Raw genomic sequence first — 121,896 nt, 5'->3', positions numbered from 1 at the left:
ATCTGAGCCACGGTTTTTGCGACTCGGGTACGGACCCATTCACTTCAATGGGGCCGCAAAAGATGCAGACAGCACTCAGTGTGCTGTCCACATCCGTTGCACCATTCAGTGGCCCCACAAAAAAATATATAACATGTCCTATTCTTGCCCGTTTTGCAGACAAGAATAGGCATTTCTATAATCGCCTCCTTTTCCGTTCCACAAATTGCAGAAGGCACACGGGCGGCTTCTGTGTTTTGCGGATCCACAAAAAACGGAACGGTCATGTGCATGAGGCCTTACTCAACTTATATCCTGCTGCAGAACCCAAATTAAAGGGTGCACAATATTGGTCGTCTGATCATTGACCAAACACCACTAGCAGTTTATACTTAGTCAATCGCAGCTCAATTGAATTAAAAAGGTTTTTTTCCATTATCTCAAATGGTCTAAGTAATCTGCATGCATAAGCTATTAAATTCTGCAGATCTCTTTAATGGGCTAATCTTTTGAGGAATAAACATTTTTTTGTTACTTGCATCTCCCCATGAGATCCTTGCATAGAACCACCACCACCCAGTTTTCCAGCATTTTCTGCTGTGTTGGTTCCGTATCCCAGTGCCGTCACGTTGACATCTGAGGCATGGCAAAGTTTGTAAGGCTCTGCCCTGTAGACAAATTATCAGCTACCTTGCCTCTGAGGGTGGAGTTCTGCTCCTGGACCCCGCACTGTAGACATGATGTCAGCAATGATGCCATGTCTCAGGACGGAGGTTTTCTAGCAGGGCTTCATGCAGGCTTGGATCTGTGGCATTCAAGCTGGGAGGGAAAGGAGAGGCAGAGCTTCTGACACACATATAGAAACAAGACTCACGGAAAGTAAGTGGAAAACCCCGTTCAGTTTTGCGGGTATTCTTTGCTGCTAGTGTAGATAAAAAGACCTCTTCAATATCAGAGTGTGACAATTTAATGCACAACCATTATAAAGGCAGATTATATTGCACAGGTTACCTCCATTGTATCTCTGCTTTCTCCATCTATGATTACTCAGAATCACATGTAGTTACTTCTGTTCACACAACAAATAGATCATAAATGGCAATGAGTTAGCTCTGGCTCCTGTGTGCCATGGCATAGTTAAAATGTGGGGGGACTGAAATTAGAATTGGACAACCTTCTAATAAATTTATTTCTGCTAACTAAAGAAAACTGCAAATGCATTCATGTCGTTTTCTGTACAAATATACTATAGTATTAAAAAGGACCAGTTCTCCAGCCAACTTCATTTACAACAGATTTTGCAGAAATAAAAATCTCTTCAGTCCATGATGCAGTTCATGCGCCAACATCTGAAGGTGGCGCTGTGTATCTGTAGGAATATAGCTTGTTGTCTGCCCCTCCACTTAGGATCAGCTGCAGAAAGAAAAAAAATATATATATTATATTCTATTTTGACTAATATAACTACTAATATACAAAATTCTATATAATTACTACTATAGTACAGTAGAGGATGCCCCTAAAAACCTGAAATATACTGACTGCTACCCAAAGTGATTTCCAGCTACCCCTTTGCAGTTTTCCTGTTGTAATGGGAAAGATTACGGACTACATTCAGTGGCGTAACAATCATGGTCGCAGTCGTTGTGACCGGAGGGGAAGGGGGAAATCCCGGGGCAAACGCCACTTTCAACTGGATCCAAATCCTCAGGATGCGGATCCAGCTTAAAATTATAGAGCTGCACTACTTGATCGCTATAGTAAGCATCAGGCAGAGGATGTGAAATGGTGCAATGATGTCACTACATCACACTGACTGTGTTGGGTAGTGGATAGCAGGATGGAGGTCGCTTGTCATCAGAACAGGGTTATGAGAGTTTCTATTTTTAAAGGCACAAAGAGGGCACATATTAACAAAATTCAGAAGCACGAAGAGGGATATTATATGTAGGAAAATACTATTGTATGGTGGCACTGGGGGGAGCATTACTAATGTATGGGCACAAATAGGGATATTATTTTATGTATATTGAATGGGGAACATGGTGAACAATACTACTGTGTGGAGAAAAAACGAGATTTTTGTATAACTTACCAGTAAAATCTCTTTCTCGCTCTTTCCTTGGGGGACACAGAAGACCTTGGGTATAGCTCATCTCCCTAGGAGGCGTGACACTAAGAAAAAACTGTTAAGCCCCTCCTCCACAGCTATACCCTCAGCCTGGAGAGAAAGGCTGCCAGTTGCGTGTCCAAGTAGTGAGAAAAGGCAAAGCCCAAGAAGTGGAACCAACAAGCCAACTACCCAACGGGTAAAACAAACTCGGAAACTCGCGTAGATAAAAACAAAGAATGGGTGGGTGCTGTGTCCCCCAAGGAAAGAGCGAGAAAGAGATTTTACTGGTAAGTTATACAAAAATCTCGTTTTCTCGCCCAGTTTCCTTGGGGGACACAGAAGACCTTGGGACGTTCAATAGCAGTCCAAGAGGGGAGGGACTACAGCACCAAGGCGAAGCACCCGAAGGCATCAAGAAACCGCCGCCTGCAGACCAGGCAGCCCAAGACAGCATCCGCTGAAGCCCGAGTATGCACCCTGTAGAACTCGGTAAGGTGTGCAAGGAAGACAGTGACCGCCTTGCACAAATGCATGGCCGAAGCCCAATGCCTCCGGCCCAGGGGACACCGACCGCTCTGGTGAAATGGACAGTGACACCAAAGGCAGAACCCTGCCCTTGTGCGGTAACCACAACAATAGCCACTCTGAGAAAGCGGAGGAAGCCACCCTGGAGGCCGCAACCCTTGCACGGACCTCCTAGAAACACAAGAGACCAAACGTCGACAAGAGCCGGAGATCTCCAAGCAAAAACGCAAGGCCCAAACAACGTCCAAACGGTGAAGTGTCCGTTCCCGGGGGCGGGAAGGGGAGGACGAATGCCTCGCGGAACTGAAAGACAAACACCACCTTCAGAAGGAAGGAAGAGACGGGATGGAGAACAGCCCTGTCCTATGGAAAGACAGAAGGCTCGGAACAAGAAGGACCGCCACTCAGGCACCCGTCAGAGACCCGACGGCTACGGAAACACAACCGCACAGGACAGAAGGAGTAGAGAGAACTACTGTAACGGCTCCAAAGGAAAGATAGGAGCGCCAAGAACCCAGTATGTAGATCCCAGGGCGGTACCGGAGGGCAGTACAAAGGGAACCCAAGAGCCGCTCCATGGAAGAAGGTCTTGACAGGCCCAGAGGGCCGTGGAACGCTGAAAGAGGAGGGACAGCGCCGACACTTGAAGCAACAGGGTCCCAGTCCCAGGTCCAGGCCGGACTGGAGAAAGACAGAACCATGGAGAAAGAAAGGCAGAGAGGGGAAAACGCCCAGCTTCCCACAGAACCCCAGGTAAAAACCCTAAGTCCTACAACAGAACCTGGACGAAACACGGCCAGGAGCGAACACTAACGAGCCCGCTAGAGTCGCCTGGCAAGCGGGTGAAAACCCAACGAGATCATGCGCAGACCAGTAACACGGCCAGAACGGAAGCCGTTCTACAGTCCCAGTGTGGGAGATCCAAGGGCAACCCTGACCGAATGGTAGTCCTCCCAAGTTACCGAGAAGGTAAATCCATGGCAGAACCATTGCCGAGAATGGAAAAAAAAAAACTCAATCTGCACCCAGCTGGAGGACAGAACGCGGCAGACCCGGTAAATAGGCACACAGCTAGTACAGCCAGTGCGAACAAGGGAAACAGTACGAGGCCAAAAGGAACACCGGAACCATCCACATGAACAACCATGCTCTCCCCAGAGGGGAGGGCAGCGAAGGAAAGCCTCTGAAGCATGGCCGGGACAGAAGCCACATCGGAGTGAACTGTACCGAGCGGGAGCCAAACAGAGCCGGCGAGAAAAGGCAGTCGAGACAGAGGCCGGCATAACACCCTCCAACCGAAAGGAGGGGTGGGCAACAGGGAAGCCATAGGACAGCTCAAGAGCAGAACCCCGCTACACCGACGCCCGGTTCACCGCCCGCAGAAGGCGAATACCCTGAAGAACCCAAGATGGAGGTCCTCCGGACCTGGGTACGCGAGCACCCAAGAGAAGTTGGGTGATCTTCCCGAGAAGAGCGGCCCGAACCTGGTAACAGATCAGACTGAAGCGCAGAGGGCACCAACCGGAAGGACTCACACCACACCGCATCTGAAGAGGAGGAATGGTCGTAGGCGAGGGAACCGTAGTCCCGCCAGAGAAAACGCAGAATTCGAGGGACGCTGCAGACAGCACTCTCGACTATGTGACCACCAACGCAGGGAAACAATGCCGCGGGAGGACGAACGGTACGCATCTAGGGACCACGAACACACCCCGGGCGGAAGGGACGAAAGGAATGAGTACCACCCAGCTCGGTGCAGTAGCGAACAAGTAGAGCTCGTCTACTTATATATAAGGTATATATATATACCTTTGAACACATTGGGCATTCATTAGCTGTTTGTTGAACACCACCGTAGGCTCACACAGGTGGACAGAACGAGCTCTTTAGAGAGATAGCGCAAGGCTAGCTGCAAGCATCGTATCTCAAGAGAAAAAAGGTATGTTGCAGGAGAAAGGGAGGCATACGTACGAGTAGCCCCGTAAGCAGTGAGAAGACCAACCCACCCATGGGAGGAGAAGGCATACCCGGCCCAAACAACGGACAGAGCGCACAAGAAAGTCCGCTCACTGCAAAAAAAATAGTCACTCAGCGAAGGATCAGCCAGAGTCCAACCATACCAACGGAAGTGCAAGTGCAACCTGAAAGGCAGTCATGCACAAGACCAGCACGGCATGCAATGGAACGCAAGCAGTCCGCCCAGAAAAGGGGGGAAATGTACCTGGCCAACACAGCAGTCGGCAAGAGTGCAGAAGCCCGCCCCAAAAGGGGGGGATACCAAGGCCAGTACCTACTATGGAAAAGTAGGACATACCATATTCCGCCCAGAAGGGGGCCATGCCCATGGCCGCACATGTCCAGCAGAACGCAGGAAGGTACACTTAGGGAAAGGGGGCATGCACAGGGTTATTCTATCATTAAGTGATTGTGCAAAAATCCACCCAACACCGAATTTCGTGAGAGTGCACCACTCCGCCAATGAAGGGGGACGTGTACCAGTTCAGCACCGCATAAACACGGACAGCCGTGGATCGCGTGAGCGTGCAAAATGCCGCCCATGGAATAAGGGGTGGCCATGCACAAGACCAGCACAGATTCCATGGGAGTGCAAGCATTCCACCCAAGTTAGAGGGCATGCTCATGCCCAGAAATGGGGGCCATGCACATGGCCAGCATCGCATCCAGTGAGAGTGCGAGCACCCCGCCATGGATGGGGCCATGCACATGGCCAGCAACGCACTGGCGAGAGAACAAACACAGTTAGTGAGAGTGTACGTATGTCGCCTGAGGAAAGGAGACATGTCCAAGGCCAGCAGCGAATCCAGTGAGAGTGCGGCACACCGCCCACGGAAGGGGGGGGGGTCATGCACATGGCCGGCAACGGATCCAGTGAGGTTCAGTGTTCCGCCTATGGAAGGGGAACGTGCACACGGCCGGCACCGTATCCGTGGAGAGTGCAGTGTACCTCTTATGGGAGGGGTAAACGCACATGGCCGGCACCGTATCCGGTGAGTGCAGCATTCCGCCTATGGAAGGGTTCATGCACATGGCCGGCAACGAATCCAGTGAGAGTCCAGTGTTCCGCCTATGGAAGGGGAACGTGCACATGGCCGGCACCGTATCCGGGGAGAGTGCAGTATACCTCCTATGGAAGGGGTTCATGCACATGGCCAGCACCGTAACCGGTGAGAGTGCAGCATTCCGCCTATGAAGGGGTTCATGCACATGGCCGGCAGCGAATCCAGTGAGTGCAACGTCCCGCCTGTGGAAGGGGGTCGTGCACATGGCCAGCACCGCATCCGGTGAGAGTGCAGCAGTCCGCCTAGAAAAAAGGGGGGGTCATGCACGAGGCCAGGCCGCAGCCAAAGAGAGTGCAGTATTCCGCCTAGGAAGGAGGGCCATGCACCTGCAGCCACCAGAACTGGGTGACGCATACTGGCCCGAAAAATTTTTATGCATGCACTTGGCCAGCGCCGTATCCCGGGAGAGGGCAAGAAAACGCCTGGGAGGGGGAACATGCCCTGGCCAGCGCCGCAGCCGGGGAGCGCGACATACCGCCTAAGAAAGGGGGGCATGCCTACAGACAGCATACCGAATGATGAGGCTGCCGCGTCCTGCGCAGCCCACAAGACCAGTTATTCAAAACAAAATTATAATTTTTTTTTTTTTTTATTATATTATATTATTATTATTATTTATTAATATTACAGCCTCCCTGAGGCAGAAAGGGGGGCAACCATACAGGGGCACAGGCCGTACAGGCCCATCCGGAGCCGGCCAGTACCCAAAGGGTTAACAGGCATCTGGCCTGTGGGGGGGGGGGGGGGGGGCTCGGCGCTGTGAACTCTTGGGGGCGGGGGAACCTCCTGGCGGGAAGAATTCGCGCCTGGATAGTTCCCGCCCCCCCCCCACAGAGGCCTGAATTTGCGGCCTAGCAGACTGTGAAGCCGGGGCCTAAATTTTACCGGCGCCCGGATGACCGGGGCCGCAAGCATTTAAAGTACCGGCCGGCCTAAGCCGGCCGCGGGTGCCCACATACCGGCCGCGGGAGACCACCCCGAGTGCCGGAATTGCGGTCGGCAGGCCGCGAAGCCTGACAAACTATGCAGCGCCCGGCCGGCCGGAATGCACCGACGGCCGGCCGGGGCCTGTTGGAGCACAGCTCTAGCCAATGCCGGCCGCGGGTGCCCACCCCGCGGCCGGAAGAATCAGGGACCCGAGAGGAGCGTGAGGTGCGGCCCAGCAGGCCGCGACGCCTGGGCCAAAATTTGCGGCGTCCGGCCGACCGGACCGAAGGTCGGCCGGGCCTAGTTGGAGCATAGCTCGCACATGTAACGCCGGCCGCGGGAGCCACCCCGCGGCCAGGAAGAGTCAGGGGCCCGGGAAGGAGCACCGGATGGTGCGGCCCAGCGGGCCGCGAACGTGGACTAAAGTTTTGCGGCTGCCCTGAGCACGCACCGGCAAGCGCCCCCTCTTTGCGCGGACCTCCATCCTGTAGTGAGGCTGCCGCGTCCCTTATGATCTATGGAGGGGAGAGAGGGAATGGGTGAGTGCTGTAGCAGATTGCCGCCTTGCGACACCCCAGGGACCAGCCTAGGTCCAGCCACCCAATAGCCACTCTGCTTGGATAGGCTAAAGTATGGGGGTCAGTCACGCAGGAGACCGGGGTGGGGGAAGGGGGTCGTAGGGCTGGAGAAGCCACTCTCTCACCATAGCCGTCTTCACCCTCGGTCTGTTCCAGCAGGGTCGCCCCTTCAGCTACTGGCACCGTAGTGGCAGGACGCTGGAAGAGGGGCTTGGCGTGCGGGCGACCCTTGCGCTGGCGGGATGCAGGGGAGCTGGGCTGCCCTGGTCCACCTTGCCTTCTGTGGGGGAGGCAGCAGTGCGGATGACCGGCACTGGCGCAGCTCGACCCCGGGAGAAACAGAGAGGTCAAGTGCGACTCTGTTGTCCCTGATTGTCTGGAACAAAAAGAAAAGGTAAAAATCAAAATTTAAACAAGGAGAAAACAGCCCTGCAGTAGCAGGGAGTGTCTTGCCTCCTTGGACACTAAGCAAAAACTGGCAGCCTTTCTCTCCAGGCTGAGGGTATAGCTGTGGAGGAGGGGCTTAGCAGTTTTTTCTTAGTGTCACGCCTCCTAGGGAGATGAGCTATACCCAAGGTCTTCTGTGTCCCCCAAGGAAACTGGGCGAGAAAAGGCAAACTGGGTCACTGCCAAGTAGGGAACGCAAAAGGAGCTTTATTACTATGTGGGGCACAAAAGGGAGGGGCCATTATAACCATTTGGGGTACTATGGAGGACAAAATATAGAAATGGGGAAAAGGTGGGGTAGATGCTTGTACATTACACAAATCAAAAGTTGTGGCTTGAAGAAGTCTTCACAGAGCTGGGCCGAATGGAAAAGAAAACGTAAAGTGAACAATTCCAACAAAAACGCCATCTGTAAGCTACTAGATACAACTGTTCCGTTTTCACTTATACGGTTTGCAGAAGGCCAGTGTAGAATGCAAATACCACTGTACAGTCACTATATTATGGTAATTTTGGTCATAGTATAGTGCTTTTTTACAGTAGCAGTATGGTGGAATTATGTGATGGTAATTTGTTTTCATGTTCTGGCAGTATTCTTTGGCTCTTACATTATGATATTATTGGTAATGTTGGTCTTGATTTACTAGGTTTTTGTTCGCCAACAGTATGGTTATAGCATTTGTCACCTGTATGGTCATGTCAATTGTATGACTGGATTATGTAGAGCTGTAGCCACCCCATGTGGGTTTGTGCATCTGAGCATCATGCTGGTGATGGCATAACGTTTGTCCTGGGTCCCACATGATTCTAGTTAAACCCATGATTACATTCCCTTAATAACAAGACCTTTCAGCTCTCCTGATATGTCTGTTCTAGTAAATGCTGTATTTTTTTGCTATATAAGACGCACTTTCCCCCCACAAAATTGGGGTAAAAATGGCAGTGCATAGTATAAAGAGATTCTAGTAAGCAGTAGGTGTGGGGAGCTGTAAGTAAAGAGCTGCTAGCGCTGGCTTTACTCACTGCTCCGGTCTTCCTCTGGGCACCACACTGTGCTGTCCTGACTTCAAAACAGTGTCAGAACCTAGTGCGCTCACTATGACCTGACGCTGTGCAACGTCAAGTCACAGTGCTGCGCAGGCCCTGAGAAAACCAGGGAGCGGCGAGTGCAGAGCACCGTTCGGAGCATTAAGGTCTATTTAGTCATTTTTCGTCTGATGAAGTCATTTTTTCTGATTTTCCTCCTCTAAAACCTAGGTACGTTTTAAAAAGCAAAATATCAAACTCTCTAGGATGGGAGGCCAGGAGTGGATGTAAGCCCTCATGCACACGACCGTTGTGTGCATCCGTGGCCGTTGTGCCGTTTTTTTCCACGGACCCATTGACTTTCAATGGGTCCGTGGAAAAATCGGAAAATGCACCGTTTTGCAGCCGAGACCGTGATCCGTGCTGATCACGGCCCCCTGTAAGAGAGAGATCGGGTGCTGCCAGGCAGCAGTCATGTACACAGTTTGTAGTATATTCTAACTAGAAGCGTCCCCATCACCATGGGAACGCTTCTGTGTTAGAATATACTGTCGGATATGAGTTTTCACGATGTAACTCATATCCGACAGTATATTCTAACAGAGGCGTTCCCATGGTGATGGAGACGCTTCAAGTTAAAATATACCATTGGATTGGAGAAAACTCTGATCCGATGGTATAAAAGGGACTCCAGACTTTACATTGAAAGTCAATGGGGACGGATCCGTTCGCAATTGCACCATATTGTGTCAACGTCAAACGGATCCGTCCCCATTGACTTGCATTGTAATTCAGGACAGATCCGTTTTTGATCCGCACGGCCAGGCGGACACCAAAACGACTTTTTTTCCCATGTCCGTGGATCCTCCAAAAATCAAGGAAGACCCACGGACGAAAAAACGGTCATGGATCACGGACCTACGGACCCCGTTTTTGCGGACCTTAAAAGAAAAACGGTCGTGTGCATGAGGCCTAAAAAGAAGGAAAAGGAAAGGCTGGAATGCCTCCATTCTGTATCCACTCCTGCATTCGGCTAAAAAAAACTGCCACAAAAGCCCATGTGTAATTCAAGCCTAAATAATATATACAAGAATCCATTGCCCAAGATAATATTTAGGAGATGCTAAAATCACTGCCCTGATATAATCTAAAAGGGGCAGTCAAATGTGTAAGTAATAAAACAAGGATGTTTCATGTTAAGGTTCTTACCCCATGTTCTGTCCAGTCAACGCTTAAAACTTTATCTCCGTGTGCCGAAAGGTCATATAGAGGTGCTTTACAACTGGAGAAATGAGCAGAAATAACAGCTATGCTGAATACCACGGCAGAAAGGATATATCAAGAACGAGTAGTGAATCATTCAACAACAGATGTGAATTAATAGACAACATGTGTGGACATCTACCTCCTGGTGTCCCAGAGCTTCACATAGCGATCAAGAGATCCAGAGACAAGTTGCTGTTCATTGGTGGGGGACCATTTCACTGCTGTTACCCAGCCCGTGTGAGAAGTTAAGGACAGCAGAACCAGGGACCCATCTGTAGAGGAAAGCAACATTTATGAAGAACTCTTCCCTTATTCTCTGATAACTCTATGCTTCTGGAGCATGTCCTCATATGTTGTCCCATTCCTCTATTCCTACTAGAAGATGAATGAACCGCCAGGAGTTTGTAATAAAAGGTCCATCTGGATGTTACCAGTTGGGAGCGTGTCTGTCACTGTGCAGGGACACCCCACCCCTCCAACTGGCAACACCCAGATGGACCTTTAATGTATACTGCTAGTAATTCATTCATAATTTCTAGACGGATCAATAGAGGAAGGGCACAAAACTGTTCTATGGAAAGATACTCCAGAATTGTTATTCCATGGGGGGACGCAAGTAGTTATAGACATTTCAGGAGAGGTAACAGGTCCTCTTTAAAGGCAACATACAACAAAAAAAGAAACCAAAGGCACTTGATGCTTAAGTACATACTTGTCCTGTCCTGATTTTCCTGGGACAATCCAGCAAATTGGGCTGCAATTTCCTGGGACAAGCCTCGTTCCAAAATAGGTATTTTTTTTAAGCAGTCCGTTCCCAGGCGTGGGACCTAAAGAACTCCCGCAAAAAAATAATAATAATCTCTGACCTGTTAGAAAAGGTAGATGATGTAGTCTTCAATCAGTGGCTGTATTTGTGAGTTATAACCTCCCTTTTGATCCTTAGCTGTGTCATGTGACCAACACTCTGACTTCCTGTTCTGTGTCAGTTGGAGATCAATTACATCTCTATTTATTCCTATGAGACTGAGGCCTCCTGCACACGAACGTGTGCGCCCGTGGCTGTGCTGCAGGCCGCAATGCACGAACACCGACCGTGGGGCAGCCACAGCGGATCGCAGACCCATTCGCTTTAATGGATCCGCGATCCAGCCATTCCGCAGAAAGATAGGACATTTATCTTTTTGCTGAACGGAAGTAAGGGACGAAACCCCACGGAAGCATTTTGTAGTGTTCCATTCCATGCTGCACCATTCCGCATCTCCGGACCCATTGAAGTGAATGGGTTCACATCCATGATGCGGAATACACACAGAACAGTGCCCGTGTATTGCGGATCCGCAAATGTGGTCCACAATACGGCAACGGGCAGCACCCGTTTGTGTGCAGGAGGCCCGACATTGAGGCTCCTATAGGAATGCATAGAGAAACTGGCCTCCTGTCCACACATAAGATGCTGTTTTATTTGGAAAGTCTGATTGCTGGTCACATGACACAGCCGAGGAGCAGAAGGAAGGGGTTATAAGTCACAAATACAGACACTGGTAAGAAGATTACCGTACATCATGTACCTTTCTAGCAGGTCAGAGAATAAACATTTTGTGGAAGTTCTTTAAAAGTCCCAGTTGTGGCTTTTTAATCCTTTCCCGACAGTGATTTCACATTTTAGTTTTTCACTCTCTGCCTTCCCAGAGATAACAATTTTTTTTAAAGGGAGTCTTTCACGCCGATTCACCGTATTAACCTAACAGACTTATGTCCACGGCATCCCCCCTATTAAAACTGTGCTTACCGTATGTTGCTTGCTATCATCGTTCTGCCAAAAAACACTTTTAATCCATATGCAAATTAAGCTGTGAAGGTGCGCAGGGGCGGCGTTACAACGGCCGGTGCCCAGGCCCCTGGGTAATTTTCATATGAATCCACTGCCCCTCCACCGCGTCTGGAGGCGGAGTGGATTCATATGAAAATGACCCAGGGGCCTGGGCACCTTCACAGCCTAATTTGCATATGGATTAAAAGTGTTTTTTGGCAGAACGATGATAGCAAGCAACATACGGTAAGCACATTTTTAATAGGGGGGATGCCGTGGACATAAGTCTGTTAGGTTAATACAGTGAATCGGCGTGAAAGACTCCCTTTAAGTTGTACTTCCTAATGTCACCATTTAATATTGTATACAATGTAGTGGGAAGCTGGAAAAAAATTCCAAAAAGGGTGGAATTAGAAAAAAACAAAAAAAAAACACAGTTTTATTGGTTTTGTTTTTACGGTATTTCCTACGTTGGAAAACTAACCTGTTCCCTTCAGTCTCCAGGTCACTACGATTACAGTGATACCACTATATATAGTTTCTGTTTTATTCTGACCCCTATAACTCTTTTATATTTATGTCTATGGAGTTGTGCAAGGGCTTATTTTTTGTGGGGCGACCTTTAGTTTTCAGTGATTTTGTATCTGTAAGGCTACTTTCACACTGGCGTTTCTGGGTCCGCTTGCGAGATCCGTTTTCACTGACACAATATGGTGCAATTGAAAACGGATCCGCCTCCCATTGACTTTCAGTTTAAGTCAAAACGGATCTGTTTGCATCATCATGAACTGTTTGTTCATGGTAATGCAAACGGATCCGTTCTGAACGGATACAATCGTTTGCATTATATGTGCAGATCCGACTCTGTGCAGATACCAGACGGATCCGCACCTAACGCAGGTGTGAAAGTAGCCTAAAGTCTACGACCGATTTACTTTTAAGATTTTTTTTTTTTTGGGAGAGGTGAAGTGACGAAAAAAAAAACTTCACTGTACCAGATGTTTATTTTAATAGTCCAGGCATTTTGGGACATGATGACGCTTTAATTTTTGATTTCACACAGCAGATTATGATGAATTCAGTCTTTTTTCTGCCACCTTCAGGCCTCCATAGGAACTATAGCTCTAATACCATGGGCCAGATTTATCATTAGTCCCAAAAAAAGTCCCAAACGCTAAAACTGCGCACAAATTTGTGACTTTTTTCTGCTCTGCACTATGCTCGCCAGTTTTCTGAAAGTGGGCGTGTTTTCTTCTGTAAATGAGTCTCTAGACAGATTTACTATTGGGACTATTTAAAAAGTCGCAATTTCACTCCAGTGAGGACCATGCTTATCTTATGAGACTTTTTAATAGAACATGCGACTTTTTCATAAAGATGTGCGACTTTTGTAAAGCTGCTTACTGACGGATAAACTGCTACCGTCAAACCACATTTATTACAGTCTTAAAGGGCCGATCATAAATCTGACTTGGCAAAAACTGACTTTAGCCATATGTTAAAGTGGAGTGAGCTGTCAGAGTAATGATAAATCTGGCCCCTTGAGTTTATTCAGAAAGTATAGGCACAAGAGATGGAACAAAAAAAAAAAAAATGTTTTTCACCCCTTTGAGAGGCGCCACCATCCCTCGGATAAGAAATGTGTAATAAAATATAATATAACTTTTTGATAAGTTATTAAAATTCAAGTTACTAGCACATATGTTCAAAGACTCAATTAGCGATTAATCAAATGATGTCATATTATGAATAAAAATAAAGATAAAGCAAAGCAATTTTAACTCACTTCACCCAGGAGGTACCGGATGGGATAAAACTAAAAAACACCCACCGGATCACCTTCTGCGCCTGGGTCGCCTATAGGATCTCACGGAATGACAGCAGTCCAGTCGAGCCTCTTCACAATAGTCTTTATTTGAACCACAGGGTGGGGTGAAGGCATCTTGCTCTACGCGATGCTCCTGATGAAGGGGTCTCATACCCCGAAACGCGTAGAGCAAGGTGCCTTCACCCCACCCTGTGGTTCAAATAAAGACGATTGAGAAGAGGCTCGACTGGACTGCTGTCATTCCGTGTGATCCTATAGGCGACCCAGGCGCAGGAGGTGATCTGGTGGGTGTTTTGAGTTTATCCCATCCGGTACCTCCTGGGTGAAGTGAGTTAAAATTGCTTTTATTTTATCTCTATTCATAATATGACATAATTTGATTAATCGCTAATTGAGTCTTTGAACATATGTGCTAGTAACTTGAATTTTAATAACTCACTAAACTTGAATTTTAATGATCAAAAAGTTATATTATATTTTTACACATTTCTTATTCGAGGGATGGTGGCGCCTCTCAAAGGGGTGAAAAAAAAATTATTTGTTCCATCTCTTGTGCCTATATCCTATCCATTAGGGGACCCCCCTGATGTTTTTTTTCCCCCTGGCAGCCTAATATCCCTCTAACACCGGAAATACATACTTTTTGCCTTGGCTAATAATTTCACAGGTCCCTCTTCTGGCGCCCTGCTGGATACTCTCGAACTTCCTCTGGGAAGAATAGAGATTAACCCCCCCCCCCTTCCTTTTTTTTTATTTTTATTTTTTTTTATCTCCTTTACCCTTTATTCAGAGAGACCAGGATAATAGAAATAACCAATAATGCTATTGGTTACTTTTTCCAATATCCTGGCGTGCGGGGGAGCCTTTCCAGCCCCGGTAGCACAGCGCTCCAGGGAAAAGCCACTGCACATGCCATGGTAAAAACGGACCACTGCATTTAAGGGGTTAAATGTCTGTGCTTGCCACTATTGACGATATATAACGGCAGTCTTAATACACAGGAAGTGTCATTCTCCAAGTTGGGGGAAGGGTGAGGGTAGGGGGTCACTGTGAGCGCTCACCTTTAGTTCTTGGATCCCATAAACGGATATGTCTGTCTGCACTACCAGATGCCAGGCGCTTGCACAATGGCGAGTAGGAGATACAGTTAAATACTTTGCTGCCAGTCTGATAGATAACAAGAGAAAAGTATTAACATGGATTTCATTCCGTATTACAACCATCCTCTATAAAACAACCACTTATTCTACTGCTGGATTCTTAAAAGGTGCTGGCCACTAACTATTTTCCAAAATGAACTGGAAATAGCACAAAGTAATTTACTAATATAGGGGAGATGTATCAAACTGATGTAAAGTAGAACTGGCCTAGTTGCCCATAGCAACCAGATTCACAGCTCCTTTGGAAAATGAAAGTTGGAAGCCATGGGCAACTAAGCCAGTTCTTCTTCACACCAGTTTGATAGATTTCCCCCATGATGTATGGAGAACATACCATCCATCAGAAGAGTCCAGTGAACTACACACAGCACTGGCACTAGTTTACCTTGCCGTGAGCGGTGCAGTTCAATGGGGCTGCTTATGGCCCGATTGACCCTCTATCGGTGGCCACATTGTTATAGTGGTAAGTTACTTTGTGTTATTTCCAGCACATTTTGGAAAATTATTAAGCAGCAGCCAGCCCCTTATAAGTAAAAAAATAAATAAAAATAATAATAAATAAAAAATAAATCAGGACCACCTAGTGCCGTTAGAACTTATCTGCATGAGGTCCTCAAAGACATACAGGGATAACGGCAAGATGCTGTGGGGCACTCCTCAGTAGATGGAGGCCATCTGAAACTCCCCAAATCTTAGGCCTTTTAGGGAACGGCCACACAGTCAGGCTTCTGCATCAAGTTTTGGAAGCCAAAACCAGGAGTGAATCAGAAAAAGAAAACATAAAAGGACAGATACAACTTCTTTTTTAATTCGTTGCTGGTTTTGGCTTCCAAAACTGCATGCAGAAACCAGACCGTGTGGCTGTACCCTTATGTTTCTCAGCAAAACCTGGATCACTCAGTCTGTGTTCAGCCAACACCCTCAGAGGGTCAACCACTGCTCAGAACCCTCCAACTATTGAAGGACTCGCAATGATGAATGAGCGCGGTTATCACTTCATTTTTATAATCAGTGAGGTCTAGGCGGTTCAACCCCCTACTGTTTGGTGCATCTTAGCGTAAGGGCGGATTGGCCATAGACCTTACAGGGAAATTTCCAGGTGGGCCGATGTCTGGGGGCTGCCTGGGCCCTCCTCAGGGCCAACCAGTGGAAGTTTTTGGGGATGTGTGCAAGTGTATCTTCTGCTTACTTTTATCATTCATTTACATGAAATCGGCAAGATCATTTCAGCACATACAGAATTGTGTGTGCACAGGGGGCAAAAATAATGGTGGCGAGTCAGGTATTTCAGTGGAAAAAAACTAAAAAAAACTGTAAAAGTAATTGAAGGGACAGCTTTATTACAATAAACCATAGAGTTAGTCCTTGCAGTTCAAGAAAAAAACATTTCACATGAACTGGGCAACAGAACACTTACACAATGCCCTCCCTTTCATCTTTTTGGCTGTAGATCTACCAATTCCCAGGCTTCTCTTCTGTCATCCAAGATGGCTACACCGTTTCTCGGACTACCTGATGCCCACTGTAGATTTGGTAGCCCAAGAATATTCCTGCTGCCCTAGGATTGGCCAGCACTGCTCACGTAAAACGTGCTGGACAAGTAGGAAGTGCTTTGGCTTACCAATGCACAGTGTGTATCGAAGTCTGAGCAGCTGTGCAGCCATCTTGGATGGCAGACGTGGAGCGAGATTTAGCGGATCTGCCAGTAAAAAGATGAAAATGAGTTCACCAGGTAAGTGTTCTGTTCTTTCCCCAGTTAATGTGAATGTTTCTCTTAAACTGTAGGGCAACTTTGAAACTAAATTAAACATATAGGCCCTGATTTATCATACCTTCACTCCAGAATTCTTGCTTGGGGAAAAAAAAAAAAAAAAGCACCACAAAATAAGGCTTTTGCGACTTTTTGCATTCACTTGCACAAAATTTTGCGACCTTTTGCCTTTTTACACCACTCACTCCAGATTTGAAATATGTGTGGAAAAGTAGGTGTGGTTAGCTATGTTAATGAGTCACTCCAGCTTTAACATTGTCACAATCGCACTCCAGGTGGAGGGTGGAGTAAGAAAACTGGAGGAATTTTTCTAGACAAAAAGCTGTTAGGTTTAAGACAAATTTATCAAACAACATGAGGCATCTGATAATATGTGGTATAAAGTACACTGGTGCAGATTTAAGCAAAACTGACTTCACATATTCCCCCCCCCCATACTTACCAAAGTGGTCTTAGTTTCCCCTGCCTCAATGTCCCACACTTTGATAGTGTGATCCCACGATGCACTGCAAACCTCATCTGCATCTGACCACAGCACCGATGAAATAGCTTCATTGTGTCCAGAGAGAGTCACAACCGGTGTCTGAAAAAAAGTGAAACCCTCAGTGACTGGGTATCTCCAGCAACATTCGTCCCTCCATTCATGATGCCCATCACCCAATGCCCAGTTTTTAAAAAGCTGCACAGAAACTCAAATACTGGTCACACCAAAGCACTGCCTGAAGAAATTTACTAGGAATTATATTACTTATTAGATCCTTGCAGAACACATCTCAGGGTAAAACTTCCCAGTTTCTCACATCCTTACCAGCGACATTACCCAGAAACCTGTGCACAGCACAATATCTTCTATCGTTCTCCAAGGATCAGATTGCCTCTTCATATAAACTTACCCTTGTTAATCCAAGCTGCTCAGTTTTCTGTTTCTTCTTTGGACGGTTTGATTTCTCCTCAACTTCGTCTTCTTCATCTGTGGGAACTGCAATGGAACCAAAACTTGAGACCTCTAGTTCTGCCCAGGTATTTTTGCTGAGCTTTACATTATACAGAAGTCAGACCCCAACTATCAGAATATCATGACGTACTAGTGGACAATACCTTTATCTCCCTAACAATCACAATGAAATCAGTAGACATGCCCTGAACGTTTCACTTTTTGATAATGTAGACATTAAATGGGTTGGATGACCCAAAACCAAGGGCCAGTAAGGTGCTTAAAGGCTATGTACAACTTCGGAAGCAATTTTTTTGACGATTGCATTTTACTCATTTTGAAAAAATATATATATATATTTTTTTTCAATTGGTCTTTATTAAAAATATTGAGCTATTCTGTTACAAAGGCTTAAAGGTGTATTCCCATCTCAGACAATGGGGGCATATCGCTAGGATATGTCCCCATTGTCTGATAGGTGTGGGTCCCACACCTACAATGAGAACGGAGCGGTAAAGATGGTGGCCGGAGGACCCCGGGTTTTTCGGGGTCTGGCCACCGCCAAGCGCTCTCCCTATAGTATTGAATGGGAGCGCACCGCACTTGCGGCCACCAATCCCAATTTCTATGGGGCCAACGGAAATAGCCGAGCCAGCGCTTGGCTATTTTCGGCCAGGTACCATAGAAATGGCGCCCCCCATGGGTCCATTCTCGAGGTAGGTGCAGGTCCCAGAGGTATGCCCGATATGCCCCCATTGTCTGAGATGGGAATACCCCTTTAACTGTTTTTATAGCTGTGTGAATGATACTTTTTACTCTCACTTTGTGCTGGTCATCTAATAACCCTTATCCTAATTTACTAAGAGGTCATAAACACTTATTTCAGCTACACTCAGTAAAGATAAAAACCGAGCTGTAACTTTATCAGGTCAGAGATCGGAAGCGTCAAATGGCTGACCGAGAGAAAATTCAGAACCCTCTATTACAGCATCTCAGCCCTGTACAGGAGAAAAAAAAAAAAAAAAAAAAGGATTTTTAGCTCAAAATGAGTACAATGCAATAATAATAAAATGTCCCGAAAGGTGTAAGTAGCCTTTAATATAAAAGGCAGGGAGACTTATTTGTTGCCACTCAGTTCCATTCCAGCACCGAGGATCCTGCCCCTGCTCTTTGTGGTCCAGAAGTTTGACATCCAATCAGTGGTCATGTGCATGCATTCATTGGCCTCAGAGGTGACATGTCCCCAAGCGGCACGTGACCACGGGCAGGATGTCACATTTCCAGTCCACCAGAGGTGGGAGTCTCAGAGTTAAAACAGAGCAGCTGCGAAAAAAAAACTAAAAAAACATTGTTAGTGGCTGGGAATGTTTTTTAAAAACGAGATTTTTGTATAACTTACCAGTAAAATCTCTTTCTCGCTCTTTCCTTGGGGGACACAGAAGACCTTGGGGACACAGAAGACCTTGGGTATAGCTCATCTCCATAGGAGGCGTGACACTAAGTGAAAACTGTTAAGCCCCTCCTCCACAGCTATACCCTCAGCCTGGAGAGAGAGACTGCCAGTTGCGTGTCCAAGCAGTGAGAAAAGGCAAAGCCCAACAAGGAACCAACAAGCCAACTACCCAATGGGTAACAAAAAACTCGGAAACTGTACAGAGAAAAACAATGAATGGGTGGGTGCTGTGTCCCCCAAGGAAAGAGCGAGAAAGAGATTTTACTGGTAAGTTATACAAAAATCTCGTTTTCTCGCCCAGTTTCCTTGGGGGACACAGAAGACCTTGGGACGTTCAAAAGCAGTCCAAAAGGGGGAGGGACCACAGCACCAAGGTGAAGCACCCGAAAGGCATCAATGAACCGCCGCCCGCAAACCCAGGCGGGGCAGGCAGCATCTGCCAAAGTCAGAGTATGCACCCTGTAGAACTTGTCAAGGCGTGCAAGGTAGACCTGTGGCCGCCTTGCCCAAATGCATGGCCGAAGCCCAATGCCTCCGGCCCAGGAGGCACCGACCGCTCTGGTGAAATGAACGGTGACACCAAGACAGAATCCTGCCCTAGGTGCGGAAACCTCAGCAATAGCCAATCTGAGCAAGCGGAGGACAACCACCCTGGAGTCCGTCAACCCTATGCACAGACCTCCTGGAAACCCAAGAGGCCGAACATCTACAAGAGTCGGAGATCTCCAAGTAAAAAAACGGCAAGGCCCAAACAACGTCCAAATAGGTGAGGTGTTGAAGCGAAAGGCAAACACCACCTTCAGAAGGAAGGAAGGAAGGAAGGAACGAAGAAAAACGGGATGTAGAACAGCCCTGTCCTGGAAAAGACAGAAGGCTCGTAACAAAAAAAGGGCCATTCCGGCACCCGTCAGAGACACGACTGATACAGAACACAACCGTACCGGACAGAAGGGGTAGAGAGAACCTCTGTAACGGCCCCAAGGACAAGATTGGAGCGCCGAGAGCTCAGTATATAGTCCCAGGGCGGTACCGAAGGACAGTACAGAGGAACCAAAGAGCCACTCCGAGGAAGAAGGTCTTGGCAGGCCCAGAGGGCCGGGAACGCTGGAAGAGGAAGAACAGCGCCGACACTTGACACCCCAAGTAAACGACAGAACCATGGGGAGAGAAATTCAGAGTGGGGAATGCACAGCTTCCCACAGAACCCCATACAAAAAACCCTAAGCCTTACGACAGATCCTGGACGAAACACAGCCAGGAGTGGACAGTAGCGAACCCGCTGGAGTCGCCTGGCAAGCGGGCGAAAACCCAATGTGATCAGGCGCAGACCAGTAACACGGGCAGAAGGGTCGACAAAACTAGCCCCGTCGGCCCTCGAACAACGTTGTCCCGTATCCACCCGAGTGGGGGAGCAGAGGACAGATGGAAAGAACCCAAAGGATCCGCCAGATACCAGGAGAAGACAGGCAAAAGTCCATGCTGATGTAACCACGTTGTACAGCCCCGCTGTGGGAGATCAAAGGACAATCTGGATCGAAAAAGGTAGTCCCCCCAAGTTATCAAGAAGGCAAGTCTACAGCAGGACCATGCAATCTGCACTCAGCGGGAGGACAGCACGCGGTAGACTCAGTAAATAGGCACACAGCTAATACAGCCAGTGTGAACCAGGGAGACAGCACGAGGCCAAAAGGAACACCGGAACCATCCACATGAACAACCATGCTCTCCCCAAAGGGGAGGACAGTGAAAGAACAGCCTCTGAAGTCCGGCGGGAAGCCACATCGGAGTGATCCGTACCGAGCGGGAGCCAAACAAAGCCGGCGAGATCAGTTTTAAAACAACAAAGGAGAAAACAGCCCTGCAGTAGCAGGGAGTGTCTTGCCTCCTTGGACACTAAGCAAAAACTGGCAGTCTCTCTCTCCAGGCTGAGGGTATAGCTGTGGAGGAGGGGCTTAACAGTTTTCACTTAGTGTCACGCCTCCTATGGAGATGAGCTATACCCAAGGTCTTCTGTGTCCCCAAGGTCTTCTGTGTCCCCCAAGGAAACTGGGCGAGAAAAACAGGTTTGGGGACAACAACCCTAAATCTAATGGCTCATGGAAAGATTACTAGTGCATAATTTTGGCCCCTTTAGTGCTTATTAAAGGGATATTTTGGTTTCATGATATTGATGACCGATCCTCAGGATAACCCATCAATATCAGATCTACAATGTTTACTCATGGTTGGTGCAGTATAATTACAGAGGTTTGTCCCAACCACGTGAACAAGACAAACAGCTGTAATTACACCGTGCCACCACTAGAATGGAGACTGTATGCACAAACATTGAAGAGGATGCAGCGCTCATACGAGTCGCGTGGCCTCTTCAAACAGCTGATTAGCCGGGATGCCAGGCGTTGGCTTCTTGACTATTTGATACTGATGACTTAGGCCCCATGCACACGGCCGTGTGCGGGCCGTGGAACCGCGGCCTGGATCCCTCCTAGGAGCAGGAGCGCACGGCGTCACTGGTTGCTATGACGCCGTGCGCTCCCTGCTGCCGCCGCAATACAGTAATACACTGGTATGATCTATACCAGTGTATTACTGTACTGTGCCGGCAGCAGGGAGCGCACGGCGTCATAGCAACCAGTGACGCCGTGCGCTCCTGCTCTCAGGAGGGATCCAGGCCGCGGTTCCACGGCCCGCACACGGCCGTGAAACACGGCCGTGTGCATGGGGCCTTATCCTGAGGATAGATCATCAATATCACGAAAGTGGAATACCCCTTTAACCCCTTGATGACTAGTACTAACCTGCAGACCAGATCTTCAGCATCTTGTCCCATGATCCACTGCAAAACTAATCAGAAGACAAGCACAGTTATGATAAGTCATAGTGACAAGCATCTTGTTAGCAAGGCATTAAATAGTAAATTGTTTGAATGAACAAGATAGGCCGGGATCCCCACCGACCACAAGAACAGGGGTCCCTATTTGAATGAACAAGATAGGCCGGGATCCCCACCGACCACAAGAACAGGGGTCCCTATTTGAATTAAGCAGTGCCTATATCTCACTTCAAAGTTCTGGGACTGAGGGAGATAACCGTTCAATGTTGACTATAAAAAAAGCCCTTTAAAAGGGCTTGATAGGTCATCAGTATCTGATCGTGGCGGTCTGACACCGATCAGCTGTTTGAGAAGGCATTGGTGCTCGCAGTAGTGCCACAGCCTTCTCGCAGCTTTCTCTAGGCCAATGATGACACGTTCATCGATCACGTGACCTAGGTGCAGCTGAGCCCCATGGAAGTGAATGAGGCTGAGCGCGATCCCAAGCACAGCCGCTTTACAATGTACGGTGCTGTGCTTGCTAAGCTGTGAGAAGGAAGCGGTACTTCTCAAACAGCTGATCGGCGGAGGTCCCGGGTGTCGGACCCCCACTGATCAGACAGTGGTGACGTATTCAGAGGATTATCAGTATTAAAGTCGTGGAAAACCTTTTTAAGGCATGATACTAATGACGTCCATTATATATATTCATTTACTTTACTGCCGGATCCGTCCACAGCTATGGTGTCCACACTGCCAGCATGTCCTCTGCAACAATGAAGAGCCTTCACTTTATTCTTCTCAGCATTCCACTCCCACAGAAGGATGGTCTGGTCCATTGATGCACTCAGTAACAAACAGGACAGGCTGTCTATAGGGGAGAACAAGTCACAAATCTCACAACTCTACACGCGTATATGGGGGGCTATTCCAAACTTCACATGCTTGTTACACTAAGTCTGAAGATTAGATCATTGGGTGGCCTGTGACCTCAATACCCTGAATTAAAGGGTGGGAAAGAATGGAAAAAATAGCCAGTCCCCTTCAAGTCTGAAAGAAAATGCCTGTGTAACTACCCATGAACATTAGGGGGCGCAGTCACACAACCATTTTTTCTGTCCGATCTAAATTGCATTTATTTCTATGGGGCTGCAAAACACGTGGAGAGCATATGGATGTTATCTGTGTGCTGTCCAAGCTGCAAATTATAGAACATGTCTAATTATTGTCTGTTTTCCGCCCCGAGTGCGGAATGCACAAGGACTATATCTGTATTTTGCAGACCCCAGACTAATGATGTCTGATTCCACCAATGATCTCAAGTTTACAGGAGTCTCTGGAGTGTACACATGTCAGATTTCAACACCCCCTAATCCTGCTGGAGCATAAGACTCGCCTCTATCCTCCTCCTCAAGTGCTTATGGGAGGTCAGGAGGAACACCTGACCCAAAAACCTCACTGGAAAAAGTCTAGATTTATATATGTAATATTAAAAAGACCCCTTTAAGGAATTGCGCGATTACATTTTATAACTGGAAATAGAAAAAAAAAAATTACCTTTCTTCACCCAAGCAACATCTTTAACAACTTCAGTATGGCCTGCAATGGTCATTAGTGGCTTCCCTTCCACTGACCAGATCCGACATGTCTTATCATAAGAACCAGTTAAAATCCTAGGCACAAAATGAGAAAAAAAAAGATGCACGTTAAAGGGGTTTTCTGACTGTTTTATACTGATTACTCAGGATAGGTCTTCTATATCTGATCAGAAGGGTTCAAACAACTGGGACCCCGGCTGGTCAGCTGTCTGAGGAGACCACAGTGCTCTGGTGAGCGCTGTGGCCTTCTCGCTGCTTTGCCTAGGCCAGTGAGGTCACATCCATTGGTCACATGGCTTAGGTGCAGCTCAGTCCCATTCAACAGAATGGGGCCGAGCTGCGATACCAATGGACGGCTCTGTGCTCGGTAAGCTGTGAGGAGGCCACTCACCCATGCACTGTGGCCTTCTCAAACAGCTGATCGGTCCCAGGCTTCGGACCCACACCAATCAGATACTGATGATCTATCCTGTGGATAGGTCCTCAGTATAAAACCCCTTTAAATATCACATTTCACAGATTAGCACACAGTATAACCCAAAATACAGTGTGACATACCATTCTTCACTTCCTGCTATGGAGCTGACCCAGTCATCATGTAGCATGCATTCTTCAGGCTGGGGAGCGGTGATCTTTTCAACATATTCAATTTCAACCACTTCTTCCTATAAATAAGAATTCGGAAGACGAGTCAAGTGGCTGGAGATTTCATTAATCCATAGCTGTGGGTTGTGTCACAAGTAACATTTTTATTATAGGGATTTTCACAGCAGATTGGGAAACAATCCCCAAACCAACATCTACAGCAGAATGATGCTCTACATAGCCTTTGGCCAACAAATTGTTCCTTGCAGTGTTGTGACTATGTTATACCACAGATTGATGTCATAATGCCAAAGACTTAAAGAGGACCTTTTATCGGTCCAAACATTGTGAACTAAGTATCATGACATATACAGGTCCTTCTAAAAAAATTAGCATATTGTGATAAAGTTCATTATTTTCTGTAATGCACTGATAAACATTAGACTTTCATATATTTTAGATTCATTACACACAACTGAAGTAGTTCAAGCCTTTTATTGTTTTAATATTGATGATTTTGGCATACAGCTCATGAAAACCCCAAATTCCTATAAAAAAAAAAAATCACAATATGCTATTTTTTTTTTAGAAGGACCTGTACAGCGGCGCCCAGGGATCTCACTGCACTTACCATTATCCCTGGGCGCCGCTCCGTTCTCCCGTTATGTCCTCCGGTATGTTCGGGGACTTGGTTATAGTAGGCGGAGACTACTCCTGGGTGTCCCCTTTTCCTAGGCTGTAGCGCAGCGCACAGCTCACAGCCTGGGAGGTTTTTTCTCCCAGGCTGTGAGCTGTGCGCTGCGATTCGCCAGCACTACAGCCTGTGAAAAGGAGCCGCCCAGGAGAACAAGGGCAGACTCCGCCTACTATAACCAAGTCCCCTAAGTGTCCGCCTACTTTAACCAAGTCCCTGAACATACCGGAAGGCCTAGCGGTAGAATGGAGCGGCGCCCAGGGATAATGGTAAGTGCGGTGAGATCCCTGGGCGCCGCTGTATATGCCATGATACTTAGTTCACAATGTTTGGACCAATGAAAGGTCCTCTTTAAAGGGATTGTGTCACTTCACTAAGTGGCATTTATCATGCAGAGGAAGGCACTTAATACAAGGCACTTACTAATGTAATTCGATTTGTCCATATTGCTTCCTTTGTTGTCTGGATTCATTTTTCCATCACATTATGAACTGCTTGTTTCCATGGTTATGACCACCCTGCAATCCAGCAACGGTGGCCGAGGTTGCACACTATAGGAAAAGGCACCAGCCTATGTGTGCTCCCACCAGAGCGGCCAGCACTTTTTCTTATGCAAGATCGACCACCATTGATGGATTGCAGGGTAGTCGTAACCATAGAGTGTACAATGTGATGGAAAAAATGAATCAAGCCAGCACAAGAAGCAATATGGACAATCACAATACATTAGTAAGTGCATTGTATTAACATTTTTTTAATGATGCATGTAATTTACTGAAGGGAGATAACCCCTTTAAAAGTATTGCATACCCCCCCAACTGTCCCGGATCCGTCAGGACAGCCCCGGATGTCAGTGGCTGTCCCAGTACGGGGGAGGTATGTTCCGCTTTCCGGCACCTGTCCCTACTTCTATAAGAAGCAGAGACAGCTGCCTCTTATCTAATGATGAAATAGAGAGCCGGCTGTCGGCTCTCTGCTTCATTATTCCTACTCCCTGCCCACGCTCCACACTACAGGTCTGGGTACGGGGAGTGACAGGGGTCCGCCGGGAGCTCGCAGTATCCTGCTGCTGGTGGCAGCCTCTGCTCCCTGCCGGCTCCTTGGCTCTAGTGCTCCATGTCCCCGCAGATTCCCCGCTGCAGTGATGCTGCCCTCTGGATGGATGTGTGTACACGGCTCTCTGGCAGCAGAGATGAGTCTTGTGGTCAGGGCTCCGCAGGTGACAGAAGACTTCTCTCCAGGCCTCCTGGCCAGTGAAATTACTGGAGATGGGCTGGCTGCAGCAGAGGGGGTGTCGGTACAATGGGGGCAGAGTATGGCACTGGCCCCCTAGAAGCATGTACCCCACTTTAGTGACCCCCTGAAATATTCTGGGGTGTAATAAATATATAAAAGACATCCCTGTAAATTATAGTCCCTTATCAAATAATACAACTGTTCAAGGACCTGAGTAATCCCGCCGCACTGCACCCCCATAATCCTGCCCGTGAAGGGGGCACTTTACTGGGTATATTACTGTGAGAGGGGGGGGGGGGGCAGGGCACATATCTGGTATAACTAATGTGTTGGGGCATAAAGGGGGAATAATTACTATGTGGGGGCATTTAGGGGACTGGTTGAGATTAGATATTTAGTTATTTTTTTTGGGCGGAGTTAGAGACAAGTGAAAAAAACTTGCCACAGTGCGCTGCACAATTTGTCTCTCTTCCTTCTTTTCTAAAGTTGGGAGGTATGGTATTGGGTATACCAGTTTCGAGATATTGATTACCCATACTGACCTAAAATTTCCTTTATGTGTCACATGGAATAGGTACAATTAAAATCACTGAAAAAACCTCAAGAGAACACAACATTGGCCCTAGCGCTGCAGACTGTTGATGGGTGGGAGTGCTGAGAGTCAGACCTCCACTGATCTGATATTGATAGGTAATTATTGGATCCCAAGTAATCATTAGCTGATGGCCTACACCATATTTTTCACCCCATAAGACGCACCCCCCCCCTAAAAAAAACAGGGGGGGGGGGAATCTCCCTGCGTCTTATGTGGTGAATATACGAATGAGCGCTTCCAATATGGAAGTGCTCATTAGTAACGGAGGATCAGGAAGCGGTGAAGGCTCTGTACTCATCGCTTCCTGGTCCTTGGCTGTGCAGTGGCGGCGCACAGCGTGAAGGCGCTCTGTGACCTCACGCTGTGCGCCTCAGTTCACAGCATAGCCGGTGGCAGGAAGACCAGGAGGAGCGCTGAAGGTGAGGAGCGGTGTTCGGAGCAGGAGAGGTAAGTGAAATTTTTTTTTTTTGATCAGAGGTCTGAAGTCTGATTGAAGGTCTTATTAACATTGGGGGGTCTGATTGGGGCTGTCAGCTGAGGTCTGATTAACATTGGGGGTCTGATCTGAGGTCCAATTAAAAATATATTTTTTCCTCCTCTAAAACCTAGGTGAATCTTATGGGCCGATGCGTCTTATAGGGCGAAAAATACGGTAGCTGGATATACCTTCACTTATTAGAATGAGAATACCCTTTGATTAATAGAAGAGGAAGAAACAATGTGGGATCACTTACTGTGGAAATGCCCTCCACTTCCATATGTCTAATAAGTGGCAGCCGCAGGAACTGGCTCTTGACAAGGAAGTCGAACTCCACATGAGCATGTTCTTCTGTACAGAAAGAAATAGATATTATCGAGGATTAATGTTTAAAACACTTCAGATTATTTTTCCTGTTCATTTAGGGCTCATACAGTTAAGTCCTGTAAATGTCATCAGTGCTCCATCTGCAAAAACGAAAGACTTTCCATCCATGTGGAAACAGTATTGTCTCTGTGTTTTGTTTCATTTTCCATCTATTAGAAGAACCGATTTCACTTCCTTTCAGCGTCTCCAAACATCTGCCCATGAAACATGGATGACAGACAGAGGGAGATTTATCAAAACAGGTGTGAAGTAGAACTGGCTTAGTTGCCCATTGCAACAAATCAGATTCCACCTTTCATTTTCCAAAGGAGCTGTGAAAAATGAAAGGTGGAATCTGATTGGTTGCTAAGGGCAACTGGGCCAGTTTTCCTTTACACCAGTTTTGATAAGTCTGCCGCACTGTATTTTTTTTCATGGAGCCACTGACTTGAACGGCCAAGCATACCATGAAAATTGGACCAAAATAGTCCATGCTGCTCTTTTCTATACAGAGATCAATGGTCTCCCAATCAGACATGTGCGGTCCGCTGATTTTAATGTGTCCGTGAGCTGTCCAATCTACGCTCAGACAGCACATGGACGTGAAAACTGCTGTCTAAATGAGCCCATAGGAGATAAGCTGCGCCTTTGTATACATGGGATTTTCAGAAATCTCATCCACACACTGTGGAAAAAAAAATCTACAGCATGACCTGCACGGGTTAAAAAGCGCACCTAAATCTGCAGTGAAACTTTTTCTGCAGAAACGCTGCTACCCTTAGAGCATGTTCACATGCATCAGATTTGCAAATCAGCCATGAATTTTTCAGAAAATCTGAATTAGAAATCCAAAGAAGAGACTCCTATCTGCCATGGACGGTCCAGCCGATTTACACATGGGTGTGTGTTGAGTGGAACGTTACATCTATAATGATTGTGTCAATAGGGTGTAATACGCTATTCACAGCTGACTGTCACCACTTTGGCACAGAAACCAAACCTAAATCCTGAACATGTGAACATGGCCTAGGAGTGATGAAGGTCTGTAATACCAAACACTGAGAAGTATGCATGCAGCATCCCTCAGGAACACGACCGTGTCTGTTTTGCGGTCCGCAAACTGCGGATCTGTAAAATACGGATGCAATTTGTGTGCCGTCTGCCTCTTTTTGCAGACCTATTAACATTAATGAGCCCCTGGTCTGCATTTTGTGGACATTCTATCTTTCTGCGGAACAGACATAAAGATGCTGAAAGCACATAGATGATCCATGTGCTTTCTACATCCGTAAACATGTCCTATACTTTAAAAGGGTTTTCGAAGATTTTTTTACTGATGAACTATCCTCTGGTCATCAGTACCTGATCAGTGGGGCTCAGACATCCAGGACCCCCACAGATCAGCTTTTTGAGAGGGCACTGGCGCTCCTGTGAGCACCGCTGCCTTCTCACAGCTCCTAGGCCACGTGATCAATGAACGTGACATCACTGACCTAAGAAAAGCAGAGAAGGCCGCAGCGCTCACAGAAGCACATCTGCCTTCTCAAACAGCTGATTGGTGGAAGTCCCAGGTGTTGGACCCCAAACGATCAGATACTGATGACCTATCCGGAGATAAGTCATCCATAAAAATCTCAGGAAACCCTTTGGATACCGGAGTGTTGTCGTTTTTGCATTTTCATTTTTCTTCCCTATTTTCCTTGAGCCATAACTTTTTTTTATTTTTTCGTTCACATAGCTGTATGAGAGCTTATCTTTTGCGGGACAAGTGTTATACTTTCTAATGCCACCATTTAAATATATATATATATATATATATATATATATATATATATATATATATATATATATATATATATATATATATATATATATCTCCTACAAAAAAAAATACAAAATTAATCTCCACCGTTTCATTCCCACGGCGTTCCGTTTGTGGCAAAACTGACCTGTGCCCTTCATTCTCTGGGTCAGTATGATTACAATACCACATATGTATAGTTTTTTATGTCTAAAAAACATAACTTTTTATAGTTCTATCGAGGCATGAGCGAATCGACTTTGGATGAAACATCCGAAGTCGATTCGCATAAAACTTCGTTCTAATACTGTACGGAGCAGGAGCTCCGTACAGTATTAGAATGTATTGGCTCAGATGAGCCAAAGGTATTGCTTGGTGAAGTCTCGTGAGACTTTCCGCAATAACTTCATAAATGAATTTGTACTGTAAAAAACATTTCCTGAACTCGGGTTGGGTTCCAAGGTACCACTTGGAAGCAATAACTTCGGCTCATCGGAGCCAATACATTCTAATACTGCATTAGAATGAAGTTTTATGCGAATCGACTTTGGATGTTTCATCCGAAGTCGATTTGCTCATCCCTAGTTATATTTACTGAGCTGTGTGGGGGCTCATCTTTTGCGGGACAATCTGTAGTTTCTATTGATACAATTTTGGAGTGTGTGCGACTTTTTGATCACATTTTATTACATTGTTTTAGGTAAGAGAAGCAATGAAGAAGAAAAAAAAAAAAAGGAAAAATTTGCCATTTTGAACTTACCATTCTTGGTTTCGAGCAGCTTGTTGACGACATTACTGAGATCTGTAATTTCGGAGGAGGCCGGAATGGAAAAAGGAACATCATCGATCTCATACCTAGAAGAAAAATGTCGCTACTAAACCTTCGCTTTCTTATCCAAGTAGAAGGGGATTTCAGGTGACAGATTCTGGGTACATCCCATTTCACTGCTGGTCTGCCAGAATGTGCCGCCGAGGGAGTGGGCAGTCCTTACAGCGCTAAGGGAAGCCTCTGCTGCAAGGTTCTGATGGCTTCAGGACCAGCTGCTCGCTCTGCCTTCCTTGCTTCCCACCCCCGGTCCTCTGTGACTGCTCGTGATGTATAGAGGAGCAGGTATTACCACAGGGCTGCAGCTATACTTTACTACCTCTTTAATCTCTCAGCGCGAACACGTCCGTGTGAGCACACAAGAGGTGCGACAACTATATCATCATTTACAGCAGGGACAAAGGGGGAGATTTATCAAAACTACCTTAGTTGCCCATAGCAACCAATCAGATTCCACCTTTCATTGTTCAGAAAAATGAAAGGTAGAATTTGATTAGTTGCTATGGGCAACTAAGCCAGTTCTACTTTACACCAGTTTGATAAATCTCCCCCAAAATGCGCTCATTTTTCTAAATCTACTGCAGGGCAATTGTAAGACCGCGTGTGGCTGGCATCGCACGCTGAGTTTGCCATTTACCCATAAATGACTATAGTTAGAGTTAAGTACCCTTTAAAGAGCACCCATCAGCAGGAGCAGCCCCATTAAACCAGATGTACTGCCTGGTAGGGTTGACCCTGCCGACTAAAATGATACAAGATGTATGAAAATGTGTCGTGGCATTCCAAAGATAACAAATGACTTGTTCTTAATGCAAATGAGGGCTTCAGTGCACCGAGGGGTGGAGTATATCTCCTCAGTGCACCTCACTTGCTGACAAGTCCTCTTTAACCGGTCAGAAAATTCCTACACTGACAGAACACAGCCCCATGACCCCCACAGCATTCTTACTGTATCATCACTGCTTACGTTAGGGCATCAGTATCTGATCAGTGGAGGTCCGATTGGCTCTTTGAGGAGACTGTGGGTCGAGAACCGCAGCCAAGCACAGCGCTGTCCATTGGATAGTGGCAGGGCTTGGTATCGCAGCACAGCATCATTCAATTGAATGCAATTGCGCTGTACCTAGGTCATGTGACCGATTAACATTATGTCACATGGTCTAGGAAAAGTCTGTATCGCTCACCAGCACACCGCGGCCTCTTCAAACAGCTGATCGGTGGGGTGGCGGGAGTCAGACCCCCTACTGATCAGATATTGATCACCTATCCTCGGGACACTCACCCAACCCCTTTAAGATATTAGTAGTGTGTTGAGCGAACTTGTGTTTTAAGTTCGTCGTCTAAAGTTCGGGTTATCGAAGAATCGCGTTATGGATTCCGCTACCACGAACCATAAGTTATGGTCTGTGGTAGCGGAATCCATAACGCGATTCTTCGATAACCCGAACTTTAGACAACGAACTTAAAAACACAAGTTCGCTCAACACTAGATATTAGTAAACTTCTGAGGCAACCACCCAAAACTTCACTGAGAAAAGGTCGGGGTATTCTCATTACACAATGTATGGTGGAACAGAAACTCATCTGGATAAGGGGTTGCTTTTCTCAAGAAGGTGGTCTACTGGGCGCCCGGCAGCAGGATCCGCAGTTGGATTTAGGGTCTAATCGTATGCAAACCATGGACAGGTCACACCATGTACCCCTCAAATCTAACCCACAGAAGCTGACATCACTATGAAGGAACATGAAAGGGTGCAACCTCAGTTTGTAAAATGGTGTCCATTGATCCCTACTAGGCTGTGCCCCCCCTATGACTCCCTCTCCAACAGACCTGGGGCAGCCATACATTACATGAACAGTCATTTGAATGGCTGCTATGAATACATGCATGCCTGGTCAATCAGCTGATCGCTGGTCAGGAGAGAAGAGGGGTGGCCCCTTAAACCTGAAGTCTGCAGCATGCCATGTCCCTCACACATGGACACAGCCAAGGGATACGTCACATACACGTGGTGACCATGGGGATACTGCTGGGCTATCAGCAGTCACAATGGTTTGATAACAGGGAGAAGAGCAGTATATGCCTCCGCTATGTCCACAGGCTAATGGCTGCCACATCGTCACTTACTTCTTATTCCTGGTGAAGAAGCGCGCCTGGATCTGCGCCATCGCCGCCTCTCTGTACACAGCCGGCCGCAACTCCCCAGACCTGATCGCTGCGCGCTAACCACGTGTTCCACGGAGCAAGCCTGCTAGTCGAGCGCATCGATGTCTAGCGACTCATTGAGTCTGCCGTTAAAGGGACAGTGGGCACATACACACACCCATCCCACGTGTACGAGGCTGCGTTTCCTTCGAGTTCCTCTGTGTCGCTCTTCATAAATTCCCCATGTGTTGTGTGTTTATACTATACACGTAGGAGAGCCACTATAAACAATATATAATCTCTACTGTAGCTTTATTCATGGTTTTACACACTTTAGCTTCTGGCAGCCTTATAAACAAGAAATCATTTTGACACCAGTTACTCTCAGGCTACTAAACGCGATTTGCGTCTCAATGTAGCTTCCGGAATGATGCCCGGAGGGGATTGCGTTCCACTGTCCTACGGAAGCCGCGAAGGAGGAAGGGTGGCAGGCTTTTGTAACGATGCGCATGCGCGAGTGTTCTGGTCTCCATGGTGGTGCCTGCGAAAGCCAAGACGAGGTTGAGTAGACTCGTTTTGATTTCTCTCTCCTTGGGTGGCTGGGTCCCACCCCTCCCCCTTTATAGAGCTGCGTGCAGGGGACAGAGGGGGTAGAGCTCCGGTGGGGCGGTGTGAGGGCCGGGGCGGCCGCGGAGCCCTGAATTATAAGCTTATTGTATTGTTTAGTAGTCGTCTAATATGGCGGTGCTGATGTAATACTGAGTAGTGCCCGCAGTCCCTGCATCACAGGCTGACACCTGCACATGTAGACAGGGGTAGTACCTGTGGACAAGTAGGGCTGTGCAGTACAGTGGTTATGAGGTCACTGGGGGTTACAACGTCCAGTGTCACTGCTCATTCTTAGGCCCCATGCACAGCACCATATCCATTCTGTGGTCTGCAAATTGCGGATTCTGGGCGTGTGCGTGCTGACTTTTATTTTTTACTCCTGTAAAAATGGACAAGTATAGGACATGGGTCTGTTTGTGATCCGTAAAAAAAAAAAAAAAAATGCAGATTGGTTGCCGACCTATCTTTTGCCGACGACCATTGGTTCATGAAGGATCTGTGTGTTCGTTGTTTGCCCTCAGTGTGTCATGTCTCTTCTATGAACAGCTCGGCTGAAAATTAATTTCAAAAGTATTTAACAGCAACGATCCATGAAACACCGGTGGCATCTGTGTTTTTTTAAGGACCCATAAACTATAATGGGCTTGAGGGATCCACGGACAAATATAGCGCATGCTTCCGTGTAGTAACCATGGAAATTCAAGGATGTGTGAACACACGTTAAAGTCAGTGGGTATGTGTGCAGTCTGTGAAGAACACGCACAGCACACGCCTGTGATTCGCTGATGTCTGAATAAGGCCTTATCCGATAATATACAGAACCCTTTTCATGACCGATACCAATGCCTTATCCTATAATTAAAGACCTGGCATGGAATTCAGATATGTGTATTGTGGGCCATTTCTGCTGCTTTATTTCTCTAATTCCACCCTTCCCTATTGAGGCCTTAGAGCAAGTTCATATGACTGTGGTCTGTCTGGGAAACTAAGGCTAGGGCTACATGACGACATGTGTCTCGCGACATTTTGTCGCACCAATGTCACGCGCCAATCTTTATAATGATAGTGTATGGTGTCGCACTGCGACTGCGCCACCACAGTAGCAAAAAATCAATCCAAGATGGATTTTTCTGCGACTGTCACAGTGTGACACCATAGACTATCATCAAAATTGTCACGCGACATCAATGTTGTGCAGCATATGTTGCAGTGTAGTTGTGCCCTATGTGTCGCACAACTTATTGTCGTTGTGTAGCCCTAGCTAAACTACTGCTCCCCTGACCCAAACTGACTGCATCCTAAGCTATGATACAGTCCGTTCGTATCAGATCAGGGGTCTAATGTACTGTGCTGAGATGATGTGAGTACAGTACACTAAACCAGTGATCAGATAGGAACTGTCTTCAGCATAAATCACTGATGCAGTCATTTTGGGTCATGGGAGCCACATTTGGTCCCGGAGATGCAGCTGACACATGGGCTGTGTTTCCCAGGTCGATTATGGTCAGTGCCCTCATTCACACATCAGTGAATCACGACCTTGTGGTGTCCGTGTTCACATATACAGGTCCTTCTCAAAAAATTAGCATATTGTGATAAAGTTCATTATTTTCTGTAATCTACTGATAAACATTAGACTTTCATATATTTTAGATTCATTACACACCAACTGAAGTAGTTCAAGCCTTTTATTGTTTTAATATTGATGATTTTGGCATACAGCTCATGAAAACCCAAATTTCCTATCTCAAAAAATTAGCATATCATGAAAAGGTTCTCTAAACGAACTATTAACCTAATCATCTGAATCAACAAATTAACTCTAAACACCTGCAAAAGATTCCTGAGGCTTTTAAAAACTCCCAGCCTGGTTCATTACTCAAAACCGCAATCATGGGTAAGACTGCCGACCTGACTGCTGTCCAGAAGGTCATCATTGACACCCTCAAGCAAGAGGGTAAGACACAGAAAGACATTTCTGAAGGAATAGGCTGTTCCCAGAGTGCTGTATCAAGGCACCTCAGTGGGAAGTCTGTGGGAAGGAAAAAGTGTGGCAGAAAACGCTGCACAACGAGAAGAGGTGACCGGACCCTGAGGAAGATTGTGGAGAAGGACCGATTCCAGACCTTGGGGGACCTGCAGAAGCAGTGGACTGAGTCTGGAGTAGAAACATCCAGAGCCACCGTGTACAGGCGTGTGCAGGAAATGGGCTACAGGTGCCGCATTCCCCAGGTCAAGCCACTTTTGAACCAGAAACAGCAGCAGAAGCGCCTGACCTGGGCTACAGAGAAGCAGCACTGGACTGTTGCATGTCATTCGGAAATCAAGGTGCCAGAATCTGGAGGAAGACTGGGGAGAGAGAAATGCCAAAATGCCTGAAGTCCAGTGTCAAGTACCCACAGTCAGTGATGGTCTGGGGTGCCATGTCAGCTGCTGGTGTTGGTCCACTGTGTTTTATCAAGAGCAGGGTCAATGCAGCCGCTATCGGGAGATTGTGGAGCACTTCATGCTTCCATCTGCTGAAAAGCTTTATGGAGATAAAGATTTCATTTTTCAGCACGACCTGGCACCTGCTCACAGTGCCAACACCACTGGTAAATGGTTTACTGACCATGGTATTACTGTGCTCAATTGGCCTGCCAACTCTCCTGACCTGAACCCCATAGAGAATCTGTGGGATATTGGGAAGAGAAAGTTGAGAGACGCAAGACCCAACACTCTGGATGAGCTTAAGGCCGCTATCGAAGCATCCTGGGCCTCCATAACACCTCAGCAGTGCCACAGGCTGATTGCCTCCATGCCACGCCGCATTGAAGCAGTCATTTCTGCAAAAGGATTCCCGACCAAGTATTGAGTGCAGAACTGAACATAATTATTTGAAGGTTGACTTTTTTTTGTATTAAAAACACTTTTCTTTTATTGGTCGGATGAAATATGCTAATTTTTTGAGATAGGAAATTTGGGTTTTCATGAGCTGTATGCCAAAATCATCAATATTAAAACAATAAAAGGCTTGAACTACTTCAGTTGGTGTGTAATGAATCTAAAATATATGAAAGTCTAATGTTTATCAGTAGATTACAGAAAATAATGAACTTTATCACAATATGCTAATTTTTTGAGAAGGACCTGTATGTGAAAAACATCTGAGATGTGACTTCTAAGTCCATGATGCAGACCAGACATGCCCACTGAATTCTTCGAATCTGAAAACCACTGACACAACACAGATGGCATCCATGTTCTGTTAGTGGTTTTTCACAGACCATAGGTAGGAGATGCTGCGGAAATAGATTTTCCGCTTACCAGTGGAATACGGATGACACATGGGGGCAGGGGTGGAATAAGTGCATGATAGGCCCAGGGCTGTCAACCCAATTTGCCCCCCCCCCCCCTCCATTTTAGTTTTAGTTTTTTTTCTGTATGAAGAGACTGCGGTGCTTCGTAAGCGCTAAAGTCTCTTCCTAGGCCATATGACATCGTTCACATGGTCTAGGTGCAGCTCTGTCCCATCTGAGTGATTGGGGCTGAGCTGTAATACCAAGCAGAGTGCTATCAAATGGGCAGCGCTGTGCTTGGTAAGGAGCAAAGAGGCTGCGGCGCTCACTGGGACATCCAAACAGCTGATTGGTGAGGGTGCCAGGAGTCAGACCCCCACCATCTCTCTGAGTACAGATTTCACTGATGTTACCTGCAGTCCTATGTAACACCCCACATAACACAGTGAATTATTGTGTTATGTGGGGTGTTACATAGGACTGCATGGAACATCTACTACATTATCTGTACACAGAAAGTTAGCACGGTTATCTGGGCTGTTACATAAGACTGCAGGTGACAAATTAAAATTTTAATACAACAACAAAAAGAAGAGTATGTGTATACCTGAAGCCTATGGCGGTGATCGCCGGACGGAGGGGGGGCAGGGAACTGTGCGCTCCCGTGCCCCGCCGTAGTTTGTGGGCATTTGGGTCGGCGTTGGGCCCCACAGCGATGTCAGGGTCGGGGCTACAGACCCAAATGCCCCAATTATAAACCGCCACTGCATGAGGGGGTTTAAAAAATGGACACACGGACCAAACATGGGTCCTTCACAGATGAACCACTGACAGTCTTGTCACAAATGTCATCACAGACGTGTGAATAAGGCCTTATGCCTCTTTCACACATCAGTAAATCATGGGCATGTGCTGTCTGTGGTCTCCATAGCCAGCCCATGTATCCATTGATTCCATCAACCCACAGAGACATGCACTACATTGGTCTATGTTGCGGACCAAACGTGCCCATTGAAGTCTATGGGTCCATAAAAACAGCATCAGTGTTCTGTCAGCGGTGTTCATTTACCATTGGTAGGAGATGCTCTGAAAATCCATTTTCAGCCTAGCAGTGCACATGGAAGGTACAGTAGCAGTGTTTCCCAACCAGTGTGCCTCCAGCTGTTGCAGAAACTACAACTCCCAGCATGCCCACACAGCCAAAGGCTGTCCAGGCATGCTGGGAGTTGTAGTTTTGCAAAAGCTGGAGGCACACTGGTTGGGAAACACTTTAGTAGAGGACACACAGAGCAACGGACCCTTCACAGGTATCTTCCCTGGTGGAACATAGACCGTCTTGTCACTGACATTGTTAGGCCGCATGCACTATGAGGCTGTGTGCTATGTGCAATTTTGGGGGATAGAACACTGACCCAATTTTTTCTATGGGGCTCTGTATTTTTTGCTGATCAATGGGGCCATTCCTCAAATTATAGAACATGTCCTCTTCTAGTCCGTATTGTGGACTAGAATAATCCTAGCAATGGGCGTGAGGTTTTATCCCTCCTTGATTACAGCAGGCCTTACTTGCGATGACCTCAAGTAAAAGACAATACCCATACTGGAAGGGTGTGGACTGGCAGATCCCACTATCAAACCTATCCACCAGTCCAAATAAAATCCAGCCCTGAACAAAATGTGAATAAAACTGCCTCAGCAAACTACGCTTTGCTAAAACCCCTGCAGCTTTCTGGACTTTATTTATCTCAGCCAGCTGAGGTATCTCGGTGGGATATACACGCCTTCCAGCACTCATACTGTGCACATCACCACAATGTCCTATTTTTATCCGCATTACGGACAAGGATAGTACTGTTCTATTATTGTTCCGTTCAGCAAAATACGGAATGCACACGCACATCATCCGTATTTTTTGCGGATCTTAAAATACATACTGTCATGTGCATGAGCCCTTAGGCAGTGAAAACATCATCACACCTGGTCCTGTCAATCAGAGTGGAAAGGGTGCTGCAGTTGCAGAGAGAGCTCAGCCTCTAGGTGTAATGGTAACGCCCCAGACTCCTAGAGGCTCATTTGCATATATTTGCACATGTGAACATGGTACCAACACAGATGTCTTCATCTGCCAAGCGCACATGCAGCAGGTCAGCCAGATTCATAGGTACTCGTCTGCTGCCCTTTAAATCTACAACATGCCAATTGTGGATTCTGCAGAAAATACAGATGGTTATCTGACATGTGAGCATAACTTCAGGCGATGTTCACACAGCAAGATACACAGCAGAAAGATCAGTGGCACATAAAAAACGTAATTAGCAGCTGAGAGTGGGTTGTATTTTATGGCGTAAACACCACCAAATACACTTCAGATATGCCTCCTACTTATAATTGAATTTTATTCCTTCCTCATTGACATATGATCAAAGCATAGAAACGTTTCACAGGTAACCACTCCGGACGCTTTTTTATAATAGCTGTGTAAAAATCCCTGCGTGCATAGGGTGTGCGTTTCCCTTTGAAATGAATGGAAAGCTGATTCGTAGCATTTTAAAATGTTTTTTTTGGGTCTATTCACACGTCCGCATGAATGGGTCCGCATCTGTTCCACAATTTTGCGGAACGGGTGCGGACCCATTCATTTTCAATGGGGCCGGAAAATATGCGGACAGCACACAGTGTGCTGTCAGCATCCGCACTTCCGTTCCGCAAAAAAATAGAACATGTCATATTCTTGTCCGCAGACACAGACAAGAAAAGGCATTTCTATTAAAGTGCCTGGCATGTGCGGTCCGCCGGTGTCCGTGTTCTGCGGACGTGTGAATAGAGCCTTACTCAGCGTAAACTAACTGGAGTAGTGTTCAGTTGTCATTTATGCCTTTTTTACAGGAGTAAATGTTGTGAATTTGCCGGGGTCGATGGCCCATTCCCTGCCACTTCCCAATGGGGAGGATGGCATAAAAACACCTGTGCAATAAAACATTTTTGCACACGCGTTTAAAAAGTTGAAAAGCAGGGTCTTGCAACTTTATGACAAAACATATGTAAGCAGTTTAGTGAATGACCCCCAATGTCTTGAAGGGCTAGCTCAGCTAATGTAATGATACCTTTCATATAGCGATCTTCTACTTCCTTCTGGAAGAAGAAAGTATTCTAATCTATATGCAATAACTTTATAATAAATAAATAATACAAAATAATAATAATATGCAAATGAGAAGTTCAGAGCACCAAGGGCGGGCCAAAGTCTCTCTGTGCACCCTTGCTCCTCCCACTTTCTCTGCCAGCTTCTCCCTCTCCTTGACTGACAGCGTCAAGTTCCTACATAGTCCTCTCACCTGGCTGGGCCTGCCAATCAAGAAGGAGAGGGAAGTCCTGCAGAGGAATGCAAGAGGGCTATTCCTCGCTGCTTGCATGAGGGACAATTTCCTGCTTACCAAGCACTGACTTGGAGGCCGCATGCTGCCTGCTATGGGACGGTTGTTCTGCCACAACTGTCTACTATCTCGAGTTCAAGGTTAGGTCTAAGCACATCTCTGGATGGCAGCTAGGAAAAAGTAACATGTTTGAGAAAAAAGGGGCAGGCACAAAAAATGGCCCAGTGAGCCCGACATCTTATATTGGGTTACAGGCAAGTGTGTTTCAGTCAAGGCTAAAAGCCTTCATAGCTGTTTGATGCATGGGAAATGTTAATAAAAATTTAATAAATGTTTCCCAGTGGCCTGAAAATGATCAAAAAAAATTAAACCAACTTAAATTCATCTCACTGATTCCCTAATGTTGAGATGGTGCATGTGCCCACTGTGCTGCCCTTCCAGCTCTTGGTTTCGACACAGCAAAAAATGGCGGGGAATGGCGCTCAGCGGAGCACTGTCGGAATGGCAGTGATGGGGGATCGGTGAGGCCAGTATAAGCAGTTTTTTTTTGTGTTGGAATAACCCATTAAATTCAAGGGTTTCTCTCTGTACTGTGGATGTTTACCTGATGTGCTGCATAAGACATGAGTGGTACAACTGTTTGTGTGATATTGGTTTAGGTAGACTAGATTGTGGTTGTCTTTGACTGTCACGTAGATAACAATCAGACCGCATTTTAATAGTAATCAATGCAGAAATCCAGGTAATTTCCAAGGGTGTACTTGCCACTCCCCACTTTTCAGTGCCATTTCTAGTGGTGTCACTGTATTCCAGTTACTCTTGAGGCCACTGCAATGCAGTAATATGAGAACATGTGGACTTCATTATATCTGAACTGCAGCTTCTCCGATTTCATACAGTAAAACTTTCAGTACATTTGGTTTGTGGCGACGACATTAAAAGACCATCTGTCAGCAGATTTGTACCGATGACACCGGCTGACCTGTTACATGTGCACTTGGCAGCTGAAGGCGTCTGTGTTGGCCTTATGTTCATATGTGTCCGCATTGCTGCGAATAATGAAGTTGGAATATATGCACATGAGCTTCTAGGAGCAATGGGGGAGTTGCCATTGCAGAGAGAGCTGAGCCAATTGCTCCTAGAGGCTCATTTGCATATATTAATACTTCATTTTTCTCAGCAACGAGGACACATATGAACATGGGACCAACAGAGATGTCCTTCAGCTGCCAAGTGCACATGTAACAGGTCAGCCAGTGTCATAGGTACAAAACTGCTGACAGATGCCCTTTAAGAGCAGAGGTCCTCAAAATGCTGAAACCATGTTAAAGGGAATCTGTCAGTAGTTTTTTTCTGCCCCAACTAAGATTTGCATAAACCAGTTACAGATCCCCATATCAAAATGCTGAGTTACTTTCTTTATTGACCTTTTGTTCTATTGTAATCTGTAGGACACGTAAAAGGGTATTCTGATTTCTTGATATTAATGACCTATCCTCAGGTCAGTGGGGGTCTGACTCCCCGTGCCCCCTCCAATCAGCTGTTTGAAGGGGCTGTGGCGTTTGTGTGAGCGCTGTGTCCTACTCAATATTTACCTACGTGTTGTCTCCATTGTAGTGGTGGTGCAGTGTAATTACAACTTCCTCACCCTTTAAAGTGAATGGGGCAAGCATTTTTTATTACACTGCACTACTACTAAAATGTAGACAGCATGCAGTTAAACATTGAACAGGACACAGCACTTGCACGAGCACCACAACCCCCCCCCCCCCCCCCCAGACAGCTGACCAGCGGGTGCACAAGGGATCAGAAGCCTATCTTATATTGAATAAAAAATGGATTGGAGAAGGGCACTCACTATATGGGAATATACAGAATTTTATTCCACTTGGAGGAATACAGAAATTAAATCAATAAAATGACACACAATAATAAAACAATTGTAATGGCACAACAATAAATTAGGATAAAACAGCAGATCAGCTGAATAAACTACCTAGAATAGCCAACCTGCTAACTAGACTATAATAACCGTATATATCCACATCTGGTATATAGCCTGTAGGTTTACACTTGTAGGGTATTGGAATTCCCTCATACGCTGCACAAGTCTGCTACGTCCACAGAACTCCAGGTTATTACGACAGACAGCAAATGATTACTGGCAGGATGGTTATATTACGGGTAAGCGTCAATGCACAATGTTACTTGTATAAAGCCAGTGAGTCCACACTTAGTGAAGTATCTCTCATAAGTTGCAAACACCTGCTATGTCACAAACACTCCAAATAAGTATGGGCAGACAACGCAAGTAGTAAGTAACTGGAGTAGTCGGGTAAGTAGCAGATAAACTTTCCCTCAATACACGGGCTTAATTGTACTGATCATGATTCTCCGGCGGTTTCTTCTGTCAGCCCGCCCGACGCGGCATTCAGTGTGGCTGTTACCTAACACGGCGTCCCGCGTGGTATCAGAGTCAAACGTAGCGTCCCACGTGACTCTAGCCGCTTCCTGGAGAGCGTCTCCAGTCTCCTGGGTCCTACTTTCCCTCCGCCTCCACTCTCATTTAGTTCCAGAGATGCAGGTATCTATGGGGATGTAGTATTAGGTTTCCATAAATCAATAATATTTCATTGATGAAAGTCCAGTACGGCACCAAACGCGTTTCAGGGTATACACCCCTTCATCAGTGTCTATGAAACTGGACTACTTGTGAGGGCTTTATATATCCCGCCGTATCTGGAATACTCAGTTGTTCCAAAAACCTGGATCTGGATTTATTACCTCAACATATAATCATACATTACTTTGCCATTTCTTGGAGAATATATAATTATAATTATCCCCATATACATTACATAAAATTACTTTATTAGAAATAAATATGTATACAGTAAAACATAATAATAAAATTCCTAAAAATGCTAAAATAATCACATGACAAGCGTAATATATATTCACATATAGACCTCTTGATCAATATATTCATTGTGAGTTATGTAGACTAGGGGGAGAGTCCCATGGGGAGGTGGGGTCAATGCTGATAAACAGCCTGACGTCGACCCCACATCACCACAGGACACGCCCCCACTCTCACAAAAAGCCAAATAATTGAATTTCGGCATTAAGGCCTTTTGGTAGCGGCGAATCAAACTCAAAAATTCTCCTTGATTCCTGTCTGGACATATGTCAGATATGGTTACCACCTCTCCATGGACGTTTCACTTTTTCTAACGCATAAAATTCAAGGGATGATGGATCACAATTGTGCACCCGCTTAAAGTGACTAGAGAGAGTGTAGTTCATAGCCCTTCTTTATATTGGAAATGTGTTCTGACACTCTTTTCTTGAACAATCTCTTTGTCCTCCCAATATATTGTTTGTGACATGCACACTCGAGGAGATATATTACATCACGAGAGTTGCACGTCAAAGCATCCCTAATAGATCATTTAAATGCATTCTGTGTGGAACTGACCTCCACAGTCTTCTTAGGGAAAGAGGTAATTTTGCAGTTGTTACACTGACCACATCTAAAGAAGCCTTTTGCGGTTAACCAGTTGGTTGACCCTTATAAAATCGAATGGATCCAACTGGTTAACCGCAAAAGGCTTCTCTAGATGTGGTCAGTGTAACAACTGCAAAATTACCTCTTTCCCTAAGAAGACTGTGGAGGTCAGTTCCACACAGAATGCATTTAAATGATCTATTAGGGATGCTTTGACGTGCAACTCTAGTGATGTAATATATCTCCTCGAGTGTGCATGTCACAAACAATATATTGGGAGGACAAAGAGATTGTTCAAGAAAAGAGTGTCAGAACACATTTCCAATATAAAGAAGGGCTATGAACTACACTCTCTCTATCTGGAGTATTCCAGACACGGCGGGATATATAAAGCCCTCACAAGTAGTCCAGTTTCATAGCCACTGATGAAGGGGTGTATACCCTGAAACGCATTTGGTGCCGTACTGGACTTTCATCAATAAAATATTATTGATTTATGGAAACCTAATATTACATCCCCATAGATACCTGCATCTCTGGAACTAAATGAGAGTGGAGGCGGAGGGAAAGTAGGACCCAGGAGACTGGAGACGCTCTCCAGGAAGCGGCTACAGAGTCACGTGGGACGCTATGTTTGAATCGGATACCACGCGGGACGCCGTGTTAGGTAACAGCCACACTGAATGCTGTGTAGGGCGGGCTGACAGAAGAAACCGCCGGAGAATCCAGGAGCGGTAATGTACATGATCAGTACAATTAAGCCTGTGTATTGAGGGAAAGTTTATCTGCTACTTACCCGACTACTCCAGTTACTTACTACTTGCGTTGTCTGCCCATACTTATTTGGAGTGTTTGTGACATAGCAGGTGTTTGCAACTTATGAGAGATACTTCACTAAGTGTGGACTCACTGGCTTTATACAAGTAACATTGTGCATTGACGCTCACCCGTAATATAACCATCCTGCCCGTAATCATTTGCTGTCTGTCGTAATAACCTGGAGTTCTGTGGACGTAGCAGACTTGTGCAGCGTATGAGGGAATTCCAATACCCTACAAGTGTAAACCTACAGGCTATATACCAGATGTGGATATATACGGTTATTATAGTCTAGTTAGCAGGTTGGCTATTCTAGGTAGTTTATTCAGCTGATCTGCTGTTTTATCCTAATTTATTGTTGTGCCATTACAATTGTTTTATTATTGTGTGTGATTTTATTGATTTAATTTCTGTATTCCTCCAAGTGAAATAAAATTCTGTATATTCCCATATAGTGAGTGCCCTTCTCCAATCCATTTTTTATTCAGTTCTTTGTGACGGGCGAGTCCATTGAAGTGTGCACCCATTTTGTTGTGTTCAACTGGTGAGCCACCGAATATATAATTTTCGATCTTAGGCTACTTTCACACTTGCATTTGGAGCGGATCCGTCTGGTATTTGTACAGACGGATCCGTTCCTATAATGCAAACGATGGTATCCGTTCAGAAGGAACAGTTTGCATTATATTTCACTTAAAAAGTCTAAGTACAATTTGTATTAAGACGGATCCGTCCAGACTTTACATTGAAAGTCAATGGGGGGCAGATCCGTTTGAAAAATGCACCATATTGTGTCACCTTCGAACGGATCCGTCCCCATTGTCTTTCATTGCAAGCAGCGTTCGGGTGTCCGCCTGCTGAGCGGAGCGGAGGACAGACAGTGCCAGACTGATGCATTCTGTGCAGATCCGCATCCACTCAGAATGCATTAGGGCTGGACGGATCAGTTCGGGGCCGCTTGTGAGAGCCTTCAAACGGAACTCACAAGCGGAACCCCGAACGCTAATGTGAAAGTAGCCTTATATTGATGACCTCCAAGGACCCAAATCTCCCATTCCTCTTCACTGCGCAACTACGGAGAAGAAGAGTTTGAATAAAGGAGCAGTCGAGCCACTACCACCCCAAGCAAATTCACCTACCATACCCTGTACATATTCATATGGCTGAAATGCAGATATTTCTCACTCCTGGTTTGCTTTCCTGGTATCTTAGGTCGACCTGACCTTAGCTCTAAACATATACAGGGAGTGCAGAATTATTAGGCAAATTAGTATTTTGACCACATCATCCTCTTTATGCATGTTGTCTTACTCCAAGCTGTATAGGCTCGAAAGCCTACTACCAATTAAGCATATTAGGTGATGTGCATCTCTGTAATGAGAAGGGGTGTGGTCTAATGACATCAACACCCTATATCAGGTGTGCATAATTATTAGGCAACTTCCTTTCCTTTGGCAAAATGGGTCAAAAGAAGGACTTGACAGGCTCAGAAAGTCAAAAATAGTGAGATATCTTGCAGAGGGATGCAGCACTCTTAAAATTGCAAAGCTTCTGAAGCGTGATCATCGAACAATCAAGCGTTTCATTCAAAATAGTCAACAGGGTCGCAAGAAGCGTGTGGAAAAACCAAGGCGCAAAATAACTGCCCATGAACTGAGAAAAGTCAAGCGTGCAGCTGCCAAGATACCACTTGCCACCAGTTTGGCCATATTTCAGAGCTGCAACATCACTGGAGTGCCCAAAAGCACAAGGTGTGCAATACTCAGAGACATGGCCAAGGTAAGAAAGGCTGAAAGACGACCACCACTGAACAAGACACACAAGCTGAAACGTCAAGACTAGGCCAAGAAATATCTCAAGACTGATTTTTTTAAGGTTTTATGGACTGATGAAATGAGAGTGAGTCTTGATGGGCCAGATGGATGGGCCCGTGGCTGGATTGGTAAAGGGCAGAGAGCTCCAGTCCTACTCAGACGCCAGCAAGGTGGAGGTGGAGTACTGGTTTGGGCTGGTATCATCAAAGATGAGCTTGTGGGGCCTTTTCGGGTTGAGGATGGAGTCAAGATCAACTCCCAGTCCTACTGCCAGTTTCTGGAAGACACCTTCTTCAAGCAGTGGTACAGGAAGAAGTCTGCATCCTTCAAGAAAAACATGATTTTCATGCAGGACAATGCTCCATCACACGCGTCCAAGTACTCCACAGCGTGGCTGGCAAGAAAGGGTATAAAAGAAGAAAATCTAATGACATGGCCTCCTTGTTCACCTGATCTGAACCCCATTGAGAACCTGTGGTCCATCATCAAATGTGAGATTTACAAGGAGGGAAAACAGTACACCTCTCTGAACAGTGTCTGGGAGGCTGTGGTTGCTGCTGCACGCAATGTTGATGGTGAACAGATCAAAACACTGACAGAATCCATGGATGGCAGGCTTTTGAGTGTCCTTGCAAAGAAAGGTGGCTATATTGGTCACTTATTTGTTTTTGTTTTGTTTTTGAATGTCAGAAATGTATATTTGTGAATGTTGAGATGTTATATTGGTTTCACTGGTAAAAATAAATAATTGAAATGGGTATATATTTGTTTTTTGTTAAGTTGCCTAATAATTATGCACAGTAATAGTCACCTGCACACACAGATATCCCCCTAAAATAGCTAAAACTAAAAACAAACTAAAAACTACTTCCAAAAATATTCAGCTTTGATATTAATGAGTTCTTTGGGTTCATTGAGAACATGGTTGTTGTTCAATAATAAAATTAATCCTCAAAAATACAACTTGCCTAATAATTCTGCACTCCCTGTAGGTCATGTATAAGAACTATACTAAAGCCTAATGGTTAAATGGTCACTAACTTTTCTCACAACTTTGCGTAAATCAACAGCACAGGCGACCACAAGAAACGTTTTATCAGTGACAAATGTCTAGTTCTCCTGTTATGAGTTGTTTACCAGCTCCCCCCTTCCCAAGGATGGATCATCTCTGCAGGAAGATCATCTTACACATATCAATGAAAGTCTAAGGAGAGGGGAGGGGGAGAAGTGAGCAGGAGCCGAGGAGACACAGACAGACAGACACACACACACACACACACCTAGCAAAAGACAGACTGATCAGCTATTGGAAAGTTATATCTCAGCACATGTGCTTCACTCACAAGCATACAGGTTAGCACTTCTCTGTAATGTCCTTCATTATCCTGGAGCTGCTTCTGAGTGACTGTAAAAACAGTTAAGAAGGAGATTCTCCTCTACTTTCAGTGCAGTGGATGACAGCTAGTCTTCACCAACCATGTCTGAGAAAACTGCAGACTAGACATTCACTATGCACAGAGGAAATCTGATAATTCCAGATTAAGTTATATAAAGCCCATAAATAACGTTATTCCTCATGTACACACACTGTACTTCTGATTTAAAAAAAAGTTTGTTAAAAGCTTAATCACAAATTAAGATCATAATTGTGTGCTCTAAACAGTTTTTTTTTTTTCCATATCCCCAGGACACAGAAATGGAGAGCAGTGGGCTACAATGTGACACTGCGATACACCCCACAGAACTGCTCATCACCTGCACAAATGCAGACACTCAGTTGGGAGAGCCAGAATTGGAACTTGAGGTCAGTAAGTCTTCAGTGAAGCGACCTGATTGCTTACTATTTAGACCAAGATATGTTAGTTTGCAAAGTAACAGGTAATAATAAGGAAAATACACCTTCTGCTATCAGTGTTATAGTCTGCAGTATATGGTGATACATTTCTCTCTGATAGGGGAGAGATCTGTGCTAATGATGGTTTAGCTGCCAGAGATTTAGCTTTCAATGTTTAGTACTAGATCTGTATGGATGTAAACAAGAATGTCATTCACTAACAGAAAATCACTAAAGATGAGGTGACAAATCATAATAAGGTCGTTATTATGGGGGACTTCAACTACCAAGATATAGACTGGAGAACTGAAACCTGTAGACCTTGTAAAGGAAACAGGTTTTTGGCAATAACCAAAGACAATTATCTTTCCCAACCGGTTCAGGACCCGACTAGAGGGACGGCCATACTGGACTTAGTATTAACTGATAGACTTGACAGAACAACAGACATGCAGGCCTGGGAAATAGTGACCATAAAATAATAACCTTCCAATTGTCATTCAAAAGAGTGTTTTTTCAGGGAGGAACAAAAATACCAAACTTCAAAAAAAGCTATTAGCGTCATTAACTGGGACAATTTCCTCAAAAATAAAAATACAGCCACAAAATGGGATATTTTTAAAAGCACCATAAACTCTAAAATTGTAAGAGGTACATACCTTGTGGAAATAAAAGGGTTAGGAACAAGAAAAACAATGTGGATAAATAGAGATCTAAAGAAAGCAATAAATGACAGAAAGAAACGATTTAAATCACTAAAACAGGAAAGTACTGAGAAAGCCTTAAAAAAATATGTAAAAAAATAGAATATGTAAAAGACAAATAAAAGTAGCCATACTGGAGACAGAGAGATTAATTGCCAAAAAGAGTAAAATTAACCCTAAAATTTTCTTCAGTTGCATAAATGGTGAAATGTTTAAGCCTGAACATGTTGGCCCTTTACAGAGTGATAAGGGGGAAATTGTAGAGAGCGATGAGGAGAAAACAAATCTATTAAATATTTCTTTTCTCCACTGTATTCACTAAGAAAAATAAACTGTCAGATGAAATGCAGAGTGTCAAAGTAAACTCCCCATTAAAAGTGCCCTGTCTGACCCAGGAAGAAGTGCAGCAGCATCTTAAAAAGATAAAAATGCACAAATCGCCGGAACCAGATGGCATACATCTCTGTATCCTAAGAGAATTAAGTAATGTCATAAAGAGACTCTTATTTCTGATATTTAAGGACTCTATATTGACAGGGAGTGTTGCACAGGATTGGCACTTAGCAAATGTGATGCCAATATTCAAAAAAGTTCCAAAAACAGAGCCCGGATACTATAGGCTGGTAAGTCTAACATCTGTCACGGGTAAACTGTTTGAAGGTTTTCTAAGAGATGCTATCTTGGAGTACCTCAATTAAAAATAAGCAGATAATGCCATATCAGCATGGCTTCATGAGGGATCGGTCATGTCAAACTAATTTAATCAGTTTCTATGAGGAGGTAAGTTCAAAACTGACCGTGGCGAATCAATGGATGTCGTATATCTTGACTTCTCCAAAGCATTTGACACTTTACCACATAAAAGGTTAGTATATAAAATGAGAATGCTTGAACTGGGAGAGAATGTCTGTATGTGGGTAAGTAACTGGCTCAGTGATAGAAAACAGAGGGTGGTTAGTAATGGTATACACTCAGATTGGGTTTACTGTCACTAGCGGAGTAACTCAGGGGTCAATATTGGGCCCTATTCTCTTCAATATATTTATGGCAAATTAAATTTAACACTGACAAACGTAAGGTTATGCACATGGGAAGGAATAATGCAAGTCACCCGTACATACTAAATGGTAAAACACTGGTGTAACACTGACATGGAAAAGGACTTAGGAATTTTAGTGAACAGCAAACTAAGCTGTAGAAACCAGTGTCAGACAGCTGCTGCCAAGGCCAAAACAATTATGGGGTTCATCAAAAAGGGCATAGATGCCCATGATGATAACACAGTCCTGCCACTTTACAAATCACTAGTCAGACCACACATGGAGTACTGTGTACAGTTCTGGGCTTCTGTGTACACGGCAGACATAGCAGAGCAGGAGAGGGTTCAGAGGAGGGCAACTAAAGTAATAACTGGAATGGGGGGACTACAGTACCCTGAAAGATTAACAAAATTAGGGTTATTGAAGTTTAGAAAAAAAGACGACTAAGGGGAGGTCTAACATCCATATATAAATATATCCGGGGGCAGTACAGAGTTCTCTCCCATCATCCATTGATACCAAAGACTGTGAGTGTGACGAGGGGACACCCTCTGCGTCTGGAGGAAAAAAGGTTTGTACACAAACATAGAAGCGGATTCTTTACGGTAAGAGCAGTGAGACTATGGAACTCTCTGCCTGAGGAGGTGGTGATGGTGAGTACAATAAAGGAATTCAAGAGGGGCCTGGATGTATTTCTGGAGCGTAATAATATTACAGTCTATACTACAAGAGATGGGTCATTGATCCAGGGAGTCTGATTGCTTTATTGGCGTTGGAAAGGAGTTTTTCCCATGAATAATGTTAAAAATGACATCATATAGTACATGAAAATACCTTTCTAACAAAGCAAGAACCAGCCCTGTACCTCACATGGATCAAGAGATCTCTCCAGTCATTGCTCTGTTTTTATATCAAGCTGGCTCTTCAAGAGGAGTGTCTTTTCCGCTGGAGCTCAGAAGGCATGTCTCAGCTCTCCTTATCAGAGTTCAAGAGGCAATTGTAAGATAAAACTGAGCATGTGCGGCCTTTTTAGGCTACTTTCACACTTGCGCTTGATCGGATCCGTTCTGAACGGATCCGATCATATTAATGCAGACGGAGGCTCCGTTCAGTACGGATCCGTCTGCATTAATAACTTAGAAAAATTTCTAAGTGCGAGAGTAGCCTGAGCGGATCCGTTCAGACTTTAAATGTAAAGTCAATGGGGGACGGATCCGCTTGAAGATTGAGCCATATGGTGTCATCTTCAAGCGGATCCGTTCCCATTGACTTACATTGTAAGTCTGGATGGATCCGCAGGCCTCCGCACGGCCAGGCGGACACCCGAACGCTGCAAGCAGCGTTCAGCTGTCCGCCTGGCCGTGCGGAGGCGAGCGGAGCGGAGGCTGAACGCCGCCAGACTGATGCAGTCTGAGCGGATCCGCATCCATTCAGACTGCATCAGGGCTGGACGGAAGCGTTCTGCTCCGCTCGTGAGCTCCTTCAAACGGAGCTCACGAGCGGACAGCAGAACGCTAGTGTGAAAGTAGCCTTAATGAGCCAGTCAAAGAAATAAGAAATTAAGTGGCACTATACAGATACATTTTATTGAATAACTCAATAGCTATACCAAAATTTTAATTACATGCAATTACAAAAGTATTCAGATCCAAGTTCTGGTTTTAAAACTGTAGAATATTATTCGTGGGACATCCCCTTTGATTGAGGAAAATTGGTTTCTACCTCACAGGGATTTTTTTTGCCTTACTCTGGATCAACTTGCAGGATAACAGGCTGAACTGGATGGACAGATGTCTTTCTTCAGCCTAATAAACTATGTTACTACGTTATTTACAAGTTATTTGTCACTCAAAGGGGTTTTCCGGGACTAACATGTTTATGACCCATCCATAGGAGAGGTCATTAATTTGAGATCGGTGGAGGTCTGACACGTGACGCCCCCTCTGATCAGCTGTTTGTGGCAGCCATTTTTATAAAACTAAACAGTGTACGGAGCCAGAACACAACAGCTCTGTACCCTGTGTAGCCTTTCTCAGGTACTGGTGAGAAATGAGCTGCAGTACTGAGAGCGACCACTACACAATGTATAGCGCTGTGGTGTTCTGGCTCCATACAATGTTTACTTACTGAACTGCGGCTGCTCACAGCTGGTCAGTGGGGTGCAGAGTGTAAGACCCCACAGTTCTGATATCGATAAGTTAGTCCCAGAAAACCCCTCTAATATACAGTATATGTCTTGCACTTAGGATGCCTCACAACAGCAGATGTCTGCGCTCACTGAACAATACCACTTTATAGATCAAGATGGGAATGACATCCGTTATGAGATTCAGGCACTGTCTGGCACCAGTCCTCAGATGGTAAGTTTATAATATAATTAGTGTTGAGCGAAGCGAGCGTCGGATGCTACATCCGAAGCCGCTTCGTTGAAAACTTCGGAATAATACTGTAGAGAGACTAGTCTCCAAACAGTATTAAAATGTATGGACTCCGATGAGCTTTCCACTTTAAAAATCAACTACCAAGGGTTTTCAGCGAAGTCACACGCAACTTTGTTAATAACTAACTTCGGCTCATGGAAGTCCATACATGTTAATACTGTACAGAGATGGATCTCCGTACAGTGTTATTCCGAAGTTTTGAACATAGCGACTTCAGATGTAGCATCCGACACTTGCTTCACTCAACACTAAATATAATTTATATAGTAGTTTAGTCATATATCATTACATACAGTATGTTCATGTAGTATACAGATGATGGATAACATGGTAAGAGAGGGTCATAGTACTCCACAGAATCTACACTGGCATATATGCAGACTCTGCTGTATATACGTGCATATTGGTATCTTGTGGTTGTGTAATGCTGATGAGTTTTCAGTTATTCTGATTTCTTATTTTATAAAGATGATATTGGCGAGTGATTCGGAGAACGGGCGAGTGTTTCACGTCAATGTCATTCCCTCTAACCAGACAACAGCCCAGCTACTTATTCCCCAAGGTAAGCCAACTGGAAGTATCAGAATAGAGATTTAGGGTTGTGATTTTTGTTTTTTAAATATTCAAGAGTGTTCATGACTTCTTCCTCATGCAGGGAGTTGCTGCAAATTAGCAACTCCCGCTCAGGAGAACTGGGAATGATTTAAAATGGCCACCAGCAACCTGTCCTAGAATGTGAGCAGGACTGATTGCCCCCACTTGCAGAGCTGCCTATGGGGGTGAGGGAGCAGAGCCTCACTACACTGCTCTGCAATAGATGGTGATGATGTGATCCTGCCTATGATATGTCATCATGGCTAAGCAGCCTGACAGGAACCCTTACCAATATGCAGTATATGCAAGTACTTAGTGTTTAGTGAGGCCTCAACTCCCCCCCCCCCCCCCCCCCCCGATGCAGCTTTGCAAGTGGAGACAACAAGTCCTGCTCACATTCTAGTACAGGTTCCATTCCTGGAGAACCCCTTTAAACTCCTGACAATACTGACTGAACGTTCAGATCCATATTTCTGTATACATGCCTCATATTTGTATTGGGTACTCAAATGTAAGTCAGACACACTGGAGGACAATGTATGTGTTATGCCTAGTGCAGGGCCTGCGCGGGGCACTAATGATGCAGAAATACTTTGAATACTTGTGTTGTGCATCGCCCCCTAAGGCCCTGCACTAGGCAACACAGTAAAGTGTCACTACTGAGATTTCAGATGTTTCATCAGTTCCTAACAAGAACCGTGTATCCATCAAAAGCAACTTGCTGATTGTTTTCATATAGGAGAAGCTGATTTTTTTCTCCTTACTCTGGGGTAGGGGTGGGCGATATGGCCTAAAATCTATATTGCGATATAATTTTAAGCATGTGCGATATATATCACGATATATTGTTTTTTTTTTATATTTGGGGGGGGGGGGGGGGTTTAAACTTTTTTTTTTACTTTTTATTTAATAACTATTAGCCTCCTTAAGGGCTAGAACCCTTGTCATATTCACCCTAATAGAGCTCTATTAGGGTGAATAGGACTTTACACTCTCCTTGCTACCCTGTGCTTTGTGCACACAACAGCAGGGAGCTGACCATGGCAGCCAGCCTCTCATATGCCCCCCAGCCTCTCATGTGCCCCCCAGGCTCTGATCAGCCCCCCAGCCCCTGATCCGCCCCCCAGCCTCTTATGTGCCCCCCAGCCTCTCCCTCTTATCAGCCCCCTCTGGTAACTGAAACCCACCCCCCCCTCCCTCCCCAGTATTAATCATTGGTGGCAGTGGCCACCGGGTCCCCCTCCTCCCCCCTATGAGAAGAAGGAGCCGGGCGCTCCTTCTTCTCATAGGTCTGTGCGGCACTTTGCTAATGCTATAAGCATTAGCAATGCGCCGCACAGACAGAAGAAGGAGCGACCGGCGGCCACGGCGCACGTGAGTATAATGCCAGGACTTCAGTAGCATGACTCCTGGCTGCCATGGTAACCGATCTTCACTACCGCTCCGTGGTCATATCTCGGTCCGGCGATATGCACAAAATCCATATCGTGGCACAAATTTATATCGCATATCGCCTATATCGCCTATATCGCCCACCCCTACTCTGGGGGGGAAAAGATTTAGCAGCAGTGAGCCAGTTTTATTCAAGGGATAATACATTGGATTGTTTTAAAGTCATTTTAACTTTGTTTTCTAGGACTTCTATAATAATAGTCTATCTTTAGGATAGGCCATCAGTATCAGCAGGGGTCTGACTCCTGGTACCCTCACCGACCAGCTGTTCAGCAGTAGCTCTGGCACAGGAACTGCAGAGCTCTGTCCTCTGGCGTTGGCTATTACATTTCAGCGGCAGAGCTACTGCTGAACATCTGGGGTGCCAACCTGGTTAGGCCATCAGTAAGTCCTAGAAAACCCCTTTAAGGTAAATCTGTTTTTTTTATTTTTATTTGCAGAGCCTATAGACCACAACCAGACACTAGCGAATCTGCAGACTGTACAGAATATCTCTGGAAATTCTGCGCCAGAAGACACCAGCAGCTTGATTCTTCATTCCAGCACTACGCTTGATGTGACTAAGAAATCAACTACCAGGTAGAAAATAAAATCATGTTTATTATAGTATTATTGTACTGTATAACGATATCCTCATTGTAGAAATTGCAGCTACGTTATATCTAGACTCCCTCTTTGCAAATGTGTTGGTTTATACTTTCTCAGTTACAACTATAGAAAGAATGCCCAGAGTAAGAATATGCAAGGTCATGTGTCTCCAGAGACTGGATAAATAAACCGCAGATCATGCAGAAGAATAGATAATTACTCTGATGAACAGGGATGGACTGGCCATAGATGCCACAGGGAAATTTACAGGTGGGCCGATGCCCAGGGGGGCCAGATACATAATAATCTGACGCTCTGGGCATTATTTAATGCTGGGAGCATCAGGTATTTAAAGGGAGTCTTTCACGCTGATTGACCCTATTAACCTATTAACAGACTTATGTCCACGGCATCCCCCATATTAAAACTATTCTTACCATATGTTGCTTGCTATCATCGTTCCTCCGAAAAACACTTTTATTAATTTTCATACCAATCCACTCCCCCTCCACTGCGTCTGCCCGCCCCTGGTCTCTGCTCTAACCTCCCTCCTCCTGTCCGTAATCCTGCACATGCGCCGATGACCGCGAAATCGGCGCGTGTGCATTGAATGACCACAGTCTGGCCGGAGCATCACAGTTTACAGTGCGCATGCGCCGGCCCCGGCCTAACTTACGTTCTTGCCGTGATGCACTGTGATCACGGCAAGAACATAAGTTAGGCCGGCGCATGCACACGGTAAACTGTGATGCCCCGGCCAGACTGGTCATTCAATGCGCACTCGCCGATTTCGCGGTCATCGGCGCATGCGCAGGATTACGGACGGGAGGAGGGAGGTTAGAGCAGAGACCAGTTATACCCTGATATGTGCCCCCTCACAGTAGTTATGCCCAGATATGTGCCCCCTCACAGTAGTTATGCCAAATATGTGCCCTCCTCACAGTAGTAATGCTCACATGTGCCCCCTCACAGCGTTTGCATTTCTTTCTGGCAAAGCCACCTGGTCCTGGCCCGCGAAAAATGGTTGGGCACCACTGGTCTACACTGCTAGACCCACCTTGGGTATTCATCCGGCAGGCTTGAAAGAACTAGTGTGCTCAAGGAAATGCAGTGATTGGAGAAATAAAGTCATGTGAGGCTATTTGGTGTCACAGAGCACAGATTGGATGCATGTCAGGACACTAAGACTAGGAAAATGTGACTTTACTCCAAGGGCTAAGAATTAAAAGCAGGATATATTTATGGTATTAAGAAGGCAACTGAGAACATGTATACCTTCCTGAGTTCTGTGGGACACCTATATCTTTTAAAGAGGGCACAGTTCCCCTCGAAGGTAAGTCATCACTAAGACTAGGAATATATGACTTTTGTCTCCAAAGAGCTAATAATTAAAAGCAGGAGATATTTAAAGTATTAAAGGGGTTATCCAAGACTATTAAATTCCCCCCATATGCCCGGGCCCCTCACAATGAATTTACTTACCTCGCTCTCCGCTCCCTGCGCTGCTTTTAGTTCCCGCACCGCCACTGCTGCTTCTCCCCGTGCGTGGATGAAAACATCCGGTGTCGGAGGGGAGCAGCAAATGGCAGGCAGGGACCAGCCCCCCTAGCATCCCTGTCTCCGCCTGCCATTGGTTGCTCCCCCGACACTGGATGTTTTCATCAGCGACAGTGGGCGAACCAGGAGCAGTGCAGGGGCGAGGTACAGTAAGTATATTCAATGTGAAGTGCCCGGGCATATGGGGGACATTTAATAGTTTTGGATAACCCCTTGAAGGAGGCAACTGAGAACATGTTTACCATGCAGAATACTGAATACTGTGGGACACCCTCGCACAATTTACCTAGAAGGTAAGTCATCATAGCTTGTTACGGGGCGATTCTTATATTGTATGCCCCACATTTATTTTTGACCTTGCTGGCACTTCTATACATTGCCATATTTTGACAGTATTGAAGGAGTAGGTGCCGCGTCTACACAAGAAAAAAGATACAAATGTGTAAATTGTACTGACGCAGAGAAAGAAGGTAAAAGATCAGTTTTACCACATAGTGAACACTGTAAAAAACTAAAAACTGTAGCGAAATTGCTTTTTGTTTCCAGATTCATGCTACATTTTATGCAATATTACATGGTGGAATAAGAAAGTACAATTGGTCCTGCAACAAACTAGCCCTCATACAGATATCTGAACATAGAAACTAAAAAGTCATGGCTCTAGGAAAGCAGAAAGTAAAAAGTGGAAACGCAAAAATGAAAAATTGCCATATCAGGAAGGGGTTAAAGATGGCTTATGATAAGATAGATAACATTGATCAACAACATTTAAACCCTCAATTGCTGCCGCCATGCTGATTCTAGGCCGCCTAAAAAAAAGTGGTGGCCTAGAATAAAGGCCATTAATGACAGCCTTAAAATAGCATATCGGTGGCCAATAAGGGGTTAACATTACATTTTTTTTATACAGTTTTCCATAAGTAAACTATAAAACGAAAACTATTAGTCAGTGAAAGGATGAAGTAAAATCAGAAATGTTTTATTTGCTCTGAAGAATAATGGTCAGATAGTCTAGAACGATGGTAATCCAGTGATACTGCTGTCTTGGCCTAGAAGACATATAAATGTAAAATGGAAGGCAGCACTGGAGGGTTAGCCTCATGAGCAGGCACTGCAGATGTCTATTCTGGTGGAGAATGTCCTGCTGATGGTAACAGGACATTTTGGGCGGCTCCTTAGATGGTTCTAAGCTGGGACCCTGAATTTAAAATACAACATATGAAACACATCAATAACCAGTAAAGTGAGTGAGAAAACATCAGACAGATGAAGATGCTAGAGAGGACTTCTTACCATAGGTTGTAGATGGAACGGGGAGCAGGGTCTTCCTTGATGGTGTCAGGTCAGTGGTGGTAAACTGAAGGGAGACAAATATAGAAATAAATCTTCAGTGGGTTAAAAGTGAAGCAAAACATGAAATAATTACTAGAAAGACTGATTTTAGGACTACTATAAATGTGTTGTACGTAATACGTATGGACCTCCTACCTGGGCCGCAATCCAAGCTTCTTGATGTTATCCTTGTTGTTTTATCTGAAGCAATGGCTTCTACATAAGGGGCATCTAGGGTTGCAACTGAGCCAAAGGGATATGCAGTCACGATGGTAAAGATGGGAGCAGGGAAGCGGTGTTACTGGCTCTCCTATGGCAAATTCCTCCATGCAGATGGTACAAGATGTTATATCATCGTCCTGGATAAAGGGGCGAGACTGGAGGTCTGCTATTCTGCATACCCTTCTCTGCACCCTTGTTTGTGGTCGTGGTTGGTGCTGTGGCACTGGCTGACTAGGGCCGGGCTCAGGAGCAGCTGGCACAGGAACAGAGGCTCTCCCTATCAATGTATTGGTTGTGGTCTGGGAGGTTACACCAACCGTAGCCCTGCTGCTTGGCCCGGCAATGGCCACTCCTGATGGTTGGGAGGGTCCAGCTGGTGATCGCGATAATGGCGATCGACTCCGCTGCCTGGTTTCCTCCACTCTGCCACGCCGTGGAGGATCTTGGCGTCTGCGTCGTCCTCTTCTTCCCTGGAGAGGCACTCGGGCTTCTTCATTCTGCCCTCTTTGGTGCCGTATTCCTCTTTCTATAGTCCTGGACCTTAATCTCAGAGGAATAAGGTAATATTCTAAAAGAAAATCATTGAAGTAATTACTAAGAGTTAAAGAAAGAAACCTTTAACTAAACCCAAAACTGTTCCTAAATGTGATTTTCTGCTGTAGATCCCATTACTGTCATCGACAAGCGGTAAAGTGCAGGATGATGAAACTCCCAGTTATTAGATTCACCTCATGGAAACGCATCCCACTTTGTAGAACCTTACCTTGATTTAGTAGGTGACTCATTGTCCACTGTCAAATAGTAAGAGGTGGAGGCAAATGGGACAATAAGAAGCCCCCAAATAAAAAAAGGAGTCCAAGCACAGGTGGTAAAGTGCCTGAGGACTGAAAGCTGATTGAAAATGTAGATCCGAGAATCTGAAAATGTATTGGAGCCAATGAAACTGTCAGCAGACGCGTCAACTCAAAATGGCAACGATATCAGCGTGAGCAGGGCATAAACACCTTCAGAATGATGATGTCACAATGAAGGACCGGAACACTGCATCACTGTGACATAACTGTATTCTAGAGGCCATGTGACTGGCACATGTATGTTCCATGTGCTGCTCCTCAGATTGTGACATCACTGTATTCTAGAGGCCATGTTGGCTGCATAATCTGTGATATCTGTACATTATGGCTGCCATGTTGTTTCCTGAAGCACAGAAAGTGATAATTCTCACTATATGGCACCATATATGTGGAACGTACACGGACGGTATCCGTGTTTTTTCGGTCTGCAATTTGTGGACCGCAAAACAATTACAGACGGTTGAATGTACTGATAGCTTCCAAGTGCCTGCAGCTTAAAAGCTTGTTGATTGGCTGCAGCATGTCAACAAGCTTTATTTAGCATCTGAGCAGGGACTTCTGCGGCATAGTTCGTGTTTGGGTTCAGGTGCCCGGACTCCACGATGTTCGGTATGAAACCTAACATTCCAGTTAAGGTTCGATTATCCCTACTAGAGAACTTAGAATCTGCATTGCTGAGCCTTGGTGTCAATAAGGTAACCTCCTGCCAAAATCTGCTAAGACTTTACTGCAGTGAGGCACACTGCTCACCCTTGGACACATCCTGGCCAGACATGTCTTCAAAACCCTGTTTCCCACAATGGACACTACAGCCACCATTACAAGTACTATTACCTGCCATAGATACTACTGGAATAAGCATGGGGGGAGACTCTGCTCTATCCTTCTCTCACTCTGCTGTACTGACAAGCTGACTTAGTAACTTGGCTTATTCTTTATGCTGCACTTCACACATTAGTCGGACTTATCTTCAGCCGAGGAACTAATCTCCTGGCTCCTGAGGCTTCTATGCTTCAGCCTCCCTGGCCAGCGGAGCTTAAGGCGCTCTGGCTGGCGTGGGCATGTCCAGCAGAGACGTGCACGTGCACATGCAGGGGTAAATTAAACTGGAACTAACTGGTCCCCACCCTTCCTGCAGGAAGTAGGACTAGCTCACTTCTCTCCAGAGGGGGGTTAGAATGGAGAGTAAGTTCCATTCTATCTAAGATATCGCTGCCGTGTTTGCTGCCACCTTCTGGTGAACCAGGTATATTACATGAACATGACAGTTGCATAAAGATATTAGGAATTCACATTGTGGAGGACCTGCAACAAAATACATAAGATGACACTGTGTTAGCCTATTAAAGACAGTAGCAGGGTGCAGGAGTGGAAACACCACTCTGGGGTGTTACATTATCATCTTAGGAACACCTCCAAAACCAACCCGAGTCACAACCTCAAGACAATCCTGAGTCTAGTGGTCAGGGCCGGAGTGTGAGTGATACCCACAGGCCAATATACACGTAGACTAGGTCTAGAATGTCAGGACACACTATGCAGTCTTATTACCGACTGAAGAATATAAAACAAACAGCCAACAGACAGATCAGACAAGGGAGAAGGGCTTGTCCGAGAATTTTAGTTATCTCCTACAACGCCTTTAAATCTAAAAGGGCAGATTTGTGCCTGGCTGACCTGTTGTATGTGCACTTGGCAGCTGAAGGCATCTGTGTTAGTTTTAATATATGAGATTAGTTTCTAGGAGCAATGGGGCGTTGCCATTGCACAGAGAGGCTTCACTTTCTCTGCAATTGCTGCTCCCTCTCCACTTTGATTGACAGGGGCAGATGTGATGACATTTTCACCTGCCTGGCCCTATCAATGAAAGTGGAGAGGTCATGACAGTTGCAGACAGGGCTGTGGAGTCGGTAGATAAATGCTCTGACTCCAACTCCTCTGTATAAATACGCAAATGTATTTTAAATATGCAAATGTATTTTATACATTCCTTGAAGGAAAGAAAGGCAACATACATGTCATTACCACAGAACTACTGGCTAGGAAGCTGCTGCCTTCTTCTTTGTGTGCTGATCTTCTGCTGAAGATAGGGCAGTGGGAGGATAGGGGAAGGGGCATTTATTTTAAAACATGATTTCCCCAGTAGAATCCCATAGTCATGTTTAAAGTTTAGGCTAACAATCTGAGTTTACAAGTTTTTATAGCCTTAGCTGAATGACGGCAGTTTTTCAAATGGTTTACAGCTTCAGTCTTGAACTATTGACTATCCATTCCCTTCACTTATACAAGTGTCTCTAGTCCTGCAAAAAACATATTTACTTAATCAGTTATCAGTGAGAGGCTAGGTTAACCATGGGCATTGCGTTCCCTGTAACAGCGGAACACAACACAATGGAAAGTATAAGTATTGCCGCTCCTTAACTGTGCGTTGCGTGCCATATAGTGAAGCATATGAAAAGCATGCTTCTTCATGGTCACTTAACGTGTTTGTTTTGCAGTAACGTGACGCACTGCATGCATTCGCCTTTATTCTTACAGTAGAGAAGTACCTTTATTTTTCGCAAAAGTGGGGAAAAATAGCAGTGAGTCTTAGGGGGGCGAATGCTGCGACCGTCCGGTGAATAGGCTGAGAGGGAGGAGGGGCTAGGGGCCGGCATCTGTTTCTGTAATGGCAGCGGGGCCCGGTGCAGTCACTGTATTCTACTACCCCGGGTCCCGCTCACTGTAGTATACGGTAATCCTATCTAACTTGTGGGTATTGTATTTCAATAATCTTAAATCTAGCACTGTACTACTTACTACTAACTTCTTGGCAGTCAGGAGGCCGGGTGGGCGCTCGTAGCGTAGCTCACTACGTCACACGCCTGCTCCGCCCACTTTATGAATGAAGGCAGGCATCGGGCTCCGCTGCCATTACAGAAACAGATGCTGGCCCCCATTCACTACACAGGGACACTGTTATGGGGGGGATCTGTGGATGACACATAAGATAAGATGCTATATATGTGTCATTCACAGCTGCCCCCATAACAGTGCCATCCACAGCTGCCCCCATAACAGTGCCATCCACAGATGCCCCCATAACAGTGTCATCCACAGACCACCATTAGTTCAAAACCCACCAAAAGCACACCTTTTGGTTCAAAATATTTTTTTTCTTATTTTCCTCCTCAAAAACCTAGGTGCGTCTTATAGGGTGAAAAATATGGTAATTAATTATAACTTTTTGTGAATTGGGACATTTAAAATTTCTTTTTTATTTATTTATTCCAATTTAAATCTAGTAGGAGTCGGTTCATTTTTTGCCGACTCTGACTCAAGGTACCCAAAATTGCCCCAGACTCCGACTCCTCGACTCCGACTCCACAGCCCTGGTTGCAGAGAGAGCAGAGCCTCCAGCTGGAATGGCAACACCCCTGTTGCTCCTAGAAGCTCATTTGCATATATGAAAACATAATTTTTCTCAGCAATGCGTGCACATATGAACATGGGACCAGCCCATATTCATTCAGGTGCCAAGCGCACATGCAACAGTTCAGCTAGTTTCTTAGATACAAATGTGCTGACAGATGCCCTTTAAATACATGACTAGAGATAAGTGAATTTCATATTTTGAAATTCGTTCACACTTCGTTTGTTGGTTAAAGGTGAATTACGTTATGGATTCTGTTACCACGGACCATAACGCAATTCTGTGACGGAATGCATAACGGAATGCCTTTAAAGGCATTCCGTTATTCATTCCGTCATAATAGAACACTATGGCCTGCATAACGGAAACGGGACGGATCCGTTTTGCAGGCCATAGACTTCTGATATGACGGAATGAACAACGGAATGTCTCTAAAGGCATTCCGTCATTGAATTGTGTTATGGTCTGTCGTAATGGAATCCATAACACAATTCTGCTTTTACCGCCAAACAAAGTGTGAACGAATTTGAAAATAAGAAATTCGCTCATCTCTATTCATGACCACCATTTTATTTTTAATGTTATCTTGCTTTTAGAGTTTAAAACTTGTTTTTCAGGCTACCTGCAGAACAATTTCCGAAACCTCTTCAACCACTTCCTTCCAACATTCCTGTTTGGGCGCGCCGTCTTAGGAATTGTGAGGTAAGCTGAGTTTGGTAAGATTGCAACATAATATTTAAGGTAATTTCTACAGTTTATAGACTACTCACAAAAAGTTAGGAAGATTTGGCTTGTGGGTGAAATTTCAGGATGAACCTAAAATACACTTAAACCTTTACAGGTGACCTTAAAGAGACACTGACAGGCCCAATAAGCATAATTATCTATATATATGCATGCACAGGTCTTCTAATGTGTATTAAAAACATATAAGTATAACCCCTGTCCACCTTATAAATACAGTAAACTCATGTTTTATAACCTGATGTAATATCTCTTCTTTCTGCCCAAGGGGCGGCGTTTCAGTTCACTTGCACCCAGCCAGCCTCGCCCCAACCGCCGTTTTGAAGCACCGCCCAGCTCATCAATATTCACTTCGCTGGGCGGCTTCTGCTGTCCCCGACGTTCTGAATTTTACAGAATTTTTTCCCATAAAACTATAGATCAATCTGCTCAGCTCCGCCTGCTCTATATCACGCAGTCTGCGGCTCAGCCGCCCAGCGAAGTGAATATTGATGAGCTGGGCGGCGGTTGGGGCGCTGGCTGGCTGGGCACAAGTGAAGCTGAAACGCTGCCCCTTGGGCAGAAAGAAGAGCGATTACATCAGGTTATAAAACATGAGTTTGCTGTATTTATAAGGATGGACAGGGGTTATACTTATATGTTTTTAATACACATTAGAAGACCTGTGCATGTGTGTGTGTGTATATATATATATATATATATATAATTATGCTTATTGGGCCTGCCAGTGTCCCTTTAATGTGACCTTCTCTAAACGTTTGAATGCACATTTCCAACTGTTCAATATTTCAGTACTTTTTGCACAACTTGTTGTTCTCTAACAAGGAGCTTAACAGCAAAATTCACAACAGGCGTTTGATCCATAAATCACCCAATACATTTCCTGCTTCAATTGCAATTGGTATTTAAACTGTCCTCCTCATCATGATGTCCACATTTTGACATGAGACCAAGACGACACCTAACAATTGATCAACAGTAGCTCGCCATGGCGAGGCTTCAAGCAGGATGTTCTCAGATCGAAGTGGCCACTGAGCTTAGAGTGTCACAGATTGTCATCAGCAGGTTGATACAGAGAGACTGGAAGAATGACAGAAAGGCATAGAAGTGGAGGTCCTTTGGCCACATCCCACACTGATCACTGCTTCATTGTGAACAATGCCCTGTGGAACCAGATAATGAATGCCACACAACTCCAGGCACATTTCATGGAGGTGAGAGGCACCCAAGTGTCATGTCAGACCATTCAAAACCGTTTACATCAGCATGGTCTTGCGTTCTAGACGAGCTGCAAGGGTACCTGACAACAGGCCTCATTGTCTTGCATGGGCCAAGGAGCATCTATGCTGGACGAGGGACCAGTGGGCCTCAGTGCTGTTAACTGATGAAAGTCAATTCACTCTGAGCAGAAACTATGTCTGCCAACGATGTTGGAGACGTCAAGGAGAGCGCATCAGCCACTGTTGTCACCAGATGAGCCTTTGGTGGTGGTGGAGTTACAGTGTGGGCAAGTGTGTCTAGTCAATACAGAAGTGCCCTACACTGTGTGAATGGTTCAGTGATGAGCCCATACTGCTTAAATAACATCATTAATCCAGTCATTGTGCCTCTGTATGAACAACACAGGCCTAATTTTATCTTAATGGATGACAAAGCGCCAGCGTATCAAAGTCGCATTATTAGAGAATGGCTGCTGGAGAGTGGTGTGCCTCAAATGGCCTGCAATTTCTCCAGACCTGAATCCCGTTGAAAACCTATGGGATCAGCTGAGTCGCTATGTAAAGGCTCGTAACGCTGTACCCCAGAGCCTCAATGACCTGAGGGCCGCCCTTCAAGAAGAGTGGGATGCCATAAGTTGAATTGTGAACAGCATGAGACATCGTTGTCAAGCTGTCATTGATGCTCAAGGCCACATGACAAGATTTTGAGACAGTGACATTTTTGTGGGGGTATACCCACCTCTGGTGTTGGCTTTTGTTTCAATAAACTGTTTGAGATGAGGAAATCACCATTGCATGCTTCTACTTAAATGTCCTAATTTCATGATATAATATCACTGTAGCGTGAACTTTTTACGTCTTTCATATATTTCACCTGAAATCCGAATATCCCTAATGTTTTGTGAGTAGTCTATGTATTTGTTGCATTTAGTATAGTATAACCTTTTCTCCAGTTTTGATACGTATCCCTGAAAGAATCTTTCTTTTTCCCCACAATTAGTGGCATCTTGTCTATGGGCTATGTCTGGTATTTCAGCTCAGTTCACTTGCACAGGAACAAACATGGTGCTGTTCCTGGGGAAAAAAGGAAACCCAAGCAGACATGATTTTTGTATAACGCCTTAAAAATTAGTTCAAAAGTACATTGTTATATTACAAGAATGACTGGTCAAATTACTTGACCTCATGTTTTTCTGTTGGCATTCTATTTTTCAGAAAATTGGAGATTCTTACCGTGGTTACTGTCTGAGTGAAGCTGAACTGATGAATATTTTAGGTCTTCACAAACAACACACAATGAGCGTGTGGGGAACCCGACAGTCCCCAAGCCCAGCCAAGCCAGCCACTCGGCTAATGTGGAAGTCACAGTATGTGCCATATGATGGAATCCCCTTTATTAATACGGGTATGTGATTCATCTCTGTAGGGGTTTTCTACATGTTTAGAGCTTTATGTGTTCACCCAATTGATTCTCTCCCTGTGGCAGTCAGTCAGGGTGAGAATACTGTTCCATCTACTCAAAAAGTGTGATTCAGGAAGTCTCTTCCTTCTGATTATGAAACATAATCTGGTGTCAGAGACCAAATGCTTATTCGTACATCAGGAATATGTCATAATGGGCATATGGTAAGGGGTTGACGTTATGAGCCAGCCCCTTGAAAGGGAACTTGTCACATTGAAAATGGTGTCTGAGCCGCAGACAGTGTGATATAGAGCAGGCGGAGCTGAGCAGATTGATCTATAGTTTTATGGGAAAAAATTCTGTAAAACGTAATGAATTCATTTATATCCATGCTCATTCTGGGCTTTGAAGTCAAGGAGGCAGTCCTATCAGTGACTGAAAGCCTTCCGTCTATGACTGAAAACACAGAGATAGCTGTCAATCTGCTGCCAGCGGATTAATTAGCATTTTCATAGTGACAAGTTCCCTTTAAATGTCTGGAAACTGGAAGAGGTGCGGTGCGCCGTAAAAATGGTCCCATTTAACCTCTTCCAGTTTGTGTTTACGGCCAGCGTCACCGGCTGCCACCCAGGCATACTGCAAGCTGTGTGGGATAGAAATACAGCCCATCATATAGCTACATAGTTAATACGGTTAAAAAAAGACAAACGTCCATCGAGTTCAACCAAGAGATAGGTGGGGACGTGAATCGCAGAAGGAAGTGAGACTCAGATTTCTGCACGTTTTCATAAGGATTTATGTTTTTTACTTTTAAGAATTCGTCTAAACCCTTTTTGAAACTGTCTACTGTTCCTGCTGTGACCACGTCCTGAGGAAGTCTATTTCACAGATTCACAGTTCTTACAGTAAAGAAGCTTTGACGTTTTTGACTTTTTCCTCTCCAATCAGAGGCAGTGCCCCCTTTTGAGCGCATTTTACATGGAACAGCTTTTCACCGTATTTTTCGTATGGCCCATTTATATACTTGTATAGGTCAATCATGTCCCCCCCCTTAGACGTCTCTTCTCAAGACTAAATAAATAAAATTATTTGAATCTTTATTCGTAACTAAGACCCTCCATGCCCCTTATCAGTTTAGTCGCTCTCCTTTGTACTTTTCCCAGCTGCAGTGCATCCTTTCTATGTACTGTTGCCCAGAAATGGACTGTGTATTCCAGATGAGGCTGCACCAGCGCTTTGTAAAGTGGTAATATTACATTCCTGCCCCGCGAGTCCATGCCCCATTTAATGCAGGACAATATCCTGGTGGCCTTAGAAGCAGCTGATTGACATTGTGTGCTGTAATTTAATCTACCATCTACAAGGACACCCAAATCCTTCTCTACAAGTGACTCTTCCAGTGCTACATCACCTAGAACATATGAAGCAGAGATTATTACTACCAAGATGCATAACTTTACATTTGTCCACATTGAACCTCATTTGCCAAGTTGATGCCCAATCACTCAGAGTGTTCAAGTCAGCTTGTAGTATATGGACATCTTCCATTGACCGTACAGTACTACACAGCTTAGTGTCATCTGCAAAAATAGATATGGTGCTATTAATCCCGTCCTCGATATCATTAATAAATAAATTAAATAATAAAGGGCCCAGCACTGAACCTTGGGGTACACCACTTATAACCTGGGACCATTTTTGAATAGGAATCATTGACCACAACTCTCTGGACACGGTCCTTTAGCCAGTTTTCATTCCAATTACAAACTATACTTTCCAAGCCTATAGACCTTACTTTACCTATTAAGCGTCTATGAGAGACAGTATCAAAAGCCTTTGCAAAATCCAGAAACACTACATCCACAGCCGCTCCTTTGTCCAGGCTACTACTCACCTCCTCAGGTTAGTCTGACAACTTCTGTCCTTGGTAAACCTATGCTGGTTATCACTTACAGTCCCATACTCCTGTATATAGTCCCTTAAGATTCCTTCAAACATTTTTCCCACAACAGAAGTTAAACTAACTGGGCTACAATTACCTGTGGAGGACCTTGATCCTTTTTTGAATATGGGCATCACATTTGCTTCGCGCCAGTCACTTGGCACTGTACCAGTCCCTAGAGAATCCTTAAAAATTATAAACAGGGGCACATCAATGACTGAACAGAGCTCTTTAAGCACTCTTGGGTGTGATCCACCTGGACTCAGAGTTTTGTACACATTTACTCTATTTAACTTCTCTTGGACCATATCTACAGTTAGCCAATTGAGTATATAAGGTGTTGTGTTTCACACAACATATAGAGATAGCGCATTACTTACGCTTACCTGATACATTTAAAGAGGTTGTCTCCTCTTAGACAATGGGGGCATATTGCTAGAATCCGCACCTGTATCGGAAACAGAGCCCCGCAAAGTGGTGGCTGGAGGACTCTGGTCTGGCCACCACCAAGCGCTCCCCCCCTACATTGAAGTGAATGGGAGCACACTGCGCATTACCGGCCATCGCTCCCATTCACTTTTATGGGCAGACATTTATTGGCAACCCCATAAAAATGAATGGAGGGTGGCTGCGCATGAACAGTGCGCCCTCCACTACTGTCTGAGATGAGACAACCCTTTTAATAATCCTGCACACGAGGCGCTGCCTCTGCATTCTTCTGTCTTCATTACCCTTAAATGTCTGGAGGTATACTTTAAATAAATCTCTTCCTTTTCTGTTGTCCTTGTAGGAAGCAGAGCAATTGTGATGGAATGTCAGTATGGACCAAGAAGGAAAGGATCACAGCCCAAGAAGAGTGGAGAAAGTGACAGCACTACTGGGCAGCTGTATAAAGCAACATGTCCAGCAAGGTCTGTATTCCCCAGCACTTAAAGGGACACTGACAGGCCCAATAAGCATATTTAGGTATATATATGACAGTACAGGTCTTATCAAGTGTATTAAAATCATCTAAGTATCCCCCCTGTCCACCTTATAAATACAGAAAACTAAAATTTTATAACCTGCTTGTCTCGTCTCCAATCTGCCCAAGGGGCGGCGTTTCATCTCAAATTGCGCCCAGCCAGCCACTCCCAACTGCCGTTCTGAAGCCCCGCCCAGCTCATCAATATTCACTTCGCTGGGCGGCGGCTACAACTCTCCCCGACTCATGTGCCCGGCGCATGCGCATAAAGCAGAGGCTGCAGCGGCCTCTAAGACACAGACTGGGTGTACGCAGGCGCGATGTGACCCCGGCCGGGCGCATGCGCTGAAGATTAGACGGAGGACGTGCCCAGAGGATTGAATTGGCCATGCGCAGGATCTTGAGTCGGGGAGAGTTGTAGCCGCCGCCCAGCGAAGTGAATATTGATGAGCTGGGCGGGGCTTCAGAACGGCAGTTGGGAGCGGCTGGCTGGGCGCAATTTGAGATGAAACGCCACTCCTTGGGCAGATTGGAGACGAGACAAGCAGGTTATAAAACTTTAGTTTTCGTTATTTATAAGGTGTACAGGGGGGATACTTAGGTGATTTTAATACACTTGATAAGACCTGTACTGTCATATATATACCTAAATATGCTTATTGGGCCTGTCAGTGTCCCTTTAAGCTGAACATACACGGTCAATAGCTGTCAGCTGAATGATCGTTAAACCAACAGCTATCTTTTTCCAACTCCCCCATACACATACACTTTAAATTCTGCTGAGTGTCTACATGTATTCAACGGGGAGAGGAAAAAGCTGTTGGTAGACACTTCTGCTAGTGGCTTATCTACAGGGAGCACAAAAAGATTGAGTAAATAAATATTTATTTTGCTCAATCCTTCTTCCCCCACCGTCATCTTTTGGGGGAAAGTCGGGAGCTCCCTATACACATTAGGTTGTCTGCCGAACCTGCTGTTCGTGTTGGGTTAGGCTGATAATACACTAAGAGAGAAAAAAGCCCTTTACGTCAAAGATCTGCAAAATACCAAAGTAAATTCTAATCAACTGTATGTATGACTTGCAGGTCATCTGTACACAAGAGTGTTGCAGAGAAGGATTGGTATGACTCTACATGTTGGGGTCAAAATGAACACTGATGTAATATCACTCACAAGTTGTGTTTAGGGCTTTGAGAGATATTCAGGTCATTAACATTCATCACCAGCAAACATGGAGTGAGTGATAAATGCTAGACTGGTGGGAGAGCAGCCTCAGTTGGGCGAGTGGCTATGCATGCTGTAGAGCACCTCCATTTGTCTATATGGGGTACAAAGAAATAATAGGTAAATTGATCAACAGCTTTGTGTCAGTTCTATGGATTTAAAAAGTTGCAAATTGCACAAAAGGAAGTTGTACAACAAAATATGGCTCACAAGATTGCACAAAAAAATATTCCCTTTTTACACCTTGCTTGCCAAAAATTGGAAAAGTTGGCATGGTTTACTGGGAGTTGATAAGGATAACTTTTTAGACAGATTTAGTGACCGTAAAGTAAGAAAATGGCACAGTTTTTGGTGCAAATCTACACCTGCTCCTAGCAGGCATATATATCATTTTATGACTTAGTCCAGCAAATGCCAGATTTCTTAAGAAGCAACCACCTTGTTATAAATTTTGCACAAATCACTTCAATTATCTTTTATTTTTTAGACTGGCATATGAAATGCCAATAAATGCTGTTTTTGTATCTGCCTTATTATAGAACCAATATGCACTGAATGGTCACTTTATTAGAGACACCTGCCCTTTCATGATTGGATCTACCCTGTATAGAATTTAGACGTATGACCCCCGAGTGAAACATAAAGTGAATTGAAAACATTTTCTGTGCATAAGTTTCACTGTGAATCCAGATTAGAATGGGAGAATTGAATGGTCTGAGCGACTTTCAATAAGGCATGGTCATCTGTGTTAGACTAGCCAGAGCCAGCATTTAAAAAACTGCCAAGCTTGTGGAGTTTTATTCATTCAACAATATTGAGCGTATACCAAGAATGGTGTGATCGAGGAAGAGGATCTTGTGGACATAAACAAAACGTCAGCTAATGGGGTCAGGGGAGGATGTCAAGAATTGTTCTGACAAATAGGTGATGCCAAGTCAAGCACATTCCAGCAGAATACAAAGCACATCGCATCATTCGTTAGCATGGATAGGCTATAACAGCAGTTCAAGTGCCCTTAAGGCTGTATTACATAGTCCAATGTGGCAGACGATTGTCAGGAGGGAAGCATTCCCTCCCGGCAATCACCCACTCGCTAGCAGAGGAGACAGCTGCTATTACATGCAGCGATCTCCACCGCAGCATGGGGATGAGCCATCGCTATGCCATTGCTTGTCCTCATGCTGTATAGTGGTTTGCTGGTGGCAGATCGTTATTAGACACCACAATCTGCCATCTGCAAATGATAATTTTTTAATGTGTCAAAAGATTTGGATTGCCCGGTGCTCGTTCATTGGGTAATCGACGGCAGTATTACACTGCCAGGTGATCGCTAATGAGCGTTCATGTGATTATCTGCCGAAAAATCGGGTAGTGAAATACAGACTTTACTGTCTAAGAGAAACAGAAAGGCAAGACTCCAGTGGGCAACAGAGCACAAAAACTGGATCACTGAGCAGTGCACATCTCCTGGTCAGATAAATCCAGATATATTATATAATGCTGATGGGAGAGTAAGAATTTGGTGCAAGCAGCATGAATCGATGAATCCTTCCTATCAGCCGTTCAGGCCAGTGCTGGTGGAGTAATGGTGTGAGGAATGATTTCTTGGCACACCCTGGGTCCTTTGATACCTGTGGATGGATGTTTGGACGGTAGGATTTTTGTGGCCATCCAATGTCATCCCTTCATAGCAGCTGTTTACTGTGTGGAAAAAGGAGGCTTTCAGAAGGACCGTACACCATGCCACAAGTCATGGGTTGGATCCAGGGACATAACAGCTTGCTTCCCTAGCCTTCACAGTCCTCAGATCTTAATCCTATAGAGCAGGCATGTCCAAACAGCGGCCCTCCAGCTGTTCCAAAACTACAACTCCCAGCATGCCTGGATAGCTTACAGCTATTAGAGCATGCTGGGAGTTGTAGTTTTGCAACAGCTGGAGGGCCGCAGTTTGGACATGCCTGCTATAGAGCATCTCTGGGACGAGCTGTTCTGCGCATGACCATACCTCTATCTAATTTGCAGAAATTGCAAGAAGTTATCCTGTCTGCATGGGTCATTATTCCTATGCAGTAATTTCAACACCTAGTAGAATGTATGCCATGACAAATTGCAGCAATTCTGAAGGCCAAAGAAAGTCCAACGCACAACTAGATGGGTGTCTCTAATAAGGTGGCCGTTCTGTTTATTTAGCTAATGAAAATAGTACTGTGTTCAGTTTGTAATGCTAAGTAAAATTACTCACAAAACTCTCTTTTTTTAGAATATACATAAAAAAAGTGAAGAAATTCCCTTCTTATCGAGTTCCTACAGATCCGAAGATTGACAAGAAATTGATCAAATTGGAACAAGAAAAAGCATTTAACTTATTAAAAAAGGATTTAGAAACAAGTGAGGGTGTTCTAAGGTACGCTAGCCATTGTATGTAAATGCCTGTCATAATTTATTTCGTACTTGCTGACAGCAATGTAAAATGCTAGTGGGCTGCAGCATGAATGTACCAGGAAAGCACAAGTGAAATTGTGTGCAAAATTATAGTAGGAAATGTTAAAATATCAAACTTTTCTCCTATCACAATATCAATACATTAGAGATTTTATGGAAGCAACATACAGTAGCTTGTTCTGCTATGCTGTTTACATAGCTCCTGTTTACTACAGTGGGAGTTGCGCAAGTGCCACGGAGTGCCAGCCCACATGGCTGTTTCTGTAAGCCCTGCCACCTGGGGCAGGCACTTAGTCCCATCTTGTTGTGGAAACGGCAAGATAGGACAATCCCTTTAAAGCCTGTCTGCTAGCATACATTACTGTATACTGTATTACTGTATACTCTATCGAGAAGCATATATCTGCGCCCAGAAAGTGGTTGTTGTTGTTCAAGTCTGTTAAGTTGCCTAGCTTTACCACCCATATTACAACCATATGGAGAAGAATTCAGGTATAAATACAAATGCCATGTGACTAGTTGCTCTTTATAAGACTTGTCAGTGACAAATACACAGTCCCATTATTTATGCCCTGTGAAACTCATTGGAGTACTGAATTTTTATGGGTCTCGTTAAAGGAACTAAATTCTGGGTTCCCATTCCATTGAACAAGTCATAATATGGCAAATATGTCAACAGGGAGCTATTCACATGGATAATATTAACATAAAAGTGCATTTGGAAAGTCTTCAGACCCCTTCACTGTTTTCACATTATTATGTTGCGGCATTGTGCTAAAATAATAAAAAAATAATCTAGTTTTCCCCCATCAATCTGAACTCAATACCCCATAATGAGAAAGTGAAAACAGAATTTTAGAAATCAAATGTACAGGTCCTTCTAAAAAAATTTGCATATTATGATAAAGTTCATTATTTTCTGTAATGTACTGATAAACATTAGACTTTCATATATTTTAGATTCATTACACACCAACTGAAGTAGTTCAAGCCTTTTATTGTTTTAATATTGATGATTTTGGCATACAGCTCATGAAAACCCAAAATTCCTATCTCAAAAAATTTAGCATATTTCATCCGACCAATAAAAGAAAAGTGTTTTTAATACAAAAAAAGTCAACCTTCAAATAATTATGTTCAGTTATGCACTCAATACTTGGTCGAGAATCCTTTTGCAGAAATGACTGCTTCAATGCGGCGTGGCATGGAGGCAATCAGCCTGTGGCACTGCTGAGGTGTTATGGAGGCCCAGGATGCTTCGATAGCGGCCTTAAGCTCATCCAGAGTGTTGGGTCTTGCGTCTCTCAACTTTCTCTTCCAATATCTCACAGATTCTCTATGGGGTTCAGGTCAGGAGAGTTGGCAGGCCAATTGAGCACAGTAATACCATGGTCAGTAAACCATTTACCAGTGGTTTTGGCACTGTGAGCAGGTGCCAGGTCGTGCTGAAAAATGAAATCTTCATCTCCACAAAGCTTTTCAGCAGCTGGAAGGATGAAGTGCTCCAAAATCTCCTGATAGCTAGCTGCATTGACCCTGCCCTTGATAAAACACAGTGGACCAACACCAGCAGGACATGGCACCCCAGACCATCACTGACTGTGGGTACTTGACACTGGACTTCAGGCATTTTAGCATTTCCCTCTCCGCAGTCTTCCTCCAGACTCTGGCACCTTGATTTCCGAATGACATGCAAAATTTGCTTTCATCCGAAAAAAGTACTTTGGACCACTGAGCAACAGTCCAGTGCTGCTTCTCTGTAGCCCAGGTCAGGCGCTTCTGCTGCTGTTTCTGGTTCAAAAGTGGCTTGACCTGGGGAATGCGGCACCTGTAGCCCATTTCCTGCACACGCCTGTACACGGTGGCTCTGGATGTTTCTACTCCAGACTCAGTCCACTGCTTCCGCAGGTCCCCCAAGGTCTGGAATCGGTCCTTCTCCACAATCTTCCTCAGGGTCCAGTCACCTCTTCTCGTTGTGCAGCGTTTTCTGCCACACTTTTTCCTTCCCACAGACTTCCCACTGAGGTGCCTTGATACAGCACTCTGGGAACAGCCTATTCGTTCAGAAATTTCTTTCTGTGTCTTACCCTCTTGCTTAAGGGTGTCAATGATGGCCTTCTGGACAGCAGTCAGGTCGGCAGTCTTACCCATGATTGCAGTTTTGAGTAATGAACCAGGCTGGGAGTTTTTAAAAGCCTCAGGAATCTTTTGCAGGTGTTTAGAGTTAATTAGTTGATTCAGATGATTAGGTTAATAGCTTGTTTAGAGAACCTTTTCATGATATGCTAATTTTTTTTGATAGGAATTTTGGGTTTTCATGAGCTGAATGCCAAAATCATCAATATTAAAACAATAAAAGGCTTGAACTACTTCAGTTGTGTGTAATGAATCTAAAATATATGAAAGTCTAATGTTTATCAGTACATTACAGAAAATAATGAACTTTATCACAATATGCTAATTGTTTTAGAAGGACCTGTATTAAAAAGGAACAACTACAATTTCGCCTGGACATGTGTTCAGACCCCTTACTAAGGGACACTTGAAATATAGCTCTGGGAACCTCCCATTTCTCTTTCGCATCTTTGAGATGTTTGACACCTTGATTGGAGTCTACCTGAGGTAAATTTAGTTGATTGGACATGATTTTGAAAGATACGCCCCTGTCAATATAAGGTCTCACAGCTGACGATGCATATCAGAACCATGAGGAGAAAGGAACTGCCTGTAGAGATCAGAGACAGGATTGTGTAGAGGCACAGATCTAAAGAAGGGTAAAACAAAAAAAAAAAACATTCTGCTGCACTGAAAGAGCACAGTGGTCATCATAATTCTTAGATGGAGAAGTTTGGAACAACCAGGACACTACTTAAAGCTGGGGGAGAAGGGCCTTGGTAAGAGAGGTGACCAAGAATCTAAAAGTCAATTTGGCTGAGCTCTAAAGATGTGTGCAAATGGGAGAAACTTCCAGACGATCAACCATCACTGCAGCACTCCACCTGCTACCTGGTCCTCTGGTGGTCCCTTTTGCTTGGATCGACCACCAGAGGACACAGGCAGCTCAGTAAAGTAGCACCAAACACCACACTACACCCCCCCCCCCCCCCGGGTCACTTATTAACCCCTGATCACCCCATATAGACTCCCTGATCACCCCCCTGTCATTGATCACCCCCCTGTTAGGCTCCATTCAGATGTCCATATGTGTTTTACGGATCCACGGATCCATGGATCGGATCCGCAAAACGCATACGGACGTCTGAATGGAGCCTTACAGGGGGGTGATCAATGACAGAGGGGTGATCACCCCATATAGACTCCCTGATCACCCCCCCTGTAAGTCTCCATTTAGACATTTTTTTGGGCACAAGTTAGCGGAAATTGTTTTTTTTTGTTTTTTCTTACAACGTCTCATATTCCACTAACTTGTATCAAAAAATAAAATCTCACATGAACTCATACCATCCCCCTCACGGAATCCAAATGCGTAAACATTTTTAGACATTTATATTCCAGACTTCTTCTCTCGCTTTAGGGCCCCTAAAATGCCAGGGCAGTATAAATACCCCACATGTGACCCCATTTCAGAAAGAAGACACCCCAAGGTATTTGCTGAGGGGCATATTGAGTCCATGAAAGATTTAACTTTTTGCCCCAAGTTAGCGGAAAGGGAGACTTTGTGAGAAAAAACTAAAAAAAATATCAATTTCCACTAACTTGTGCCCAAAAAAAAATCTTCTCTGAACTCACCATGCCCCTCATTGAATACCTTGGGGTGTCTTCTTTCCAAAATGGGGTTACATGTGGGGTATTTATACTGCCCTGGCATTTTAGAGGGGCCCTAAAGCGTGAGAAGAAGTCTGGAATCCAAATGTCTAAAAATGCCCTCCTAAAAGGAATTTGGGCCCCTTTGCGCATGTAGGCTGCAAAAAAGTGTCACACATGTGGTATCGCCGTACTCTTGCCGAGAAGTTGGGCAATGTGTTTTGGGGTGTCTTTTTACATATACTCATGCTGGGTGAGATAAATATCTTGGTCAAATGCCAACTTTGTATAAAACATGGGAAAAGTTGTCTTTTGCCAAGATATTTCTCTCACCCAGCATGGGTATATGTAAAATGACACCCCAAAACACATTGCCCAACTTCTCCTGAGTACGGCGATACCACACGTGTGACACTTTTTTGCAGCCAAGCTGGGCAAAGGGGCCACATTCCAAAGAGCACCTTTAGGGTTTCACAGGTCATTTTTTACACATTTTGATTTCAAACTTTTTAGGGCCCCTAAAAAGCCAGGGCAGTATAACTACCCCACAAGTGACCCCATTTTGGAAAGAAGACACCCCAAGGTATTCCGTGAGGGGCATGGCGAGTTCCTAGAATTTTTTATTTTTTGTCACAAGTTAGCGGAAAATGATGATTTTATTTTTATTTTTTTCTTACAAAGTCTCATATTCCACTAACATTTGACAAAAAAAATAAAAATTCTAGGAACTCGCCATGCCCCTCACGGAATACCTTGGGGTGTCTTCTTTCCAAAATGGGGTCACTTGTGGGGTAGTTATACTGTTCTGGCAATTTAGGGGCCCAAATGTGTGAGAAGTAGTTTGAAATCAAAATGTGTAAAAAAAAAAAAAAAAAAGCCCTGTGAAATCCTAAATGTGCTCTTTGGAATGTGGGCCCCTTTGCCCACCTAGGCTGCAAAAAAGTGTCACACATGTGGTATCGCCGTACTCAGGAGAAGTTGGGCAATGTGTTTTGGGGTGCCATCTTACATATACCCATGCTAGGTGAGAGAAATATCTCGGCAAAAGACTACTTTTCCAATTTATTTTATACAAAGTTGGCATTTGACCAAGATATTTTTCTCACCCAGCATGGGTATATGTAAAATGACACCCCAAAACACATTGCCCAACTTCTCCTGAGTACAGCGATACCACATGTGTGACACTTTTTTGCAGCCAAGGTGGGCAAAGGGGCCCACATTCCAAAGAGCACCTTTAGGATTTCACAGGGCATTTTTTTACACATTTTGATTTCAAACTACTTCTCACGCATTAGGGCCCCTAAAAAGCCAGGGCAGTATAACTACCCCACAAGTGACCGCATTTTGGAAAGAAGACACCCCAAGGTATTTCGTGATGGGCATAGTGAGTTCATGGAAGTTTTTATTTTTTGTCACAAGTTAGTGGAATATGAGACTTTGTAAGAAAAAAATAAATAAATAAATAAATCATCATATTCTGCTAACTTGTGACAAAAAATAAAAAGTTCTATGAACTCACTATGCCCATCAGCAAATACCTTAGGGTGTCTACTTTCCGAAATGGGGTCATTTGTGGGGTTTTTCTACTGTCTGGGCATTGTAGAACCTCAGGAATCATGACAGGTGCTCAGAAAGTCAGAGCTGCTTCAAAAAGCGGAAATTCACATTTTTATACGATAGTTTGTAAACGCTATAACTTTTACCCAAACCATTTTTTTTACCCAAACATTTTTTTTTATCAAAGACATGTAGAACAATACATTTAGAGAAAAATTTATATATAGACGTCGTTTAAAAATAAAAAAATGAAACTGAAAGTGAAAAGTTTTAGATGAGAAAATCACCATACATGCTTCTACTTAAATGCCCTACATTCATAACATAATATATTCGTAATATATGACATGATATAATATCACTGTAGCGTAAACTTTTTACGTTTTCCATAAATTTCACCCGAAAGCCAAATATCCCTAACTTTTTGTAATGTAGAGTAGTGTATGAATAAGGTCAGAGTGGGAAGTGACTTCCCTAAAGACATTTATTGTAATAAACTTCATTTTTGCTGCTTTGATGACTCACTCAAACAAAACAAAGGTAACATGAGTGTCATGTATTAGTGACCCGCAGAGCTATACAGGGGAGTGCAGAATTATTAGGCAAGTTGTATTTTTGAGGATTAATTTTATTATTGAACAACAACCATGTTCTCAATGAACCCAAAAAACTCATTAATATCAAATCGGAATATTTTTGGAAGTAGTTTTTAGTTTGTTTTTAGTTTTAGCTATTTTAGGGGGATATCTGTCTGTGCAGGTGACTATTACTGTGCATAATTATTAGGCAACTTAACAAAAAACAAATATATACCCATTTCAATTATTTATTTTTACCAGTGAAACCAATATAACATCTCAACATTCACAAATATACATTTCTGACATTCAAAAACAAAACAAAAACAAATCAGTGACCAATATAGGCACCTTTCTTTGCAAGGACACTCAAAAGCCTGCCATCCATGGATTCTGTCAGTGTTTTGATCTGTTCACCATCAACATTGCGTGCAGCAGCAACCACAGCCTCCCAGACACTGTTCAGAGAGGTGTACTGTTTTCCCTCCTTGTAAATCTCACATTTGATGATGGACCACAGGTTCTCAATGGTGTTCAGATCAGGTGAACAAGGAGGCCATGTCATTAGTTTTTCTTCTTTTATACCCTTTCTTGCCAGCCACGCTGTGGAGTACTTGGACACGTGTGATGGAGCATTGTCCTGCATGAAAATCATGTTTTTCTTGAAGGATGCAGACTTCTTCCTGTACCACTGCTTGAAGAAGGTGTCTTCCAGAAACTGGGAGTTGAGCTTGACTCCATCCTCAACCCGAAAAGGCCCCACAAGCTCATCTTTGATGATACCAGCCCAAACCAGTACTCCACCTCCACCTTGCTGGCATCTGAGTCGGACTGGAGCTCTCTGCCCTTTACCAATCCAGCCACGGGCCCATCCATCTGGCCCATCAAGACTCACTCTCATTTCATCAGTCCATAAAACCTTAGAAAAATCAGTCTTGAGACAACTTTTTCTGGTTAAAGGGGTGCCTCTGGATAGATCATCAGCATCTGATCGGCGGGGGTCCTGGGTGTCGGAGAAGGCAGCAGCGCTCCAGCAGCGGCGCGGCCTTCTCACTGTTTGGCCCAGTGACATCACAACTAGTATCAACTGGCCTGGGCGCGGCTAGGCTCTGTTCTCCAGGCCAGTCGATACTAGTCGTGATGTCACTGGGCCAGCGGTAAAAAGTGAGAAGGCCATGGCGCTGCTGGAGCGCCGCTGCCTTCTCAAACAGCTGATCGGCGGGGGTCCCGGGTGTCGAACCCCTGCCAGTCAGATGCTGATTATCTATTGAGAGGATAGATCATCAGTTAAAACAAACTGCAGAACCCCTTTAAAACATTCTTTGTCATAAAATATCATGGTTTCATTAACCATTGTTTTTCTTCCTCTTTGTGGTCTGTTCTTTCATGCAGATGGTATGTCCAGCTACCCGATCAGGAGGCACATCAGTATCACAATCTGGATCCAGGTTGTTTCTCTTCTTCACCCACTTCATGTCAGCCACCAAATGAGGAAGAGGAAGAGATGATTTGTGAGGAGAATTCTGCCCTCTCCTCTCGTCTGCATCCTTCCGTGGCTGATAGAATCCGGGAACTGGTATCCCAAGGCATTGATGAGGTTTATGCTGTCAGGAAACAGCTGAGGTAAAGAAACCACTACAACTACTGCATGTATTGGACACCATCAAATTGAACATGGATCTATCCAACGTATTAAGTTGCTATTACATTTCTGTTTCTTTTAGTTTACTACACTGTTACTTGTAATTGATATTGTGTTCGTACACATTTGCAATGATTTCTAGATCAGGTACCAAATATATTTACATACTGCATACCAAGCAATGTAATTTTCAGTAGGAAATCCTCTGAGATTGTCATATATATATATTATTGCCTATTACTCTCTTCACATTAGGAAATTTGTGGAACGGGAGCTCTTCAAACCAGATGAAATTCCAGAACGGCATAATTTGTCTTACTTCCCTACAGTAAATGACCTGAGGAACCACATCCATGAAGCACTAAAAGCACTAGGAAATGGAGAGCTCATCTATGAACAGGAAGCTATTCCAAGAGCAGTAAGAGATGACAAGATATTAATGTCATAGTATTCTATGGGGATTATTAGCAAATATTTTTTAATCTCAAATATAGTGGATGGTGGCGTATACACACAAAGGAAAGCTAACAGTACAGAACATTGTAGACTAAATAGCTCTGCTTCCATCTAAGAAATACAATTGCTTCAATAATGTCTTTATGTGCCAATGTGAAAATGTGATCGTTATATCAGAATCCAATTGTGAAAACAGCTGACTACTCTCAGGTGCTACAATGGAAGAGATTTACACACAGAGTGGGATCTATCATGTGTATGCAGGTTAGCTGATGGTCACCTGCAGACAACCCAGATCCCGTATCAAAACTGTGAGCTAAGTTGTTTGAGAACCCAAGGTGCAGAAGTGCCCCAGGAGTGCATGAACTCAATGGAGGAGGGAGCCCACTAACTGATGGCACATTTGCACACAATTCACTTTCTCACAGTTAAGAGTACACTCACCTCTCTTTTCTCTGGCCTTCTGGCTGGGTAAGACGAGGAATTTGTATACATCCTGCTGAATGTTCAGGCTGTAATGGCAGACATTCACTTTATTTAATTCTATTGTCACTATGTGTTCACTTTTCACATTGTCACAAAGATTTACAGGGTGCAGCGCCCTTATGGGCTACCCCCTGAGATGTAAGGGTGTATGACCATCAGGTTCCTCACCCCTCTGCAACCCCTTGGCTTCCCCCTTCGGTTTTTGGCTTCCCCCTTCGGGAATGTGGGGGCAGATCTCAACTGAGGCTCCTGGCCAACACCTGAAGTGGCAGCCTAGGTGAAAGATGGAGCACGACTGTCTCTTTCTTGGCCTCGGCTGAGGTTGGTCACTTGTCCCAGACTCTCACTGGGCCATCTGGCTCGGAACAATGGGGATTGGTTTATAGGGTCCTTCCCTTGTGAAGAGGGCTTGTGATAGTCTGCATGCTTGTGTGGCATTTTTTGTGTGGCACGCTGCCCTTTGTATCCACATGCATGAAGAAAGTCACGTCGCTCAAGAAAAAGAAAAAAAAAATTCCCTCTGACTTCTACTCTATATTTGAGCTGAACACCAGAACAGGTAGTGAAATTGGATTTTTTGTACTCACCGTAAAATCCTTTTCTCGTAGTAGGCATTGGAGGACACAGCACCATGGGTATATGTCCAACTACCACTAGGAGGCGACACTAGACATAAAAAAGTGTTGGCTCCTCCCTGTTGGGCTATACCCTCTCCACATCTCCACAGACACTAGGCAGATCAGTTTGTACCAAAAGCAGTAGGAGAGAGAAAAAAGGCAAGGAACCAACAACTCCCGTACCGGGAAAGATCAAAAATAGGGTGGGATCTGTGTCCACCAATGCTTACTACGAGAAAAGGATTTTACGGTGAGTACAAAAAATCAAATTTTCTCGTGCATGGCATTGGGGGACACAGCACCATGGGACGTCCCAAAGCAGTCCCAGAGGGTGGGAAAAGAACAGCCATGCCACCTGTTGGGCATACAGGTGCGGAAGAACCATGTAACCCAACAGAAGAAGGCACGGAATAGGCAGAAGCCACATAACCGGGAAAAAACCCCAAGGAAGCCACAGTGACGACTGCCAGCACCCCAGGACAAATACCTGGGAGAACGACCCAAATGCAAGGAGAAGGCAAAGGGGAAAACCGAGCTCAGCTGAAGGCTGGAGAGAAAGTAGGACAGCATCGCGTATTGGAGCCAAATAACATCCCAATAGTCTCAGGTGAAGCACAAACACCCTGAGGCCAACCCCTGACGGGCCAGGGGCATGGAATCACTGAAGGCCAAGCGAGTGAGGGAAACCATAGCAAGGCTCACATGTGAAGGGAGCAGATCTCCCCTCGCCGTAAAGGAGGTGAAGAAGTTAAGCGCCCTATTGAAAAGAAAAAATCCCAAAGGCGCTAAGGGAAACCGCCAACCCTTGAAAGGAAGGGGGTTGTAAGTAAAAACCAGAAGAACAGAAAAGATAAGACCTGCATCCCCAAACTAGGGGACGAGGAACAGGCCTTTGAAAACAAAATATCGCTGAGAAGCGCAAGACCGGAGAAACTCCGGCCAAATGAAGTATTAGGGAAAAAAGGGGACCAGATACAGGCCCAGGAAATCTCAGCAGGGGCACACTGGAGTGAGGGAAGCCATAGCAAGGCTCACATATGAAGGGAGCAGGACTCCCCCCACCGCGATACAGGTGATGAAGAGAAGTGTCCTATTGAAAGGTGAAAACCCCAAAGGCGCTAAGGGAAACCGCCAACCCTTGGAAAGGGAGAGGGTTGCAAGTAAAGGCCAGGAAAAAAGATAAGATAAGATAATCCCTGCATCCCAAAACAGGAGACGAGGAACGAGCCTCTGAACACAAAATATCGCTGAGAAGCGCAAGCCTGGAGAAACTCCGGCCAAATTAAGTATTAGGGAGATGCAGGCCCAGGAAACTCAGACGGGACACACTGGACTGAGAGACATGGGAGGAGAAGGAGAGCGCTCCCAACAAACTAAGGAGGAAGGTTCTACATACAGGAGGAAGTCCCTCCCGAAGGAGACCATAAGGTGTAAATGCAGACCGTAGCACTAAACCACTCAACACCAGGTACTTGACTTGGGAGGATGGGAAGATAGACACAAATCCCAAGAGGTCCACAAGGCCATTGGAACCCGCAAGGGGAACAATCAACCCAGAATATCCAAGAAAAAATGAAAGGAACCATCATATGGGAAGGATTTGGCCATGGACAACTAGCCATTCAAAGAATAGTGGCTAGCAAACTGCAAACATTGTCCTTGGGTTGTACCACTAAAAACAACAGACACCCATATTCATAAGGAATGGCGAAGTCGCCATAAAAGAAATGGGAGTGACTACACAAAATGTAGAAACCAGCTGCGACCGACATACAGAAGACTCCCCGGGGGAGAAAGCACCAGACTGGCGCAGACAATAGCAAGGTCCCAGGGGACTGCCCTCTGTTAGACAGTACAATTAAACAGAGAATATAAGGGTACACCCGGACCCAGATGGAACTACGGAACCTTGTCCTATGCCAGAGCAATCAGCAGAAAATTCACCTACCAGGCAGATGTGTGGCGCTCAGTGGCTCTGTCCCTAACTCATCAGGGAGGACGTCCAGCGAGGGAGGAAACCAGAGATGGCCAAAAACTGCTGCAGCGGCCGGTGCAGAACAAGCTACGCACCCCAACACGGAGAAGGTACAGATGACTGTACTCCACCAGGAATGGTCCGCCCTGTAATAGAAAACAATGCGGGTACTCCTTTATAACATGGGGAACGCGGAGTGCAGCAGACAGTAGTATTTGATAGGGATGGCAGGAGCAACCCTAGCACAAAAGCCAACAACCACCTGGCCATGGTGTAGGGAGCGTGGTTGTATGTGGACCACCCATCAGATCAGATCAGTCCTATACTGGGAACACCAGAAATAGCAATAGACCGACAAGGTGGAGGAGGGGGTTGGGCTGGCCCACCCCTGCCAGATATGGTTACCGTGTACATGCTGAAACAGGATGGCCGTTGTGGACAGTGCCTTGAGAAGTAAAAGGAGCACGACAGTAACGGAGTGGCAGATGTATGGAAAAACCAAAAAGGGAAGTAACCAACATCCGCAGCACAGATTAGAGCCCAGGGAAGGAAACACCCAGTAATACAGAAACTATATGGGCCACAGATTGCACGTTAGGGCCCAACATGTGGGTACTAAAAATACACGCCTAAAACCGAGGTAAAGTGGCTGTATGTTTCACTCTAAGGAGGGTGGAAACAAAGCCACAGCATCTGGGAAAGCGACTGCATTTGGAGGGAGCAGGTCCTCAACCTGTAAGGTAGGAATACGGCTGTGTAGTGTAGAGATGCGACCAGAGAGGTGCAATGGTACGGCATCTGGAGATGGTAGAGGTACTAGATTTAAGATTAGAGCGATGTGGCCACATGGAGCACCTTAGGACCAGAGAAGTGCAACGGCTGCCCCTTAGCAAAGGTACCTATAGTCCGCTTGGGAAGGGGAAAATAGGCCCGCACAGTACGACAAAGAACGACAGGTGCACACCACAATTAAGTAAGTGCAATGGCAACTGAAGGAGGCCCTCTATTCCACCAGAAAAGAGGGAAACAGGGCCGCATAGTACACCATAGAGTCAGACGGATGTAAAGGCTGCAGCATCAGAGACGGTGCAGGAACTCTACCTAAGAAGGGAGTAAGATGGCTGTTTGGTGCACACAATGATGAGGTAGGTGCAGTGGCCACCGCAATAAAAGGTGGCCTCAATATCTCATCCGGTAAGGGAGAAAAAGTGCCGCAAGGTACACCATAAGGCCAGACAGGAGCAACGGCAACAGCCCCTGGAGACAGTGAAGGTACTATACCATAAAGGGAACAAGGCGGCAGCCTGGTGCCCACTAGAACCAAACAGAGGCAATCGCAACATCAATTGAGAGTGCTGGAATCTCGCCGGAAAGGGAGAAATAGTGCCGCACGGAACACAATAGACCCCGCCAGGGATACTGGATACAGCATCAGGAGATGGTGTAGGTACTTACCCGTGAAGGAAGCAAGGTGGCTGGAAACAGACAGCGGCAATTGCTACGGCAATTGAAGGCGGCCTGTATATCTCGCCTGGAAGGGGGAAATAGTGCCGCATGGAACACCATAGAGCCAGTCAGGAGAAATGGCTACAGCATCTGGAGTAGGTGTAGGAACTCTACCAATGAAAGTAACAAGGCGGCTGGAAACAGACAGATGTAATTGTCTCACGATGCGCGAGCTAGCGCATGCGTAGTTAGTTCCCTGTGCTGATGCCAGTACAGGGAATGAACATGATGCCGACACTGCGCATGCGCTAGCTCGCGCATCGCGAGATTTCGGCGCTCCAGCTCTGTGACGTCAGCCAGCAAGGAGGAGATTCGGAGGACGCGGGGCGGTGCTGGGCTCCTTTCCGCTTGACTCATCTCCGGCTACAGGACTCATATCAGGTCATTTGCATATCAAACAAAACTGTTTTTTAACACAATAAAAGCACAGAGAGCTATGGGACCTGGGTACTGCAGATATGCTAGTGGCCATCTAGCAGCCCATGTCCCCAGCTCTATGCGCAAAATCCTGGAGACAGGTTCCCTTTAACCTCTAATTATTGGGATAATGTTCTGTACAATCATTACAATAGAAATGTGTTATTTCTCGCCCACATTCATTGGGGGACACAGAGACCATGGTTATGGCTATGTCCTCTTGGAGGCGTTGACACTAGTAAAGGCTGTTAGCTCCTCCCCTGGCAGCTATGCCCCCTCCAGCCTGGAGAGAGAGCTTCAGATTTTCTTGTGTCAATAGTAGGCAAGACCTCCCTGCTCTGCAGGGTTCTCCTGAACGTTTTTTTTTTTTTATAAGATGGTGGCAGAAAAGAGAAGAGAGGTGAGTACACGGGACTAGGTGAGTATGTCTGACCCTCTGGGTTGGTCTCCCCCTCCCTCGTGGTGGCAATAGTCTGCGAAAAGACAGGGCTTCAGTATAGCCCAGCACCTGCAGCCATTCCAGCACTCCTGAAGCATTCCCCTCTGGCACAGGCCGTTTGGTTGATGATTGAGTAGAGGAAATAGGGGGTTAATAGTGTGCTTTATGCATTACTGCCGCGAATTAGGACCTGCTGTATTTCCGTATTAACATACAGGGAATAGAGCGCAGCTCCCGCTCCCCTACAAGGCGGCATCTACCCTTCGGGAGTGGACGCCGGGTTAACCCTCCTGGCCCTCCCTCACTCTTGGTGGGCATACTTATGCCCTGAAACTATTTCCAGGACCACCCTGTCTGCCTGAGGCCATCACCAGCTCCCCTCAAGCCATCAGCACCCCTCTTGTCATTCCAAATCTACAAATTAATGTAGATTAATGTAGCTGTATTTTAATGGAGATGACTGTCACTTTAAGAAATCTATACCTTTAAGTCTGCGCACGCGCGGTGTGCGAACTACTGCAGTGGAGGCTGCAGGAATGCTTCGCTGAAGTACGATTGTGCGCTTGCGCAGCGCACCACGTCACTTCCGCTATAGACCGAGGGGATATGATAGAAACTTTTAAATACATAAAGGGAATCAACTCTGTAAAGGAGGAGAGCATATTTAAAAGAAGAAAAACTACCACAAGAGGACACAGTTTTAAATTAGAGGGGCAAAGGTTTAAAAGTAATATAAGGAAGTATTACTTTACTGAGAGAGCAGTGGATGCATGGAATAGCCTTCCTGCAGAAGTGGTAGCGGCAAATACAGTGAAGGAGTTTAAGCATGCATGGGATAGGCATAAGGCTATCCGTCATATAAGATAGGGCCAGGGACTATTCATAGGATTCAGATATATTGGGCAGACTAGATGGGCCAAATGGTTCTTATCTGCCGACACATTCTATGTTTCTATAGACTTTCGGCAAGCTATAGAGATTTAGCAGAACACCGGCGGCGGCTACGCGGGCCACATGACGAGGTCTGGTGGGCCGGATTCGGCCCGCGGGCCTTGTGTTTGACACCCGTGCCCTAGGGAATGGAAGTTACACCATTTGGACGTTGTCAGGGCTCTGACGATTTATTTGCCAGCCTCCAGTTCCTTCCGGCGTACAGGCTCCTCTTTTTTTGTCATCCCGGAGGGTCCTCACAAGGCATTGGCGGCCTCCAGGGTGGCAATTGCACGTCTGCAATTGCTGAAGCATACTGCACCCGGGGCAGGGTTCCGCCCTTTGGTGTCACGGCTCACTCCACCAGAGCGGTGGGCGCTCTTGGGCTCGGAGGATTCAAGGTTCGGCCGCACAGTTGTGCAAGGCGGCTACTCACCTCCTTACGCACATTCACAAAAATTTGCCAGGTGCATACCTATGCATCGGTGGGCGCTGCCTTGGGCCGCATGGTCTTGCAGGCGGCAGTTCTTAGTTGCCTGCAGGGGCGCTTGCTCCATGTGTCTGTGGTTTTCCCTCCCTGTGGACTGCTCTCGGACGTCCCATGATCTCTGTGTCCCCCACTGAATATGGGTGAGAAAACGCAATTTTTGTATAACTTACCAGTAAAATCTCTTTCTCGCTCTTCATTGGGGGGGAAAGCACCCACCCAGTATTGTTGTTCGGCCACAGTTGTGGCTGTTGCTGGTTAGAACCTGGTTTGGTTCTCGGCATTGTTGCTGTTCCACGTTTTTTCGTTGGTTTACTTGCTTCTCCTACTGTTTCTCACAAACTGAAGCTCTCTCTCCAGGCTGGAGGGGGTATAGCTGCCGGGGGAGGAGCTAACAGCTTTTACTAGGGTCAACGCCTCCTAGAGGACATAGCTATACCCATGGTCTCTGTGTCCCCCAATAAAGAGCGAGAAAGAGATTTTACTGGTAAGTTATACAAAAATCTCGTTTTGCTTTTTGGTGTTACATATTAATATACATATTCATTTTCTTTCAGCTTCAGTGGAGTTCTGACAGTGGCAGTGTTCTCAATGAAATGGTTACTGTGACGTTTCAATCCTCTCATGAAGGTAGCCTTTATTTGTCTTTTTCAAGTTGTGCTTGTCTGTACTGCATACTATAGTAAAGGTTTTATGAATAGCTTTGCATTTCTTACGATGTTTAGCACATTCATAAAAGCATATGATAAATGATGCGCTCCTGGTGAACTAGCCTGAAGGGCATCTTACCATCCAATTATGGTTGTTCTACTTTTTATTTCACTTTATATAAGATATAAAAGTAGTTAATATTCTATATTAGGAGTTAGGGTCTGTTTGGTTTATATGCAGCTCTAAATTTTCTGCCGCCCTTGATTGTTAGTAACTGCTGTGTTCTGTATTATACGTTTCCTACTGAGTTCATTTTAGAGCATCCCATTCCATTACTAATCACAATGCCCCACAAACAAGCCACAATGCGCACTTAATTGCTGAAAACAGTGGAGTTAATTCATTTGTATGTAAAATGTACACACGTCACACACAAGCTAAACCTGAATAAATTGGCGGTTTTGAAAACATGACAAGTTGTACAAATGAATTAATTTAAATGGATTGTTCATCCTTGGGGACATTTTCAGCAGACCCCTACAGTGTGGCTGGCCCTGTGGTGGCAATCATACTTGATCCTCACTGCTGGGTTCCGGCTCCGTTGCTCCCCTTTGGGCGCCGCAGGTCATGCATCTCTTGTGTCAACATCTGGTTTGATGTGGGTCACGTGGCAGCTGCAGCCAATGTGACACATGGGTGACACCTCACCACTGTTACCAGTCTTTGGCTGCGGCGACCACGTGGCCCACATCAAACCGGATGTTGATTCAAGGAGACCCTAGACCTGTGGCTCCTGAGAGGGGCAATGGAGCCAGAGTCCAGCAGCGGAGATCAGGTTAGGCCGAGTTCACACTTCAGTTATTTGGTCAGTTATTTCCATCTGTTATTGTGAGCTAAAATCAGGTACAGGTCAAAAACACAGAACCAGGTGGCGATCTTTCCATTATACCTTATCTCTGAGTAGGCTTTACTAGTGGTTTTGGCTCACAATAACTGATGGAAATAACTGACCAAATAATTGAAGTGGGAACTATAGCTGATCTTAGGGAGACCAGCTGCAAAAAACGCCGTGGAGCCTCATTTAGGAGTCTCAACACAGCAATCAAAAGTGCTAAGTTCCCCCGAAACAGCTGTCTGTGGATGATAACTGACTTAGGTCTTCCCCATCACATCCTTAAGGCTTGTAAAAGAGCTGGATCTTGAGATAGGGGCCACTTATTATGGTGGATCTGGTGATCTCTGTAATGGGGACACCCCTTTGCTTGGTTTCCTTCCTTTGAGGGATATCTGGCTTTCACTGTGTTGAAGACCCATAACTGGGGCTCCACGGTTATTTTGCATATGAAGTGGGAACTAGGCCTAAGTATTATTGCCACTACGGTCCGGCCACACTGGAGGACTCTGCAGAAAAAGTCACCAGTGGCGAATAACCCTTTTAATTAACCCAATCTTTTATCAATGCAAACGTTGTCTGTGTTTTGTTTCTTAGAACAAGATTCCATGCTAAAAGTTCAGAACTGTTCTAGTCAAGATAACTGTCAAGATACAGCTCAGCTGATCTCTTCATTAACCTCTCTACAACCCAAAATCTTTGCGCAGCTTCAGGTTTGTGATTCCATTAGCACTTACTAAATTATTTTTTAAGTTAAAGTGGTTGTCACATCTAGGACCTTTATTGCATATCAATCTCAGTTCACTGCTTTTGGACTTCTGAAAATAGCCGCAGCTTGCTCTCCTTCACTTTGGGGCTCTATTCTGGACATAGGAGCTGGTTCTAGAGGAGGAACCCGTACCCATCAGACACTTATGGCAAATCCTAGCGATATGCCATTAAGGTCTCAGATGGAAATACTCTTTTCTCGTCCATATTCATTGGGGGACACAGGAACCGTGGGCATAATAGCTATGTCCTCTAGGAGGCGTTGACACTAGTAAAAGCTGTTAGCTCCTCCCCTGTCAGCTATACCCCCTCCAGCCTGGAGAGAGAGCTTCAGTTTTTTTTAGTGTCAATAGGAGGCAAGACCTCCCTGTTCTCCCGGGGGGAGCACGCCAGCGTTGGCTCGCCACGCTGCCTCCTCCCCCACAAGAAGACAAGGTGGACCAGGCTGCATCCTGCCAGCTAAGGGTCACCCGTCCAAGACCCTCTTCCAGCGTCCTGCCACTACGGTGCCAGTAGCTGAAGGGGTGACCCTGCTGGACCAGAGGAAGGGTGAAGATGGCGGCTGGACAGAAGATGAGGATGAGTACACGGGACTAGGTAAGTATTAACCCCTTCCCCTTCCCTCTCTTCCTCTTGGCATAGTTCTTCCCTGGTGCCCTTCACCCTTCTCCCTCTCGGCATAGTTTTCTCCTGCCCTCAGGGTTAACTAGGGGGACACAGCAGGCACAAGCTGCCAGGGGCCCTTATTATCTCTCAAGACCCCTATAACAGTCACTCTCACTCCCCCCCTAGGCCGGTGGACGGCTAATAGGGGGTTAATATGGAGGAGGAATCGGGGCCGCAACTATCAGCCAGGGGCGAGATGGCGCTGTGGGGTGACAGTCTATACATCAGCGGGACGGAGAGGAGCGCACGGCTACCGCTCCCCAGCTCCATATTTCGACCCATGACCCATCCCTGAAGGATTCCCTATATGCCCTCCAGGGCCGTTGGCTGACAATCCTCCACCTGCGCAATCAAAGAAGGACCACTGACATTCCCAATCCGCCCTCCGGGTTGTTTGGTTGATAGTTCTCAATCGGATTGCGCAATCCAGTGGACGGACCTGTAGCAGTTCCCACTCCAACCCCTGGGTAGTTTGGTTGATAGTCCCCACCAGTCTGCAACTGCCAGGGGCGAGATTCTGAGGGGTAGACCTACGTGCAGGCGGACCACAGCAGGAAATCTTTCTTCTCAAATATCTCCACCCCCCCTCCCTTCCTCCCTAGGTCATACTCAGACACCCCTCCCTTCCTGGAGAGGGTCAGTCTAAGAAGGGAGGGGGGGATCACTGATTCAGTCCCTGACATGAATGCGAATCAATCTCCCAGGATTGCGTCTACAGTGGCCCGCAGTACTTGTCGTAGGCATTGCCCCCTTCATGGGGGAGTATTTGCACTACTTTGGGATACAGTACTTGCCTTGTACATTGTACCCTGCCATAGGTGGACTACGTACCGGTACACTGGTTCAGTGCAAGGCGTATATATTCTCCCTTCTGTAGGTGGTGGTATTGCCACTGGGTTCAGTGCCTGCCGTATGCATTAGCCCCTTCCATAGGTGGCGTGATGACATTATCTCGGGTGCATTGTGTGCTGTAGGCATTACCCCCTTACTTAGGTGCAATATTGCACTCCCTTGGGGTACAGGACTCGCTATATGCACTAGTTCCTCATCTCCATGGGCCTCCACCATTTCTGTCGGTCATGATTTTGTCCGCAGCAATGCGTAGTGTGTGCTCCATTGCGCATATTTGGTGAGTGTGTTCCAGCGAGCCGAGTGTTTTCATTGACTCTTTATTTTCTATCACCACTCCTCCTTCTTGGAGAAGTGATTATGCTGACACTCTCCAGAGGTGCAGCCTCTTTTGCTAAGGCCTGAGTTCGTAGTCTGTGCAGTGGGACGCCCCCCTCAGTTAAGGGCTCCTCCTCTCTAGTGCTAGCTTGGCAGTTGCTCCTGCTCAGCGCTCTTCCGGGTACAGCTTTTAAATTGTCTCTGCTTAACTCAGGCAGTGTGGTACGTGGCTTCTACGGTTAGTCTCTGGCCTCCTCCTCAGCTCTGCGCTCACGGGCAAGCGCTGGCTACTACTGTGGGAGTGGTATTTGCGTTACCACTACATACTTCGGTTCTTCTGCAGCTCATTCTTCAGGTGATGGATTCTTCTAGCAATGAATTCAGTGGCCTCTGCGGGTGGCCCCCTCCTCTGTTGGGGTATGGCGCTAGCAATACAGTGTGGATCCCCTTGCCTGGCTCCTCCTAAGGCGTGTTTTTTTGCACAGCCACTTAATCTTGGCTACTCTGTATAGCGCCGGCCTCAGATGGGGAATGGACTTAGACCTAGCCTATTCTTCTCCTGTCTTTTTCCTCCTGTGGATCATGGTCCATAGCCACCCCGCATGCCTCAAGAAAGGTAGTAGGGAGGAATCGGGCAACTATAGGCCAGTAAGCCTGACATCAATAGTGGGGAAATTAATGGAAACCATACTTAAGGAGAGGATTGTGGACCATCTAAAATCCCATGGATTGAAAGATGAAAAACAGCATGTGGATCATGGTCCATAGCCACCCCGCATGCCTCTAAGTCAACTGTCTAAAATTAATACAAATAAGTCACAGGGGCCTGATGGGATACACCCAAAGCTATTAAAAGAGCTCAGCGGTGAACTAGCAAAACCATTAACAGATTTATTTAACCAATCACTGGCAACAGGAGTTGTCCCAGAAGATTGGAAATTAGCAAATGTTGTGCCCATTCACAAGAAAGGTAGTAGGGAGGAATCGGGCAACTATAGGCCAGTAAGCCTGACATCAATAGTGGGGAAATTAATAGAAACCATACTTAAGGAGAGGATTGTGGACCATCTAAAATCCCATGGATTGAAAGATGAAAAACAGCATGGGTTTACTTCAGGGAGATCATGTCAAACTAATCTTATAGATTTTTTTGATTGGGTGACTAAAATAATAGATGGAGGAGGTGCAGTAGACATCGCTTATCTAGACTTTAGTAAGGCTTTTGATACTGTCCCACATAGAAGGCTTATCAATAAAGTGCAGTCATTGGGCTTGGACTCCCATATTGTTGAATGGATTAGGCAGTGGCTGAGGGACAGGCAACAGAGGGTTGTAGTCAATGGAGTATATTCAGACCAAGGTCTTGTTACCAGTGGGGTACCTCAGGGATCTGTTCTGGGACCCATATTGTTTAATATCTTTATCAGCGAAATTGCAGAAGGCCTCAATGGTAAGGTGTGTCTTTTTGCTGATGATACAAAGATTTGTATTAGGGTTGATGTTCCTGGAGGAATACACCAAATGGAAAAGGACTTGGTCAAAAATCTGGCAACTAAAATTTAATGTTGATAAGTGCAAGATAATGCACCTGGGACGTAAAAACCCAAGAGCAGAATATAAAATCAGTGATACAGTCCTAACCTCAGTATCTGAGGAAAGGGATTTAGGGATTATTATTTCAGAAGACTTAAAGGTAGGCAGACAATGTCACAGAGCAGCAGGAAATGCTAGCAGAATGCTTGGGTGTATAGCAAGAGGAATTACCAGTAGAAAGAGGGAGGTGCTCATGCCGCTCTACAGAGCACTAGTGAGACCTCATTTGGAGTATTGTGCTCAGTACTGGAGACCATATCTCCAGAAGGATATTGATACTTTGGAGAGAGTTCAGAGAAGAGCTACTAAACTGGTACATGGATTGCAGGATAAAACGTGCCAGGAAAGATTAAAGGACCTTAACATGTATAGCTTGGAAGAAAGACGAGACAGAGGGGATATGATAGAAACTTTTAAATACATAAAGGGAATCAACAAGGTAAAAGAGGAAAGAATATTTAAAAGAAGAAAAACTGCTACAAGAGGACATAGTTTTAAATTAGAGGGGCAAAGGTTTAAAAGTAATATCAGGAAGTATTACTTTACTGAGAGAGTAGTGGATGCATGGAATAGCCTTCCTGCAGAAGTGGCAGCTACAAATACAGTGGAGGAGTTTAAGCATGCATGGGATAGGCATAAGGCCATCCTTCATATAAGATAGGGCCAGGGGCTATCCATAGTATTTAGTATATTGGGCAGACTAGATGGGCCAAATAGTTCTTATCTGCCGACACATTCTATGTTTCTATGTAGTTCCCACGTTACTACCTTCCCTCATCTGCATTTTCACGGGGTATTCGTTGGTGGCCTTCCATTTCCAGACACGCTCCGGTCCCGACTGGTGGGCTGTGGCACCCTCCATATCCCTCCTTCTACTGGGACTTCTTCCATGGGTCCGGATGTGCTAACTGTATCTACACGAAAGCTTTTCACTTTTTTCTCCCGTGCAACAGTTCGGAAGCATACGGCTTGTTCTTCCTTCTTATGTTTTTTTCCCCCCTCCCCTCCTACCCAGGTTTCTACAGAAGATCAAGATGGAGGGCATTCCGACGAATCCTAGTCACTCCGTGGTACGCCGACCTTGTTCTCCTTCTAGGAGACGTCCCTTGGTCACTGCCACTCGGAGACGACCTTCTTCAAAGGGTCCGGTCATACATCAGCATTAACGTTTTTGGTTGATGGCGTGGCTATTGAAACCGCCATTCTGATGTGAAGGGGGTTTTCGGCGGACGTCATCTGCACTATGATTCAAGCCAGGAAGCCTGCATCGCCCAGGATCTATTAGGACCCGGAGGTCCTTCCTGGGCTTCTGTGAGAGTCGGGACATCCCCTCTCTTTTTTCTCTCACCACGGCCCTATCCTTTCTACAATCAGGGTTGGACCTGGTTTATCCCTTCCTTCAGGGATCTGAATATGGGATCTGAATATGGTTCTCTCAGCGTTCCAGTCTTCTCCCTTTGAGCCCTTGCCGGAGATCTCACACCGGCTCCTGTCCTAGAAGATAGTCTTCTTGTGGCTATCACATCCATCAGACGGGCGTCCGAGTTTGAGGCGCTCTCTTGCAGAAATCCCTTCCTGGTTCTTCACATGGATAAGGCGGTTCTCCAGCCCATTCTTTCTTCTCCTGAAGGTAGTCTCTGACTTCCATATCAATGAACAATTGTACTTTCTTCACTGTTCCTCCCCTTCACACCCTACGGAAGGGAGTTACATTATTAGACTTTGTCTGAGCTCCGATCTTTTGGCAGCCTTCAGTCTCTTCCAGCGTACAGAACACCCTTTTGTCTTCCGAAGGGATTGGCGGCATCCCAGGCGGCGGTTGCCCGTTGGATTCGGCTGCAGCTGCTGAAGCATACCGTGCCCTGTTTCACCCTTAGGTGCCATGGCTCACTGCACACAGTGGTGGGCGCTTCTTCGGCTCAGAGGATTCGCGCTTCGGCTGCTCAGTTGTGTAAGGTGGCTACTGGTCCTCCTTACACACGTTCACAAGAGTTTACTAGGTGCATACTTATGCATCGGCGGTTGCTGCCTTGGGCCGCGTGGTCTTGCAGTTCTTAGATGCCTGCAGGGGAGCTTGCTTCCATGGGTCTGTGTTTTTTTCCCTCCCTGTGGACTGCTTTTGGACGTCCCACGGTTCCTGTGTCCCCCAATGAATATGGGCGAGAAAAGGAGATTTTTGTATAACTTACCAGTGAAATCTCTTTCTCGCTCTTCATTGGGGGACACAGCACCCACCCAGTACTGTTGTTCGACAACAGTTGTAGCTGTTGCTGGTTTGAACCCTGTTGGGTCTTTTGGCATGGTTGGTGTTCCTTGTTTTTTCTTGGTTGGCTTGCTTCTCCTACTGCTTGTACACAAACTGAAGCGCTCTCTCCTAGGCTGGAGGGGGTATAGCTATCACTAGTGTAAACAGCTTTTACTAGTGTAAACGCCTCCTAGAGGACATAGCTATCTAGGGTGGTACAGGATGTCTACAATACCAACAAGGCAATTGTGAAAATATTGGGCCGTTTGTCGGCTAGGCAGTACTCTAACCGGTCTGATTCTGGGGATCATGGGGCGCATGCTCATCGCGGCCGTCCCGCAAAACGGACCAGAACATAGTCCCCCAAAAGGATGTCTGTGTCTCCATTTCCTAGGCCACTCCTTCTCCTGCTAGAGAGTCTCACTCCGACGTGTCCTCAGTGGAAGAGGCATGTTCTGAGGAGAGGGGATCAGATGAGGATGTTGTCTTGCCGGAGGGTCAGTTGTCTCTTTCCAAGGAGTGGAATTTTCCTGATAGATGTTTTACCTTGCGAAAATGCTTGAATGTCCATTATCCTTTTCCGGAGGATTTGACTAAAAAATGGTCGTCCTCACCGATAGTGGACCCACCAGTTTCCCGCTTGGCTAAACATACTACCTTGCCAATGGCGGATGGGGCTTCTTTCTCTGATATCAAAGATAAGAAGCTGGAAGCGTTTGCAAAATATGCCTTTGAGGCAGTGGGCACAGCACTGCAGCCTGTATTTGCCTCTACATGGGTGAGCAAGGCTATGGGGGAGTGGGCAAGTAATTTACGTCAGGGTCTCGACTTGGGAGTCCCCGCAGGGGAACTTGCAGATATGGCGCTGCAGCTCTCTCATGCCAGTGCGTGTATTTGTGAAGCATCTTTGGATGCGGCCAGGCTTATGGCTCGTTCGTCAGTCCTGTTGGTGGCTGTTTGCCGTACCCTACAGCGGTGGGCTCTCCTGCTGGGCAGCAGATAATGCTTCAGAGCTGACCCTGATGGCCCTCCCCTTTACCGGCAGCAGACTTTTTGGTAAACACCTGGACGAGATAATTTCAGATGCTGCAGGTGGCAAGAGTACGCATTTACCACAGAACAGGGGGTGGTCCAGTAGGTCGAAAAAGCGAAAGCTTTTTTTCGCCCCTTTCGGAGTATTTTCAGCCCCAAAAGGGGGTTCGACAAGTCAGCCACAGATCAGAAATCTTCCGGTAAAGCCTTGCCCTTCCTGGCATTTCCGTCAATGGGGCTCCAAGTCCTTTGATGGAGCCGCATGACGGGCGGCTCCCGGCGCCCTCCTTTTGGGTGGGCGGCGGCTTCATTTGTTTCAGCATGTCTGGCTGGCTCGCGTCTCCCAGGGCTACAAGCTGGAATTAAAGTTCTCTGTCTAGTTTTTTCGGTCGTCTCCTCCGACCTCTCCCTCAGCCCCAGATTCATTTTTTCGCAGGGGGTGATTGTTCCGGTGCCGGCGCAAGACTGTTTTCGGGGGTTTTACTCCAATCTCTTTGTGATTCCCAAAAAAGAGGGGACGGTCCTCCCGCTTATGGACCTCAAGGCTCTCAACCGTTTCCTTCGCATCCGCAGCTTCCAGATGGAGTCCCTGAGGTCGGTCATTGCGTCCATGGAACCGGTGGAGTACATGTCATTGATATACATCAAGGATGCTTATCTTCACGTACCCATCTGTGTCAGTCACCAGAGATTTCTCTGGTTTGCAGTTGGTCCATTCACTTCCAGTTTGTAGCCCTCCCATTTGGCCTGGCTACGGCTCCCAGGGTCTTGACGAAGGTTTTGGCAGCAGTCATGGCCCTGCCCCATGCCAGGGGGATAGTAGCGATCCCTTACTTAGACGACATCCTGGTGAAGGGTCCATCATTCCGAGTGATGGCGGTCAGCCTAAGCATACTTCTGGACACCCTGGAGCGCTTCAGATGGATCCTGAACAGGCAGAAGTCTTGTCTTTATCCAATGCAGTGGTTGACTTATGTGGGCATGGTGCTTGACACATTTCAGGCCAAGGTGTTCTTGCCTCCAGAGAAGCTATCCGCTCTACTTCTTCAGATTCTCCCCTTGTTGCAGCCATTTTCGGTTCCCATTTGTCACTGCATGCGGGCCCTGGGGCACATGGTCTCTGTCTTCGAAGCAGTTGCCTATGCTCAGTTTCATACCAGAGAGCTTCAGCGAGCCATTCTGTCCAGCTGGGACCCCTCCCCAGCCTCCTTAGATAGGCCTATGCATCTCCCTGCCCCGGTTCGCCGGGCCCTCAGATGGCGATTGGTCTTTCCGATGTTGACGTCGGGCCGCTCGTTCCTTCCACTGCATTGGAAGGTGTTAACAATGGACGCAAGCCTCAGGGGTTGGGGGGGAGTGTTGGTAAATCTCTTTGTTCAAGGAATATGGTCACGCGAGGAACGCTCCCTTCCAATCAATGTTCTGGAGTTGAGTGCAATTTGTCTCTCTCTGCGGCATTGGGCCAACCATCTCAGGAGTTGTCCGGTTTGGGTTTAGTCCGACAACACCACAGCGGTGGCGTACCCCAGTCACCAGAGCGGCGCCCGGCAGCCATGGCAGATATGGCGCTGATTCTCAGCTGGGTGGAGAAACATGTTCCGGCACTATCGTCAGTTCACATCCCCAGTCGACAACTGGATTGCAGACTTCCTAAGCCGGGGCGTCTCGATCCTGCAGGTCTTTCGAGCCATCTGCAAGCGGTGGGGGCGACCGGATGTGGATTTCATGGCTTGCCGCTTCAACAACAAGGTTGAGGACTTCGTTGCGCGGTCCAGGGACCCCATGGCCTTGGCGTGCAACACGCTGGTGATTACGGCTCACGTTTCCTTACGTGTTCCTGCCTCTTCCTCTCATTCCGCGTCTCCTTCGGAAGATCAGGTCCGAGGGACTGCCCGTCATTCTTGTGGCCCCAGATTGGCCGCGCCGGGTGTGGCACCCGTCTCTGGTCGCCGAAGAACCCTGGCGTCTTCCTCTTTGGGAGAACCTTCTGTCGCAGGGGCCGATCTTCCACCTGAATTTTGGGCCGCTACATTTAACAGCATGGCTGTTGAAGCCGCCGTGCTGAAGGCTCAGGGTTTTTTGGATACGGGGGTCCAGACCATGATTCGGGCCAGAAAGCCGTTGTCTTTCAGAATTTACCACTGGACCTGGAAGTCTTACTTTAGTTGGTGCAAGCAGCAGTAGAGTTTTGCAGACTGCGGTCTCTGATTGACGGGAGGGTTGCTTGTTATACCCGCCCTTAGGGATTGCTCTGTAACGTCCCATGGTCAAGCCTGTGTCCCCCAATGATACGGATGAGAAAACTAGATTTTTGTACTTACTGTCAAATCAGTTTTTCTTCTGTTCATTGGGGGACACAGCTCCCATCCATTCTTTTTGTCTAGGGGCCTTTTCGGGCCTGTGTGGTTCTGGGTTTGTACATAGTGTGATTGATTAATTTTTTTGTAATCCTTCTCCTATTGCTCTTGCACTAACTGATTTAGTTTAGTCCCTGTAGGAAGGGTATAGCTGAAGGGGAGAAGCTTATACTTTGTGTGCTTAGTGTCCGCCTCCTAGCGGCAACAGCTATACCCATGGTGAAAGCCTGTATCCCCCAATGAACGGAAGAGAAACAGATCTTACGGCAAGTACAAAAATCTAGTTTTAAAGGGGTGTCCCCACAGTAAACATTTGTTGCATATACCCATAAATATCAATGAATAGGTGGACCCACTTTTACCATCTCCATTAAAGTCGATAGGATTTAAAGACTGTGTACGTTTTTTTTATTGCTCATTTGCTTCCTTAGTGCAACATTAAGCAACCTTCCAAATAGTTGTATTGTAGAATAGTGGAAGAGGACCCATGGCAGAGTCTACAGGAATAAAAGTACAGGAAAACCATATGGCTCTCCTTTGCTTCTGTGCCCTGCAGTGTGCACATACAGCAGTTTACGACCACATATGTGGTTTGTCTGTAAACTGCTAAATCGGGGTAATCAATATTGAGGTTTGTTTTGCTGAAAACCCTTGCTGTATTACAGGAAAAATGGATCTGCAAAAACATGACATTTTAAAATTTTACCTGCATTTTGCTTTAATTCCTGTTGAATAACCTAAAGGGTTAACAAAGTGTCTAAAATCAGATTTCAATCATTTTAGGGTGTAATTTCTAAAATGGGTTCATTTATGCGTGGTTTCTATTATGTAAGCCCCTCAAAGTGATTTGATAACTGAATTGGTCCTTAATAAAAGGTCTTTTTTTTTTTTTCCTTCAAAAATTGCTTCTTAAATTCTAAGCCCTTTTTATGAGGTTTTTATGACATTTATAAAATGATGCCAACATAACGTAGACATATGGTGAATGTTATTTAATAACTCTTTTATGAAGTATCACTATCTGTCTTAAAAGCTGAGAAATTTAAATTTAGAAATTCGCAGGTTTTTCCACATTTTCTTTAAAATGTGGATTTTTTTAAAATAAGTAAAAGTAAAACTTATCAGCTCAAATTTAGCCCTAACATAAAGTATGATGTGTCACAAGAAAACATTCTCAAAATTGCTTTGATAACTAAAAGCATTCCAACCATTTTTCGTCCGGCTGATCCTCAGCATATTTGCTGGGTTGCGGTCGGATCTCCACCGGTGTCCTCTGGCAATACCTGAATGCAGAGAGATCCGGCAGGCTTTTCACTGCTGGATCAGCCTGCCGGATCTAAAAGCGCCAGTGTGAAACAAGCCTAAGAGGGTATGGTATACAAAATACATTTCTCATCCATCCATAGGATAGGTGATAAATGATCGCTAGGGTTCCAGCAACTGGGTCTCCCACTGATCTTGAGAACGGGGAGAATGCTGTACATTTTGGAGGGACAATGGTTCATCCAAAAAAAAAAAAATATTATTAATTCTTAGATAGATCCTGAATAAAAACAGCAAGATCGTCTACCAAAAACCCATATCTGGGTAGCTTAGGCTGCCATCATGTGAAGTATGTTATACTCTTCTCATATTCTTGAGGGGCTTCTCATGTACCAGAAGGTCATAACTGTGATGTTATTAATTACATTTATTTCAATAACATATTTTTTATTTCCTTAAGAGTCTCCAGTTGCAGTCATCTTTTACATCTCCTGATGGAAAAACTGCCCTTATTGCACTGAACCAGCCGTCTCCTACATTTACATCTCCTGATGAAACAACAGCACTAATAACTGTGAACACTCAAACACCATCGTTCACTTCTGATGGCGCAACAGCACTAATTACAGTAAATCACCCTCCTCCATCTTTCACATCTTCTGAAGGGACAACGGTGCTTAATACAGTCGACCACGATTCCCCATCATTTACGTCTTCTGATGGAATAACCTCTCTTATTACAGTCAGCCAACCAGGTCTGTTTAATGCTGGAGAAAGCAATCAGCCCCTTGTGCTTAGCCACTTGCCAAGCCAAAATAATGACTCCTCTGTGTCAGCAGTCACAGCCCTGTCTCCTTCTGGTCACAGTCACCTGGTCAGCCTGGGCCAGCTGGTGACTGTGGAAGATGCAGCATCCAGCATATCTGGAGAAGTGCACCAGATTCTGCTTGGGGAACTACACCCTATTCCTATTAGGATTCTAGACAACCAGCCGACTATTGGTAAGCGCATATGTATCATGTAGTTTAACAGATCACAAATATACCAACTGTACAGAGATTGCAATGGTGCATCCACACGTGAGGTAAACAGAATTTAAATTTTTTTTAAATCTCATCCACGTGCTGCAGAAAGTTTTCACAATGAAATCCGCACACAACTTAAAGGAAACCTGTCCCTGGGATTTTGTGTATAGAGCTGAGGACATGGGTTGCTAGATGGCTGCTAGCACATCTGCAATACCCAGTCCCTATAGCTCTTTGTGCTTTTATTGCGGACTCATCTCAGGTTGATTTTCATATGTATCAAATCGTGTTTTTTTTTTTACACAATAAAAGCACACAGAGCTATGGGGACTGGGTATTGTGGATATGCTAGCAGCCATCTAGCAACCTATGGCCTAAGCTCTATACCCAAAATCCAGATGACAGGTATTATCCCTGTGCGCATTGTTAAACGTGAAAAATTATCTTTATAATCACCTCTTCTTTCTGCCCAAGGGGCATTCTTTGTGCCGCATTTGTGCCCAGCCCGCGCCCCAACTGCTGGATCCTTAGACACTCCCATCTCATTAGTATTCACTTCGCTGGGCGGTATTTTCCTGTCCCCTGACATTCGGAGATCATGCGCAGGCGAAGTGAATACTAATGAGATGGGCATGTCTAAGGATCCGGCAGTTGGGGCGCGGGCTGGGCACAAATGCGGCACAAAGAACGCCCCTTGGGCAGAAAGAAGAGGTGATTATAAAGATGATTTTTCACGTTTAACAATGCGCACAGGGATAATACCTATATGAATTGGGAACTTATTATAAGACCTAGAGGGGCATATAAAGAGCTAATTATCCTCAGAAGGCCTGTCAGTGTCCCTTTTAACATGTAAGGTTAATTTGTGCTGCACATATTTCACCTTTGCAATGCAAAGGGTAAAATCTGCAGCAAACCTGCAGCATTCTACATGTATTTCTAGGTTTTATAACTATTTAGAATGGATACTTGGTGACTGTAATCAAAGTAGGTGAACCATTATCAACCATAAATCATCTGCACAGCAGACAATGTGAATGAGGAATGTTTAGATTTAAGACATTGATGGACAATTGACATAATTGTCTTTTTGCATCCCTTTCAGTTGAAGTCGGTTCTGTTGATGCATTTTGCACAGAGCAAGATCAAGACAACCCAGGAGAGTCAACACAGTCCCAAGCCCATATTGAGGAAGCAGGAACCACAGACTGTCAGGACTCTGCCTGAACTGCGAAATAATCACATTCTAGGTTTTATCTTCAGCTCTCATATTGAGGGAAACAACCACATGTACAATAAAGACTGCTCATCCAACATTTGGATTGCTCCCACTGTTTAAGTGTTGCAGACCATTCATCTCGAGACAGCATTGGTAAATGAAAGGAATTACATGGTCACTGTACTTTTTGTGTAAATCAATAATACAGGTGAATGTATGAAATTTTGTAAATATATCTCTGGCAAATATAAGAATCTTTGTATATATGAAAGAAAATTCTTTTCTTCACTTAGGGTACTTTCACACTAGCGGCAGGACGGATCCGACAGGCTGTTCACCCTGTCAGATCCGTCCTGCCGCTATTTCGCCGGACCGCCACTCTGTCCCCATTGACTATAATGGGGACAGGGGCAGAGCTCCGGCGCAGCACGTCAGTGCACGGCGAGAGGCCGCCGGACTAAAAGTACTGCATGTCCAACTTTTTAGTCCGGCAGCCTCTCACCGCACACTGCTGTGCTTCCGCCGGAGCTCCGCCCCTTCCCCATTTTAGTCAATGGGGACGGATCGGCAGTCCAGCATCACGGCGAAATAGCGACAGGACGGATCCGACAGGGTGAACAGCCTGTCAGATCCGTCCTGCCGCTAGTGTGAAAGTACCCTTAGCAGGCTCCTTTCCTTCTTCCCCTTCCTCCTAAATGATTCACTCACTGTGAATTCACTGCTAAATACTTCTTGTCCCACTAAGGGATCAGATTACATGTTGCTCATGGAAGTCTGTGGAGAGGGGAGGAGGAGCCAGTGAAAGAGAAGTAGAGGGACACATATAGACGTTCTACAGCAGCAGTTCTTTACTGTCTTACAGCTACTGGATTCACAGCTTCACTGCTCCCTATTTCTCTGTAATGTCTTTCATGCTGGTGGTGCTTCTTTATGCATGAGAAATAGTGAAAGGGGAGCAGAACCTCCTCTAGTTCCTGTATGCACTGTCCGGGAGACATAATAGCAGCTAGTCGTCATCCACTAGCTCAGGGACAACTGACAATTAGAGATAAGGCCTACACAGAGGAAAACTGGTGAAAAATTACATATGCAAGTCACTATGATCAGATATGCTGCTTCTAATTTACATATATACTACAGCTTATATATATATATATATATATATATAGATATATATATATATATATAGATATATATATATATATATATATATATATATGCAATGACAGTATCGTTCTTCACATACTTGTAAGGGTGTAAGTCTAACAGTTCATCCATGGGTAGCGGATTTTCCATTTAAATTGTAACAAATCTCATGCGCACACAGAGAAAAAGTATTTGACGTGCGGTGTGATTTTTTTATATCTGCAGCATGTCAATTTCTGCAGATTTTCTTTGTTGATTTCATTTGCAATGCACGGGATGAATCCACTGCACATTTAAAATACGCTAATTGTTCTGTAGATCCACTGCAGAATTTATGTAGGAATCTGCAACAGATTTTTTTCCGATGTGAGTGAATGTTATCTCATTATATGAACGCAGCAGTCTGTGGATTGCAATTTTCATGACCTCCATGTAATCACCTAGTCCTATATTCATTTTTTTTTGTAAATTACAGATTGCAAGAAATGTTATCTTGATCTAACAACTCTGGCAATGAAATTACATTTTACCTGCCCCACCCCTAACATTCAATGTTTCTCTTCATTTTTATCCCAATACATATCTAGCCTGTTTATTTCAACACTACCATAGGTTAAATGCTATATTACTTGTAGAAATAACCCTCTCTCACAGCAAGATACCAGCATTGATACTATCTTCTCATATGTTATTTACTTAGGGTACAGATCTGGAGTGTTGAGAGGTAGAGAAATATCAATGTATAGCAAGCATTATTGTTGGTGTCTAGGATCTCTCAGTGACAACAGCAGATCACACAAGATGGTGGACAGCTGCAGTTGTCACAAAGTGCATGAATGAACACTTGCAATGTAACATGTTATAAATTCAAGCAGATACATTTATATGCAGAAAGACAGTAGAAACCACTTGGTTTAGGCTACTTTCACACTAGCGTTTTTTCTGGATACGGCAGATTTCAGCAAAAACGCTTCCGTTACTGATAATACAACCATCTGCATCCGTTATGAATGGATTTGGTTGTATTCTCTTTAAAATAACCAAGACGGATCTGTCATGAACTCCATTGAAAGTCACCTAGTGCCAGCGTTAAATGGATCTGCTCCCATTGACTTGCATTGTGGGTCATGACGGATCTGTCTTGCTCCTAACCCCACGACGGAAAGAAAACCACAGCTTGCTGCGGTTTGCTCTTCCGGTCTGGGAACGCAACCAAATGGAACGGAATTCTTTTTGGAGTATTCCGTTCTGTTCAGTTACGTTACAAAACTGAGGCATTTTTTTCCGGTATTGAGACCCTATGATGGATCTCAATACCGGAAAATAGAAACGCTAGTGTGAAAGTAGCCTTAGACATTGTGATTTCAAGAAATAATCCTCATAGGAAACTCCAGGCTTTCACAAGAAGTTCCCTTTTAACACATTCACTTTCATTGTGTGGTAACCATGTTGTTCATTTTCTGATGCCCTCTTGTCTTTTTTGATCTAATATGATGGGACTCTTGATCTATTATTATTAAATAATAAAATTCATTCTTTCTTTCTTTTACAAATTAAATACAAGGTCAAACATCGAAATTTGACAATTTATAGTGCTGCAAAGCAGGTCTGACTGTGATTAAAGTGTAACTGCCATTTCACTACCAAAAATGAAATTCCTAACATTCGTAATGCTTAAGGGAAGATATTCATGAAGCTGCATTTTTCAGCAACCATATTTCTCTGTGCCTCTATTTCAGCAACTTCCTAAGATGGGCTCTGCTGCTCTTCCTGTGATGATCTTCGCCCTTCCTTGAGGCTATCCTGTATTTCCCTCACTTCCCATAAGCCCTTGCTCTCCTCACATGAACTAGCAGGACCAATCAGAACGCAGATAACTTCCCACAGTACCCAGAGCAGTGTGTATCCTCACATACAGCTAACCAGAGACAAGCACTGCAATTAATAAGTAAGCATTTCTTTTAACCTCTTAATAGCCAGCTGTCCCGCATTCTCTTCCAGACTGACAGGGAGGGGGGAGCTACTTTAGCTGCTTATATCTCTAGTTTGGTACTAGCTAGAAATATACCTTGTATTGTCTGAAAGCTGACATTCCAAGCTTTCAGACAATACCATAAATCTGTTCAGTACAGGGGAAGATATCAATGATAGAAATTGGAATGTTGTGAAAGAAGCTGAAAGTGAAAGTAAAAGCCGATTTTACCCGCGATTATTCCCGACTCTATTTCTAACAGTGATTTATCCTCTGTTGCTTGGATTAGCTGTCAGCTTTCAAACAAGACCAGTGGCATATTTCTAGCTGCTACCATTGAGAAGATATCACCATCTAAATCAGCCCTTCCCCCTCCACTTTCTGCCTCAGCCCACCTCCAGGCTGTCAGGGGTGAGCTCCTCTTCCCAGAGCTCATCAGTCTCTTGTTATAATACTGAGAAGATGGACTGCACATGGCAACGCTGTGAGATGAGAGCTGCTGAATAGGAAAGTAGCATGCATTTGTGGGAGCTATCAGCAGGTAAAACTGAAAATGATAAAAAAATTAAGCACAAAAGCATTTATACAGCAGGGTGTACTATACCATTAGGGAATAAAAAATGAAACGGCAGTTACACTTTAAACTTACGTTTGAAGAACCGTAATGTTGTTCGGATCGGAATGTAAAATTAGCTGAAAAACATTTACTGAATATATATATATATTTTTTTTTAATCAGATCTTTTTTATTTGTTTGACAAAGATATCACATATTATTTAACAAATACATGCCATATGTAACATATGCAAAATAAAGCACGACATGCTTCAAGACACATCAGCATGACTCAATCTTTTAATAAGAGGACATGTATAGAATCTTAGAAACTCACCTCCCCTCCAACCAACTATCCCCCCCAACCCCTATTCACTCCGGCGGCAAGTCACCCCCTTGCGCTTTACAGCATAATCGCACTATTTCCCAATCGCCCCATAATTTGTCAAACTTTTGAGGGCACCCTCTTTTAAGAAAAATAGCTTTTTCCTTTATCAACTGTAAGGGGTTACACTCTTGGGCTGGGCGACAATGACAGATTCTCTTGCAGACCACAGGGTTAAAGTCCAAATGCTGCTTTATTTATCACACTCCGGCAATACAGGCAACCCACAGTTATAATTCACTGGGTAAGGTGAAGGTCCAGCACCACATAACATAAATCAAACTGAAATAAACACCTGTTTCAGCGTCTTGTTAAACCTCTTGACCAAACCATCTGTCTGTGGGTGGCACACAGAGGTACGTATCTGGGTGATTTTGAACAACTTGCACAACTTTTTCATGACCTTCGACATAAAGGGGGTACCCTGGTCCATGAGAATTTCTTTAGGGATCCCCGTGCGGGAGAACATGAAAAATAATTCCCGGGCAATATTTTTGGATGCCATGTTTCGCAAGGGTACTGCTTCCGGGTATCGTGTGGCATAGTCCAACACAACCAAGATATACTGGTGCCCCCTAGCTGACTTAACAATGGGACCCACCAAATCCATGGCAATTCTTTCAAAAGGTACCTCAATGATGGGAAGAGGCACCAAGGGACTCCGGAAATGTGAGGTTGGGGCACTTATCTGGCAGGTTGGGCAGGACCCGCAGTATATTTCCACTTCCTTGTATACTCCAGGCCAGAAAAATCTTTGTAGTACCCTCTCCTGTGTTTTGCTAACACCCAAATGACTCCCAAGTACGTGGTTATGTGCAAGATCTAGTACCAAAGATCTATAGGGTTTTGGCACCAGAAGCTGCTCCACAATTTCATTGTTGCATTTAATAACTTGATGCAGCAGGTTTCCATTCATGGTAAAATGCTGAAATTTTTGGTCAGCTTCTGGTACCTGTGGTACACCATCTATCACGGTAACACTTTCATGAGCACTCATGAGAGTGGGGTCTCTCAACTGCTCTGTACCAAAGTTACCCCGAGACACCCCTAAGTCCAACACATTTTCCCCAGTTGGGGAAGCTTCATCTTCACCAGCTAACACCTGCAAAGGAAAAGTGTCATTATCAGGTACGTCACATAACCCCATATTTTCATCAGACATTTCAGTTACAATGACATCTTCATTTTGCACCTTATCGGCACCATTGTTTTCAATGGTCTTTTCCTTTAAACCATTGGATTCAATGGGCCCCTCATAGCAATGATTATTTAAAGGAGACGGCACAGATTCTACAGGAATGTTTCTCTTCTCCCACAACTTCCAAAACAAGGGAAAGTCCCAGCTCAATATCATATCATGCATAAGTCTTTTTACGACCCCGACTTCATAGGATACAGTCCCAGCCGGAGTCTCCAGCTTAACGCAAGCCACCGGGTATGATTTTGCATCCCCATGGATGCACAGCACACTTACTCTTTTGTCCGGCACATAATTACCAGCCACGAAGCTGGCATGCACTAAGGTGACCAGACTACCGGAGTCCAACAGAGCCCTGACAGAGCAGTCATTTATCACCAGCGTACACATCTGCGGCTCAGTCTCTAGTCCTGGGGATGCCACACACCCTGGCACCGCATACAGCGACTGTCTCCGGTTCCCGGCACACTCCATGGACTCTGAGGTCAGAGGGCAATAGGCAGCAATGTGTCCCCACTCACGGCACCTCCAGCACTGGGTCGCCCTAGGTCTTCTAGGTGAGAAAACCTCTCTGGGTCCGGACAGTCTTATGCCCACGCCCAACCTCTAGAGCCTTATTCCCTCTTGCACCCTTCCACACACCCCCAACAGCCGTAACTCTCTTACCCACAGATGACACAGGTCGGGCACTCCGGGGAGGTGTTGGTGCGGTAGGGACGTCACGGAGGTAGTCCTCAGTCGACAGGAACCTTTCCACCAGGTTTACGAGCTGATCCGCAGTTTTGGGGTCTCCATGTCCGACCCACCGTTGCAGCTCCACTGGGAGGGCTCTAAAGTAGCGATCCACCATTACTTTCTCCACAATCTGGTCTGGTGTAGAAGTCTCAGGTTCCAGCCACTTCCGTACAAGATGTAGGAGGTCAAACATCTGAGATCGGGCAGGCTTGTCCATGGTGTAGCTCCAAGTGTGGACCCTCCAGGCACGAACCGCTGGTGTAACGCCCAAACGAGCCAGGATCTCCATTTTTTATTTGACATAGTCCCGGACATCCTGCTCCCTGAGGTCATAGTAGGCCTTTTGTGGTTCGCCAGACAAAAAAGGCGCAAGGACCTCTGCCCACTCTGCTATTGTCAGGTAGGCCTCAATATCATCATCAAGTGTCAGTTTTTGCAAGGCCCGCTGCACAACCCTCCTCACATTCAAAGTCTCTGGGGGGCTTACTTCCACTTGTGGGGCTGGAGTTACAGCAGTCTCCCTTATTGCAGCAATGTGCTCCATCAACAAACGATTAGTTTCTTGCTGCTGTGCCATGGCCTGTTGTTGCTGCGCATTAGCCTGTTGTTGGACACGTAAGGCCCCTTTCACACGGGCGAGTTTTCCGTGCGGGTGCGATGCGTGCGGTGAACGTATTGCACCCGCACTGAATCCTGACCCATTCATTTCTATGGGGCTGTGCACATGAGCGGTGCTTTTCACGCATCACTTGTGCGTTGAGTGAAAATCGCAGCATGCTCTATATTGTCCGATTTACACGCGATGCAGGCCCCTTAGAAGTGAATGGGAAGTGTGAAAATCGCATAGCATCCGCAAGCAAGTACGGATGCGGTGCGATTTTCATGCACGGTTGCTAGGAGACGATCGGGATCATTATTATTTTCCCTTATAACATGGTTATAAGGGAAAATAATAGCATTCTGAATACAGAATGCATAGTAAAACAGCGCTGGAGGGGTTAAAAAATAAATAAAAAATAACTTAACTCACCTTAGTCTACTTGATCGCGAAGCCCGGCATCTCCTTGCGTCTCCTTTGCTGAACAGGACCTGGGGTGAGCATTAAATACAGGTAAAGGACCTTTGATGACGTCACTCCGGTCATCACATGGTCTTTTACCATGGTGAATCACCATGGTAAAAGATCATGTGACGTACCATGTGATGACCGGAGTGACGTCATCAAAGGTCCTTTACCGCTCACCCCAGGTCCTGTTCAGCAAAGGAGACACAAGGAGATGCCGGGCTTCGCGATCAAGTGGACTAAGGTGAGTTAAATTATTTTATTATTTTTTTAACCCCTCCAGCGCAGTTTTACTATGCATTCTGTATTCAGAATGCTATTATTTTCCCTTATAATCATGTTATAAGGGAAAATAATACAATCTTCAGAACATCAATGCGCGATTTTTCTCACGCGAGTGCAATGCATGACAATGTTTTGCACTTGCGCGGAAAAATCGCGCATTTTCCCGCAACGCACCGCCTCTTATCCGGGCAAAAAAACTGACGCCCGTGTGAAAGAGGCCTAAGGCTTCTTTGCGTCTCTTATTATCCTCTGCATGCAACCTCTGCTGTTGCTCCATGGCCTGTTGTTGCCTTAGGTTAGCCTGAACCAGCTGCTTCATCATTTCCTCCATGGTATTGGGTGAAATTTGCAAAGCTGCAGCAGCTTTCACCCAGGACATTAAATCATTTACTGTCACGCCGTTGTCCTTAGCAACCGACTGTTGCCTTTTTCAGCAGGGACGCTTGCCCGCATTCTCCACCAATTGTAAGGGGTTACACTCTCTGGCTGGGCGGCGAGGACAGATTCTCTTGCAGACCACAGGGTTAAAGTCCAAATGCTGCTTTATTTATCACACTCTGGCAATACAGGCAACCCCCAGTTATAATTCACTGGGTAAGGTGAAGGTCCAGCACCACATAACATAAATCAAACTGAAATAAACACCTGCCCGTCTGGGCCCTGGCTAATACAGTAAGAATCCTAGCTCACCTATTGAACACAGGTCACACAGAGAACTCGGCTTCTTTAGCCAGCAGGGCAGCCAGCTTCCCAGGCTTTCTCCAGGCATTCCTCTCCCCAGACTGACAGCCTGGACTGTGCTTTATTTCCCCTTGATGATCCCAGCTGGCTTCAGCTGGGATCCCTCAGGCTAGGGGAAAACCTGTCCTGGATTTTATTTACCTCACCCAGTTGAGGAAGCTGGGTGGGATATACACCCCTTCCAGAACGTTACCATACACTTTTCTGTTCACCTTACCACGCAACATATTATGAACATTGGTCCTAAACTCCCCCAATGCCTTCCCACTGCCACTTTCCTGCATATGTCTGTCCCTAGCTCAGATACATACCCTAATATACATATTTTTGGGTCCCTATCTATTCTTACTGACATTTTGGCTCAATAGAACACCTTGGGCATTTTGCATCAGTTCTGAATCCAATCCTCTTCAGAAATATTGGTGTTTTATACACCCTGTGTATAATAAAAAGTTGAGACAACTTTCCCTGTTCTCTCAGTGAGGACAGCGGAATCGCCTCCAAAATGTCCTCCCACTGATCTTGGGATATCTCCCCCACATCATTTTCCCACTTTTCCATCCGTGCCAACGGATAAGAATCCAGGAACTTATCCAATAGTAGGGTATACAGCCTAGAAATGTAATCCTCTCTCCCCCTCTGAGAGAATTAATTTTTGGGCTTTATCTAGTTTAGAGATGTTAGTACCCTTTTTTTTTTATCATAGTGTCATACGCATGACGAATTTGGAGGTATTGGTAGAAGCGCGTTCGCAGGATCTGATATCTTTCCTGCAAATCCGTAAAGGATCTAAATATACTGTCATCTAATAGATCTCTTATTCTAAGAATCCATTTATTCTCCCAATTCTGAGTAGTTGACAAAGGAATAAATTCAGGCAGCTGTATTTTATTCCAAATCAGAGAAACCTTACTAACTCCCCCAATTCCCCTCAGCTTTTTAATCTTGTACCATACATTGGAAATAAGCCCTATCAAAGGTGAATTAAGCTCTGAGTTTTGTAACCCCGCCCCCTCCAAAAACCACATTAAGTCCCTCTTACCTATTTGGTGCAGTAAAATCTGACTAGACATATCCGCCAACCTATAATCCAACCATCCCTTAAGATGCTGACACTGTGCTGCAAGATAATAAATCCATGGGTTTGGTACCGCCAATCACCCCTTTGTTTTAGGATGCTGCAACGTCTTCAATTTAATTCTGGGTTGACCTCTCCATATTAAATCTCTAAATATTGCTTTCATTTCATGAAACCTGTCCATAGGCAACCAGACCGGGGCATTGTGAAGTATGTACAACAACTGCGGCATCATTATCATCTTAACCACTTCAGCCCCGCTAGCTGAAACCCCCTTCATGACCAGAGCACTTTTTACACTTCGGCACTACACTCCTTTCACCGTTTATCGCTCGGTCATGCAACTTACCACCCAAATGAATTTTACCTCCTTTTCTTCTCACTAATGGAGCTTTCATTTGGTGGTATTTCATTGCTGCTGACATTTTAACTTTTTTTTGTTATTAATCAAAATGTAACGATTTTTTTGCAAAAAAAATGACATTTTTCACTTTCAGCTGTAAAATTTTGCAAAAAAAAGACATCCATATATAAATTTTTCACCAAATTTATTGTTCTACATATCTTTGATTAAAAAAAAAAATGTTTGGGCAGAAAAATAATGGTTTGGGTAAAAGTTATAGCATTTACAAACTATGGTACAAAAATGTGAATTTCCGCTTTTTGAAGCAGCTCTGACTTTCTGAGCACCTGTCATGTTTCCTGAGGTTCTACAATGCCCAGACAGTAGAAAACCCCCACAAATGACCCCATTTCGGAAAGTAGACACCCTAAGGTATTCGCTGATGGGCATAGTGAGTTCATAGAACTTTTTATTTTTTGTCACAAGTTAGCGGAAAATGATGATCTTTTTTTTTTTCTTACAAAGTCTCATATTCCACTAACTTGCGACAAAAAATTCTAGGAACTCACCATGCCCCTCACGGAATACCTTGGGGTGTCTTCTTTCCAAAATGGGGTCACTTGTGGGGTAGTTATACTGCCCTGGCAATTTAGGGGCCCAAATGTGTGAGAAGAAAAAAAATGGCCTGCAAAATCCGAAAGGTGCACTTTGGAATATGTACCCCTTTGCCCACCTAGACTGCAAAAAAGTGTGACACATCTGGTATCGCCGTACTCAGAAGAAGTTGGGCAATGTGTTTTGGGGTGTCATTTTACATATACCCATGCTGGGTGAGAGGAATATCTTGGCAAAAGACAACTTTTCCCAAGTTGGCATTTGACCAAGATATTTTTCTCACCCAGCATGGGTATATGTAAAATGACACCCCAAAACACATTGCCCAACTTCTCCTGAGTACGGCGATACCAGATGTGTCACACTTTTTTGCAGCCTAGATGCGCAAAGGTGCCCAAATTCCTTTTAGGAGGGCATTTTTAGACATTTGGATCCCAGACTTCTCACACTTTCGGGCCCCTAAAAAGCCAGGGCAGTATAAATACCCCACTTTGGAAAGAAGACGCCCCAAGGTATTCAATGAGGGGCCTGGCGAGTTCATAGAAATTTTTTTTTTTTTTTTTTTTTTTTTTTGCACAAGTTAGCGGAAAGTGAGACTTTGTGAGAAAAAAAACATAAAAACAAAGTCTCACTTTCTGCTAACTTGGGACAAAAATTTCAATCTTTCATGGACTCAATATGCCCCTCATGGAATACCTTGGGGTGTCTTCTTTCCGAAATGGGGTCACATGTGGGGTATTTATACTGCCCTGGCTTTTTAGGGGCCCTAAAGCGTGAGAAGAAGTCTGGAATATAAATGTCTAAAAATGTTTACGCATTTGGATTCCGTGAGAGGTACGGTGAGTTCATGTGAGATTTTATTTTTTGACACAAGTTAGTGGAATATGAGACTTGGTAAGAAAAAACTAACAAAAAAATATATATATTTCCGCTAACTTGGGCCAAAAAAATGTCTGAATGGAGCCTGACAGGGGGGGTGATCAATAACAGGGGGTGATCAGGGAGTGTATATGGGTGATCACCCCCCTGTCATTGATCACCCCCCTGTAAGGCTCCATTCAGACGTCCGTATGTGTTTTGCGGATCCGATCCATGTATCCGTGGATCCGTAAAAATCATACGGATGTCTGAACGGAGCCTGACAGGGGGGTGATCAATGATAGGGGGGTGATCAGGGAGTCTATATGGGGTGATCATGGGTTCATAAGGGGTTAATAAGTGACAGGGGGGGAGTGTAGTGTAGTGTTTGGTGCTATTTTACACATCTACCTGTGTCCTCTGGTGGTCGATCCAAACAAAAGCGACCACCAGAGGACCAGGTATCAGGTATATTAGACGCTGTTATCAAAACAGCGTCTAATATACCTGTTAGGGGTTAAAAAAATCAAATCTACAGCCTGCCAGCGAGCAATCGCCGCTGGCAGGCTGGAGATCCACTCTCTTACCTTCCGTTCCTGTGAGCGCGCGCGCCTGCGCGCGCTTGTTCACAGGAAATCTCGGGTATCGCGGGAGGACGCGTATATGCGTCCACCCAGAAGAGCAGGGCCGCCGGCAGGACGCAATCCTGTGTACGGCGGTCCTGGAGTGGTTAATGAGGTTTACTCTGCCCACTACAGAAAGGAATAGTTTACACCACGCCTTGACCTTTAATCTGAATCTCGACAACAGAGAAGACAGATTAAGCTCCTCAAATTCTGCACTCCTTGGCGAAATAGAAATTCCTAGATATTTAATTTTCTCGACCTGTGGAATATTATTAGTACGGACCATGGCAGATACCTCCTGACCATCAATAGGCATCAGCGCCGACTTCTGCCAGTTTATGGTAAGTCCCGAAAGACCACCGAACTTGTCTATAAGTGACATAGTGACGGCTAGGGAGGCCATCGTATCCCCCAAGAACAAAAGAGTATCATCTGCATACAGCACAATTTTATTATGTAACCGACAATATTGAAAACCCTTTATATCTGGCGATTTATGCACCGCTGCTGCTAACGGCTCTATGGCTAACGCAAATAACAGTGGCGAAAGTGGGCAGCCCTGCCTAGTTACTCTAGCCAATTGGATGTAATTGGACACTCCCCAATTAGCCCTTATTCTTGCCTTCGGATTGGAGTATAAAACCTGCACCCACTGAATAAACCGAGGCCCAAATCCCATATATTTCAACGTACCCCAGAGATATCCCCACTCTACACTGTCAAAGGCCTTGGCAACATCAAGCGACAGAATAACTATCTCCACAGTTATCAGCTGGAATTTGCAGACTGGTATAAACCCTACGAATGTTAATTGCCGTGGACTTCTGAGGCATGAAACCTGTTTGATCAGAATGTACTACACTGAGAATCACCCTAGCCAAACGTTTTGCCAAGACCTTTGCTAGTAGTTTAACATCAGCCGTCAGAAGGGATATAGGTCTATATGAGTCAGGCATCCTCTTATCCTTTCCTTCCTTAGGTATTGCCACTATCAGAGCCTCTTGCATTGACGCCGGTAGGAAACCCACCTCTAACAAGTAGTTGAATACTTTCAATAATTCCGGTAATAACACTCCTTGGAAGTGCTTGTATACTTTCATTGAAAGACCATCCGAACCTGGGGCTTTATCATTTGCCATGTCTTTCAGGGCCTCTTCTAATTCCTATAAAACCAAAGGTTTCTCTAAACTCTCCCTATCTCCCTCCGATAAAGATGACAAACCTGCTTCCTCGAGGAATTGAAATAGCTCTTCATCCAAACTAGAGGTCCTAGTGGACGATAGAGAAAAAAAGAAAGCCTCTAGTATATCCCTGGTGTCAGTACATATTCTCCCCTGAGTGTCCATCAATTCGGTTATATAAGTTGTCCCTTGCTGAGCCTTCGAGACCACCGATAACGTGTCCCACTTTTTCTCCTTCTGCAAACAATTTTTGTTTATAAAATAAACTCTTCCTGTCTGCCGCCTGCAGCAGATGACATCTCAACTGTTGCTGTGCCACTCTTAATACTCTACTAGTTGTCTGGGAAGGTGTTACACCATAGTTTCTCTCCGCCTCCACTACTGCCTTATAAACCCTGACATCTGCTTCCTTAGACCTGTGTTTATGTAGACTTATAGCTTTAATCAATGAACCCCTCAGGTATGCTTTCATCGCTTCACGAACAGCATGCGGAGACGCCGTACCTGTATTAAACCTAAAATATTCCTTAATGGATTCCGTTATACCTGACAGGTCACCCAAAATTTGCAGCCACATTGCATTACACTTCCACAATTTCAACCCCTGTCTGGCCCCTCCCAAACCCCATCTCCACCTTTATTAAGGAGTGGTCCAATAATGCTCTAGGCATGTAATCAGAGGAGCAGACAAACGGTAACATGACATCATTCACTAACGCCAGATCTATTCGAGACAGGGTTTGATATGTCGAAGAGCAACAAGAGTATTTACGTTATGTAGGGTTACGCACTCGCCATATATCAAACAATCCTACTTCTTTCATGATATTACGTAATGCCGAGCTTCTCTGAGAGCCCCCCGACCCTTCCACTATACATCTATCCAGCTGATCATCAAGTGTGCAATTATAGTCTCCAATTAGAACCCATGGTAACCCTGGGTATTCTGCCAAAAAGGTGAATATCGTTCTCAAAGATGTCGATGCAAACAGCGAGGGAATATATATTGCCACCAGTATCAATTGACTACCTTCAATTTTACATAGTATACATATACACCTTCCTTCCTCATCCAAGAATTCTTTAATATATTCAAACCTAATATCTTTATGCACTAGTATACTTATTCCCCTGGAATGTGAAGAGAATACAGCATGAGCTGCATAACCCACCCGCTACTTACTTAGCCAGTGTATTGTATTCTTAGTTAAATGCGTCTCCTGCAAACAAAATATAGCTGGCTGAAATCTTGAGTTTTTAAGTAATTAAAAATGCTATATTGCTTCCTGACTTCAGCCATACCCCTCACATTCCAACTTAAGAGCTTAGTCGTATGTGTCATACTCTTTAATTGAAACCTCTTCTTGACCCCTCATCTTTACAGGCCAGAATTGCGCTAGCCCCACAAAAAAGGTCTCTCCTGTGATCCTGCTGGAGTGAACACCCACCCTCCCCCCATCCCAATTCCCACCCTGAAAATGTTGATTCTGATCCTGAAAGCTTAACAACTAAACATCCCTCTCCAAGAGCACTTACAGGCAAAACTACCCACCATTTTAACTAGCATACTCAGCTCTGTGGTTCCTATTATCTACGAGCTTCACTAACTGCGTTCAGCTCACACTCCTGCTTCATAAGAACTGAAAACATACTTAAGGAACAAAAAGTCCCGAATGTGGACCTAAATCTTCTTGAGATGTCCTCCTATACTTTTTGGGGACTAAAATCCTGAAGGAAAGTTCCTAACAGAAGAAAAATAAAAAATTTACAACTTGCGGCCTCTTCAGGGCTTCCTGCCGAACGACGTAGGTGCTTCCTCTCCGATCCCTACTGCTGAGTAGAGATGTCCCGAATAGTTCGCCGGCGAAAGGGACCTAAAGCCATTTTTGTCTGTGCCATGCCTGAAAACTAGTGATCTGAAAGCCTCCAGTGTTGAATAGTGATGGCCCGAACTATTCGCCGGCGAACATAGCTTGTTCACGTTCGCCGTGGCAGGCGAACATATGCAATGTTCGGTCCGCCCCCTATACATCATCATTGAGTAAACTTTGACCCTGTACCTCACAGTCAGCAGACACATTCCAGCCAATCAGCAGCAGACCCTCCCTCCCAGACCCTCCCACCTCCTGGACAGCATCCATTTTCGATTCATTCGGAAGCTGCATTCTCAGTGAGAGGAGGGACAGTGCTGCTGCTGCTGATTCAATAGGGAAAGCATTAGCTAGGGCATTGTTCTGTGTCCACAGACTCATCTGCTATAAGGACAGCGCCCTGACAGCACCACAAAAAGCCCTTTTCAGGGCTGGTACATCAGTGTGCTTTTTTTTTTTTTTTTATATATATATATATATATATATATATATATACAAAAAGAAAAAAGAGAAGCAGCACACGGAACTGTGGGTGCAAAAAAATCCTCCAAAGAGACCTGCGACCAAGGCCCCAAGTGTAGATAATGTAGAAAAGAGAAGGCAGCACTCCAATGGAAAGTGAAAAAGTGGACGGTTTATTCACTCATCAGCTCAGCGACGTTTCGGCTCTCACTATGGAGCCTTTTTCCAGCTGAGTAACATGTGCCAAATTACATCCATATATAGTGCAAACAATTAATCAAATGCAAATTGATATACAATATAATAAAGTGCAAATGCATACATATTACAATCATAATATCAAATTAATGATGTGAAAAGGTAATTCAGAGTAGCAGCATTATACATACATTCAAAGTGTTTCGTGATGTGGAGAGAACAATATAAAATCACAAAAACTTCATAATTGTTAATTAAAAGTGATCAGTGAACATATGTGTACAATAGAAAAAGTTAAAACCTTAGAATGAGTCACATCAGGCATGGTGGACGTAATGGGAGCTTGTTGGCGTCCGGAAGGAAACACGGCGCATGCGCCGTAACCGCAGCTATCGCGAGATTCACAATGAGAATACAAGAGATGGAAACCACATCAAAGATGGCCACTATGGATCGTAACTTCAGGGCGCATGCGTGTGCCGGAACACCGCCCATAGAAATTTGACAGGTACTGATGTAGTACCAGAGCGCCGCAGCAAAAAGCAGAAAAGGCTGTAGAAGACATCAGCGGCCGGCGGGTCAACGTCGGTCGCCAATGCAATATCTGTATTTACATGGTGGTACGGTTATCACACCGTCATCACCAAGTAATCCAGAATTACAGCGCATCCGCTCCATGGCCCTCAGGCCAGTATAGTGTAACCCAAATTAAGGAACCACCATCTGTCAGAGGGGTATGGAAAAGGCTGCATCGGAGCTCATAGTATATCAATATATTTATATAGTATGGCAGTGGCCGTCGGCGTGGGTGCAACCGAAGTCCCAAAAGGGGCTAGGGTTGCACAACCTCGCAGACAACAACTGTCCAAGAATAACCATAGTATATATTGGAAAATACAAAAGATTTATATAAACAAATGAATAGAGGTCGCCAACAAGATTCCTACAGTCATCGCCAGATGTGAATATTCTTATGTTGTATTTCAAAATCGTATCCTATAAAAAGAGAAGAAAAATTATTTTCTGTTATCGAATAGCACATGTAGTTTTCCATATACACTGTCAGACACAGAGAGAAAAAGACACAAAGCATGACTAGACAATCCTAAATTCTACATTTAAACCATGAGGTTTAAGGGTACCAAGTGTGTAGATCCAGTAAAGCTCGCGTTTTTTCAAGAGCTTTACTCGGTCACCACCTCGCCTAGAGAGAGATATCTGCTCCAAAATTCTAAAACGCAGGTCGTTCTGTGTGTGTTTGGCTTCAGTAAAGTGTTTAGATACAGGGAGATCCATTTTTTGTTTTCTGATGGAGAACCTATGTTGATTGAGACGAGTCTTGACGTCCCATGTCGTCTCCCCGACATATAGGAGGCCACATGGGCACGTCAATAAATAAACAACATAAGAGGAGTCACATGTTAGGTACTGTCTGATCTTAAACCTCTGACCAGAGGTAGGGTGCATAAAAGAATCGCCTCTCTGCATCAATTTGCAATTGATGCAGTTGTAACAGGGATAACACCCTTTCCGGGTGGAACCAAAGTAACTTTCACATGTCTCCCTGTTGGAGCCAATATCGGATTTAACCAATCTATCACCTAGATTGGGACTACGTCGATAGGAGCATAGGGGTGGTAGTTTAAATTCTTGTACTTTATCAAAGTTACTAGTAAGAATTCGCCAATGCTTTTTAATTATAGCAGCAATTTTGCCACTATTGGTGCTGAACTCCGATATAAATGGAATTCGGGCCTGGGAACTTTTTTGATTACCAAATCCCTCTCTAATCAAATCTCTGGTGAGTGGTTTGACTCTATTGATCTGATCATGGATACGTTTTTTCGGGTACCCACGTGTCTGGAATTTAGATCCCATTTCTTGCAATCTTTTATCAATTGTAACTGGATCTTGGACAATTTTTTTGACCCTTAAAAGCTGACTAAAGGGAAGAGACCTGATCATAGGCTTAGGGTGATGACTATCATAACGTAGCAACGTATTTTTATCTGTCGGCTTCACATATAGATCCGTTACTAATGTGTCATTGTAAATACTAACTTGAGTGTCTAAAAATTGCAAAGAAGTCACTGAGTGTGCCAATGTAAACTTGACACTAGGGTCAATTGTATTCAAAAAGCTGTGGAACGCGATGAGGTCCTCCGTGGCGCCGACCCAAACCAGGAAAATATCATCGATGTAACGCCACCACCCCAGCACATGGCTGAAGTGGTGGCTCACATAGATGACAGACTCCTCAAGATGTGACATGTAAAGATTTGCATAAGTCGGCGCCACGTTGGACCCCATCGCGGTCCCACGTAATTGTAAAAAGAAATCATCCTGAAATAGGAAATAATTTCTGGTTAGAATGAATCTCAACAAAGAAATCAAAAAGCGTTGACAGATGAAACTATAGTCGGTTTTATGTAGAGCCTGTTCAACAGCCTGTATGCCCAGTTTATGCTCTATAGAGGTATAAAGGCTTACCACGTCGAAAGACGCCAATAATGCCCCCTGTGGAACATATAGATCGTCAATTTTAGTTAAAAAATCACTAGTATCGCGAACATATGATTTAGCTGATTTTGCAAGCGGACACAGGATCTTATCCAGAAAAATGGCAGTTCTACAAAACAGTGAGTCCATCCCCGCGACGATAGGGCGTCCAGGGGGTGAAGTCAGTGATTTGTGTATTTTAGGTAGGGTATACAAAATTGGAGTGGCAGGTTTATCACAGTATAGGTAAGTAAAGATCTTTTCATCAATGATATTTTTATCCCTGGCATCAATTAATATATCCTTGAGCTCTCTCAGGAGTACAAATTTAGGGTCATTATAGATCTTTTCATAAACATTGGCGTCTGAGAGCTGCTGTCTAATTTCAGCAATATAGGATCTGGTATCCATGACCACAACCCCACCACCCTTGTCGGCAGACTTGATGGTGAGGTTGCGGTCCGAAGCCAGATCACTAAGTGCCGTGATTTCTGCTTTAGTCATATTTGCAAATTTAAATGGTTGCTGGGATGACTCCTGTTTGAGGCCTGCAATGTCGCGTTTGACTGCGAGACCGAAAGCCTCAATAGCAGGATGGTCAACAGGGGGAGTAAAATAACTTTTAACAAAAAGGCCAAGATTTTTTAAGGTCAATTCACTGACCCTTACATTTTCAGTTGTAGGTCTATCAATTTGTTCAGCAAACCACACCTTTAATTTAATATTACGCAGAAATCTCTGTACATCAACTTCTAAATCAAACCATTTGGTTGTGTTCACAGGACAAAATGACAGGCCCTTATTTAATACAGACAGCTGTGCAGTGTTCAAAGGTGTTGAAGAGATATTTACCACTATATCTTGCGTCTTAAAGTCCTGCCCTGATCTAGGTGATAGATTGGTTAAATCCGATATTGGCTCCAACAGGGAGACATGTGAAAGTTACTTTGGTTCCACCCGGAAAGGGTGTTATCCCTGTTACAACTGCATCAATTGCAAATTGATGCAGAGAGGCGATTCTTTTATGCACCCTACCTCTGGTCAGAGGTTTAAGATCAGACAGTACCTAACATGTGACTCCTCTTATGTTGTTTATTTATTGACGTGCCCATGTGGCCTTCTATATGTCGGGGAGACGACATGGGACGTCAAGACTCGTCTCAATCAACATAGGTTCTCCATCAGAAAACAAAAAATGGATCTCCCTGTATCTAAACACTTTACTGAAGCCAAACACACACAGAACGACCTGCGTTTTAGAATTTTGGAGCAGATATCTCTCTCTAGGCGAGGTGGTGACCGAGTAAAGCTCTTGAAAAAACGCGAGCTTTACTGGATCTACACACTTGGTACCCTTAAACCTCATGGTTTAAATGTAGAATTTAGGATTGTCTAGTCATGCTTTGTGTCTTTTTCTCTCTGTGTCTGACAGTGTATATGGAAAACTACATGTGCTATTCGATAACAGAAAATAATTTTTCTTCTCTTTTTATAGGATACGATTTTGAAATACAACATAAGAATATTCACATCTGGCGATGACTGTAGGAATCTTGTTGGCGACCTCTATTCATTTGTTTATATAAATCTTTTGTATTTTCCAATATATACTATGGTTATTCTTGGACAGTTGTTGTCTGCGAGGTTGTGCAACCCTAGCCCCTTTTGGGACTTCGGTTGCACCCACGCCGACGGCCACTGCCATACTATATAAATATATTGATATACTATGAGCTCCAATGCAGCCTTTTCCATACCCCTCTGACAGATGGTGGTTCCTTAATTTGGGTTACACTATACTGGCCTGAGGGCCATGGAGCGGATGCGCTGTAATTCTGGATTACTTGGTGATGACGGTGTGATAACCGTACCACCATGTAAATACAGATATTGCATTGGCGACCGACGTTGACCCGCCGGCCGCTGATGTCTTCTACAGCCTTTTCTGCTTTTTGCTGCGACGCTCTGGTACTACATCAGTACCTGTCAAATTTCTATGGGCGGTGTTCCGGCACACGCATGCGCCCTGAAGTTACGATCCATAGTGGCCATCTTTGATGTGGTTTCCATCTCTTGTATTCTCATTGTGAATCTCGCGATAGCTGCGGTTACGGCGCATGCGCCGTGTTTCCTTCCGGACGCCAACAAGCTCCCATTACGTCCACCATGCCTGATGTGACTCATTCTAAGGTTTTAACTTTTTCTATTGTACACATATGTTCACTGATCACTTTTAATTAACAATTATGAAGTTTTTGTGATTTTATATTGTTCTCTCCACATCACGAAACACTTTGAATGTATGTATAATGCTGCTACTCTGAATTACCTTTTCACATCATTAATTTGATATTATGATTGTAATATGTATGCATTTGCACTTTATTATATTGTATATCAATTTGCATTTGATTAATTGTTTGCACTATATATGGATGTAATTTGGCACATGTTACTCAGCTGGAAAAAGGCTCCATAGTGAGAGCCGAAACGTCGCTGAGCTGATGAGTGAATAAACCGTCCACTTTTTCACTTTCCATTGGAGTGCTGCCTTCTCTTTTCTACATTATATATATATATATATATATATATATATATATATTTCAGTTGCCTTGCTGCCCGTGTGTGAGAGGCTGCAGGCTCAGTCACAGACAGCACGTGCACACCATTCATACAGGGTGTGACAGAAAATACCTCGCAGATAAAAAAAAATTCTATTTAATATTTTTCTGTGATATAATCACATTTGTAAGCCCGTGTGTGTCAGGCCCACACAGACTGTACTGTGGCCACTGGCTAGGCTTCCACTCATACCGTTACAGGGTGTCATTCACTCAAATACCTTGCAGATAAAAAAATTATATTTAAAATTTTTCTGTGATATAATCACATTTGCAAGCCCGTGTGTGTCAGGCCCACACAGACTGTATTGTAGCCACTGGCT

The 121,896-nt window shown here is 45.0% G+C and overlaps 2 protein-coding genes across 2 annotated transcripts; one reads left to right on the top strand and one right to left on the bottom strand.

The window, feature by feature from the left end:
* Nucleotides 1-923: 923 nt before the first annotated feature.
* WDR12 (WD repeat domain 12) lies at nucleotides 924-32,166 on the bottom strand. Its single transcript, XM_044304423.1, has 13 exons — nucleotides 32,017-32,166; nucleotides 29,823-29,917; nucleotides 27,152-27,246; nucleotides 23,866-23,972; nucleotides 23,267-23,382; nucleotides 22,426-22,580; nucleotides 21,696-21,741; nucleotides 17,404-17,489; nucleotides 16,953-17,093; nucleotides 14,641-14,746; nucleotides 10,081-10,213; nucleotides 9,885-9,957; nucleotides 924-1,392 (listed from the first exon to the last, which is right to left on the bottom strand). Exons 1-13 carry the CDS (start codon nucleotides 32,055-32,057, stop codon nucleotides 1,315-1,317), a joined length of 1,272 nt encoding a protein of 423 aa, XP_044160358.1. The 5' UTR covers nucleotides 32,058-32,166; the 3' UTR covers nucleotides 924-1,314.
* A 383-nt stretch (nucleotides 32,167-32,549) lies between these two features.
* Nucleotides 32,550-101,430, top strand: CARF (calcium responsive transcription factor). The gene is made up of 15 exons (XM_044305022.1): nucleotides 32,550-32,594; nucleotides 47,124-47,240; nucleotides 51,261-51,374; nucleotides 51,924-52,017; nucleotides 53,942-54,080; nucleotides 62,084-62,168; nucleotides 64,646-64,835; nucleotides 67,565-67,685; nucleotides 71,223-71,366; nucleotides 78,700-78,930; nucleotides 79,205-79,367; nucleotides 86,820-86,892; nucleotides 88,403-88,518; nucleotides 99,357-99,897; nucleotides 101,027-101,430. Exons 2-15 carry the CDS (start codon nucleotides 47,133-47,135, stop codon nucleotides 101,146-101,148), a joined length of 2,241 nt encoding a protein of 746 aa, XP_044160957.1. The 5' UTR covers nucleotides 32,550-32,594; nucleotides 47,124-47,132; the 3' UTR covers nucleotides 101,149-101,430.
* The last annotated feature ends 20,466 nt before the right edge of the window (nucleotides 101,431-121,896 follow it).

This window comes from Bufo gargarizans, chromosome 8, assembly GCF_014858855.1.
Source record: "Bufo gargarizans isolate SCDJY-AF-19 chromosome 8, ASM1485885v1, whole genome shotgun sequence".
NCBI lineage: Eukaryota > Metazoa > Chordata > Amphibia > Anura > Bufonidae > Bufo > Bufo gargarizans.
The sequence above is the reverse complement of the archived record's forward strand: the minus strand, read 5'-3'. Positions and strand labels throughout refer to the sequence as shown.

Excerpts from the sequence above, each read along its gene's own strand:
- CARF (XM_044305022.1), top strand. The coding sequence starts at position 47,133 with ATGGAGAGCAGTGGGCTACAATGTGACACTGCGATACACCCCACAGAA. Across the intron at positions 67,686-71,222 it reads AAAGCAACATGTCCAGCAAG|AATATACATAAAAAAAGTGA; the intron begins GTCTGTATTCCC and ends CTCTTTTTTTAG. Across the intron at positions 78,931-79,204 it reads GCTGTCAGGAAACAGCTGAG|GAAATTTGTGGAACGGGAGC; the intron begins GTAAAGAAACCA and ends TCTTCACATTAG.
- WDR12 (XM_044304423.1), bottom strand. The coding sequence starts at position 32,057 with ATGGCGCAGATCCAGGCGCGCTTCTTCACCAGGAATAAGAA. Across the intron at positions 23,383-23,865 it reads ATAGCAGGAAGTGAAGAATG|GATTTTAACTGGTTCTTATG; the intron begins GTATGTCACACT and ends TTTTGTGCCTAG. Across the intron at positions 17,094-17,403 it reads AGCAGCTTGGATTAACAAGG|ACACCGGTTGTGACTCTCTC; the intron begins GTAAGTTTATAT and ends ACTTTTTTTCAG.